This window comes from Bos taurus, chromosome 16 (genome assembly GCF_002263795.3).
Source record: "Bos taurus isolate L1 Dominette 01449 registration number 42190680 breed Hereford chromosome 16, ARS-UCD2.0, whole genome shotgun sequence".
Lineage (NCBI taxonomy): Eukaryota > Metazoa > Chordata > Mammalia > Artiodactyla > Bovidae > Bos > Bos taurus.
In genome coordinates this window covers 25831333-25975511 of record NC_037343.1, presented here as the reverse complement: position 1 = coordinate 25975511, position 144179 = coordinate 25831333, and positions in this window count along the sequence as shown.

Below are 144179 nucleotides of genomic sequence, written 5' to 3'. Positions count from 1 at the left end.
GGTCTTTGCAGCTTGCCGGTTTCTCTACTTAAGGCTTGAGGGCTCCAGAGTGCACGGGGTCAGTTGTGGCAAGTGGCCTCAGTTGCCTTGGCATGTGGGATATTAGCCCCCAACTAGAGATCGAATCCGAGTTCTCTGCATTGGAAGGTGGATTCTTGACCACTGGACCACGAGGGAAGTCTCAAGAGCTGAGATTTTCATTGTGGGAAGGCGGAATGTGCTTTGGGATGGCTTCCTGAGGTTGGGGATAGGATAGCACTGTCTTAGGGAAGATGGAGACCACCCTTTGCCTCCCACTGGGTATGGCAGGGAAGAGGGTGGGGTGTGAATATGGGGCTACAGTCCCTGAGCTCAGAAATGGGCCCCTGGGCAAATGGGGGCATCTTTGCCCTTTGACCTTCTGGTGCCAATCATTTCTGCCATTTTGTAAAACACTTTTGAAAGTATTGGAGAAGGAAATGGCAACCCACTCCAGTACTCTTGCCTGGAAAATCCCATGGATGGACAGAGGAGCCAGCTAGGCTACAGTCCATGGGGTCGCAAAGAGTTGGACACAACTGAGCCACTTCACTTTCTTTCTTTGAAAGTATAATTTGTAATTTTGAGGCGCTCAAAGTTTTTTCAGTTCAGTTCAGTTAAGTCGCTCAGTTGTGTCCGACTCTTTGCGACCCCATGAATCCCAGCACGCCAGGCTTCCCTGTCCATCACCAACTCCCGGAGTTCACCCAAACCCACGTCCATCGAGTCAGTGATGCCATCCAGCCATCTCATCCTCTGTCATCCCCTTTTTCTCCTACCCCCAATCCCTCCCAGCATCAGAGTCCTTTCCAATGAGTCAACTCTTTGCATGAGGTGGCCAAGGTACTGGAGTTTCAGCTTTAGTATCATTCCTTCCAAAGTTTTTTAATGCTGGGTAAATTCGGTGGTGTTGCAGGGAGGAAGCCAATTCTGACTCTGTGTTGGAAACTGTTCTTGTTTTTATTATTATAATCATACTCAATGGTTTGCCTGGAGGACCCTGCCCCTCTGCTTAATTGTAAACTAAAGTGCCTTTGTTCAGCTCCTGGAGACATAGTTTGCTCCTGTCCACCTGTGAATAGATGCTTACTCCTTGGAAGGAAAGTTATGACCAACCTAGATAGCATATTCAAAAGCAGAGACATTACTTTGCCAACAAAGGTTCATCTAGTCAAGGCTATGGTTTTCCAGTGGTCATGTATGGATGTGAAAGTTGGACTGTGAAGAAAGCTGAGCGCCGAAGAATTGATGCTTTTGAACTGTGGTGTTGGAGAAGACTCTTGAGAGTCCCTTGGACTGCAAGGAGATACAACCAGTCCATTCTAAAGGAGATCAGTCCTGGGATTTCTTTGGAAGGAATGATTCTAAAGCTGCAACTCCAGTACTTTGGCCACCTCATGTGAAGAGTTGACTCATTGGAAAAGACCCTGATGCTGGGAAAGATTGAAGGCAGGAGGAGAAGGGGACGACAGAGGATGAGATGGCTGGATGGCATCACCGACTCGACGGACATGAGTTTGAGTGAACTCTGAGAGTTGATGATGAACAGGGAGGCCTGGCATTCTGCAATTCATGGGGTTGCAAAGAGTCGGACACGACTGAGCGACTGAACTGAACTGAACTGAACCTGTGAATAGAAGAGATCAACACACCCCTTCTGAAGGCTGGCCATTCCCTGGCAGTTGTTTTGCAAGACAGAAGACCCTTTCACTTAACTTCCCCACTGCATCTCCCTCTCTGTTCTGCCTTTTGACTTTAGTTCCTCATTGCTTCTTTCTCTTTAATCTATAAAAGAAACAATGGAAACAGTGACACACTTCTTTTTCGGGGCTCCAAAATCACTTCTGATGGTGACTGCAGCCATGAAATTAAAAGATGCTTGCTCCTTGGAAGAAAACCTATGACAAACCTAGACAGCATATTAAAAAGCAGAGACATTATTTTGCCAACAAAGGTCCATCTAGTCAAAGCTATTGTTTTTCCAGTAGTCATGTATGGATATGAGAGTTGGACTATGAAGAAAGCTGAGCACCAAAGAATTAATGCTTTTGAACCATGGTGTTGGAGAAGACTCTTGAGAGTCCCTTGGACTGCAAGGAGATCCAACCAGTCCACCCTAAAGGAACTCAGTCCTGAATAATCATTGGAAGGACTGATGTTGAAGCTGGAACTCCAATACTTTGGCTACCTGATATGAAGAGCTGACTCATTGGAAAAGACTCTGATGCTGGGAAAAGTTGAAGGCAGGAGGAGAAGGGGTCGACAGAGGATGACATGGTTGGATAGCATCACCGACTCAATGGCCATGAGTTTGAGTAAGCTCTGGGAGTTGGTGATGGACAGGGAAGCCTGGCATGCTGCAGTCCATGGGGTTGCAAAGAGTCGGACATGACTGAGTGACTGAACTTGGCATCCAGGCCCCCAAAAGACGGTTATTTTGAGGTGCTAGCCTGCCATCTTCTCAGTCTGCTGGCTCCATGATTAAAGTCTCTTCCTTGCCTCAACACCTCATCTCTCGGATTCATTGGCCTATATCGTGCAGTGAGCAGAGCGAGCTTGGACTTGGTAACAGTGGCTTTGTCCTTGTCATAGCTCTGGATGCAGGAATAAAGGATTTATGCTAGGGAGCTACATTATTTATTTATCTATTTTTGGCTGTGCTGGGTTTCGTTGCTTTACATGGGCTTTCCCTGTTCTCTGCCATGAACAGGGGCTACTCTCTACTTGCGGTGCATGAACTTTTCTCTACGGTGGCTTCTCTTGTTGCGGAGCACAGGCTTTAGGATATGTGGGCTTCAGTAATTACCAGTCCATGGGCTCAGGCTCCATAGTTGCTGCTCACAGGCTCCAGAGCACAGGCTCAGTAGCTGTGCACAAGCTTAGTTGCTCTTAGTTGCTCTGCAGTATGTCGAATGTGGAATCTTCTCAGATCAGGGATAGAACCCATGTCCCTTGCATTGGCAGGTGGATTCTTATCCATTGTGCCACCAGGAAAGTCTGGAGCAACATTATTAAAAATAACAACTGAAAAATAGTCAAGAAACATTTTATATTAATACCAAATCATTTAGCTATATCTCGAGTCCCTAAAGATTTGTGGAGTCATAAACTTCTAGGAATTACATACCTTCGTCCATCACTCTTGTTGTTAGTCACATTGTCATGTCTGACTCTTTTACAACCCCATGGGCTGTAGCTTGCCAAGTTCCTCTGCCCATGGGATTTTCCAGACGAGAATACTGGAGTGGGTTGCCATTTCCTTCTCCAGGGGATTTTTTCCAACCCAGGGATTGAACCCATGTCTCCTGTGTCTCCTGCATTGCAGGCAGATCCTTTACCTCTGAGTTCCCAGGGGAAGCCGGTCAATTTTAATGGTTTTGACATGGGAAAATCCAGTCTCTCACCTATGGCATGGTATCCTTGGGGGCAGGAGGAACTAATCCTTGTTCATTTTGGCTGTGCCTAGATGCTTCATCTCTCTTATCTCAGTCCTTGTGCCCTGCTCCTCGACCCTCATCAGCACAGGTAGGAGTCTCTCCCTACTGTGCAGGTGAGGATGGTGAGGTTCAGAGTCTGGTACCCTGTCCAGTGTAATCAGAGCTAAGTGGCAGGAGGTAAGAAAGGTCAGTTCTGGAATTGGAGCCCAGGCCAGTCTGACTTGGAAAGCTTTGCTCTTTCCATTACCCCATGTCATCCTTGTATGGCTTTGGTTCCTGTTTTAAAGGTCACACACGCAAAATATTCCATCTTTTCAGATCAAGTGGGCCCAAAACTCTGGTTTGGCACTGGCCCCTTGGACTGCACGAATACCTTCGAGGGGAAGCCTGTAATTTTCGCATGTGTCCTCCTCTGCCTCCCGCAGCTGTGTGCTAAGTTGGGTTGGTAGGGCAGGTGGCACATAAGGTGGATAATTGATTTTCTTCTTATGAATATTTATTTGAGGTTACTTCTCCATCTGTTCTCCTTCTGTAATTTCAGAATGGCCACCACGCACTGTCCAGGAGCATGCCTGTCCCTTTCCTTCTAGGTCACTCCTCTCACCACTGGAGGGGCAGAGCTGAGCCAGGGATCACTGGAAGACTGAACAGAGAGCACTGGGGACCCTCTCTGGGCTTGGGGCTCTTCCAGATTGCATATCCTTAATTGCACAGAGCTCTTTGGAGCTGTCTGATGAATTGATTCTCAGCACGGCCATCTGCACAAAAATGCAAGGCTGCTTGCACGACTGCGAAGCAGTTATGCCCAAATTATGTGGATGAACCCCCAGGCAGCTCTTAGAAGGGGAGAACTCATAGGTCGCCGATAATAGTCTATGATGGAGAGGAAGAGCCATAAAGTGCAGAGGGCTCATTAGTTTTGATGGATTGGACTGAAATCGTATAACATTTTAGTCCCTGGTGTAAAATCTAGGCTAAGTACCAAACAGAAATGTCTCTTTGGGCCCATGGTAATTGCCTCTTGGGGGAGGGTGAAATTGGTGATCCTCTTCCTCTGGTTCAGGGGTTCAGAAGTGACTAAGTTTGTGTAGCAACTATGTCTTTGCCTCAGAAAAGGATGTTTTTCCCGTGTTTTATCAATAAGAACTGAATATCAAGCAACTCTTCCCTCATCCATGAAATGTGATAATTGATATTCCTAATAATGACCCTGAAAGATGGAAATACCTTAAATGGCCCCTCTGTAGTATTATGTGTTGTTAAGTCGCTTCATTGTGTTCCACTCTTTGAGACCCCATGGACTGTGGCCTGCCAAGTTCCTCTGTCCACAGGATTCTCCAGGCAAGAATACTGGAGTGAATTGCCATTCCCTCCTCCAGGGGATCTTTCCTACCCAGGGACTGAACCCAAGACTCTTATGTTTCCTGCATGGGCAGGTGGGTTCTTTACCATTAGCTCTGGGAAGCCATAATGATTATGGATGGACAAATTATGTTCACTGAAGTTTCAATGTAAGATGTAGTTCATGGGTTCAATTTTGGGACCAATTACAATGTGTGGGCTTTTTTCACCCACCACCAAGCAATTCTCAGACACCATCAGCTGGGTGACCTCTAATTTCAGTCCCTTCTGGCACCATATACCTACCTGGAGAGAGTGTCAGATCCCTTAGCTTGAGGGCTCAGTCCCACAAGACTGCCCGTCACTTCAGACGCCAATTGTAAGTTTGGGTTGTCACTTGCGCTTCTGACTCACTGACTAAGGATCACAGGTGCCCACAACTCCTTCACCAGGTTCAGTTAATTTGCTCACAGAACTCAGGAAACCAGTTAACTCACTTGATTTCTGGCTTATTACAAAGGATAGTAAAAGATAGGAGGCAACAACCAGGTGAAGAGATTCATAGCATGAGTTCCTGAGCGAAGGAGTTTCTGTCCTACTGGAATTTGGGTCCTGACACAATGGCATGCAGAAGCATTCTGGTTCACCAATCTGGAAGCTCTTTGAAACTTGTCCTTTTGGGGGATTTTTATGGAGTCCTTGTTAAATTACTGGCCATTGGTGACTGATTTAACTTCCAGTCCCTCTCTTCTCCCCAGAAATCAGGAAGTGGGGATGAAAATCCCAACCTTCTCTTTGGGTTGATTCCCTTTGGCAACCAGCCCCTATCCTTAAGTGATTCCAAAAGTCCCCTCATTAACATAAACTCGGCTGTGGTGGAAGAGTTTTGTTATGAATAACGTGATACCCATTTCACCTTGATGGCTCTGAAGAGATTTCAGGAACTAAGGACAAAGGACCAAATAGAACAGAAAAAGGCAATCCCATTGCTCTTATTGCTCAAGACATTCCAAAGGTTTGGGGAGGTGAGCCAAGAACCATGAAGGAAGACTCCAATACATATCTATTATAATCACAATATCACAATAGGGTACACATTCTTTACAAATTGTTAGTCTTTGCATTGCATATTTAGGAATATGCTCAGTATTGAGGTAATTAGTTCAATAATGACCATGATGGATGACATGTAGCTTATTTTAGGTTTCCCATTCAGTATTCATTCATTCCCCATTAACAATTCACTCTTTCATTCTTTTTTTACACAATGCCTGGCCCAAGGTAAACAGCTAATAAAATTTAGATTTTGGTATTATCAAAAAAAGTGTTACCTGAGCGTCAGTCTTAGGCACCGTGATAGGCCTCGGTGATGGAAAGCTGAGTGAGATACAGCGAGTGCTGAAACGGAACATACGGCTGGCGGGGGAGACAGGCCAGGAAACCAGAGTGGCTCACGCTGGAGGGGAAGCTTTCCCATCATCCAGGTGACTGTGTGTCTTAGGCTGTATTTTTGTCAGCATTCCTAGCATTGTTGACACAGTTTTCCATTTAAGTTTGCACTGTGCAAAGATTAAGCTGTAATCTGGTGAATTATAGGAATAGGAAGAAGAGTGGTCAAGAGGAAGTGCGGAGGGTGATCTTGAGGATCTATTCTGAGTCCTCCTGGAACTCCTCTCTCGCTAGCCTTTTTCTGGCCCCTCTCTGCTGGGATGGGTTTGGGCTTGGTGATCCTCATCCACCTTCAGAATTGTATCGATACCCTGCTGTCTACTATCCATTTCTTAGAGTAGCTTATGGCCTTGGACTGACTGGGGCAATGTCATTTTACTTTGCTCTACTACAGGCTCCCCTGGTGGCTCAGATGGTAAAGAATCTGCCTGCAAAGCTGGTGACCCAGGTTCGACCCCTGGGTGGGGAAAATGCCCTCGTGAAGGGAATGGCCACCCACTCCAGTATTCTTGCCTGGAGAAATACATGGACAGAGGAGCCTGGCGGGCTACAGTCTGTGGGGTCACAAAGAGTCAGACAAGACTGAGCAATTAACACTTTACTATTAATTCACTTTAAATTCTGGTGTTTTCATTTGAAATGTGAAGAGAAGCTAGGGTGAGGAAGGCAGCTGAGTTGGAATGGGATTCTTGGCAAAGGAGTGACATTTTGGCCCTGGGTACATCTGGTAAAAAATATGTTTTCCTTTCAAGCTGAGGTGGAAGAATTTCTTTGATGGGGCGGGAGGAGGCGTTGACTTCTGATTCCCTCATATTTGATTCTGAGATTTCAGTGACAACTTATTGTTTTCCTGCGTCATCTCTAAGCATTAAGTGTGCAGAGTACAATAAAAATAATTCTTTAATTTCCTTTCTTTCTGAAAACTTGACCAGCTCTGAAAACAGCTCTGACAGCTGTATCAACTAAAATTCTCCTCTTCTAAAGCCCATCCTACCCTCAACCTTTGCCAGTTTATTTAGTAGATTGAAGACAAAGTGTAAAATTAATACAGGCTCATTGTGCTGTGTGTGAAACAATACAAAGATGTATGTATGTGTGCGTGTTAAGTTGCTTCAGTCATGTCTGACTCTTTGCCACCCTATGGACTATAGTCTGCAAGATTCCTCTCTCCATAGGATTCTCCAGGCAGGAACACTGGAATGAGCTGCCATGCCTTCCTCCAGGGAATCTTCCCGACCCAGGGACTGAACCTGTGTCTCTTGCATCTCCTGCATTGGCAGGCAGGTTCTTTACTGCTAGTGCCATCTGAAAAGTATATAAAATAGCTAGTAATATTGTGTCATCCAGGCTCTTCAAATTGTGTTCTGCTGAAATAGTATTAAAAGCCTGATAAATATAGTCTTCAACATCTTTCTTCATACTCATTCAAGCCTACATAAGCATACCTGACACTTGTAGGTTTCTTTTTCCCCTTAAACTTGAACTCTTATTATCTAATATCCTCTACTTTGCATTTCCCTTGGGTGAAATGGCCAGGGAATGGCTTTCCTAGGGAAACCAAATGACCAGGTTTCCCTAACGTTGTTCTGTGCAGTACAGTAGCTACTAGTCACATGTGGGTATTGAGCACTTGACATGTGACTAATCCAGATTTCCAAGGCTTAGAATTAAAATAAAAGAATGTAAACTGTCTTAATAATTTTTGTTGATTTCATGTTGAAATGATAATATTTTCAATGTATATTGAGTTAAATAGCATATATTATTAAAATTAATCTCACCCATTTCCTTTTACTTTTTAAAAATTGTGGCTATCATGAGATTCGAAATTACTTGCATTATATTTGTATTCAACAACACTGCTTTAACCTACCCTTTTAAATAGTTAATTATATTCCAAAGATCTTACTTTGTAAGTTGATGATAAGAATATAAAAGTATTTCTTTTAAAACTTTTTCTATTAGAACACTTTAACCATTATAGCCTAGCAAAATGGCCATTTTTCTTGAAGAATACAACAAAACAGTCATAGGTAATACCAGACACACATTTCTAATAGGGTACTGAGCTCCCAGCAGAATCCCGATTGCACTTGTTGTACTGGCAATTTTCCCAAGTCCCATTCTTTTTGAATAGTTGTCATATATGCAAATAATTTTACAAAATTCCATACTTTCAGCACTGGAGCTGGAGGCACTGGACCTGCTAGAACAGGCAGAGCTTGGAAGGCTTCCAGGAAGCTTTAAACTCAGTACAGAGCTTGTTCGACAAGAGGCATGTGTGCTGTAATTTGGAAGAATATTCTAGGAGGGGCAGTAACTGGTGAGTCTCAGTGACAAGTTGTGAGAACCTGCAGCATTTTCACCACATTTTGGAATCAGAAGACCTGGGTTGGAATTTGGACTCAGCTATTTAAAAGCTGTGAGATCTCAGATAAGTCACCTAACTTCTCTGGGCCTTGGATATCTCATGGGGAAATGAATTTAAATGACTCCCCATGTAGCATTCTTTTCTTCCATGCTATGATGCTTCTCAGAGTTGGTGGGAGGAGCTAGTGATTTGAAATGGATAAATGAAATCATCAAATTATTTAATTTCTTTGATTAAAAGCAAAGTCCATTTTAAAATATGCAGCAGCAATGTTATATATGTATGTATATATTTATACTCATATATATTAAACTATATAATTTACTTCTAGTTACTTGCATTGTATTCCTAGTTCTCTAATTTTTCTCTGTTTTGTGGTCATGGATACAGAGAACTCCAGCTTGGTCACTGTTGTCCCTACATTAGTGGTGGAGACAGGTCCAGGTTCTCAGTCCTGTCCTTAAATTGATTCCCTGCCCTTTAATATATACCATTACACTGTTCCTCAATCATTTCAAGCCTTCTTCATGCATTTTAGTAACTACATCCTTCCAAAAAAGAAAACTATTTTAGGAGTGGAAAATTTGGGGGCTATATATCTTGGACATAAAGTTTGGCTATATAATTTAAGCAGGAACTTTAAAACATGGCTTTACTAATGACTATTACAGATGGTCTCACATTCATCGGCAAGGATCTTCTTTGGAGAATTCTAGCTGCCACTGTGCAGTGGTCCTTGCTGTTAGACTCTGGCTGTGTCTCGCATCTATGATGCTGTAGGCTAGAGAAAAAGTGGATTTGCTCCATGGCTAATGGAGAACATCAGTCTTGTGATTCCTGCATTGGGTTTGGCTGATGGTCCAGGGTTAATGACCTTATTGCAGAAACTCTATCAGTCACTGCATAGAGTTGGATAACTTCCATCAGGTAGGCTGGGCAAATTTCAGGGCTTTAGACTAAGTCTTCCAGGGAGAAATGAAAACGCAGAGAAAGGGAGAGAGGGACAAGATTCTGGTTGGGGCAATAGGCATGTGTGTGTGTGTGTCCCACTCTCCAGATATGGTTACTCTTGGTTACCAGGCAAAGATCACTCTACTCTTCTAAGTTATCTTTAAGTTCTCCAAGAAGAAATTGATCTATTATAATTCTGAGAGTCCCAAGGCTGACTATACTTTCCCAGAGTTTCACATTATTCATTTCCAGGAAGTAATTTTGGTTGATTGTCTTGTGGTCCTTTGAATGAGGCATTTTAAGAAATAGGAGAAAATTGAAAGGTTTGGCTCACCATCAAAATATATGCCTCTGAATGCTCCCAAGGGAAGTACAACAGCCACTTTGGGATGGAAATTTATTGGAATTTCCATCTCTGGAGGATTTTAGTAAGATGAGACAACTATCTTCCTTGGTTCATTTACTTGGACGCCTGTCTGGAACAGAAATCCTTCTAGTATTGGGGGTGGGTATCAGATAACCTTGTAGTCCTTTTCAGTATTGACTTTTATGATTGGGTAGTAGATTCATGAGAAGGAGGCAATGGCACCCCACTCCAGTACTCTTGCCTGGAAAATTCCATGGATGGAGGAGCCTGAAAGGCTTCAGTCCATGGGGTTGTGAGGAGTCGGACACAACCGAGTGATTTCACTTTCACTTTTCATTTTCATGCATTGGAGACAGAAATGGCAACCCACTCCAGTGTTCTTGCCTGGAGAATCCCAGGGATGGGGGAGCCTGGTGGGCCGCCATCTCTGGGGTCACACAGAGTCATACATGACTGAAGTGACTTAGCAGCAGCAGCAGCAGCAGTAGATTCATGAGACTATACTAGGCTGAGGATTTTACTCATCTGCTTTATTGCTTGGCCCAATGCTCTTTACCTTGTGTTTCTAAGCATATTTTAAATTATTTGAGGGCCGGGGTGCTGCATTGTGTTTCTTTCATGGTCTTTGTGGAAGAGAGAGGGTGGGGGTAAGTTGTGGAGAAAGTTTCTGGAGGAGGTGGTGTCCAGGGAGAGAGGAGCCAGGTCCTAGGTGAAAGGAAACCATACTTTCTGAGACTGGTGAGAAAGAATCAAAAGAGATGTGGATGTAAATAAATGAACAGATAATTGTGAGAAAAGATGAGGGAGATCACACTTCATAACCTCAGCTTCACTGATGGAGAAGAGGTAAGATTATCTACTGATGGAAGATAAAGGGATAAAGATAGAAGATAAGGGATAAAGATAGAAATAGAATGGTCAACATTGGCAATACTTATTGCAGAGAATGGAAGAGGGTGCTGACCAAAGACAAGCAAAAGCTTTGTTGGGTGGCACTAGAGATCAGATGAATTTTGAAGCCATGAATATATAGTAGAACCAACCCTGAGAGCTGCCTGGTTTTTGTTATCAGGTGCCGCTGCTGGGTACAGGGATGGAGAAAGAGGATTGAAGGGTTGACTCAGGGTTGGAATATTCCTGAGAAATGTGGTAGACAGAAAACAATGCAAGGAAATCGAGGTTAGCAGACAGGATAGTTTGGGTAACCTATCCAGGTATGTAGGCTTGAATGGGAAGGAAGAGTATTGCTGATTGCAAAAAAAAAATTTGAGAAGTCAAGATATTGGAATACCTGTGAGGCCAGGGAGCAAGTGTAGTAGGGATAAGAAACTATGAAAACTTAGAGGATAGAAGAAGGACCAGAGAGCAGAATATTGGAGTTTGAGATTTTGGGGTGATGACAAAACCAAGGATGTGGTCATGAGGATGGGTGGCCAAAATGCAGTGGAGTAAATAAGCAGAATTAGGGAAATCCACGAATTTCAAGATCACTTTGTTGAATGGATTATCACAAGGGTGGTTAATCTTCATGGACATGTGTATCTCCTAGGATTTGGTTAGGAGTAAGAGTGGAAACACAGGACTGGAAAAGGTCAGTTTTCATTCCAATCCCAAAGAAAGGCAATGCCAAAGAATGCTCAAACTACCACACAATTGCACTCATCTCACACACTAGTAATGCTCAAAATTCTCCAAGCCAGGCTTCAGCAATACGTGAACTGTGAACTTCCAGATGTTCAAGCTGGTTTTAGAAAAGGCAGAGGAACCAGAGATCAAATTGCCAACATCTGCTGGATCATTGAAAAAGCAAGAGAGTTCCAGCAAAACATCTATTTCTGCTTTAATGACTATGCCAAAGCCTTCGACTGTGTGGATCGCAATCAACTGTGGAAAATTCTGAAAGAGATGGGAATACCAGACCACCTAACCTGCCTCTTGAGAAACCTGTATGCAGGTCAGGAAGCAACAGTTAGAACTGGACATGGAACAACAGACTGGTTCCAAATAGGAAAAGGAGTACGTCAAGGCTGTATATTGTCACCCTGCTTATTTAACTTATATGCAGAGTACATCATGAGAAACACTGGGCTGGAAGAAGCACAGGTTGGAATCAAGATTGCCGGGAGAAATATCAATAACCTCAGATATGCAGATGACACCACTCTTATGGCAGAAAGTGAAGAGGAACTAAAAAGCCTCTTGATGAAAGTGAAAGTGGAGAGTGAAAAAGTTGGCTTAAAGCTCAACATTCAGAAAATGAAGATCATGGCATCTGGTCCCATCACTTCATGGCAAATAGATGGGGAAACAGTGGAAACAGTGTCAGACTTTATTTTTTTGGGCTCCAAAATCACTGCAGATGGTGATTGCAGCCATGAAATTAAAAGATGCTTACTCCTTGGAAGGAAAGTTATGACCAACCTGGATAGCGTATTCAAAAGCAGAGACATTACTTTGCCAACAAAGGTCCGTCTAGTCAAGGCTATGGATTTTCTAGTGGTCATGTATGGATGTGAGAGTTGGACTGTGAAGAAAGGTGAGTGCAGAAGAATTGATGCTTTTGAACTGTGGTGTTGGAGAAGACTCTTGAGAGTCCCTTGGACTGCAAGGAGATCCAACCAGTCCATTCTAACGGAGATCAGCCCTGGGTGTTCTTTGGAAGGAATGATGCTAAAGCTGAAACTCCAGTACTTTGGCCACCTCATGTGAAGAGTTGACTCATTGGAAAAGACTCTGATGCTGGGAGGGATTGGGGGCAGGAGGAGAAGGGGACGACAGAGGATGAGATGGCTGGATGGCATCACCGACTTGATGGATGTGAGTTTGAGTGAACTCCAGGAGTTGGTGATGGACTGGGAAGCCTGGTGTGCTGCAATTCATGGGGTTCCAAAGAGTTGGACATGACTGAGCGACTGAACTGAACTGAACTGAAGAGTGGAAAGAAGGGCTGGGAGTGAGGACTTAAAGAGCTATAATGCTCTTTGAGGCTCCATAGGCAGAGATCTTCTAACTCAGATCTGGGGAGTCTACAGACTTCTGGGGAGAACTGGTAGCTAACATGAGCCCCAAAGGATAAGTTAAATTAACCAGGGCAGGAAAAAGTAGGGCAGGGAAGAGAGTAGGATTGTTTCAGGTAAAGTGAGGAAGAATGTTAAACAGAGCAGTGTTTTATAAAGTGCCTAGGTTCATAAAATTGATGATAATCTGGAGATGCAGAGCCTGTTATTAAATAACATAGTCTATAGGTTGGCAATCTTTTCCACTTACAGTAGCCCTTATTCTGTTATTTTTAATTAAAATTTTTTTATGAACTCAGACTTCTGGGGGCTACGATTTATATCCTTACATTCATAACATCTGGTGAAACCATTTAGTATAAGGAAGGAGATGAACTATTCCCCAGAACCTATCCTCCTCACATACTGTATGACTTACCCCTCTGTTTCCAGGTTAATGTTCAATTACAGAGCAAGTGCATTATTTATCCTACATGACTGAATCGGAAAAAGGGAAGAGAAAGGCATGGGACTGGCAAAGCAGAGGAGAACATACAGTGAAAGATGAACAGTATAGCCAAGAGCATTATGATGTGTGCCTAGGTGAGATGCGAAGGAGGGGCATGATTTATATCTACCAATATTCACAGGCTAAAAGTAGATTAAGAAGAGAGAAAAGCATTCAGAGGACAGAGACAAAATGTCTGCAAGGGAAAAAAGTCACAAAAGAAGCCAACTCTATTTCAACCAAGTAAGGGGGTCATAAATTACATCTAAGGAGATTTAGCTAACGGACATGTTGGACGTGGAACGCACACATTCCTTTTCCCCCCTCGTTCTCACCGTGAAGAGAGCTAGGATGTGGTGCAGCGTGAAGAGCCCAGTGTTTGGACCAGAATGGAGCGGGACCTGCATCCTGGCTCTTGGTCTCCCTGCCGATGAACACTGTGACCTTGAGCATATGTCTAAGCTTCTCTGAGCCTCCGTTTCAGCATCAGTAGAAGAATCAAAAACTTAAGTGGAAGGATGAACATGATGACTGGAAATTATGTATGTGAAACACTCGGAACAATATCTAATACACAGGCGGCAGCCAATAAATGGTTCAGTTCAGTTCAGTTCAGTCGCTCAGTCATGTCCGACTCTTTGCGACCCCATGAATTGCAGCACTCCAGGCCTCCTTGTCCATCACCAACTCCCGGAGTAGCTATAAGCTATTACTACTGTTGCCACAACATCTTCTATTACTAAGGCTCCCAGCATTCTGTTTAACAAATGAATCTGTACAATAGCGGGACTGCCACCAGGGATATTTGATATGTTATTTCATATGTGTATCAGATCAGATCAGATCAGATCTGTCACTCAGTCGTGTCCAACTCTTTGCAAGCCCACGGACTGCAGCACGCCAGGCCTCCCTGTCCATCACCAACTCCCGGAGTTCACTCAGACTCACGTCCATCGAGTCAGTGATGCCATCCAGCCATCTCATCCTCTGTCGTCCCCTTCTCCTTCTGTCCCCAGTCCCTCTCAGCATCAGAGTCTTTTCCATTGAGTCAACTCTTCGCATGAGGTGGCCAAAGTACTGGAGTTTCAGCTTTAGCATCATGCCTTCCAAAGAAATCCCAGGGCTGATCTCCTTCAGAATTGACTGGTTGGATCTCCTTGCAGTCCAAGGGACTCTCAAGAGTCTTCTCCAACACCACAGTTCAAAAGCATCAGTTCTTCGGTGCTCAGCCTTCTTCACAGTCCAACTCTCACATCCATACATGACCACAGGAAAAACCATAGCCTTGACTAGACGAACCTTTGTTGGCAAAGTAATGTCTCTGCTTTTGAATATGCTATCTAGGTTGGTCATAACTTTCCTTCCAAGGAATAAGCGTCTTTTAATTTCATGGCTGCAGTCACCATCTGTAGTGATTTTGGAGCCCAGAAAAATAAACACTCTTAATAAGTTCTTGACCTAATAGAATAATTCTAAATGCGAATGGAAACTCTGCAGTCCTGCAGACAGTGTCATACTTCCTCCAGGAGGCCAATAGATGTCTGTCAGTGACCTTATGTGTGTGTGTTTGTGGGGACGGGGTGTTGGGAAGACAAGGTGATAGGGAAGCTGGAAGCATCTTCCTTTTCCTAAATACGTAATCTAGAAGTCTAGCACCATGGGACTTCTGTTAAGTTGACTTAGAGGCATAAGCCAACCCTGGCAGCAATGCACAAAGGCCCCTGGGATCCATTTTTCAGTTGGAAGATGTGACTCTTGGCAGCATTCCCAGCTCCTTCTTCAAGGAAAGGCTCAGAGAAGGAGTGTCATTGGGATGGTTGGTGTAAGGACAGTGACCTGGTGGAAGGAGAGGTAAATACCGAGCTTTTTAGTGAGAGCCCACGTGTTACAGATCTGGATGGGGGCTCTGTCGGTCTCTTTCCTGGCTTCAGCCATGGCATGTGTCCAGCTGGACTGAGTACGATGCATCTTTTGGTTCTAACTGTGCACGTGTCCTTAGTTAGGTACCAGGGAGCTTCCACCTTCCTGCCTGATAAATTAAGTCAAGTTTAGATTTGTTTTTTTTTTTTACGTAGTTTCTGGCAAATACGATTTTAAGCATATACTATCTATTTTAGTGCCGTTGGAAATAAGAAAAGCAAATTTGGTGCATTAGAAAAGCTAGGTGAGGAAGGGTCATTAGGGAAATAGAGCAGAAATCAAGAAAAAATGAAAGAGGGGAGAGCAAATATGGGCTTGGTGATTGCAGGACTGGGAAGCACAATGCTGGGAGGACAAGTTTCTTTTTGGTAAACAAGATTAAATTTATAGGAAAATTACCTGAGAAAGTGGTGAGTTTGTCTTCTTTGGACTCCTTGAGGACAGACCTTTGTCTGCTGGGAATACATGAAGGAAGTCTGCCTATAGGTAGGGAGACTGATTAGATAATTGCTGGTCCCACACTGTACTTTTCTGATTCCATGTTAAAGACTAGAGATGCACATTTTAAACAAGGGATTTAAAAATATTTAGACAAGCAGATTTTTGGAGTCATGCAACTCACAAAGTATTAGAGAGCATACATGGGCATGCCCATTTGTGTCTGACGCTTTGCAACCTCATGGATTGTAGCCCACCAGGCTCCTCTGTCCATGTGATTTCTCAGGCAACAATACTGGAGTGGGTTGCTATTTTTTTCTCCAGGGGATCTTCCGGACCAGGGATCGAACCTTCTTCTTCTGCATCTCCTGCATGGGAAGGTGGATTCTTTACCACTGTGCCACCTGGATTACATTGTCTTAATTCACATAGGTGAACCTGGCACACATTGGTGAATGGATGCCGGCAATTGACAAGATGCTCCCACAGGTAGTGACACTGGGATGCATCCTCATTTTTGATGTCCCTTTTTGGCCTGTTGCCTTTATGCCATTGCTGGCTAAAGCCTCAGGGTTGACAACTTGGTTTGATACCCATTTCCAATTTAGCTCCAGCTCTGCTGTAGGACACAGCACACGAATTTCCTCACTGATCTCTCTGTGACCCCCTTTCACTCTCCCTGGCTCCACCCTGGGCCCCAAGGGACCGAACAAGCAGGACCAGCCAGTCTCTTGTCCCCCTAAAGCTCTGATCTGTCAGAGAAGAGTGAAAGAGTTGTATGAGCCTTTTGGGTTAATATATCTGTTATGGGAAAAACATTCAGGTTACTTCATATGAAATAAACAAGTAAAGAAGATGTAACATGTAATATATGGCATGGTGACTATAGTTAATACTGTATTTCAGATAGAGTGAAAAAGTTGGCTTAAAGCTCAACATTCAGAAAACGAAGATCATGGCATCTGGTCCCATCACTTCATGGCAAAGAGATGGGGAAACAGAGGAAACAGTGTCAGACTTTATTTTTTTGGGCTCCAAAATCACTGCAGATGGTGACTGCAGCCATGAAATTAAAAGACGCTTACTCCTTGGAAGGAAAGTTATGACCAACCTAAATAGCATATTAAAAAGCAGAGATATTACTTTGCCAACAAAGGTCCGTCTAGTCAAGGCTATGGTTTTTCCAGTGGTCGTGTATAGATGTGAGAGTTGAGCTGTGAAGAAAGCTGAGTGCCGAAGAATTGATGCTTTTGAACTGTGGTGTTGGAGAAGACTTTTGAGAGTCCCTTGGACTGCAAGGAGATCCAACCAGTCCATCCTGAAGGAGATCAGTCCTGGGTGTTCATTGGAAGGACTGATGCTGAGGCTGAAACCAATACTTTGGCCACCTGATGCGAAGAGCTGACTCATTGGAAAAGACCCTGTTGCTGGGAGGGATTGGGGGCAGGAGGAGAAGGGGATGACAGAGGATGAGATGTCTGGATGGCATTGCCAGCTTGATGCACATGAGTTTGGGTGAACTCTGGGAGTTGGACAGGGAGGCCTGGCATGCTGCGATTCATGGGGTCGCAAAGAGTCGGACACGACTGAGTGACTGAACTGAACTGAACTGAAGAGGGTAAAAGTTCTTGCCACAAGAAAAAAAAATATTGTAACTACATTTGACTCTTGAATGCCAGGGATTTGAACTACAAGGGTTCACTTACACATGAATTTTTTCCCACTAAATATGTACTGTGGTACTAGACAGTCTATGGTTGGTTGAACTTGAAGATGTGGAAACATAGATATGGAGGTGGGTGGCAACTGCAAAGTTATACCCAGATTTTCAACTGGATGGACGGGCAGCATCATTAACCTCTACATTGTTTAAGAGTCAAGAGCTTCCCAGGTGGCTCAGTGGTAAAGAATCTGCCTGCCAGTGCAGGAGATGCAAGAGACTCAGGTTCAATTCCTGGGTCAGGAAGATCCCCTGGAGAAGGAAACTGCAACCCATTCCTGTATTCTTGCCTGGGAAATCTCATGGACAGAAGGAGCCTGGTGGGCTACAGTCCATGGGGTTGCAAAGAGTTGGACATAACAGAGTGACTGAGCATGCACACATCTATCTACCTATCAATATATCTATTTATCATACTTTACTACCTATCATCTCTCCATTTTTATCTACCTATTTTACTGAGATAACATACAACATTGTGTAAGTTTGGGGTGTACAATGTGTTGATCTGATCAGTTTATATATTGCAATATGATTGCCACTGTAGTGTTAGCTAGTACCTTGGTCATGACACATAATTGCCATTTCTTTTTTTGTGGTGAGAACAGGAAAGAAAAAAAAAAAAAAAAGGAAACTTCATAGTGCCTGTGACTCTTCCCTAGAACAAGGACATTCATCTCCTTTACTATGACTTTAGGAAATAAAAGTATACTTGCAGTTCTGCAGATGACATTTACATTTGCAAAATATTGCCTATCAAGCCAGAGAGTCAGGCTCAGCAAATCTACTTTCAAAGCTAATGGTTCTAGCCCCAAGCATCCAGTATCGTGCATCGAACCTGGACTGGCAACTTGTTTCATACATGATATTTTACATTTTTCAATGCCACTAGTGCACTGGGACGACCCAGAGGGATGGTATGGGGAGGGAGGAGGGAGGAGGGTTCAGGATGGGGAACACATGTATACCTGTGGCAGATTCATTTTGATATTTGGCAAAACTAATACAATTATGTAAAGTTTAAAAATAAAATAAAATTTAAAAAACAAAACAAAACAAAACAAAAAGCTAATGGTTCTAATGACAGATCTTTTAAGCTGAAAATTTAGCATGGAAAGAGAGGTACACATATGCTCAAACTTACTAGTTGCTCGTAGACATTGACCTTTAGTTCAGAGGATCTGGTGGCAGACTTCCCACTGCCTCTTGAATGGGCTTTGAAAAAGTGGAAGATTCTGGAATCTAGTCTCTTCCCATCAGGAAGGTTCACTGTAGGATTATTACTGCAAACTCGTTTCTACAAAGAGCATCCTGTGAAGAGTAAATTCCTTTCACAGAAGTCTAATCGTGATTCTCCTGTTCATTGAAGATGAATAGATACTGAGGGGTGTGCTAGTTCTGGGAAGGAAGGATACCATCAATCAATCGATCAATCCATTGATCATCACTATCACAGTGTCTTCGAAACCACTTTTATGTCCTATCTCTGAGTTCATAAAACAGTGTCATGTGAGTGATCTGACTTGATTCTCCCAACAATCTCAGAGGTAGACAAGTCGGATATCATTTATCACCATTTTGCAGATAAGTTAACTGTGGCCCAGAGAGGTAAGACACTTGCCTGAAGTCTCACAGCTGGAAAGTGGCAGGACTTGTACTAGAAACCAGCTCTCTGAAGTCTGAGTCTTTGCTTTTGTTTTGTGCCATTCTGCATTGAAAGTAAATATAGTTACATCACAAGGGTCCTGTTAAGTGCTTTATAAGGTTGATGAATCATCATGCTAAATGCCTAGGGACTATCCAGCATTATTAATCCTTTCACTTCTGATCCCTGTCCTTAGACTCTCCAGAGAGGAGATCCAGCCTATTAACACTCAGCATTCCTTGGTCATGCCCTGCATTATGCTGATGGGGTTCATCTGTTCTTATGCGAATGGAGCCTGCAACTCTGGGGTCTGGCTCTGGCAAGTCATGAGCTGCCCTGGCCAGGAGAGGCAGGAACTCAGGACCACCATCAATGATTCAGCTTAACTGTGGCTCTATGATTCTTGCAACACCTGTTTGTGGCTAATGATTGCATCCAGGGGAATTAAGCCACCATGGAAAAAAGAGGAAAATAGATTCATAAAAATGAGCACATGATAATGATAATGATATACTTTGCTACATCTTTTACTCCAGACTAGAGATGATAGAACATGGCATTATATTGTGTGCTGATGCCCACAGCAGGAAACAAGGATGTAAATGGCTAGAAAGAGCCCTGAGCTGGCAGCCAGCAGCATTCTGATTCTGGTTCTCCTTTATCAAGTGTCTTCAGCTATAACTACATCCACCTGTCCCTTACATACCTCTCTACTTTGCCATGCTTTTTAGGTATGTAAAATGAGGAAGATTTTGCCTAATATCATCCTTTTTTATAGGATGAAGCAGATTGCAGATTTAAAGTGTCTGAATGAAGTGTTGCATAGACAAGATGATAACAAACATCTCTGGCATATGTGAGCGAGTATTTAGAAGATGTCATTAGCTGGTATTTCACAGTATTTTATATAACATTTTTGCGTACATTTTTCCTTTGGATGCTCCAAATTATTACTCCTTTTTGCCTTTTAGACATTCGGAAATGGGGCTAATGCCCAGGTCAGAATAGTGGTAAAAGTCAAGTTCACAGTGGCTCCTGACTCTGAAATACCTGCCCTTCCTCTTAGGATGTTCTTCCCTCTATGGAAGGTCCAGGTTAGGCTTTGGGCTTGACTCTGATGTAAGTATTCTGCATTTTGGCCAACTGCTTGAGTGCTTTATTTCTGTGTTCTCTGCTGTTTTGAAATATTGGAAAGGTTTATCTTGTACTTTGTTTTAGTGGGAAGGACAGCTCTCCAGTTGGAGTCTGCATCCTGGCACTGAGCAGAAACACAGACCCAAGATGCTTTTTGCATGGCTTCATGAAGACCACTGGGGTATAGACTCTGGTGCTGTCTCAGGGCCAATATTGTTAGTGTAGCTGTAATTCTACTGCATTCTTGGGTGAGAGGTGAGGAATAAATGGGGTGCTGCTTTGTGATACTCAAACCTTGGGGTTTACTGTCATCTTTCACAGTAATATTGCTTTACTAAGAAAAAAGCTGAAGCAATCTAAATGGCGGATTCATTTCGATATTTGGCAAAACTAATACAATATTGTAAAGTTTAAAAATAAAATAAAATTAAAAAAAAAGAGAAGATGGGTTAAATTATGATACATCATCATGAAACAGAATAAAGTAAATTTCTATGTGCTACTACGGAGAAATATCCAATTAATACCATTAAGTAAAAAGGGATATATATTTTACTATGATTCCATTTTATAAAGAGCTATCTATCTATAATCCATCTCTATCATCTATTTTAATATTCTAACTGATAGATAAAAAATTCTGGAATGATATTCTTAATATAAGGGAGGATTCTTAAGAAAATGTTAGTGGTTGTTGGTTCTAGTGAGTAGCCTGAGAGTTGAAGGGGGAGGGGAATTTTAACTTATTTCCATATTTTTTGAAATTTTAACCATAATCCTACTTTCTATGCGCCTTGGTTTCCTCATTTACAAAATGGGGATAATAATAAGTGGGTGAAGTTTTGGTTCATGACAGTCAAATCTTGGGGTTTACCCTTGTCTTTCATTGTAATACTGTTTTTTGTTAAGAAAAACATCAGAAACAATCTAAATGTCCATCAAGAGGGGATTGGTTAATACCGCGTAAGATTTTTGAGGGGCTTGAATAATTAAATATATAAAAAATGCTTAGGATGCTTAGCACATAATAAGTGCTCAATAAAAGTTAGTGATGATCACTTCTGGAGTTTTTAGTGAAGAGGAATAACTGCTTACATTTCAATTCTGCTAGAAAAATATGTCTATAAGCAGAACAAGCATTCATTCCTAGGTCTTTCCTCACTTGAGCCTAGTGAGAGATGACAAACCCAGCTTCAAACTTTAGTTTTGTCTGTCCCTTTCCTCTTACTGTGGCAGATGGCAACTGGTTTGTACTTAGTGATGTAGAAGATATTGTGAAGGTCAAGTCGATGACATTTTCAAAAAGTTTATATCGTATAGAGGAATAGCTGAATGTGGCATCATAAAGAATATATCTAGTATTTGTCGCTGGTTCTTGGCACAGAACTTCAAAAACCCTTGGAATTTCCTAAGTGGCTTTCTTATGCTAATGAGCTTAATCGTGGTGGACTCCTCCATGGCTTTAAGATAGAGGCTGGTCAATAGAGAGACTAGATATATGATTAGGAGGTTGGAACCTTGGACCCACTCCCTTCTGAGGAAGGGAAGGAGCTGGAGATTGAATTCAATCTTGTGGCCAATGATGGAATCGATTATGCCTGTGTAAGGAAATGCTGATAAAAACTCTGTCCATGGAGCTCAGTAGAGCTTCCTGGTTGATGAATGAATTGCTGTGCTAGGAGGAAGATGAGCCTGATTTTACAGGGTGTGGGCTGGAGGCTGTGACTCTCCCCTAGGCCCAGCTCTATGTGGATCCTCTGTAATACCCTGCAATTGTAAGTTAGCACTTTCCTGAGTCTGTGAGCTCTTCTAGGGAATTATTGAACCCGAGAGGGTCCTAAGAACCTCCAAATTTGTAACAAGTTTGTCAGACATGTGGGTGGCCTGGGACCCCTGTAACTAGTGGCTGGAAGCTGGAGTAGGTCGGTCTTGTGGAGGACTGAATCCCTAAACCTGTGGAGTTTGGTAATAATCCCGGATGGTTAGTGTCAGAATTGAGTCATAGTATACCTAGGTGGGGTGGAAATGGAGTCCAAGTCATTTGGTTGAACAAGTCACTATCAAGTTCTCTCTCTCTCTCTTTCCAATCAGCTAGAAAGCCCATCTCACTGTTGTTATTATGGAGCACAGTAACCCAGACCAGAGGCTGGAAGTAAGTGGATGTTACCATGAGCCCCTTTCCCTTACTTTTTCTCACTCTCTGTCCTTTGATGCTTGTGAAAAGTCATCAGTAAAGAAGATTGTGAAACCGCTTAAGTGCCATCTTTCCATTTGTACCCAGGAATTTTTCTACACATTGATCAAACGCAGTCCTTGGTGTACAAATTGCAGTAATCGGTTTTTCTTGTTTTTATTTTCCCACTGGCTGTCCTCAAATGGGACTGCCAAGGACATATGTTTGCTGAATAGCAATTTCATTTACAAGACCTCCCCGATCTGTTAGACCTGGAGCTCACACAGAGGCTGCTCAGGTTTAAATGTAACTCATTAATTATAAGACATGGTACTGATCCTCAGTGCTTACATTTTAAAGTAGCGCAAATAGCATTTTATTGCAAAGCTGGGAAAAGCAACCCACAAAGCGCCAAAATTGTCTTGACTGGTTTTAGGTAATTGTTGGAGCAAGACATACAAACCCTCTCACCATGGACTAAACAGCATCCTGTGTCCTGATGCCAAAGGTTGTTTTTATTTTTCCTGTTTTTAAGCTTGATCATCCATCTGCAAACTAACCACCATTTCCCACCACCATCAGCATATTGCAGCATTTCCTCCTGTGAAAAACAAAACGAAACTGGTGTGTATTTAGGAAATGCATACCCATTATATTAAGAGTATCATGAAACAAAATAAATGTGAGTATGTTAGCAAATATATATAACACACAAGCACCTCAGGGCCAAATAGGTCCAGGTGTTCAGATATTCATTAGGTCATATGACTCTCTTTGGGGGAACAGGATGGGAATGTGGCAAACCATATGAGTGAGAACCACATAGAATTAAAACATCTTAGAGGTGAAAAGATCTTCCCTATGAACACCTGTACCATTCCCACTTATAAAAAGTCATCTAGATTCTGTAGGAACAGTTAAAATACAGTGGAGGGTCTCATGGACTTCTGGGTGGTCCACCCTCAGTGAGATGAGTGGCTCTAATTATTACATGGTTCCTTTTATGTTGAGCTGTGTCTTGTAGCCAGTGGTTCTTGCAGCCAGCGTTTCTTCTTGCTGGTCCCACACAGAGGGAGTGTACACCCTGCTTGATGTAGAGGTCATCTCATGTGGGGAGGCATTTCCTTGGTAAGCACCAATACTGGTTTCCTGGGGTTGCTGTAATTAAGCACCATGAACTGTGTGGCTTAAAGCAACAGAAATTTATTGTTACGTAGTTCTAGGGCCTAGAAGTGTGAAACCAAGGTGTCGGCAGTGCTGGAGCCTTTGCAGGGAGAAGCTGTTTCATGCTTCTAGCTTCTGGAGATGGCAGACATCCTCGGAGGTCCTTGGCTTGTAGGCGCATCACTCCAATCTTTGCTTGCTTCTTCACATGGCATTTTCCCTGTGTCTCCACGTGGTCTTTCTCCCTCTGTGTCTCTGTCCTTTTCTTATCAGGTCACCAGTCGTATTGGATTAAGGGTCTAGCCTACTCCAGCATGACATCATCTTTGCTGTTGTTCAGTCACTAAGTCAAGTCAGACTCTTTGGAACCCCATGGACTATGGCCCTCCAGTTTTCTCTGTCCTTCACTATCTCTTGGATCTTGCTCAAATTCATGCTAATTGAGTTGGTGATGTTACCTAACCATCTCATCCCCTGCCACCCTCTTCTCCTTTTGTCTTCAATCTTTCCCAGCATCAGAATCTTTTCCAGTGAGTTGGCTCTTCGCATCAGGTGGTCAAAGTATTGGAGCTTCAGCTTCAGCATCAGTCTTTCCAATGAATATTCAGGATTGAGTTCCTTTAGAATTGACTGGTTTGATCTCCTTGCAGTCCAAGGGACTCTGAAGACACCATCTTAACTTCGGTAATTATATCTACAACAGCCTTATTTCCAAATAAGGTCCCATTCTGTGGTTCTGGAGGTGAGGCTCTAAGTGTCTTTTCTGTGAGACACAACTCAATCTAGAACAGTACTTGAGTCCCCTTAACCGTTCTCGAAGCAACAAAGCTTCCTGTCTCCTCCTCACCCAGTTCATTTCCATTCACAGGATCCAGGTTGTCAATGACCCTCAGGGAACTATTTTTTACTCTCTGAGTCTAGGAAACAAACATTACTAGTTGTAAGTGTTAGAAAGGGTCAGTTTCAAAATAATGTTTTCAGGCAAATGAAACTTTTAAAAGTCCTGTTTATCTGTTAATATGAAAGTGCCTCGCTGTCTCACAGAACTGAAACCTCCTTTTCTCAAAGGCTTCTCCTCTCCTGCCTCCATCCCTGGCTTTCTCAGGATCCCAGAGCATTGTATCACCTGCTCTTCTGTCTGCAAAATGATTGTTCTGGAAAATGCATGAAAGTTAACCAAACTCAGACAGCAAAGGAAACAATGAGAGGGCAACCTGTGGAGTGAAGTCTGAATGGTGGGACATGAACCTCCAGCGCATTTTTGTTGATGGAGTCGACTGTCTAAGATCCGTTTGTGGCCACAATGTGTGATGAGTCTTTCTACATAGATATCACCCTTCTCCTCCCAACCCCAGGGGGTTGTGGGGCCTCAAAGCAGGAGCACAAGGGAGTAGTTATGCACTTGTCTGTTAGCTGTCCTATTGCATGGCTCTGTCCACGTTCCTTTCTGCAGAGCCGTGTGCAGCATTTGGAAACCTTCCCTGTTCTTGTCCCATTTAGGGACCTGACCTTGTCATTACTCACTTGGTCATGTCCTAAGCCACAAACAAGGATTTGGTGGTGGAGGCATGGGAAGGGGATTATGGAGAGTGGGTGAAAACAACCAGTGAATCACTACTTATGCTAAGGTAATGGTGCTTTATATGTATCCTGGCATCAATATGCCTACATTACAGCCACCATGCATATGAATCAGAAAATCCTCAAATTTATTTTTATAGCTTTTAAGAAACATTTAAATTCTTGCCACATACACTATCCTGCATTTTTAATAGGAGGGAGTGTAATTGCTGAATGGGCATTTGTTACAGAATGCATCAATAATGCACTGAATTTTGTAATATTTTTCCTGTTGTTATCATTGTAGTGATAAACTGTGAGTCTAAGGCGATTCAGTTAATGTCACCGTGATTTATGAGAACATGATGTGTTTGGAAAGGTCTAGAATTAGACTTTTACACAGAGGTGGAAAGAGGAGGTTGTCATGGTGGTGACAAGGGAGTGATAACTCTGCTATTCTATCGAGGATTTGGAAATATTAACTGTCCCCCATTAATTAGTTACCTGTTTTCTCTGCCTTTTCTCATCCTCATGAAGTTGTTGCAGGTATTCATATTGGTATCTGTAGTGAGGTCCAATGGAACAAAAAGGTATTTTGTGTCAATGTTTTTGGGAAAAGCATAAGCTGGAGTAGAGTTTTGAAAGTAATATAGTTTATAGGGCCGATGGGGCAAAATATTTTGATCGTTCTGATCATTTTTACTTATTGACTGGAATCTAATGGTACCACTTTAATTCCATCTAACTAAAGCACTACTGGCTTCCCAGGTGGCGCCAGTGGTTAAAGAATCTACCTGCCAGTGCAGGAGATGCAAGAGACATGGGTTTGATCCCTGGGTTGGGAAGATCCCCTGGAGAAGGAATGGCAACCCACTCCAGTACTCTTGCCTGGAAAATTCCATGGACAGAAGAGCCTGGCGGGCTACAGTCTATGAGGTCTCTAAGAGTCAGACACGACTGAGCATGCAGAGTTGGACATGACTGAGCACCAAAGCGTTATTGAGTGCCCACTACATCTAAAGGTGTGTGTGGATTCATCAGAAATAGCTTTAATACAAAGCAAAATGAAATGAGTGTCATCAATGGGATGTTAAAAGTGCCATTTGGGGGTCAAAGGAAGAAGAGATTGTATTTATTTAGTGTGTTGGTTGATGTTCTAGGAAAAAGAACTTGAAGCAAAATCTCATATGGCAATACTCTATTGGTGGTGCAATCCCAGGGAAGCAGCAGTGAAGCAAAAAGGAGGAGCAAATGCAAGATGTTGCATTACCAAGCTGGCTGGAGCTTTGCAGAAACCCAGATGTCTGCTCCATCACATGGGCCATTTTCAGAGAGAGTACTCTGGACTGTTATCTGTTCATCATAGAGAAAGGAGAGGGAGCTCTTGCTTCTCTTCTCTTTGTCTTTAGTCAAAGTCCACTCCATGGACCCCAACAACCTCCCAGTTTTGGGTTGTGTTATCCAGCCCTCAGGGATTGTTGGGGAGGCCAGAGCCTCAGTGGGTCCAGTCTGTCCAATGCATAGACATAGTGGTTACCTGTAAGAGCCTGTTGGTCTGTGGTGGTAGCAGTGATGGTTTGCACTTTGTGATCGTAGAAACAAGATGAGGTGTTACTAAGATCAGTCTGGCTGGGATGTAAGACAGGTGAGTAAGACTGGGGGTGAGGAAATAGTCAGGCTTGAGTAAATCTAGGGTGGTTAACGTCCATAAAGTTAGTATTAGGAAAAAGCTGCCAAGGAAGACAGCATGTAAGATGACACATAAAAGGATGAATAGGATTTTGACAGGTAGAGACAGATTGATGTTGGTAGTAAGATTTGAATCAAATAAATACATGAACGTGAGAAAGCAGGATTGGCTGAGGGCCCAGTGTGTGGACCACTTTACATGGACTATAAGATATGTGTAGAGGAGAAGTAGCAGATAATGTTGTAAATGTAGACTGTGGCTTGGTTAGGGAGAGCCTTGAGAGTAAGGGCTTCCCTGGTGGCTCAGATGGTAAATAATCTACCTGCAATGCAGGAGACCTGGGTTTGATCCCTGGGTTGGGAAGATACGTTCGAGAAGAAAATGGCAGTCCACTCCAGTATTCTTGCCTGGAAATCCCATGGGCAGAGGAGCCTGGCGGGCTAGAGTCCACGGGGTCACCAAGAGTCGAACACGACTGAGAAACTAACACTTTGAGAGCAAGTGTATCAGTCAGCTGTTGCTGTATAACAAACACAAGCATTCAGTGGCATGTAATGGTAGGCATTTATTTCCTGTATATCTGCTGATCAGCTGATATTCCTCTGGGCTTCAAATCGGTGGATTGGCTGGGTAACTCTGCTCTGTATTTGTCCATTCTGGGTCCAGGTTGAAGGCGTAGAAGGTCTATGGAGGAAGATCTTCTCATGGAGACAGCAGAAATTCAAAAGAGCTTGTCCAGCCATACAGTCAGTCGGTTAGTTCAGTCACTCAGTCGTGTCCGACTCTTTGTGACCCCATGAATCGCAGCACGCCAGGCCTCCCTGTCCATCACCAACTCCCCGAGTTCACTCAGACTCACGTCCATCGAGTCAGTAATGCCATCCAGCCATCTCATCCTCTGTCGTCCCCTTCTCCTCCTGCCCCCAATCCCTTCCAGGATCAGAGTCTTTTCCAATGAGTCAACTCTTCCCATGAGGTTGCCAAAGTACTGGAGTTTCAGCTTTAGCATCATTCCTTCCAAAGAAATCCCAGGGCTGATCTCCTTCAAAATGGACTTGGTTAAACATCTCTTTTTCCATAGCTTCTGGGACTTTTCCAGCCCGTGAAACATTTTAACTCTTCATTGTTCAATAAATGTCACCTGTAGGTGAATCCCATTCGCCCAACCAACTTGTGAACATTTTCAAGTCTGGCCCCAAATCTTTTGCCTCTTTGCGTCTCTCATAACATCCGGTGTGGTTCTTGATACCAAGTAGATGAGTAACAAATATTGATGGATGGATCCTATATGCAGTATGTACATATTTAATGAGCTTGGCTGTTGGCCATCTTGCATGCATAAGAAGGTAGACTCCTTGAGGGCGGTAATAAAGCCTTCTGCGTCTGTGTGGCTTCCACCCAGTTGCCCTGCCCTAGCCCTTGGATCAATAATTATTGAATTTTGGGGACTTCCCTGGTAGTCCTGAGGTTAAGAATCTGCCTACCCATGCAGGAGACATAGGTTCGATCTCTGTTCTGGGAACCGAGATCCCACATGCCAAAGGGCAACTAAGCCCACCTGCCAGAACTACTGAGCCTGTGTGCCTAGAACCTGTGCTTCGTAGTAAGAGAAGCCACCGCAATGAGAAGCTCAAGCACCGCAAAGGAGAGCAGCACCCACTCATTGTAACTAGAGAAAGCCCGCGGGCAGCAGCAAAGAGCCTGTGTGCTGTAACGAAGACCCAGTGCATTATCGTTAGATGCTCCCTGATTTAGAGGCTGGTGGGGGCCTATACAATTATTATCAATAAAGCAAGCTAAGGTCTTGATGTCTGCTGTACGTGAACCTGTGGGAGTGTGTGTCTGCCCTCTGCTGGGCTTCAAGGATGTAGCTGATTCCGGTCATCCCAAGGGCCTGAAGAGGCTGCCATTGTCCTGTGGGCTGTGTGTTCTTTTTTTGTCCATTATGCAAATGAGATATGAAAATAATAGGCAGTTTTTTATTTCTCCCTCTGAAACCATGCAAATAGTGAACATATGGTTCTAACTCTGCCTGGGATAAAAGGCGAGGCTGATACTGCTTTTTTTTTGGTGAGGAAGAGTAAGTGTTTCTCTTGCCACTTCTTAAAGTGATATCCTTGGGACTTTCCTGGTGGTCCAGTGGCTGAGACTTAGTGCTCCCAATGTAAGGGGCCCAAGTTTGATCCCTGATCAGGGAACTAGATCCCATATGCTGAAACTAAAGATTCCACATGCTCCAACTAAGACCCAGGGCAGCCAAATTAAATACATATTAAAGAAAAAAAAAAAAAAAAACACCTTGAAAACAGCAAAAAGAAATAAAAAAAGTTTAAAATAAAGTGATCTCCTTCCTTAGAGTGCTGCTGACTCAGACGCTATTTTTGAAGCTTTGGGGTTATGCTTCTTAGAAGTCTGAATAAAAGCATTAGCTCTGCTTCCTCCCTATGAAAGGGAAAGTTGCTCAGCTGTGTCCAATTCTTTGGGACCCCACAGACTACACAGTCCATGGAATTCTCTAGGGCAGAATACTTCAGCGGGTAAGCCTTTCCTTCCCTTGCTCCAGGGGACCTTCCCAACCCAGGGATCGAACCCAGGTCCCCCATATTGCAGGCAGATTCTTTACCAGCTGAGCCACAAGGGAAGCTCAAGAGTACTGGAGTGGGTAGCCTATCCCTTCTCCAGCAGATCTTCCCAACCTAGGAATCGAACCAGGGTCTCCTGCATTGCAAGTGGATTCTTTACAAACTGAGCTATCAGGGAAGCCTTCCTTCCTATATTATGTGCTACTGACTACCACCAGCGGTTTTGTTGACCTGGAATGTGACAGGCCAAAATCATGCACACTCTAACTTTATTCTTAGTATATTTCTATTGTGCCTTCTTTCTCCTTGCTCCATGCCTTCTTTTCCCTGGGGACCCATTGCTCCAGTATACTACCCACCAACTACTGTCTCAGACTCCATTACAACATGCATTTGGAATGGAAGGATTGTATGTTCCCATCCTTCTTATCCACCTTCTTCCTAAATTTAAAACTTACCTAACTTGTGCTTCATTCTCTCAGCTCTCTGCTAAGTCTGACCTGATTACATGTCATGTCATGGTTTTTAATGGCTTCATGATATACTTTTTAAGTAGAATTTCCTAGTGAAATGCAAACAGGTGACTGAGTCACAAGATACTCCTGACATGTCCTTTTCAGCATCAATTTTATTCAGTGGCTGCTGCTGCTGCTGCTGCTGCTGCTGCTGCTAAGTCACTTCAGTTGTGTCCGACTCTGTGCAACCCCATAGACGGCAGCCCACCAGGCTTCCCCGTCCCTGGGATTCTCCAGGCAAAAACACTGGAGTGGGTTGCCATTTCCTTCTCCAATGCATGAAAGTGTAAAGTGAAAGTGAAGTTGCTCAATCATGTCTGACTCAGCGACCCTATGGACTGCAGCCTACCAGGTTCCTCTGTCCCCGGGATTTTCCAGGCAAGAGTACTGGAGTGGGATGCCATTGCCTTCTCCGTTATTCAATGGCAGGTGATTTTAAATATCTTAGAAAATTAAGATGAATGTTGATAAAATGTGAAATAGAAGGCAAAGTTCAAAAGAAAGTTTAAATTAAAGCACGAGACAACACATTTGTGCTCTTTGTGGGGTGTTCTGGGCTATGACTTCTACTCTCACAGGTTTTAACGCCTGAAAACTTTGGAAGTGAAAGCCTAAAACGCGTTTTGTAAATGCTCCCTGGCATAAATGCAAGGTTGTGGAGAAAAGCAAACCCAAAGGGTCAGGGAATTAGTGAATCAAAGACTGAGTCAGTCTTTATCCTGAGGCAAAGCAAGCAAAGCTTGCAGAGAAATTGCTGGAAGAAAGCTGAAGTCCAGCAAGGTGGATGCTAGAAGTAAAGCAGGAAGGAATAAAAAATTGCAGATTGGAAAGCAAAGTCAAAGTCTGGAGAACTCTCAGCTGAGTCTGTTGAATCCAGCTGCTCAGCCTAGGGCAGCAGAGAGCTCTAGCTTTCTCCCCAAGTGACTTAAAGGAATGCTCTTCAAGCTGGACACATATGTTCATGGAGGTTCACAGAGACTTTCTAGAGAATTTTTAAGGGAAGCAGTATCCATATCCTTGATTCATAAACATTTTCTCTCCTAAAATTTCTCTCTTAAACTGGCCTGTAGTGCTTCTCTCCTACCTTCTTATTTATAACTACCCTTCTTCCACTTTACAAAGTAAATGAATAAGTTTCTCCCATTCTGAGTCTTACTATGGGGCTCAAAACTTAAAGAGGACTAAATTGAGTTTTCAGCTCTAAGACCACAAAAATAAATTTTTATTTTAGATTATTATATGATTTTTGACCTATAACTCAGAACTTCAAATAGAGCAACACTGCTGTAACTAAACATTCATTCCTATCACTACATATATATATATGAACAAAGTTTATTATATATATATATATATGAATCACATATTTATAAGAACAAAATTTCTTAGTGCTATTGTCTATAAAAACAAAGTATAAATATAATTGATTTTTACAAGATAATTTTCAAAAATGAAAAATCCTGAATCATACATATATGCAGGCAACCATAAATGCTACAATGAATGTGATGATAGATGAAAAACTTGCTATTATCTTCTAGAGCAATGGAATCTAATGTTTGGAGTCATGTTTTCTAAAAAGCAGAAATCAATTGCATCTCTACTGGATGGAATTAGTTTACATTTTTTATGGACAAGAATAATTTTTATTACATTCAATATGTTAACAATTTGCAGAGTAGTAAAATAAACAGTCAAAGACAACCAAAGTCACATATAGAACCAGATAAATTCTGTGGGGGCAGGGATATCTTTCTAGACAACACACAGCCTTTCGTTGAAAGAAGACCCAATAATATTTGCTGCCTGTGTCAAAGTCTTTCACAATTTTCCTAAATGGATTCTAAACTATCTCAGTTTGCTGCTAAGTCGCTTCAGTCTTGTCCGACTCTGTGCGACCCCATAGGCAGCCCACCAGGCTCCCCCGTTCCTGGGGTTCTCCAGGCAAGAACACTGGAGTGGGTTGCCCTTTCCTTCTCCAATGCAGGAAAGTGAAAAGTGAAAGTGAAATCGCTCAGTCGTGTCCGACTCTTAGCAACCCCATGGACTGCAGCCTACCAGGCTCCTCTGTCCATGGGATTTTCTAGGCAAGAGTACTGGAGTGGGTTGCCATTGCCTATCTCAGTTTAGCTATAAGTAATTTTTATTTTCACATAGAAGCTCTAATTGAAAAAGAAACCAGCCTCATCAATCTCATTAAAAGATGAAATTTTAAAAATTGCATTTAATAATTAGTGAAAATTTTAATATATTCATATTACTTTGATCAATTTTATATTAATAATTATAACAATATCTAAAGTCCAGGAAAAAAATTTTAAACTCATAAAGCCTTATAGTTTATCAAATACCTAAAACATAATGTACATATCTTATTGTAGTGAATTTTGATAAAGCATTTTTAAGCAAGTAAAATGTTAATTAGGATAAGATCTTTTGGAGAAGTAGAAAGAAACTAAAATCAAGGAGAAGAAGGAGTGTTGTAAATATCCTGACATATGAATTGCTCATGTATTTAAAGAAATGGATAGTGGTGGAAAGTAAATTATGTTACTTAAATGCCATCTCATAAAAACTTACATTACTAACATGAGTATTTATTTTAAAATATTAATATTTATAATGTCTAATAAATCACTCTTTGTGATTCTAAACTTATGATGAGAAATTTAGATGTCAACTAAAGAAGGATGAAGGAATACATAGATTTTCAAAAATTTTTAGGGAGCATGCAAATTAAAGTTTGAAGAGGAATGTTTATAAAGAAACCACTTAGCATTCAACAGGAATATTAATATTTTTATAGTTCTTTCAATATAAAATTTGCACACAAGTAGCATCATGCTATTTTCCCTTAGTGCCAATGACAGACATTGCTAACTGATCACAGAATTCTTTGCTGCAGAGCCTGAAAGAGGTCTCAATATTTCAACACAGTACTTGACATAGTTACTACCAGTGGGTTGAATTGGCACAAGACTTAATTTAAAGGTTCTCCTGAAGCTTGGATAAGGCTAGTTTTGCTCTGATTGAAGTGTGACTTGGGTTTTTGGAGAACCCTTTCCCCATAAGTTGTTGATGAAGCAGTTGGATGAATCTCCTTTGCTTCATGATGGATTATTTGAAAATCAAAGTCCCACCTCTAGGATTTATGGCTAGAACCTGCTGCTCACTCCCAGCTTTCTGGGAAAAGGAGTCACATGACTTGGGAAGTCCAATACCCCAATCTGAAACTTGAGCCTCCGTCCCCCTTCCCAGCACTGGACACTTCCCTCATCCTCTACGGCTCAACTGCAAAACCAGAGGTTGAAGTAGTTCTTAGACATCCGGAAGTAGGTCTTGGAGATCCTTCAAGGGACGGTGTTTCACTGCCTGTATCACTGTTTGGCTTTGAAGGGAGGCTGGCTGGTGATTAAGGTCAGGAAAGACAGTAAGTTTTGGAGCTGGTGCTTCTCTGATCCTTCTCTATTTATGACAATAATGACACTGTTTCAGTGGTCCCAAAATTAAATGGATTACTTGTCTTACTCTAAGGAAATGTCAAAAGACACACAAAATTATATACATTAAAAAATTATATACATTAGTTCTCTGGTTAAAATCAGATGCCCCATGAACCTCTGTTACTGTAACTTATTTTCTGCTAGACAAGAACACCATGTGGGCACTCTGGAGCCCTGCCTATTTGGACCTGACAGCAGACATAGGAATCCAAGAATTGCTAGAAGTTGTGTGGTATTTTTGAGTGAACCTCTGATTAGATGTGCCTTATCATTAGTGGAATAAATAGGCATATTATGTCACTTATGTGCATATATATATATATATATATATATATATATACATTTGCAAATATATATACATTTGTATGGGCTTCCCAGGTGGTGCCAGTGGTAAAGAACCCACCTGCCAATGCAGGAGGTATAAGGGACGAGAGTTTGATCCCTGAGTTGGAAAGGTCCCCTGGAGGAGGGCAAAGCAACCTACTCAAGCATTCTTGCCTAGAGAATCCCATGGGCAGAGGAGCCTGGCAGGCAGGCTATAGTCCATAAGTTTGCAAAGAGTTGACAACTGAAGTAATTTGGCACGCAGACATGCCATTTGTACAATGGAAACCAATATACTTTATTTTTTTTTTTAATTTAATTTAATTTTTTAACTTTACAATATTGTATTGGTTTTACCATATATCAAAATGAATCCGCCACAGGTATACATGTGTTCCCCATCCTGAACCCTCCTCCCACCTCCCTCCCCATACCATTCCTCTGGGTCGTCCCAGTGCACCAGCCCCAAGCATCCAGTATTGTGCATCAAACCTGGACTGGCGACTCATTTCATATATGATATTATACATGTTTCAATGCCATTGTCCCAAATTATCCCACCCTCTCCCTCTCCCACAGAGTCCAAAAGACTGTTCTATACGTCAGTGTCTCTTTTGCTGTCTTGTATACAGGGTTATTGTTACCATCTTTCTAAATTCCATATATATTTTAGAATAAGCAAAAGGCATCTTAAGTGCAAAAATCTCCCAAAGCATTGCCAGCAATGAAAAATTCAGAGATTGTGGTCAATTATAAAATGAATCTAAATGTGGATCTAAATATATAGACATAGGTACAAAAACTAAGTTGTAAAATGGTTTGAAAGATTAGACCCTAAATTCATGAGAATGGTCTTTTAAGTATGTGTGTGTGTGTGTATGTGTGTGTAGTATGTGTCTAATTGTGTGGGGCATCTTGGGGACTTGGGAAAAGGGGAAGGCCAGAGAGTAGTCTATAAAGGATGTTGTATCTTTTATTTGGTTTTATTTCTTTTTATCATTTAGATAGTCACATGTAACATGGCTAATTTTTAATTGAGTGGAGAAACTATGGTCTTTGTTTGGTAGCTTAGTTTTTTTACTTTCTGTTTTTATACTTTTAAAAATACAAAATTTTTTTTAAACCAACCCCGCAATTTTGAGTGAAGCTCTTTGTTTCTTAAACCATCATGTGTTGTCCAACCTGTTACCTGCTGCTGTCATCTTCATAGTATCTATTGGACTCCCTACCCTGACTTCCTATTCTTGTTTTCAATACTTCCTTTGGATAACTGGTAGTCTTTCTCTTGTAGAAGAATTGCAACTATCAGACTTTGACCCTAAGACTGAGCTGCTGGGAATACCTTGTATCCAGCTTCCTCTCCAGGAGATGGAGGGGCTCGAAGCAGGTGGCTGCTTGAGATTAGAGCAGTAAATCTAGGGTGCCTGAAGAAGAAGACTCTGCCAATGTGAGTGTAGACATCACTCCCTCTGGTACAGAGCTGGGTGCGTTAGGGCTGCATCTGGGGAATGCGACACTCTTGTCATCTAATGTCTGAAAGGCTGGTCTGGCTGTTTGGAGTTAATGTTGCTTGGACCTTACAGATTTTAACTAAGTGCCTTCACCAAAGCCATCTGCAGAATGAGAGACGCACAGAAGGATGAACTGGGACTAAGATTTCTCTTACCAGTAATGGTTTGAAGAGGTGCTACTTCTAAGGGGTGAGGGAGGCTGCAGGAGATGACCTCTTAATGCACTTTCACAGATAAGGGATTTTAGAGTTGGAAGGGACCTTAATGGAAAATAAATTTGCCAATCCAAGCTCCTCATTATTCAAATGAGGGAACTTCAGCCAGAAAGGTTGAAGTGACTTTCCTCAGGTCACCCTGCCAGTTTGTGGCCAGCCAAGACACTGGACATAAATATGTCACTAAAAAGACAGAACTTGTGAACTCGTCTACTACCATTGCATCTTTATTTTTACTGTTATCATTAGTCAAAATTTTTATTTTATATTGGAGCATAGTTGACCGTGCTGACATGGTCTCCTTTGGTGTCTGCTGCCGAGGACTTTGGGCCTCTGGATGCACGCGGGGCTCTGGGACTATTGGGCTTCCCTGGTGGCCCAGAGGTTAAAGCGTCTACCTAAAATGTGGGAGACCTCAGTTCGATCCTTGGGTTGGGAAGATCCCCTGGAGAAGGAAATGGCAACTCACTCCAGTATTCTTGCCTGGAGAATCCCATGGACGGAGGAGCCTGGTGGGCTACAGTCCACAGGGTCGCAAAGAATCGGACACGACTGAGAGACTTCAGTTCAGCTCATAGTTGATTAACAATGCTTTGTTAGTTACAATTGTACAGCTGAGTGATTCAGTTAATGAAAAAGAATAGATACCATTGCATCATTTTTTTAATTTAGCATCCTCCACTGTGCCCACATTAGCAATGCTGTATTAATATGAACTATTAACTGAGACGTGGAAGCAAACTCATTAGAAAGAAGTGGACATTACAAAGATACCTGTTAAAAGGTTTTTTCATCAGTAAAATGAGAGAATTGCAGCAGATGAACTTTAAGTTCCTTTTTCCTTCAAAGTCTCTGAACTCATTGAAGATTAGAGTTGCTGAGTTAAGATACGTCTTAGGCACCTTTGTGAGTGCCTTTGGGAACATTGGTTTGGAGTTTGGAGACCAAGTTCTACCTCTATCACTTATTCATCTGGTCACCATGGGTGATTCACCTTCCTAAGCGCAGTTTCCTCATCTGTAAACTGGGGATAATTGTGTCTTCCTTATTTATCTTCTGGGTTCCTCAACCTAACTAAGGAATACTGAGGACGACTTGAGTGATGATTTTCTTAATTCTCTGAATCATGATACATGCATAGTACCATGAGTAGGAAAGAAGTCAACTCATTACATGTCATGTGTATGTTTGTGTGTATGAAGGCATCTGTGCTTTAACCTTAGAGCATAGCTCTCTCCCAGAACCTTAGGTGGGAAGGGCCACAAAATATAAGACATGTACAATATGGTAAAAATGTAAGAGATTATTTTCCTTTGTATCCAACTCTTAGTAATTCTGTATTCAAGAGAAGAGTGGGGTAAGAGTCTCATGGTTCCTCTATTCTGAGGCTGAGGTGGCATGACCTTGGTTCCATTGGGGCAGGTTAGGGGTGGAAGTTGTGGAGATATTAGCTCTTGGCTCCTTATCATTCTAATCAAAACTTCAGCTGTCCCGTAGTGGCTTTGTTTTCCTCAACTTCACTCCTTTCCATGAAGAACTTAGGCAGGAAAAAGCTAACTGGCTTTGAGATTGACTGGCAAATTAAGTAAGGCTCACAGGTAGGGATGGGAAACCTTTGGCTTGTACACTTCCTTTTACAAAGCCCTTAAAGCAAGGCCCTTTGACAGTCCTTGTTGTGGGCTGATCCTAAATTGGTGACTATAAAAATAATAAGTTGGATTCTGGTTGCCTGGGGAAAGGGTAGGGGGAAGGGATCTTTGGGGAATTTGGGATCAACATGTACACACTGCTATATTTGAAATGGATAACTAGCAAGGACCTCCTGGATAATACAGGGAACTCTGCTCAATGTCATGTGGCAGCCTGAATGGGAGGGGAGTTTGAGGGAGAAAGGATACACATATATGTATGGCTGAGTCCTATTGCTGTCCTCCTGAAACTATTACAACTTGTTAATCAGTTATACTCCAATATAAAGAATTTAAATATTAATAAAAAAATAAGTCGGAGATGCAGACACTGCTGCTGCTGCTGCTGCTAAGTCGCTTCAGTTGTGTCCGACTCTGTGCGACCCCATAGACGGCAGCCCACCATGCTCCCCCGTCCCTGGGATTCTCCAGGCAAGAACACTGGAGTGGGTTGCCATTTCCTTCTCCAATGCATGAAAGTGAAAAGTGAAAGTGAAGTCGCTCAGTCCTGTCCGACTCTTAGCGACTCCATGGACTGCAGCCTACCAGGCTCCTCTGTCCATGGGATTTTCCAGGCAAGAGTACTGGAGTGGGGTGCCAGTGCCTTGATGTAGACATTAGTTTCTTTATAAATAAAAGGAAACTGAGGATCAGGATTGTTAAGCACTAGCTCAAGTAGCACTGCTAGTTCTCTGCTGGTTAGTGGTAGGACTGCTGCCCGCCCCCACTTATCATTCACAATGCAGTTTGTGAATGGCGCCCCCTGGAGGCGACAATGTGATGGTGCTCCCTGGAGTAGTGCCATAGACTAAGAGTGGGAGTCTCACTCCAACTCCACGTGGCCTCAATTCTGTTCTGAATCACTATGGCCCAGTGCTGTTCCTTCCCATGAAGGGCTGGTTCTAAATGGTTGATGAAAGGGGGTGGCACTTACTTCCTATCTCTTAATCCATGTGTGACCTATGTGTGGAGCCTGGTTGAGCTGGGCCATTGAGAAAGCCAGCTCTGAATGGTGGGGGACCTGGAAGACAGACTAGTGATTGGGAGCCTGGGGAAGGGGTAGGTGTTGGCTGTATGTGTATGTTTAACTGGAGTTCTGTCTGTTGTTCAGTCACTCAGTTGTGTTGGACTCTTTGCAACCCCATGGACTACAGCACGCCCGGCTTCCCTGTCCTTCACTATCTCCTGGAATTTGCTCAAACTCACGTCCATTTAGTCAGTTATTCCATCCAACCAGCTCATCCTGTGTTGCCCCTTTCTCCTCCTGCCCTCAATTTTTCCCAGCATCAGGCTCTTTTCCAATAAGTTGGTTCTTTGCATCAGGTGGCCAAAGTATTGATTTTTAAGGAGAGAGATTAGAAAACCCTAGGATATTGTGTTGGCCAGAACTATGAGTCTCCCATGAACTGTCTTCCTGTCTCCATGTCTCATTATAATTTGTGTGTGTGTTTGTGTGTGCATGTGCACACGTGTATGCGATGAAACCAAAGTTCTGCACACACAGCGCATGTACTGTGGAGAAGAAGGGGTGAGTGCAAGAGGCACCACACCATGGTAAACACAGTAACCACTGGCAGAGTGGGTGCATTCTCTATGAGGTGGGGAGAGACTCATAAAGATGACACCCTCTTTTTCTGAGTGACCATGTGGAGCTTTGAACAAAGAACTGGTTGGGAGACAGAAGGCTTGAGTATTGGCTTGATTCACCTTGAGAAATACGCTGAACCTGTGTGAACCCCTTGAGAAAAAGATGAGGAAGATGATTCTCCTTTTGCTGGACAGACATGAAGGGCCATCGGTCGCACAGTTGGCCTGTGATGGAGCAGTCCGTACGCCATGCTTTGGAAGAGGAAATGGCCTGGGTTGTTTTGATCAGTCTGGTTTTTTGAAAGAAGTTTGCTAAGTAGAGGCCCCTTTCTCATCAAATCTTCACTGTCATATAGACTCCAAAACTGACATACCACATGGAGAAAAATTTCCTCTCCTGAAAATGAACCATTGATTATGCATTGCTCTAATTACATACTTCAATTTAATGCAACTAAAAAAGAGACTGTGCTTTGCTATGTAATCTACATGCTCATTAGAGATCACTCTCCTTGCAGTGTCTCACATTTAGATCAGACTTGATTTTGGAGATCATGGAAGGAAAGACACTGCGATAGCACAGATGTTACCTTAGTGCACTGCATGGACCTCAGGGCTGTGATATCATATGCTGAGCACACCGCACTGTGCTCTGTATGCAGGGCTGGCTCCTGGCTGGCTCTTTGGAGGCATTAGTTTTAATCCAAAATGTCCCTTTGCTCTTCTGCAGTCAGAATTAGTTAAAGTTATTTCATAGGGACATGGGAGCCTGAGTGAACAGCCTTCTGTTTAAGCTGAACTTCACAAAGTGTAGCAGGTAATTCCCATCTCCCCACCTGAAAAAGCACAAAAAATCCTCATGGTCTCTCCCTTCCCCTAGGTCATGGGCTAGGTCACCTGGCTGCCCTCTGGTGACCGCTGTTTTCCTATAGGTAATTCATGGATGGCCATGTTACCCTTCTGGACTGCTGTGGCTTCTGACTGAGGGGTGGATTGTGTGACTCAGATCCAACTAGTGTGTTCTTACTCCCTCTCCTTTTCTGGAAGTGTTTACAAGTGTTTGGTACCACTGTAGAATTATTTAGGAGTCATCCCGGTGGAGGGCAGGAGGACAGGGTAGACAGCCTCTCAAAGCCCATTTTCTTGAAGGGCTCCCTTCCAGACCTAAACCTTGGAGATGTGCAAGGACGTTCACAACTGCTTCCTGGCTTCTGTGGAAAATCAACAGAAGAATGCCTTCTTGAGAGGTCTCTCCAAGGCTCTTAATAATCAATTTAGTATCAATCTAAATCCCGACATGAACTGAGGGGGTGTCCTTTCCTCAGGGAACTAGTGGAGGGATTACCTCTGTGCCTTGGGGATGAGATCCCCCTTGCCTGGCCCCAGAAGAACATCAGTAATTCATTGTCTTCATAAGCACAGTGGCTCTGGGCAGACATGGCATCTGTTTGTGAGGCTGTCAATGGGGTCAAGAAAGCATATGGTCCAGGTAGTCAGCTGCTGGGGTGGGAAAGTCTCAGCAGAGGATCAAGGAGCAGATGGATGAAATCAAGACAGACACATGGTCCTGCTTCTGACCTGTGGCTATGCTTGGGCTCACATGGGCTTGTGGAAGCTTTCACTGGGGACATGTGAAGCCTGTATTTTTTTTTCAATTTTTTAATTGAAGTATAGTTGATTTGCAATATTGTGTTGGTTTCAGGTATACAGCAAAGTGATTCAGTACTACCTCATAGGTTTGTTGTGAGGAATAAATGACAAAAATGGCTAGTTTTAAAATGTCTCCTGCTTTTCTCCAGCCAGGGCACTTGCTACATATGAATTATCCCTCTCTCTATCCCTCTAGAGCTTCTATAACTGTTAAAATAAAGCAAGATCTGAGGATCTGAAGACTGGCACTAAGCTATTCACTCATTCATTCATTCAATTACTTACTCCTTCATTCAACCAATACTGATCAAATTCCTACTATGGGCTAGGATTGTTCTAGCCACTAGAAACAATGCAATGGACAATCTAAGTCCTTGCCCTCAAGAAATTTACATTCTAAGTGAATACACACACACACACAATAAACAAATGGGTACTATAATTAATATCATGCTAAATGCTATGAAGAAGATGACTAATAAAATGCAGTTACTAAAGTGGTAATGATTTTGATTAAGATCACAGTAGGAGAATCATGTTCTGGTGCTTTGGTTGGGATATTCTCCAGTATTCTTCTTTCTTATGTCTCTTATGGGAAGGGACACACTGATGAGCTTTGGCTGACCCCAGAGCCCAGAAGATCCATTGGGTACAGGTTGATCTGGAGACTCCTCACCCCCAGTTATTCTTTAATATTTTGAGGGGTTCCCCAAATCTGCAGCATGTCAAGAGTCTCATCAGCTCACTCTGGGTCAGGGGTAGAAGTCCCAGTCTTGTCCTGAGAGCAGGACCTTGGGGAGAATGTGAGCTTTCCGTTTCTGCACAAAGCGAGAAGAGCATCTGGGGTGAAGTAGACAGATTGGTGCCCTTTCCAGTTCTCTTGTGGGAGGAGGAGAAAGAAAATGGATTAGGAAAGAGGAGATGCTAATTCTTGATCCTTCTTCAGGAATCTGAGGGGTTATATTCATCGTTCATTGATTACTTGTTTAATGCTACTCTTCTCTAGTAGGTGATTAGCTCCTGAGGCCAATGACCTCATCTGCCAACTTTGTTCACTTTTGTACTTGATAAATGTATATTCAATTGAATGAGATTATTTATTCTTTATGGATATTACTAAATCAGAATTGCATTTGGAGACTGCAGTTATTCCATAAGATGTTTATTGGATGAGCCCTGTCATGGATTGGGGACCCCAGGAAGCAGAGTTAGAGAACGAGTTTAGCTTCAGGCTGTTTGTTAAGGAATGTTTATGTGTGTGAGTGTGTGTGTGTGTGTGTGTGTGTGTGTGTTAATCGCTCAGTCGTGTCTGACTCTTTGCGACCCCATGGACTGTAGCCCGCAAGGCTCCTCTGTCCATGGAATTCTCCAGGCAAGAATACTGGAATGCGTAGACATTCCCTTCTCCAGGGGATCTTCCCAAACCAGGGATTGAACCCAGGTTTCCTGCATTCCTGCTGTTTACTGTCTGAGCCACCAGGAAAACCCTTATTAAGGAATGCTTTTGGCATTGACATTGATGGAAGGGAGGGAGGGAAAAGGGAGAATTTTAGAGAGTCAGAGGGAGATTTTTTACTCTAATGAGAGTCCAAAAGTAGCCTCAGCTGACCCTGTGGGGAACTTTGGAGCTAGAATACCTCTGCAGGGTTGTTCTAGTTATTTATTGCTCATAACATTAACCCCCAAACTTATCTCATAACACCTATGGATCAGAAATCTGGGCATGACTAGCTGTGTTCTCTGCTTCAGGAACTCTCACAAGGCTGCGCTTAAGATGTCAGCTGGGGCTGTGGTTTCACCTGAAGGGTTGGCTGGGGAGGATTTGCTTCCAAGCCCACTCCTGTAGTTACTGGCTGGGTTCAGTTTCTCCTGGGTTATTTGTTCATCACAAGCTATTGGTAAAAGTTCTGCCCTGTTCTTTCCTAAATGGGGCTCTCCACAGAGCATCTCACAACAGAGTGAGCATGCTAAGGGGAAAGAGAGGGTTCCAGCAAGAGTCAGAGAGAAAGAGCTAGCAATATGGCAGTCATAGTCTTTGTAAGTTGGTCACAGAAGTAACATTCCATCACTTTGCCATATTCTATTTGTTGGAAGCAGATTATTCAGGGAGAGGGAATTCTACCTGGGCATGAGCAGATGGGGGTGGGACCACAGGGGCTGTGCTAAGTTGACTGAAATGGCCAGGCTTTTGTATTCCTGCATAGATCAGTCACCGGATGTGGACAATGTGGACAAGAGTGTGACCCTGGCGTGGTGGTGCCTCACTGCAGTAAAGGCAGTCCCTGGAGGCTGACATTGAAGGCTGTCTGCTGACAGTACTTCCAGCAACTGGGTTAGGAAATCCTTCACTGAAAGGGGACGGGAGAGGCACGCTTTCAAATTCACCACCACTCCAGTCCACATTCAGACTGCGGACACATTCAGACATGTATAGGGTTTGGCTTCATAGCAGATTCTGTTGATCTGTGAGTGGGAGGAAGAATGGGAAAGAGGAAATATTTCTTTTTAGTATCTGTATTTACAAGGAATGATTCTGCTTAATCGTATTCCTCCTCTTTATTTTTTCCTTTTTTGACCCCTGGGTTGGAACTTTTTTGAATGCTAAGCAGAAACTCTACCAGGGAATAAAGTTGTGCTGTAACAAGAAATATAAAAAAGGGATGAGTGCGAAGCCTCGGGCTGGGGCTCCTGCCCCCGCACCTCTCTCCGGTGAGTGTTTGAGGCTGGATCTCAGCAGGACAAGAACAGCACTGGACCTTGAGTTTTCCTTTCCCATCCTTCCCTCTATATGGTCCATTTCACATCCCTTCTTTCCAATCTTCTTTGCAAACGTACACCTCTTGGACACCTTGAATTGTGGACTCTAAGAAGCCAGGGGTGCAAGGCACCTTGGTGTTTCTCTAGAAGCACAGCCAGAAATGGGGCTTCTTCTGCAAGGGTGGAGTATGCTCAGGAGAGTGGGTTGAGCAGTGGGTAACGCAGGTAATGATGAGATCTCTGTTGGCCACTAGCTGCAATCTGGTCCCACAGGGTTTTCTGGAGAACCACAGAGTTGATTCTGCTGGGATCCCAGGGGTCCAGCCTTTTGTACTGCTGTGTCAGCCAGTCAGTCATCAGCTATGGTGGGCAGAATGGGGGAGTTTGAGGTGGGACAAGGGGCTAGTCTCTTACTTGTGTCTGTATGTGCTCAGTCGCTCAGTCATGTCCAACTCTTTGTGACCCCATGGATTGTAGTCCACCCGTCTCCTCTGTCCATGGGACTGTCCTGGTAAGAATACTGGAGCGGGGTACCATTTTCCTTCTCCAGAGAATCTTCCCCACACAGGGATCAAACTTGCATCTCCTGCATGTCTTACACTGGCAGGTGGATTCTTTACCACTGGGCCACTTGGAAAGCCCAGCTTTTTGTTTGCTAGAGGACAATTCTCCTGAGAAGGGAGTAGATAGCGTTTACTAGTTGACATTCTTCAGCTCCTGGGCAGATGGATTCACAACCAGTAAAGATCCTGGGGTATGGGCCAGGGTGAGGCACTGATAGAATCCAGGACAATTCTTTCTTATGTTGAATCACTATCTTCTTTGCTCTGATTTTTGTTCCTAGGGCAAATTTTCTCTCATGGAATAACGGAAAGGACAGGGCTAGGAATCACATAGAGGCAGACTGGAATCTAATTCTCATCCATTGGGAATTGGCCATCTTGGATAAATTATTTTTAGCCTCAGTTTGCCTGACTGGAAAATGGGTATGAAAATGCTTCCCTCATAGAGCTGTGGTAAGGACAGAATGGTGATATTTCTGAAATGCTTCTTGCAGTGCCTCCCCTTCTTTCCTCTTACATATCCCCCTTGTAACTACACACAGCAGCCTCTTTCCCTCCCAGCACAGCACTTCAGAGCCCTGCAGGCTTAGCCTTCTGCTTCCTTTGTTAATGAAGCCCTTTCTTCTTGCTCATGTGACGACCCTCTGGTCCCTGCTGTGTGCTCACTGCTGTCCTCTTGATGAATTCTGGTTCATCACCTTCCTTCTTACAGAGTGGTACCCAGAACTGAATTCAGTCTCCTTCCATTGGCCTGACAGGTGGAGGGCAGCAGAGCTGCACTGCCTTCTTGATCATAACTCTTAGAGAGGCTATCATAACTCTTAGAGAGGTTGCATTTGCTTCTGATAACTTTAGAGGCTGCCATTATGAGTAGATTTTTAGCTCTTAGGACATGCTAAAATATTTTCCTGACTCTTTCCCATAGTTCTTTGGAGATCTTCAGGCTTCTCCTCCATCTTGATTCCTCAACCAGGCCTCTGGGCTTCCCGTCAATCTGGTATTGCACATTTCAGAGCCAGCTCCCATCCTTCCGGTATATGTGTGTTGCAGCCCAGATAGGGAAGTTAAAATCAGAATCAGGAAGGCTTTACATTGATGACTTAATGGAATCCCTGGAAGCTTTTAAAATTAGGCAAATTGAATTTGGAGATCTGACTTATCTCTTAGAATCTCAGAGACAGGCATGTATAGCTTGTATTAACTCCCCAGGTAACTTACTCAGTCTCCACCTTGAGACTCTCTGCTCTACAGCTTTTGCTTCTGGAAATGAGAGCTTTCCTTGTTGTTTAGTTGCTAAGTCATGTGTGACTCTTTGTGACACCATGGATTTTAGCCCATCAGGCTTCTCTGTCCAAGGGATTTTCCAGGCAAGAATATTGGCATGGGTTCCCATTTCTTCCCAGGGGATCTTCCCGACCCAGGGATCTAACCTGGGTCTCCTGCCTTGCAAGCAGTTTCTTTACCATCTGAGCCACCAGGGAGGCCAACTCCCCAGGTAACTTACTGAGCTGTTGTTTCTACCTTGAAACTCTGCTCTGCAGCTTCTGCTTCTGGAAATGAGAGTTTTTCTACTTGGGTGCTTGTCTACCTGCAGATGAACCAGATGTTGTGATAAAGCCCTGAAGCATCCAGATCTCTGCAGTGGCTCTAGAGTCATAGCTCTCTCGAAGGACAAGTGGCATTTCTGGTCTGCCAATCTTTGCAATTTATGTTTGCTCCACCCCCTTTCCTGACCACCCTGCTCCCACCAGCTGCCTGGAACCTGATGGGTGGGGGTGGGGTGGGGTGGGGAGGAGCTGCCTGAATACGCAGGCCTTTATCTCCCCCTTCTCCAACACCCTCCAGGGACAGACCTGGAGGGAAATCTCTCATGTTTCAAAGAATAAATCTGTAAAAGAGGCAACATTTCTTTGCTCTCTGTGTGTGGGCATGCATGTGTGCATATGTGTGTCCGAAATCCATGCTCTGTGTGTGTATCTGTGTCTGCAGAGAGGAGAATGGAGTTGATAGCATTAAAGAGCCTTTTAATTTCTGAAAAGTGAAATCACAAGAAGGAAGGAAGCACTCAGGAAAGCAAGGAGTGGGGGCATCACACTGATGGAAGAAAGAGAATGGAGCTGAGGGAAGGGGCGTGCTGAGCAGAAAGCGTCCCCAGTTTGATCTGTTGCCCTGGTACATCTGCACAGTTCTTCAGCAGCCATGCCAGGTCAGAACAAGCTGCCCTCCTCATTATTGGGTACTGTCTCTCAATTGCTTTGGGGAGGTGGAAGTGAAACGGGGTGGGGGTAAGGGGCAGGACATAACCTTTAAAAGAATGACATGGTCCAAGGACATGACACAACCTGATTAGAACCAAGTAGGTCTAAGATGGCAGTTGAGTTGACTTCCACTAGACTTAAAAAGAAATTATTATGTTTGGCTGTCCTGGGTCTTTGTTGCTGCATGGGCTGCTTTCTAGTTGCGGTGTGCAGGCTTCTCATCGCAGGGGCTTCTCTTGTTGCGGAGCACAGGCTCCAGGGCACACAGACCCAGTAGCTGCAGCTCCCAGGCTCTAGGGCACAGGCTTGGTAGTTGTGTGGTGCATGGACCTAGTTACTCTGTGACATGTGGGATCTTCCCAGATCAGGGATGGAACCCGTGTCTCCTGCACTGGCAGGCGGATTCTTTACCACTGAACCATTAAGGAAACCTTCCACCTGACCTTGAGCCTCAGTGTACTCTCATTGTAACACAACAGCGAGCTAAATGACACACCCACAGGCTTGATGACCTTTCCAAGGCTGACCATAAAGGTAAAAAAGTGGGTGGTATCCCAATTCCTGGAAACACCCACCCCTTCCCTAAAATAACTGGAATACTCCTCCTACTCGTTAACCTATGAAATTACCCATCCCAATAAAAGCTGACAACCCCATACCCTCATGTTTCTTTTGCCTTCTGAGATGGTCCACACTTTGTCTGTGGAGTGTTTCTTTCTAAATAAACCCGCCTCATACCTATCACTTTGTCTCTCAATGAATTCTTTCTGTGATGAGATGTCAAGAACCTGAGCTTCATTAAGTCCTGAGACCAGGTGAGATCTCAGTTATAAGACCATGGGTTCAAGACACAATCTGAGTTGCTCATTCTCAGCAGGTACTCCTGCCTATCCTTGGGTGCTGAGCCCCCTGGCTAGTCCGTCACTGGACTTTGTTTTCTCAGATACTGTGTTTTATTTCCTGTCTATTGTCCAGAGGAAATGACCAGAGGAAAACCCTGGAGAAGATACTGAATCAACTTTAATTCTCCAAACAGTTTTCTGGAAAGTTGTGAATGAAAGCAAAACTCTTCCAGGCCAATAACCAATGAGTTCACTACCCAGCCCTAAACAGAGCCCAGATGCATGGAGACGGCAAAATCACTGGGCTGAAATCCAGTTCATTGGCTCTGGTTCTTGTGAGTGTGACTGAGATTGGATGCAGTGGAAGTCAGCCAGGGGACAAAGTTAATTATAATGAGGGGGTCCTGTGGAAAACAGGGGACTCACTGTGCCACAGGATTGCTAATGACTGATCATGGACCACCCTTGATCCCTCATGATTGAGGGGAGAGGAGCAATATGGATTGAACTGAATTGAATTGAAAACCACTGAGAGTTCTTTAACCTTTTTAGCCTCCCCTCTCCCACAAGTGAATATGATGGAAGAAAGGCTCCAAAGGATCTCCATAAACATCATGGGTCTCGCTGTTTAATGTGCAGAGTCTGCAAAGAGCATGTATCATTTTAACAACAATTGGGATGTTTCTGCAACTGTGATGTCAGGCAGAGGTGGAGTGGAGGGAAGGATAGAGGGCTCATAGGAGGGAAGAATAAGGAGGTATTTTGGAGTTTATTGCTAAAGAGAAGATATGGGTTCAGAGACAGAATGAGGGACCAAAGGGGAAGAAGAACACACTTCCTGAGCGGGGAAGAAGCCAAGAGGTTCAATTAGGTTTGCAGAAACAGGGATTTCTGTCCAAACCAACAGATGGGCCACTGCCTGTGAGAAGGATCTTAATCTGGAGGCACAGGTGAGTAGATTGAGGCTCAGCAGCATGAGTCCTCACTTCCCCAGGCACAGAAGAGGCTGGCACAGCACCCTGGCTCTGCTTAGGCCATGAGAGAGGTCGGGCTGATGCACAGTGATGCCCCCAAACTGCAGCCAGAGCTGAACTTGTGGCCTACAAGAAGGGACACAAGAAAAACTCCCAGAAGTGTTTGTTTGATGCTTTAAAGCCACGTGATGGTGGCTAAGTCATGTGGTATCATATGTATTGTGCCTTTGTCTCAGCTGCATGGAATTGTGGCCTTAGATTCCATGCATGTCATGTCGAGAACACATGTGGAAAAAGTTATGAGACGCCTCACCCCAAGCATGTTGTCCAGGAAGGGTCACCTGCATTCAACCTTCTTTATTTCCACTTCGGTCCACGTTGGATCCTTGGGTGATGGCAAAATGGTATTCAAGGCAAGGATCAGAGGAAACATTATTGAAGATTTCTTCTGGCTTAGAGAGGCAGTTTTTATCCCAACTTTTATTCAACCAAAGCTTTTGCTGAGCTAACCTAATACTATTCTATTTATTGCTTTGAGTCTCATCTCTTTGTACTTCTTTCCATGGTCAACACCCAGGGTGCTCACTTATTACAGTGCCTGGTTCATGCCGTAATGTAAGCTTACATAATGTAGGCGCAGTATTGCCAAATCTTCCAATTTTTCAATAGCAAGTGAAATGGTGTCCACAAGTTAGAAATCACCTCTGGTTCATTCATTCACTCAGCAAACGTTTATCAAACACCTGGCCCCTTCCAGTTACTGAGGTACAGTGGTAAACAAAATCTGTAAGGTTCTCCATTTATGGAACTCATTCAAGAGGGGGAAACTGATATGTTTGTGAAGACATAGGTTAGCAAATCACCCAATGTATACTTCGGGAGAAGGATCCATGCTGTGAAAGAACTTGAATAGGATGATGGGGTAGAAGGATGTGGAGGGGTGACTGCTCTGGAAAGATGTGTGATCTGCTTGGTGAGAAGGAGGCTGCCACATCCAAATCTGAAGGAGAAAGCCCTTCAGACAGGGGGTAGAAGTAAGTAAGCCTCAAGACTCCATGTGTTCAGGAACTGAAAGATGGTGGAGTGGGTGCTGTGCACAAAGAGGATGGGAAATATGAGAAGGTTTCTGAGTCAACCTTGCCAAGCAAATCTTTTGCTATTTTAGAGTGTGCTCTGGCCTCCTTTAAAGGCTCCTGGAGGCCACGGGTAGACGGATCTGGTGGCTTCATGTTGCAGTGAGGAAGAACCTCGGAAGAGGGAGCTGGGAGAAGCCTGCTTGGGGGTTGGACACACTTTCCGTCAAGCGTGTGGACACTTTCTTCCCAAAACCTATGTCTCCACCTCAGGCTTGGTAGGTGTAGGGAGACAGAGACAGAAAGGCATTCCATAAGTAGACTGAACCTTCTGAATTAGTTTTAACGAGACTTTCATTTAGGTTCAGACACGTAGCCTAGTGGCTGTGGAGGGTCCAACGGCCGCCACGTTGTCTCAGAGGAGGATCCCGTGGGCCTGGAGACAGCTCTGTTTTGTAGGCACGAGTGCCTGGCCTCTATTTTAGGGAGGTAATTTTTCCTGAGATGCTTATTATTTACAGATTCCAGATCACTGCCCAGTCTGCAAACCTATGAAGCCAGTTGGCACATGGGGAGAGCAGCTTGGGAGAAGCAAGCTGCAAAGCAGAAGTGTGCAAAATCACCTCACCCAGCCCTGGGGATGGTGCCTTCAGGCCACAAGTCAAGCCCAGACACCCCCTCCCCCAACCCCTAGCCTTGGGGCAGAGTTGGGTTCTCTGGGCCTATGGTCTTCAATCAGGCTGTCTCTATCAGGGCTAGGTCAAAGTCAGTTAAAAAAAGAACTATTATAGAAACCGTATGTTTGTGTGAAAATGTGTTGCCCTTTTTTTCCTCCTCCTATGACTTGTAGAACCTGTTGCTCTTGGAGCTTTTCTGACTTGGAAACAATGTGATTCTCTGAGGGAAGATTACTTTTCAAGCAGTGCAAATCTGGTGAAAAGGCAGATTCATTGTGGGTGTGAATTGTGGACTTGCTAACCATAGTCCGTTTTATTTTTGTTTACTTTATTTTGTTATTTTTCTGGAAGTATGGTTGCCTTGCAATGTTATGTTAGTTCCTACTGTACAGCAAGGTGAACCATCTATATACATCCCCTCTCTTTTGGATTTCCTTCTCATTTACAACAGTCCCCTTTAAAGTGGTGGTGTTTGAGGACTTATTGGTCACTATAATGAGACAGGCAGCCCCAGAATGTAAAATATTCCTATACATTTTATGGGCTCCCCAAAGAAAACTGCCTTAATATTTTATTTACTAAGTTCATTTTTCTCCCCACTGATATAATTATAAATCTGAGCTTTCAAGGCCCCAGGTTTAAAACCAGCCATTTAAACGTTTGTTCATCACATCCTTAGAGATGCCCTCTTCCCCCAGCCTCTTTCCTGGGCTTTTGGGAGATAATATGTTTGTCTGTACTCCAATTCTTACTGAACTTTGAGGTATATGAGCCAACATATCCCCTTTGCCTGCTTGAGCCAGATTGTTGTTGTCATTTACAAGTCAAGGAATCCTAAAATTCATAGGACTTATCAGCAAAGTGATGATAAATAAGATTGGTCTCCAGTTAGATGATTCAGAAGGCCCAGCAAGAACTTGAAGTATTGTTGCATATATTAACAAGATTTCCTTCCTTATTTTTGTATTCTTGGTGCTCTGGCATCTTTTGATACATGGCCTGGGGAGGGACTGCCCCTGTCAGGGCTGGCAGGTCTTAGCAATGGCAAAGGACTCGCCCAGAAACAGGCCTTTCAAGTGCAAACTCACCAATCCAGAGCCCATCCTCTAAACCATCTCTTTTATCTGGCTCTTATACTCTAGGAGGTGATATACCTCTTTCCTGTTTATTCATGATCAGGCACTGGATAACGAGAGAGCCCCAGTACCCCAGAACCCATGAAATTGTTCGAACTAGGCAATCCTAAGCCTACTTTGGCTTCCTGGGTGGCATTAGTGGTAAAGAATCTGCCTGCCAATGCTGGAGATGTAAGAGACATGGGTTCAATCCCCTGGTCGGGAAGATCCCTCAGAGGAGAGGGTATGGCAACCCACTCCAGTATTCTTGCCTGGAGAATCCCATGGACAGAGGAGTCTGGCAGGCTGCAGTCCATACGGCCACATAGAGTTGGATACGACTGAAGCAGCTTAGCATGCACAAGTCTACTTACCCCGTCCTACTTTGTTTTTCTAGTGGAAGGCACAACAAAGTTCTCACCCACCCTTTCCCCTTGCTCCTTCTGCTCCCTGCTGGACCCTGGTTCTCCTCTGCATGACCCTGCGTGGTGCATCACTCCTTCCTACTAGGAATTGTGAATGACAAACTGTTTCCCCCCCACGACCCCCACTGGAGGTCATCTCCTGAGCTGTTGGCCTCATCATACCTGAAAAATAATAAAATCTGCTTTTCAAACACTGCCATGAATTTCAGATATTGCAGTAGGTATACTGTGGATGCTGGATAGTACCATTTTCATGAATATTTTGGGGCTAGGAGCAGAGAATGTCTGTTGTTAAATTCCGTTTTTCTTTTGTTCAGAGGGTGTTAATGAGCATCAAAGCCATTTATCCTGCAAAGATGGCATAGCAATAGATAATGATGGTTGGGACTCTGTGCTCTTCATTAGATTTTTTTTTTTTGTGTTAGCTTTTTATTTTATATAGGGGCTTCCCTGGTGGCTCAGATAGTAAAGAATCTGCTTGTAATTCGGGAGACCTGGGTTTGATCCCAGGGTCAGGAAGATCTCCCTGGAGAAGGGAATGGCTACCCAGTCTAGTATTCTTGCCTGGAGAATCCCATGGACAGAAGAGTCTGGAGGATAATAGTCCATGGGGTCATAAAGAGTTGGACATGACTGAGCAACAATTATAGCTGATTAGCAATGTTGTGATAATTTCAGGTACACAGCAAAGGGACTCAGCCATACATATGCTGCTGCTAAGTCGCTTCAGTCGTGTCTGACTCTGTGCGACCCCATAGATTGCAGCCCACCAGGCTCCCCCGTCCCTGGGATTCTCCAGGCAAGAACACTGGAGTGGGTTGCCATTTCCTTCTCCAATGCATGAAAGTGAAAAGTGAAGGTGAAGTCGCTCAGTCATGTCCGACTCTTACGGACCCCATGGACTGCAGCCTACCAGGCTCCTCGGTCCATGGGATTCTCCAGGCAAGAGTACTGGAGTGGGGTGCCACTGCCTTCTCATATGGATGCATATACATGTATCCATTCTTTCCCAAACTCCCCTTCCATCCAGGCTGTCACACAACATTGACCAGAGTTCCCTGTGCTGTACAGTGGACCTTGTTGGTTATCCATTTAAAATAGAGTAATGTGTACATATTGATCCCAAACTCCATAACCCTTACCACCATCCTTACCCCGTGGCAATCATAGTTCTCTAAGTCTGTGAGTCTGTTTCTGTTTTTTAAATAAGTTCATTTGTATCATTGCTTTTTAGATTGTGCATATAAGAGAGGTCTTATGATATTTCTCCTCAGTCTGACTTACTTCACTCAGTATGTTGTTGTTGTTGTTCAGTCACTAACAACAAAGTCATGTCTAACACTTTGCAACCCCATAGACTGCAGCACACCAGGCTTCTGTGTCCTTCACTATCTCCCAAGAGTTTGCCCAAACTCTTGTCTGTTGAGCTGGTGATGCTATCCAACCATCTTATCCTCTGTGGCCGCCTTCTCCTCCTGCTCTCAATCTTTCCCAGCATTAGGATCTTTTCCGATGAGTTGGCTCTTCACATGAGGTGGCCAAAGTATTGGAGCTTCAGATTCAGCATCAGTCCTTCCAATGAATATTCAGGGTTAATTTCCTTTAGGATTGACTGGTTTGCTCACTCAGTATGACAGTCTCTAAATTCATCAGTGTTGCTGCAAATGGCGTTCTTTCATTCTTTTTAATGGATGAGTAATATTCTAGTGCATATATGGACATTTAGATTTGTTGTATTTTGTCTTCTGCTTTTAGTGGAGGTGGCAGGGAGGTGGAAAAAAGTCTAAATAAGTGCAAATGGTGATGCAGAAGTCTTATGGCTCTGTTTTTTATCCTAGCAGCACTCTGAGGGTACAAACATGATAGAAAGATATTATATCAATTTATTTCACAAATTTTAAAATATCAATTTTCATCTAAGGATTTTTTGTAATCGTATATAAGAACCAGAATAGTGCCATCATTCATCTGCTTCCCACCATCCAAGACTAAAAGTCCCACCATCTCCAAATCCTCTACTTTGTTCTATTTGTTGGTCTCTTGACTCAGTTTTAGGTCTGGGAAGATTAACAGGTCAAGCAGAGTAGGTAAGTAAGGACCTTTGTGTATAACTAGGAATTCTAAACACATGGTCACCTATTCTGGAGGGCTGAAATCTGGAATTCATTCATTTTCACATTCATTTATTTGTAATGAAGTGCCTATTGGAGATTGAATGTTAAATTTTTTAAAGCTGGAAAACTAACATTTTGGGTATTGCAAGAAGTTTCTGAATTATGTTTATATAAAGCCTCTGTGAGAGTCTGGGTCCTTGGTTTTAAGAAAAAGAAACCAAGGCTGAATAGCTTAGGCTGAAAACGAGTTAAATGAAGGATAATGGAAGGATATCAGCTCACAGAACTGACGGTGAAAGCTCACAGGAAAGAACTCAGCTCGTAGAATGGACAGAAGCCCATCAGCCCAGGATGTGGGGCCAACATGCTGCTGTTGCTGGGCTTGACCGCTACTGGACACAGCTACCACCACTGGACACAGCCAGTTTTGTGGAACCTCTTCTCCTCCTTGAGCTGTTGCCTGTGTATTTGGCTACAACGGACACAGTGCTTGTGATACTGTGATTTATAAAAAGAAATACATATTTGGTTTTGTTTCTTGTTCTTGGCACAGAGCTCCTAAAACCCATGGTATTTCTTAAATGGTGAGAATGATAAAGGGATCTTTTACCATGTTGAGATGACTTTGGGAAATTCTCTAAGTAACTGAAGAAGGAAGGGGGCTGTTGCCAGAGGAACAATCATGAGATTCACATTAAAAAATCAGAGTCTATTCTGGTGAGAACAAATTGATGGCCTTCCATGATGGTAGGAGTTTAAAATAAACCATATCTATAAGCTCGTCTCCTGGGGGTACAGTGCCCTGTAAGGATTCTGAGTAGGGTGTGGCTGGGGAGCTGAAAGAGGTTATCTTTCAGTTTTTCCATGGAATGAGGGCATTTGTCTCCTTCTTTAGGTTATGATGATGCTGATAAGATGGAGGAATACTCTGCAGACAAGGAGAGGCTCTCGGAGAGAGAGGTTATGACTGTAAGAGAGGAGTCCTTCGAGGAGGTGGTGTTAGTCGCCCAGTTGTGTCCAACTCTATGACCCCATGGACTGTAAGTCTGCCAGGCTCCTCTGTCTATGAAATTCTCCAGGCAAGAATACTGGAGCGGGTTGCCTTGCTCTTCTCCAAAGGATCTTCCTCACCCAGGGATCAAATTGCAGGCAGATTCTTTACCATCTGAGCCACCAGGGAAGCCCCTGAAGGGGGTAAGTAGGGATGAACTCCAGCATAAAGCGATGGGTTGGCTAAGACAGGACGAGGCAGGACGATTCGTTCATTTCAACAGGAGCGAGGGGAGAGCAGGGGGTACAGTTCTTTCTCATTTTCTCCTGTTTTTTTTTTTTTTTTTTGCAGTGAAATGGAGCATGAAGTTTTCAACTAAAAATGGAGATGGGGAGAGGAGCTATTAGAGGAGATAATAGAGTTATTGAGGAGAGACAAAGTGGTGTAAAATAGTGTCTTGAAAAGCCGGAAAACCAATTTCCTATGGAAACATTGCATGATTGCTGGGCAGCTTGCTTGATCATGAGTTTTCCTCTGTGTATGTTTAGCTGTACAGTGCAGGCATGGAGCTGAAAGAATCCTGACTAACTCACAGAATCCGTGGGGAAACCAGGTGTGGGAAAATAGGCAGTAACCAATGGAGACTCAGCAGAAGGAACATGGAGGTCAGAGCATGGCCACTGCCACTGGTACATATGCTACTGCCCTGCATGTGGCTGTCAATGGACACTGTCGTCACTGGACTCTGTAGCCACTGCAGATGGGTTCCAGGGCTGTAAAACTTTGACAGCTACTACAGAGCTAACCTGACCTTTGCTTTGTTCTTGGTGTTACTCGTTCATGATTTAAAGCATTGACTAGGACTGAACCAGGATCACCACTAGCCTAACTAAAACCTTCTCGTAAATTCCTCTGCCAGAGTTTTGTTATAATAAATGTACAAATGAGGAATGACTACAATGTACATGATACATCCTGGAGCTAAGCAGTATGAAAACAGACAGTGGCAGCCCTGGACTCCTGTGTGCTCTTGATTTGGTTGCCAAGGAGTGGAAAGGATGAGATCGTTCCAGTTTAGCATTTGTGGGCCTGTACAAGGGATTCCCTTGAACAGGGAAGGAGCTTTGGATCCTGGTCACCAGTCAAATAAAAATGTCCAATACGCTTCCATAGTTTAGATGAGTCCTTTTAAAGACATTATTGAAGTACAGTGGTTTTCAATGTGTTAATTTCTACCGTATAGTCAAGTAATTCAGTTGTACATATTATTCTTTCCCATTATGGTTTATCACGGGATATTGAACATAGTCCCCTGTTCTATAGAGTAGGGCCTTGTTTATCTGTCTTATATATAACAGTTTACATCTGCTAATCCAAGATTCCCAACCCATCCCTTCCCCCGACCCCTCCCCCTTGGCAACCACAAATCTGTTCTCTGCCTCTGTGAGTCTTTCTATTTCATAGATAAGTTCATTTGTATCATATTTTAGATTCCACATATAAGCAATATCATATGGTATCTTGCTGACCCTGTTTGTGATGCCAATTGTCTTGCTGTTCACACTTCGTGCTGTTTGCTGAACCCAGGGTAGGCAAGGTGTGAGCTAAGAAGCTGGAAGAAGATGCGAGGAGCCATAGGAACTGCAGACATGTTTATTCTCTCCTGGCTGGCACAGTAGCCATAACACAGTCTCTCTTCTGGCTGACGCAGCAGCCATAGAAGCAGCCACAACATAACCATAACGTAGCCATAACAACTTTACATAACATAACCACGATGCTGCTCCAGTGTAGCCCTGTAGCCCCAGTGCAGCAGCAGGCAGGGCTTACATGGTGAAGCTCATACAGGTGTACCACACACAGTAGCCTGTGACCAGGTGAGTTCCTCATGACACGCATGTGCAGTGACCATGCCATTTGGCTAATTTGCTCTTTCCCTACATATGGTATTTGTCTTTCTCTGTCTGAGCTACTTCACTTTTTATGATAATCCCTACATCCATCCATGTTGCTGCAAATGGCATTATTTCATTCTTTTTATGGCTGTGTAGTATTCCATTATAGGTATGTACCACTAGATAAGTACTTTTAATCAGGCAAACATAAAGAACAAACCTGCCCTAATGTATTGAAAGACACCTGAAGTGCCAAAGTAACTCAAAAAGAAATTCTTTAGACTGAGATATTCAGTCTTCCGTTCAGTAAAGTAACTTGAATGTGTCTTTAGCAGTTACAGTTCCCCACTTAATCCTGGATTTGGGCTGCCCTATGTTGAAACATTTTTATTTCTTCTTGGGAGATAAGGGTGTCCCAGATTTGTTCACAGAGGACTGGACTGGGCCAGGAGGGATGACGTGTTTGACCTTTCCTTTTCCTTACTCCAGAGGAATGACTATGAAAAAGGCCAGGCTTGGGCTTAGCCCAGTGTTACCTCGGCTATAGTAGTGAAGTCTGTCAATGGTCTTATTTAAGATTGAATAAACCCACATTTTGGGATTCTCAGATGGCTCGGTTGTAAAAAATATGCCTGCCAATACAGGAGACGTGGGTTCTATCCCTGGGTCATGATCTTCCTGACATTCCTGGAGAAAGAAATGGCAACCCACTCCAGTATTCTTGCCTGGAAAATCCCATGGACAGAGGAACCTTGTGGGCTACAGTACATGGGGTTGCAAAGAGTTGGACATGACTTAGCGACTGAGCAGAATGGAAACCCACATCTTAGAAATTATTGATAAATATACTTATTATTTGGGGAATAATGGGGGCCAAATTGCACCAAGCTCCTGAATAAGATGATGCTTCCATCGTCACTCATCCTGGGGTGGTAAATGAGATGGGAGGGAGGACTTTGCTGTCATTCTTTGTTTTGAAACTGGAATGGGGCCCAGTATTTGGGCAGAGAAAGGCATGGAGATTCTTACGAGGGTTGAGCTCCTACCTCACCTTTATCCCACCAAATGGAAATACCAAATGTGGGAAAATAGGCAGGGATAAGAAGTCAAATATGGCCAGGGGGCCTGGGGAGTATCCACCTGTCTGGGAGATGTGTGGTCACTTGGTCTCAGAATGGTTGGTAACAGATCTGTTAAACACTATAAACCTGCTCTTAGCAGTGCACTGGGTAACTCAAATGGGCATTCACACATGAGCTGAAACTATACGGAGTGAGCAACAACAAAAGATGGCAAGAAGTACACCTGGAGAATGACTGATAGAAGAGTTAGATGTCCACCAGATTCGTGGAACATGTTATTCTTCCTTGGGAATGCCCAGAAATTCCTTGACAGGAGGAAATCTGAAAAACTAAGGCATTACAAATCCATGGGATGTGGGCTTGAATTATTTGCATTAGATCTTTAAAGAAAAAAAAAAACGCCATCTTGAAGGTGAGAAAGCTCAGAGACACAGTGGTGGCACATTTAATGAATGCATACCTTTATTGAACATCTACCACACGACAGGCACTGTTTTTGAGCACATGATATAGACAACTGAAGAAGATATAGTTCTTATGCTCCCACAATGCTGGGGAGGAAACTAGGCTAGTAACTTACTAATCACAACTCATTGCAATTTTATATAAACATCTAACATGGGATCTCAGATTATCTTGCCATGGCCTGGGAGCGAAGGTCTCTAAAGTTAGGTCATACCCAACCTCTAAGAGTTAGATTTCTTCATCTTCCTGATCCTCCAGCAGATTTTCTGCAGCATTCACTTGGGCTGATACTGGCCATGGTGCAATGCAGCCACATTAATATTCTGGTCATACTCAGAGCTTCCCCTTGCCTGGCTGTGATCTATGGCTATCTGCAGCTTCAGCACTGCACTCACAGATGTACCTACAAAGAGGGTGATGCTGGACTGTAGGGGACTTTCTACCCCCTAGAAGAGGATGTAAAGCAGACCTGGAAATCTCCTTTGCCTCTTGGAGATCTTAGGAACAAGGGGCAGAGTTCAATATTAGGTCAGTGAAGACTGAGACCTGTGGATGGGGTCAGGGGGATGGTGCAATCTGTTTGTAGGATACATGTTTAGTTAACCTTACAAATGCATTCTAATACACAGTAGATGCAGACAAATATGATTTCATTCTGCTTTTACGAGGTACCTAGAATAGTCAAATCCATAGAGTCAGAAAGTACATTGGTAGATTTCAGGACCCAGGAATGGGGGTTGTGGAAGGGAAATGGGACTTAGTGCTTAGTGGGGACAGAGTTTCAGTTTAGGAAGGTGAAAAATTCGGGAGGCGGATGATGGAGAGAGTTGCACAACAATGTGAATGTGCTTAGTACCACCGAACTGCATAGTTAACTATGGTTAAAATAGCTTTAACTATGGTTAAAATAAAATAGTATGTTTTATATTATGTGACTTTTGGTGATGGTAAAGGTCGTTTAGTGGTGTCCGACTCTTTGCGACCCCATGGACTATATAGTCCCTGGAATCCAGACCATAATACTGGAATGGGTAGCCTTTCCCTTCTCCACGAGATTTCCCAACCCAGCAATGGAGCCCAGGTCTCCCGCATTGCAGATGATTCTTTACCAGCTGAGCCACCAAAAATACTGGAGCGGGTAGCTGACCCCTTCTCCAGAGGATCTTCCCGACCCAGGAATCAAACCAAGGTCTCCTGCACTGCAGGCAGATTCTTTACCAACTGAGCTATCATGGGAAGCCACAAAAAAACAAAACAAACAAACAAACAAAAAAAAGAGACTGAGACCTGTGGCGAATTCTTCAAAGGCAACTTCCCTAATTTACAGAAGATAATAGCTGTCATTTATTGGGTCCCATTATGCTGGAAAGACTAAGGGTAGAAGGAGAAAGGGGCAGCAGAGGATGAGATGGTTAGATAGCATCACCACCACAATGGACATGAATTTGAGCAAACTCTGGGAGATACTGAAGGATGGGGAGCCTGGTGTGCTGCAGTCCCTGGGGTCGCAGAGTTGGACACAACTTAGCAACTGAGCAACAATAATGCAACAGATGCTTTTCATAAGCTATCTCATTTAATCCTCAACAATGCAGCAACTCCATGAGATAGGTGAGGAAAACAAAGACCAGAGAGTTTAACTGAGTTGTTCAAGGCCACAGCAAAAAGTAATTAAAGAAAAATCAGAATTAAAACCTTCGTATTTCTGACCCAATGCCCTGAGGCAGTGTTTCTAAGCCAGAGCTTTAAGACTGGGAGGATGCTACTGGATCTAGTGGGTAGAAGTCAGAGATGCTGCTAAACATCCTAGAGTGCCCAGGACACTCCCCTGTTCTGGGTTGAATTGTGTCCCTCCGAGAAGTTATGTTAAAGTGGTGACTCTCAATACCTCAGAATGTGACTTCATTTGGAAATGGGATTGCCACATACGTATCATTATATAACTAATATACTAATATTATATATATAATATCACATATGTGTTACTTATATATATCATATATAACTAACTCTATGTATCATATATAATTCATTAAGACAATGTCATGCTTGGTTAGGTGGACCTTCTAATCCAGTGTGACTGGACTACCTTACTCTTATAAGAAGATGGCCATGTGAAGATACAGAGATGCCTGTACAGGAAGACAGGGAGATCTGTAGGAAGATTGAAGTGATACATTTCTCCATACCTTGACGAGCCAAGGAATGCCAAGGATCGCCGGTTGCCAACAGCAACTCTCTCTATGAGAGAGCCATGGAATAGATTCTTCCTCCCAGCTTGGTTGGTTCTTAGAAAGATCCAACCCCGCTGACCCCTCAATTTTGGATTTTTGGCCTCCAGAACTAGGAAAGAATAAATCTCTGTTGTTTTAAGCCACCCAGTTTGTGGTATTTTGTTACAGCAGCTCTAACAAACCAATACAGACTTGCAACAAAGAATTATCCAGTCCAAAACGTCAGTATCACCACATCTGAGAAACCTTGCCTTGAGATAATGTTATGCTTCCCTGCTCTTAACAAGTAACAAGCATTCCTGACTCCAGGGCCATGAACATTCTACGGCAGATTGGGAGCACTTAGGCCTGTATCCAGAATGCGGGAGAGGAGGCTGTCTCAGAGAGTAAAAGCCTATCTCTTAAAAGGTTTAACACAGTTAGTCCATCTGGCAACTAAATTAGCCTTGAACCATGTCAGGAGTGAGTGGTCCTGGCTGGAGCTAAGCTGATGGATCATGATACTATTTTCATAGAACCAGACCCTGGGTCTCTTCCCAGCCTGAGCTAAAAATCTCTGGCTTTCAGGACTTGGCTGGGTGGTCTGAAGTTTCCTCTGTAATGTCACATTCTATTTTATTAGTCTCTGTTTTTCCTTACAAGGCTCAGGGCTGTGTTTTACTCCATAGCAACAGTGGTATTTCTTGAGAATTGGAAAAGAAAACATTCCTCCAAATTGTAACCAGAAAAACAGTGTGGTGGGAAGACCAGTCTTCCTCAAAGCAAGTGAAACAAGCCATTGGTGCAGTTTGCTGATTTTTTATCTTGAGAAGTGTTATTGCCACAAAATGTGTCATCTCGGAGCCTAGATAGCATGTTCATATCTTGGGATCAAACCCATTTCATTAATGAACCTGGCATCTGCTTTGGTTTCCTCATATGCTGAGATAGTAAGTAAGTTGGATAATAAAGACAATGTTTCTGGCTTGAGCTTAGTGGGGCCTACCTCACTCTTCAAGTGTGAATATTTTAAGTGATATTGTGCATCCAAATTTGCACAAAATGCAAAACACAGAACACCTGCCTCAAATGGTACGTAGCTCACTTGTACACGGAAGCCAGTACCTCTCAAAAGTGGTAAAGAGACTTTAAAAATGAATTCTTTTCATCTCCTGAGGATACTTTGAGGTTGGTTTGATGGTTCTAAAATGAGCTATGACTCATGAAAAATAGAGCAATGGTCAATGAGAAATAGGCCTTCCAGGAATGGCACTCCCAGATTCCTTAGGGAAAAGTGAGGATGACCTTGACCCTGTTAACATACACTGTTTGCATTAACAAACTGCTTGAGCTGGCTTGCCCAGGGCAAGACTGTGTCTTCTTCTCATTTTGTGCACCCCTCTTCTCTATCTACCCAAGGTCCCTGGGTCTAGTCGGCCCTCAGCGATGCTGTTCATTGGCACGGAAACCAGTATTGGGAATGCCTTGGCATTTCCTTTGCTCCTTCTGGGTCCGTCTTCCAGCATCTCGATGCCTTAGTGTGTTTACTGGAAATATAGATGAGAATGGGAATCTAGGCAGATTTACAACAGTGATATACTAAGGGGATGCCTTCTAGTATCATGACATGCCATTCATTTGCTTGGGCCAATTTTCTCCTGAAATGTCCTTTCAAGAAACTTGACACCCTAATGCTGTAAGATATTTGCTTTTACTCAGCTCTCATAATAGCAGGTTTTACATATCAAGAAGTATTGAGATGAAAGCCTAGAGAACCAGATTAAAGGCCCGGCTTTGTCACTTACCAGCTGTGTGACTCTGGGGAAGTCACACAACCTTTCTAGACTTTGGTTTGCCCATCAGCCAAATGGGAAGGGGGCTCTGTGTTGCCTGTTTTTAAGGATTCTGTGAGTAGCACATTTGACAATGCATCTGAGAGGGCTTTGAACATATCAAGGCAATGTTTAGTGGTCAAGTATAATTATGAGTTGAGAAGTTTCATAATTATGAGTCAACTCAGACTCACTTTAAAATTTTCATGATTTCATGTGACCGTTTTCCTTGTTGGTCCTGTTTTTTTTTTTTTTTTTTTTTTTATGGAACAGATAACAGTTTCTTGTGCAATCTGATTGTGGGCTTTTGTTTTGTTTTGTTTTTGACTTTATCCTGCTTGCACTACAAGCAATCTGGTTCCAATTTTACAATCTTGAGATTGGTTCTTTGGGTGAACATGTTTAGTTCTCATTGTCGTTCATTAAGCTGAGGACAGTGATTTATAAGATACACAGTTGCCCAAGGCTCAGCATTTAAAAGTGCCACATATACTTCTCCGTTTTGAGGTAATGCCTTGGGTTTGTGCCTGGGTTTAATTTATGTTTTAAAACCATGTTCGTTTGCAGCATTTGGAGGCATATTCATGGTTAAATCTGCAGCTGCTGTGGAGCAATGAGGATCACTTGTGAATGAGGCGGTTTCTAAACTGGTGCTGGGGTTTCTGGTGTTAAGAAAGCGTTGAGGCTGGGGTGGTGGGGTAGGCATTGCTGCAGCCTTGGTATTTGCAGTCTTCCTGCTAATTCAGAAGATCACTGCAGTATTGCTGGTTGCATCTGGAGGGACTATGTATGGATTTTTTCTCCTTGTGAAAATGTGGTGTCTTTCTCTCCTCCCCAATCCTAATTGAGCTCATCTATCTGCTTTCCTTTTGGCACCTCGTGGCCGATGGTCTCATCATAGTCATCAGATTGTCCTGCCTTCCATCCACACCATCTCTTCTATCCTCTGATCTTTCAAAGTGTGGGATTGTGAGCCAGAATGGGGGGAGCCACCTTTTGGGATCCTTGGTGACCCTGGGACATGGACCTGGGGCAGGACCACAAGAGGAAGCAAAGGTGTGACAGTGTGGCTGCTGTGCCTTGTGGTCAGGGATGCATGGATCCCCTGCCCAGGTCCCCCCCAGAGGGCAGCTGTGGGGGGCGGGGGGCGGTTCTCTTTTCTCATTTTGACTGACATCATCTTTAGCCCACCAGTATGGCTAGTGGGAGGCACTGAATAATTGATATGGGACCACGTCATTCACACAGGGATTCCCAACTTCTTTATCCTATGACTTCCCTAGAATTTATTTCCTGAACTTGAAGAGTGTAGATCATTCACCCATGCATGCCTATCTGCAGGTACAGAAGTTTTGGTTGATTTGAACATTGACTGAAATATGTACAGGAAAATGTACAGGTGCTACAACATACTTAGAAATAACAAACAGAGATTTGCATTATATTTTCACATGTAATCCTTCTTTCACATAAATTATCTCCACGACCTTGTGAGTTAGGGAGGGTGTGAATCATAATGACCTTTCACAGCCAAGAAATTAGAGGCTCAGAGGTGGCGAGCGCACTAGTAAACAAAGGAACCGAATCTCTACTTCACGTCTCTCATTTCATCAGGGTGCTTTCTTTCATGCCGCAGGATCTTGGAATTGTTGAACCATGGGAAAGAAGCGAGAGGGTAAATCAGACAGAAGCTAGCAATTTTAATTCCAGTTATGCTTGAGTCAATTTATATAATTGGCTATGTTGGAGGCCAAGAGTTTTGTTTCATGTTATATTGGGAATTCCTCTTTTTTATACTTTCTGGAATAGTGGCCTTTTTTTTTTTTTTTTTTCAAGGTAGAAGACTTTTCCTTTGGCCAAATGAAATCTGGCATAAAATCCCAACATATAATACTTAAATTGAATGGCTGAAATTGAACCAAGTGTGAAAACTTGCCTGTTCCACCTCCTCTTGCCCTTCAAATTGGCCTGGAGACACCTTTGAAAGCTTGAAGAAAGAGGATGGAGCCTTTAGGTCAGAGGGGCTTTATTCTCTCTCTTTCCTTTACTCCTTAGTTTTTTTACCCATTTATGCTTTAGCTGTTTTCCTCAAAGAATTACCTAAAGACCTCATGGCACTTTCCCATCTTGCCATTAGCATGTGAGGAGGCTGCTTTCATGATCCCAGCGAAGGCACCAGTAGAAAGACTGGTGTTACGAGCCTTGTGTTACTCAACTGATCTTTGTTTCTCTCACGGTCAGAACACAGACGGCACAGCTTATGGGCCAAGGACACCCCAATTCTCAAGCAGCTGGTCAACCAGTCAAGCCCTTGAACCTATTCTGAGCAGTCAGCATCTCTCTGGGCATCATGTTCTTCTGAGTCAATGGCGCAAAGCAACGAACCATGATGCATGGTCCTCCAACTGAGTATGGGCTATGGCTGCATTAAATGTCTTCTTGCCACCATCCACAAGGGGAGAGTCTATGTACGTTCTGAGGATTAGTGCTTGCATGCTCAGTTGCATCTGACACTTTTGGGACCTCAGGGACTGTAGCCCGCCAGGCTCGTCTGTCCATGGGATTTGCCAGGCAAGAATACTGGAGTGGGTTGCCATTTCCTCCTCCAGAGGATCTTCCTGACCCAGGATGGAACCCACATCTTCAGCATTGGCAGGAGGATTCTTTACCATTTCGCCACCTGGGGAGTCCTCTGATGATTAGTGCCCAATGCTAAATGATCTAGTCATAGCCCTTCTTTGCATAATTGTAACATTTCTTGAAAGTTTTAGTAGGCCCTGTGAGGGCAAAGAATCCCAGTAAATCCGTATATTCAAGAATCAATACCTCCCCTTGAGCTGGTGGTCTTCTGTGGAATTGAGAAGGAATATCACACCTTATTAGCCTTTATGTAGGTGTTTGGGCTCCCTACCTCTTCTCAGGGTGGAACTTCTCAGTAGAGCAATCACTGGAAATAAAGATATTCTTGCAGACTGTTGCTTGTATGATTTTTGTTTTATCTCATCTTGTTTCAACATCTCTTGCTCAACGGCAGCAAATCCAGCCTTCTCCTTCTACAAGGAAGGTCCTGACATGCACCTGAACACTCTTCACCCCCTTTCTTAGTTGGGTATGGATTGGATCTGTTGAGACAGGTTGGCCAGTCCTTTTCAAGTAGACCCCAGGGCTCTTATGAAATTGTACCGTATTTCTCACTCCTGGAGCACACGATTAAACAAGTAGGAGCCAAGCTGTGCCCTGGAGGAGGTGGCTGGTTCCACTTGGGTCTTCCATTCTGAACTGTGTGCTCCAATTCAGTTTTATGCAATAAATCTTGCATGCTGGGACTCTTAGGCACCGTCACAGTTGTAATCAGTAGTGTATTTTGTTCTCAAATGAGCTGTTGGTTCCTTCTGAGTATTCTCTTTCTGTTGAGAATTCTAGGGGGAAAGAGTGAGAAGTGTGATTCATGCATGAAAAAATCTACCTCCCACCCTAACACTGTAAATAACCCAAGTGGATTCTAAAATTCCACACCCTCTGAGAACCATTCTCTTTGTTGCTGGGTTTTAGAATTCAGATCACCTTCAGTTATTCACTTTCAATTACTCTTTATTATTGCAAGGAATGACCACAGACAACCTGGGTGGGGTGTTTCAAACTCTCCGTATTCTCCAAGCTATCCCTCTGATACTGACAACTGAACTTCCAACTCCTAGTTCCTTAAGGGCATGCGGTAACCTTTTAGTCATCAGATCCACCTTCCACTCTTCTTTGTCTCACTAGGTTTAGAAGCCACGGCTATTTATGAAATGGCTACCTCAATCAAACTTATGAATAAAAGCGTAACATCCAGGTGAAATGATCTAGTCATCTCAACCAGTGTAGACAGATAATCAAGGTCGTTTGGAACAAGTAGGCAATATTCCTTTCCCTCACAGTTGTTTTTTTGACCCATCTAAGTCATCCTTCTTTGAAAACTATCATCAGTACTCTTTCACTCAAGCAGCAAATACAACAAACTAGTGAGATTGGAGTCTCCTTAAGCCATGAGAAGAGAAGCAGGCATGGCCATTGCTGGGTCCAGATTATATTGTCAGGATGAATTCCTGGGGTGGAATGATGGGGGAGGGAGAGATACTATGAGCTCTCTCCAATCTTTAATTTCTGAACTCTCTCAACCTTTAAAGGAATCCTCCATCTGAGAAACTTGTCCAGTTCTCAAATTAATAAGGGCAGCTTTCCCTTGTTTGTGGAGTAATGAGGTGTCTGTGGTTCCTCCTTCCAAAGTCCCTTATGTCCCTGGTGTGGTCACCCTGTTCCCCTCTCATCAGGTTCCCAGGGACACCTTCCTCTCTCTTTTCCCATCTGTCTGAAGAGGCTCCCATATCAACCTTTACCCCAGTGATGAGCTGCCTCTCTTAGGGACAACTGCATTTTGATTTTGGTTCTAATTATGGGTTCACTGACCTTGTGCCCAGTTATACTGTTGCCTGTAAGGGGACTTATCATTTTGGGGACATGAAGGATACTTTCTTGGAGTCTCCAGCATTATCACAGCATGTCATGTCATCCGTTTTGGGGACAGCATCTCCCTAACACCTCCTTACTCCATCCTCCACATGGCATCTCCAAGCCCACCCTGAACTTCTGGACCCCAGAACAGCACTGGGCATCACATTCCTTAAGGCTGTGTGTACTTCATCAGGAAAGCCCTGATGCCAATCTCCATCTGCAGCCCTGGTGGATTTTAGAATGGCCCGCCTTGCTATAGAAGCAGCCCAGAGTTTCCTGGGGAGGCACTAGCTGATGTGAACCGACATCTGTCTTTCTGTCCTCGGGGCTTTGTGGCCATAATGGCTCCCTCGTGGGACCCTGCCAGCTGCCTCTGTCTGTGGGAAGCAGCTGTGTGATCACTGACCAAATTAAATCCCCGGGAGACCAGATTTATAGGCAAGAGGAAAGCAAGTCAGAGCTGATTAGCTCTGTGCAAATTGTCTGTCCCCCAGGCTATGTTTCTCTGGCCTGCAATGGAGGCATGCATATGCTGACCAGGGTTACCAAATGCGTACTCTATTTTAGCTGATGGATGACTGATGCTGAGGTAGATAGTGACGCATTTTGGGATTCATCCAGCTGAGGCAGCCCCAGGTAAATGGAAGGACTGGTCATTACTGCGATTCTAATAGTGAATGCATCACCAAAACTCTAATTCCGTCAGCCCTCTAAGCTACTGACTGCAGCTGGGCTAATGCATTGCCTCCAAGGAGCGTCTATTGATGTGCTGCGGAGGAATTAACTTTGACGTAATGGAATTTTGTTTTCACCACTGCTCATAAAAACAACTGCCTTGAGCAAATGGAAATGTGTGTGGCAATTTGTGTTTCCAGTAATGACTGTGGATGGACAGAGGGTTCTTACTGAAGGAAATGGCATCCCTGCAGACTGGGGCGGGCTGATGAATGATTAATGAAAAGCAGTGCTACCAAGATGCTGGCTTTAGAGAGATAAGACAGGATGATGGGGCAGGCTGGAGGGGAGGGGAGGTGCCTGGAAAGGTGTGTTTCAGTTGTGGGCAGGATGACAAGGATAATTTTAGGGGAGAACGACCAGGGTTAATGGCCCTGGAGCTAGAAGAGGAGGGGCTTATGTGGAATCTTCTCTCTTCTTGATTCTTCTCGGAGACCTTGACCATCCCTTCGAGGACAAAGGCACAGTGCCTTCCTTCAACACTTCTACCCCTTTGCCTTGTGCATCCCCACGTCCACCATTTCTTCTTTCAGAGGTTAACTCTCTGGGCCCTATTTCCCTGCAACGTGCATGCTAAATCACTTCAGTCCTGACCGACTCTTTGTGACCCTATGGACTGTAGCCTGCCAGGCTCCTCTGTCCATGGAATTCTCCAGGCAAGAATACTAGAGTGGGTTGCATTTCCTCCTCCAGGGGATCTTCCTGACCCAGGGATTGAACCCTTGTTTCTTACATCTCCTGCACTGGCAGGCTAATTCTTTACCACTAGTGCCACCCGGGAAGCCCTTCCCTGCAACCCCGCCTCCCATTCCTCTTATTCTCTACTAACAAAATCCTTAGGGCCACTGCCAGTTTGATCATTACTACTTACTCATCTCTGGGTGATAGTAAGTTCCCTGGTGAGCCCCATCTGGACCCCCAGATTCTAACTCCATTTGCACCTCCCCTCAGTGTTGTTCCGGTAAGGCCCTCATATGATGTCTGTGCGTGGCCTGGCCTGCAATTTGGTATCACAACAGAATTCTGTGGCTGTCCTCTGAGTTTCCATCTGTTTCACCCCTGGCATAGTCAGGTGTTCAGAGAAGGAATTTGGGTTACTTTTGGATATACTTTTTAAGAACAGGATTCTCTGTGTCAGGGTCCCCAGGGCTGGGGTCTTTGGTCCCTGTACCCACAGACAGGGGCCAGTAGGTGCACTGGGATGAAGGGATGGGCTGAAATTCCGAGGGAGCCGTTGTCCTCAGTTTTGAGCTTCGAGGAGTCGTGTGTAGGCTCACTACTTCTGCTTCCACATTGGTAGCTTACTGTAAGTGCCTTTCACTGGGAAGAGAATAGAGTGGCTGATTAATAAGAGCATGAGCTTTGATGTCAGACTGAACTGGATTGAGCCGCAGCTTGGACACCTATTTGCTGTGTGACCTTAAGTAAGTTGCTTAACCTCTCTGTGGTAGATTAAAGATGGCTGGAAACTCTCTCACACTCTCCTGTCAAAAGAAGGGGTCTGTTTTTCCTCTTGAATCAGGACTGGTCTCAGCCTGTTTGACCAATAGAATACATCCAAAGCAATGCTAAGCCATTCTAGGACTAGCCTTCAAGAGGATAAGCAGCTTCTACCTCGGGCTTCTGGGGCCCTGAGTTGCCATGGAAGAAATCTGAATACCTGTTGGAGACAGAGGCCACGTGGAAGAGACCTGTGAGCACAGAAGCCATATTGAATCAAGCCTGGGCCGGGCAAGCCAACTCAATGAACTGTGGCTGCAACTGACATCTGACTGCAACTTCATGAAAGACCCCAGAGAGAACTGTCCAGCTAAGCTGCCATCAACTTACGTGACTGTGAGAAATAAAAACCAGTTGCTATTTTCAGTTACTGTTTTTTGTTTGTTTGTTTGTTTTGGCTGCACTGAGTCTTCTTTGTGGTGGGTTGTTTGTTGCGACACTTCCATTAAGCCACCAACCTGGGGGCAGAAGTAGTGAGCCTATGCGACTCCTCAAAGATCAAAACTGAGGGCACTGGCTCCCTCAGGACCTCAGCCCTTCCCTTCATGAGCCAGGTTGCCCTGTGGCAGATGGGATCTTAGTTCCCCAACTAGGGATTGAACCTATATCCCTTGCATCGGAAGGTGGATTGTTAACCACTGGACCACCAGGGAAGTCCCTAAGCCACTGTTTTGCTGTGTGGTTTCTTGTGCAACAACCAGAACACTCTTGGTTTCTATCTCATCATCAGTAAAACTGAGGCAGTGATAGGGCCTCCCTCACTGAGAGGATGTGAGGATTAAATTAGAGGTGATGCAAAAAAGTGCTTAGCTGTGCTTGATAGATATTAACTCACTAGGCTGCATATGACAGATATTCAAGAATATTATGAGTACAGTAAGTTTGAACCCTGATACACTGGATTCTGGGATAGGGGTAAAGATCTGTGAAGTCAGAAGGGCTTGGATCATGTCTGAGTTGATGGCAGAGGAAATGGACTCTGGGAAGATAGGGCTGACTTGGGTGGGCAGCAACAGCAGATGGGGTGGGGTTTCAGGTTGCCCTGAAAAGCAAGAGGCTGGTGAAGCAGGGTGATTTAATGACTGGTGACCCTGGTATGTTTAAGAACACACAATGCAAGAGGCCAGTTTTCATTCACCAGTGCTTCCTGGACAGCACCTTATGGAGAAAAAATGAGTCAGAGCACGGATATTCAATACATTTGTTGTTAAGCATCTTATCCAATACTGGACGTGTATGTTCTCTGATCTTAACGAGGAAGGAGAGTCAGAGTATCTTACTGGCTACTTGACGATGTGGTCTCTGGGGCTGTTCATATTTCCATGGGTGCTATCAGTATTTGTTAGGTATCTGGGCTTCTCTGGAAAAACCACTTACAACTGCTGCTACTGCTGCTGCTAAGTCGCTTCAGTCGTGTCCGACTCTGTGCGACTCCAGAGACGGCAGCCCACCAGGCTCCTCTGTCCCTGGGATTCTCCAGGCAAGAACACTGGAGTGGGTTGCCATCTCCTTCTCCAATGCATGAAAATGAAAAGTGAAAGTGAAGTCACTCAGTCGTGTCTGACTCTTAGCGACCCCATGGACTGCAGCCTACCAGGCTCCTCTGTCCATGGGATTTTCCAGGCAAGAATACTGGAGTGGGGTGCCATTGCCTTCTCCAGACTTACAACTGAGGCTGAGTTAAAAAGTGCGTTAGGCAGGCCTGCATGATGCAATGCATTCGACCTCAGTCCATTTGTTTCAGAGTTTAAGGTAGTTTTGGTTCTTCCTTCCACATGAATTTCTTCCTCTGTATACTGATAATACTTGCGTGCTCAGTCTCTTCAGTCATGTCCAACTCTTTGCAACCCTATGGACCATAACCTGCCAGGCTCCTCTGTCCATGAGGATTCTCCAGGCAAGAATACTGGAGTGGATTGCTATGCCCTCCTCCGGGGGATCTTCCCAACCCAGAGGTGGAACCCATGGCCCTCATGTCTCCTGCATTGGCAGGTGGGTTCTTTACCACTAGCGTCACCTGGGGAGCCCAATGGTTAAGGACAAAAGTGGGCTTATCACAGAGTAGAAGAGGTTGAGTTAAATATGACCAGAATGTATTTTTTTCTTTCCTCTCTCACTGAAATAAAAAAAATTTCAGATGTAATGAGAAGAATAAAATAGTATCTGCAGTGTGTTCTTGCAACCTTAAGTTTTATTTGAAAGAGTCATGGAAACTTATTTTTCTCCTGCTTATTGCAGTACTGTCACAAACTCCAGCCCTAATGAGAAGATTAAAGACCTCTGAAGGCCACTTGTTTTGTTTCTAAGCGGTAGGTGACAGGAGAGCTAAATATTCCCAGTTGATGCGGTGCTTCTCAAGGCACAGGGACCAAATGCTGCGGTGACCTTGATTTTATGTTCAATTAAATGGACCAGAGATAAAAATCTATATTGTTTCTGAAGTGTTGCGATCCACAGACAGGGGATGAGAAATTTCTTTGTCTGAGCCACTGGGAAAAACAAATGAAACATGTTGGGAATTCAAATGTGTCTTCTCCAAGTCTCATTTTTCACTCAACCACTGCAATGCTCTTATTTGATAGCAAGGCTTGGATTGGGGAGCTGGCAGTACAAGGGCAAGGCTCGTGATTCATGGGGTTATTTGCTTGTGGATAGTACTGTTAACAGGTAGTCTATTGAATATCAATTACCTGCATGATACTGTGGTGGGTGCTAGAGGGCTTATAAAGAGCCATAAGATGTCCCTGCCTTCAAAGATTGTAAAATCTTGTTTGGAAGCAAAACTTCTGTGTGTTAAAAGAGATCAGTACTTGAGAGCAAATGCTAAGTGTGGAAGGATTGAGTTGTTTCTCACCTCTCCTCCAGGATTCTAGGGGCTAGAGAGAGCATTAGAGCAATACCAGCTAAATGGGAAAGGAGATACTCATCTATTACTCTGGGTTGTAGCCCCAAACATTGCTTCATATGAATTGCCTTGGAGAGTATGAATTAGATCCAAGTCCCTGGTGGGGATTTATTTCTCCCACCCTGATGTGACTGGACCCATATAAATGATTCTAAATGCTCTTACCAGTGAGCTTAATGAGCTGCTTGTACGTGTTGCATGGGGACAGGAAATGGAGGAGAAACTGTCATTGCCCACACACTGATGAACCTATTTGCAGGGCAGGAATAGAGATGCAGACTTAGAGAACAGACTATTGGACGTGGGGGCAGGGAGGAGAAGTTGGGACAAACTGGGAGACTAGCACTGACATACATACATGACCAAGTGTAAAATAGACAGCTAGTGGGAGCTCAGCTCAGTGCTCTGTGATGACCTAGAGGGGTAGGATGGGGGTGGGAGGAAGGTCCAAGAGAGAGGGGGCCTTCTCTTATATGTAAACTTACATATGTATACTTATAGCTGATTCACACTGTTGTACAGCAGAGACGAACACAATATTGTAAAGCAATTATACTCTAATTAAAAAATAGTGAAAAAACAGTGACACCATTAACAATGGGTTTCGATCTTGATTTAGACACACAGTTAACCTGCTTTTTTGGTAAAGCATGGGCTGTTGAATGTCAGGCTTCAATCATTCAGATTGCAGCTCTTGTTCTTTTTCAGAAGTGCCATTAGAGACAGAGTTTGCAATTGCTTCTTAGAATTTCCTTAGAAATATAAGATGAGAAATCTCTTTCCTCCAATAATGTGTCAAATGTGTCATAATGATAGTTTGGTGGTGCGGGGGTGGGAGAGGCAGCTCTAGGCTGGCAAAGAGGTGGAGACACCCTGGGGAGGTCACGGGGAAAGGTTGCTTTTGATTTGATTTAAGGTGAGGGAAGGCAAGTGGGGCACAGGCCTTGAAGGTGGTAGGTGAGGCCAAACCATGAACTGGTGTGTGGAAGCAGTGTGGAGGAGACAGCAAGAAAGCAGTGGAGACCGATCGAGTGCGTCTGGATTTGCTATTCTATCCTTGCTACTGCTACTGCTGCTAAGTCGCTTCAGTCGTGTCTGACTCTGTGCGACCCCATAGACGGCAGCCCACCAGGGTCCCCCGTCCCTGAGATTCTCCAGGCAAGAACACTGGAGTGGGTTGCCATTTCCTTCTCCAATGCATGAAAGTGAAAAGTGAAAGTGAAGTCGCTCAGTCCTGTCCGACTGTTCGCAACCCCATGGACGGCAGCCTACCAGGCTCCTCCGTCCATGGGATTTTCCAGGCAAGAGTACTGGAGTGGGGTGCCATTCTATCCTTACCCGCCATTATTTGGTACACTCTTGGGAATGTATTACTTGCAGAAATTGCTTAGGTGGATGCTGGCAGAACTTCTAGGGCTCTACCAACACAAAGATAGAAGGGACCTTGCAGGCAGGCAGCTCACATCAGCAAATATGGCCATACTATTGTAAAGCTCCACTTCTGTGTTTTACAATAAAGCAAAATATTTTTTAGGAAAAAGAAAGGACTTTTGAGCAAGATGAACCCTGCGTGGTTTTCGAATGTGATCGATTTACTGCAGAAATCTTCCCTCTTATCCTTCTCATAAGAAGCTCGGTGGTTATCCAGCCTCTGCTTGAACTGTTCTTGAAATCTCACTATTATTGTTGGTACCTTTGTTCCATTTCTCTTTTTAGAAATTTACTTTTTAACTGGAGGATAATTGCTTTACAATGTTGTATTGGTTTCTGTAGTACAACAACATGAATCATACCACTAGGTATATATCCCCTACCTCTTGAGCCTTCCATCCCCACCCCCACTCTCCCTGCCCCATCCCACCACTCTAGGTCAGCACAGAGCACCAGGCTGGGCGCCCTGTGTTAAACAGCAGCTTCCCACTAGTTATCTGTTTTACACGTGGTAGTGTGTATATGTCAATGCTACTTTCTCAATTCATCCCATCCTCTCCCTCCCCCACTGAGTCCACAAGTCCATTCTCTACGTCTGCATCTGGGCATATACCCTGAGAAAACCACAATTCAAAAAGACACATGCATGCCAACGTTCACGGCAGCATTGTTTACAATAGCCAGGACATGGGAGCAGATGAATGCATTTCTTCTTTTATAGTATGCTACTCTTGTCCTGAAATTTTTCTTCTTATAATTTCTTAATACTGGCTTTAACATTATACAGAAAAAGTCTGTTTCTGTAACACAGCCCTTCAATACTTTAGGATGCTGCTTCTTAAACACCTATTTGCTGTGGGCCACACCCTCATGCATCTCAAGTTTTATTAACACCATCTTAGCTTTTAACCTTTTCCCTGGGAACCATGACCTTCGGCAATTCTTCAGTTCCAAGAGGACCTCCAACAAATTGATCTTACTCTCTTTGCACTGCCCTTCATCTTTTTGATGCCCTCTCCCTATTTCTTACCCAGCTTAAACTATGCTCATTGCAAATAATCACTCCTTCATATATACCTTCTGTTCCCTTGCCCCACTCCCACTTTATGGTTTTAGTAAAACCACAACCCTGGTTAGAGATCTCTCTCTTTGTCTCTACATCTGTTATGTGACTACATCTGTAGGGGTGAATGTTGCTGGAGAAAATCACAACCTTGATGCCTGGTTTGACTTTATATTCATGACTGTGAGCTTCACACGAGACTTAAATGCTACCCAGCATCATTTTTGTAGTTTATCTCCCTGGTCCATTTACTCTCGCACTTTCCTAGAAGGCCATTTCACCATTTCAAACCTCCCACAAATCCTCCTCCATCCTCACTCTCCCCTGCTGACCTTGATTCCTGCTTTACTGAGAAATTGAAGCAGGTAGAAGAGAATGTTGCCAGATTTTTAACCTCCACAGTCTACTCGCCTTATTTGCATCTGCATTCGTATCTCTGCTTTCCCCCTGCCTGGTTGCCTTGGGTGATGCTGTATCTGAAGAGGACTAAATCCTATCCCCTCTCATTACTCAAGGTCATTGCTTCAGCAATTTTTCTCTTCTTCTCTGTCATCTTTCCCTCCTCTGCTGGATGCAAATATGCTGTAGTTTCTCCCATTAAAAAAAAAAAAAGGCAACAACCTCTTGTTATCTCATTTCTTCCATAAACCACTTCCCTAATTTTTGCTCCCTATTGCAAGAAACTGCTCTAAAGAATTCAAAATCAGGTTGTTTGTGTTTTTGTTATTGAATTGTATGAGTTCTTTATATATTTTAGAGGCTTCCCTGGTAGCTCAGCTGGTAAAGAATCTGCCTGCAATGGAGGAAACCCTGGTTTGATCCCTGGGTTGGGAAGATCCCCTGGAGAAGGGAAAGGCTACCCACTCCAGTATTCTGGCCTGGAAAATTCCATGGACTATATAGTCTATGGGGTTGCAAAGAGTCGGACATAACTCGGCGACCTTCACTTTCACTTTATATATTTTGGATATTAACCCATTATTAGATATATTATTTACAAGTATTTTCTCCCACTTCATAGGTTGTCTTTTCATTATGTTGACTGTTTTCTCCGCTGTGCAGAAGCTTTTTAGTTGAATATAGTCCATCCCACTTGTTTATTTTTGATTTTGTTGCCTTTGCTTTTGATGTCAAATCCAAGATATTTTGTCCTTTATACAAGGAGGAAGAACGGCAAAGGGACTTCTCCTTTACACAGCCAGTTGGCTACTTCCTGCCTTTAAATATGTGAAGATGTGATGCTTGGTGCTATGACAACCATCTTATGACCTTGAGGGAAGCTCAGAGAATCACAGATATATCAACCCAGGGTCTGTGTTTGAAGCTTATGAGCCAGTCCTGGCATTGTCCACTTGCAGACTTCTTGTGATAAATAATAAAAATCCTTAGTTATAAGTTATTGTTAGCTGGGCTTTGTTACTTATTGCCAAATGCATCTTAACTGATGTTATATATTTTCCTCTTCTTAATTTTTTAATATTAGAGGTTGTATGGTTAGAATTTCATTTCTGACTCTTTCCCATTTTGGGAAAACACCTTGAAAAAGATACATTAATTGGTAAAAATCATGTCTGTTTATTTTTCTCAAATTTTCCTTCTAGAATCTAGGAAACTTCTAGGCCCATCAATAACTAAATATTTATCAAGTGCCTATAGTATGTCAGGTATTATGTGAGGAACTGGAGAAAAAGCAATGAACAAGATTGACTATTTGCTGCCTTGTGGCCTCATTGGGGGAAATACAGATTTGCCTGGCTTTATTGTCTTTTCTTATTTTGAACTCTTCAGGTGATAATGGTTTATTTTTCTCAAGTTACTTGCCACTTATATGTTTTGCCCTGGTTTTTCCTTTTGATCAGAACTAAGAAGAGAATTACAGTCCACACTGTGGCTACTTCTGCTTCCAGAGAGATGCAATGATCAGTAAAACAAATGTGGAATGTATCTCCTGGGCTCCATCTACATTCTCAGTGGGAGAGATGGGAGCATGGGGCAGAGGCACTGACCTTGCACATTAACACCATTTCAGCTAATTTCCTTCCTGTGAGAAGTTCAGAAGATTAGAGGAGTTCTTGGCCAGGCTTGGAATCTATTTGGTTTGTTATCTTTGATGATTTGGATTGCTTCCTCCTAGAGAAACCGGACTTTATTAAATTGGCACATTGGAATGTTCATGCCATTATCTGAGTGGCAACTGTACCTCTGTAAAGCTGAATTGTGGCTGTTGAGTTGACAAGGCAGAAACAGATGGCCTGGCTTTCCTTTGAAATATATGGATGAAGAGAATAAAGTGACTTGGCTCTTTGTCATTTCAATGGTGCCAAATCCACACAAGCAAGGGACTCTGGATGTTTGACCTGAGCTCTAGGATGGGCAGAAGAGGCCCACCCTGGCCTGTGGTCTCCAGTACTTGTGGCATGGAGTGTTGTCTGGAACACCCCTTGTCCACCAGGCCAGTCTGCCATGTGCTATCATTTACCTATCTTGCCCTCTAACTCCTTCCCAGTGGGCTACATCATAGGGTTGGTGGAAGTTCTCACAAATCTCTCTTGCTTCTATTTTCCCCCTTTATCCTTTTGTTGTTTTATTTTGGAACTCCTCAAAATATAGAAATATTGGATTGGCCAAGAATTTCGTTCCATTTTTTCCATAACCTGAACAAACTTCTTGACCAACCCAATATTATTCAGGCTACTTAACCAAGTGGACCACTCCCATCTTCTTATTGATTGATCATAAACTCTTGCAGCCTACAGAGGTATGGAAAGGTTCTTCCCACCTTCCCCTCTCCTCAGACAACACCTCAGTGAGATCGTAGAGGTGAGGATCCTACAGTTTTGTCTAGAAACACAACTCAGAGCATAACAAAGTCCCCTATTGGGAAATGCACCTTGATGCTTCACCCCAAGCTTTCACAAGTCACATTTTCTTGAGTCCATCCTCAGTGAAGCTGGTCTCTGAACAGCATTTATTTTTAATATTTATTTGTCTGAGCTGGATCTTAGTTGTGGTGTGCAGAATTTTTTAATTGTGGCCTGTGGGATCTAGTTTTCTGACCAGGGATTGATCCTGGGCCCCCTGCATTGGGCACATGGAGTCCCAGCCACTGGACCCCCAGGGAAGTCCCTTGAGCAGCTATAATTTTTCCAATAGTCATATATGGATGTAAAAGTTGGACTATATTAAAGGCTGAGTGCCAAAGAATTGATGCTTTCAAACTGTGGTGCTGAAGACTCTTGAGAGTCCCTTGGACAACAAGGAGATCAAACTAGTCAATCCTAAAGGAAATCAACCCTGAATATTCATTGGAAAGACTGAAGTTGAAGCTGAAGCTCCAATACTTTGACCACCTTATGCAAAGAGCAGACTCATTGGAAAAGACCCTGATCCTGGGAAAGATTGAGGGCAGGAGGAGAAGGGCATGACAGAGGATGAGATGGTTGGATGGCATCTCCAATTCAATGGACATGAGTTTGAACAATCTCTGGGAGACGGTGAAGGACAGGGAAGCCTGGCGTGCTGCAGTCCATGGGGTCGCAAATAGTTGGACATGACTTAGCGACTGAAGAACAACTATAGCAATTGTCCCCAAATGGAGGCAATTTTGCCTCCTAAAGAATATTTGGCACCATCTGGAAACATTTTTGGTTGTTACACTGGAGTGGTCATGTTACTGGCATCTAGTGGGTAGATGCTTATCATCTTACAAGGCAGAATACAGACCCAACATCACAAAGAATTATCTGACTCAGACTGTCTATGGTGCTGAGGTTGAGAAATCTCACTCTATAGTAAACAAAGCTTTAATACTTTCAGAAATTAAAACAATACATAAGCCATTGTTAAAATTGAAGTAAGACTTGATCACTTAATGGTATGTAGTTGTAGACTCTCTGAGGCCGGATCCTTCTTCTAAAAATAGAGATATTTCTGTTCCACGAGTTCCATACTGAACTCGTGTACTATATGACCTGTACATAGCAGTGTCTGCTATAAGTGAACAGTCAGAAAGTCATAGGAAAATATTACTGTAGGAAAAGTTTTACTTCTTAATTTTGCAAAGACAATCAACATCAAGAGCCTCTGAGTGCACCAATGACATCAACAGTTCCTCTGGGCAGTTTAAATTTTGTGCTGCTTTTCCTGGTAACATTGTCAGTTAACGAGGAGACTCTAACTTAGGTTGTGTTCCATTTGGAATGTCCTGATGATCCCAAGCCTCGCCTTTCGCTCACCTGTCTTGGCTTTTAGTGAGTACCCTAATCCTCTGCTCCTCTGTTGTCTCATTTTAGATTCTTCACCAAGTCTGTTGGCTCAGAGTAGGAAAATGGTAAAATTGCTGATGCTTGAGATGCCCTCTGAGGACTAATTCTGCTCACCTTCATCTGGTAGAGGATAGAGAGAAGTACGTTTCTTTGTTATACACAGAATGGCAAAATGATCTTATAATTCTGGAGATTACATGAGTACTTTCTGACTTTAACCTAAAATTTTCTGATTTAGCAGCTCAGATATCCAGGAGGCTGCTTCTCACTGCAGCCACATAGTAAGAATAAGATAGTCTCAAGAACTAAGTGATCCAGAAAGCTGTCCCCGAGATGCCTGAATTTCCCCACATCCCACTAGTGGAATAAACCATTGGAATAACCAGTGGAATAAGCCTCTGCCTTAGGCAGGCTCCATGGTATTTATACTTCTACTGGGATTCTTCATTTAAAGAAATTCAGCTTCCTTTGAGGGAGAGCCATAGTGCTGGTGAGGACTGTGTATGGAAACAGCTTGGTGGAGTGGCATCTGGTGTGTCTCTGTATCAGGAAAGCAGCTTGGCATCCCTGTGGGATAGATGTAAAATATTTCTATGGGATATTTGGGAATAAATTATTTGAAATGGTCCTGAGCAAACCCACTGATGGCAAAGAGAGCAAATGCTCCCTGATGGTTGGGTGGTGCTCTTTCTAGAACATGCTTCCTTGGGCTGGCCCAGGCCATTCTTCTTGCACCAGAAATGTCTTATGTTCTATTTGGCCTCCTTGTGACTCAATTTCATTAATTTTAATCCAACTCAAACAGCTATTGCTCAAGCCAGTGATGAGCAGGGTTCTGAACTACCAGAAAGAGGGAGATAGATGAGGAGGAGGGAGCCCCTGCTTCCTTCAAGTAGCTGACATCTGGTGGGAGAGACATATGCACCAAGTGCGGGAAAGGAAGTGACTGAAGGTCAAGGAGCAAGTGAAGTTTGCTTGCAGTGGGTGGAGAGGGAGGTCAGGCAAGCTTCTCGGAGGAGACATCTAAAGGTACAGTCCCATGATCAAGACAAAGACAAAATCATGGCATGAGAAAATTTGCTTTCCGAGTATCTTCCTCTCCCCTAACATCCCCTGCAGCAGGCTTCTGCTTGCCTAGTAAACACTGATTCTATTTTCCTTGTTAAAAGAACCCTTCTATCAAGTTGGGCTCATAGCAGCTTATGAAACCAAAATATGAAACCATATCTTCCAGCTTCCCTGACAGCTAGGTATACTGTTGTCAACTCCTCAGTGATTTTTTTAAATTGGGGTATAATTGCTTTACAATGTGTTAGTTTCTGCTTCACAATATTGTGTTAGTTTCTACTGTACAGCAAAGTGGATCAGCTATACATATACATATATTCTCCTTTTTTGGATTTCATTTCCATTTAGGTCACCACAAAGCACTTAGAGTTCCCTATGCTGCACAGTCGGTTCTCATTAGTTATCGATTTTATACACAGTCCTAGCATTCATTGTGCCGATCACTCCTTCCATCTGTGGTTCTGGTCCCCAGTGGGTTTCCGTCTTTGCTGGTGGAGTCTGTCCAGAACCCAGAGCTCCTCATCCAGCATGGCATTTCTTGGCCAGTAGGGAGACCAAGCACCTTGTGCATCTTTTGAAGACGCAAGCCCATCCTGATGAAAGGTAGAAATAATAAAATAATGATAAAAACAAGCAATGAAAAGAAATCTTGAAAAATTCAAGGGAAGGATGATCACATGTTGGTATTTCAAGAATGGCCAAACTAATAAAATGAGAAATGCTGCCTGGGCTATTGTGACAATGTCATAATGGAGTGGAAGGCACTCAGCAATACAACTCTAGAATGGACATACTGAGACATTTTACCCTAGAACTGCCCCCATCAGACCCTGTGCTCTCCTGACTTTCTGTGATGATGAGGGGAGGGTTGCAGAAGGCTCAGAGGGATGTGTTATTTTTCAGATTCATCATGACCTGGCCTTTTCTGGTTATAAAAGCATTATGTGGTCATTTGAGAAAAATTGGAAAATGTGGAAAAATTAAGCCTGACAATATTTCTTCCATACAGAAGAGATAGGTACAGTAAACATTAACATTTCTTTAAAAAGAAATGGAATAAGTTGATTTAAAATATTGTGTGTTTCAGGTGTACCGTAAAGTGATGATTCACTTACACATTTTTTCAATCTAAGAATAATAAAAATGAATTTATATCCAAACTATAACATTTTTGATTGTTTCTCAAGATAAATCCTTTGTTTCTCCACAGCCCCCTCCATGCCACAGTCACACATGCAGGACTATTTCTCTTGGGGCCCAAATACCCAATGCTCCTCTGTCCAGGACTCTCTCCCTCCTCACCCCACTTTCCCAGCTCCACTCATCCTGCCCATCTTAGCTCAGATGTCACCTACTCTAGCAATCCTTCCCCAAACCCCACCCAGGATGGGGAATTTGTGTACTTCACTGGACTTCTGTGATAGCTTACATCTGTATCTTTGTACTTACACTATTTTCACTGATCAGTTTAGATAACTGCCTGCTCCATTAGACTGGATATTTTTGTGTCTTACTCATTTTTATTTTCCTGACACAGGAAATAGTGCCCAAGAGTAGTACCGGGGGCATAGTAGGTCCTCAACAGATATTTGCTGAATAAAGGAGTAAATGAATTTAGGAGAGATTTTAGACTTGTTTTGCACAGTTCCAAGGGTTAAAACTAGGACGAATGGTTAGATACAATGGAAACTAACAATACTGTAAATCAACTACACTTCAACAAAAAGTTGTTTGTTTTGAAAAAAAAAATAAGCAAAACAGATACAATGGTGTGACAGATTTCACTTCAGTGGAAGACAAAATTAGAGAATATGAAAAGAGAATGGGGCACTTTGGGAGTTAGTGAGTTCTGGTTCTTGAAGTGAAGTGATGTGGCAACCACATCAGACATACTGCAGTGTCTGAGCAACCTCTAGATGAATTAATGTTAATCTAGAGGACTTTTGTTATCTAGAACTAATGTTATCTAGAACTTCTGTTATCTAGAACCAATGTAAATATAGAGGACTTTCATTGACTATGCTAAAGCCTTTGACTATGTGGATCACAACAAACTGTGGAAAATTCTTCAAGAGATGGGAACACCAGACCACCTTACCTGCCTCCTGTGAAACCTGTATGCAGGTCAAGAAGCAACAGTTAGAACCGGACATGAAACAAGAGACTGGTACAAAATTTGGAAAGGAGTACGTCAAGGCTGTATATTGTCACCCTGCTTATTTAACTTATATGCAGAGTACATCATGAGAAATGCTTGGCTGGATGAAGCACAAGCTGGAATCAAGATTGCTGGGAGAAATATCAATAACCTCAGATATGCAGATGACATCTCTTTTATGGCAAAAAGTGAAGAGGAGCTAAAGAATCTCTTGATGAAGGTGAAAGAGGAGAGCAAAAAATCTGGCTTAAAACTCAACATTAAAAAATCAAAGACCATAGCATATGATCCCATCACTTCTTGGCAAATAGATGGAGAAACAATGGAAACAGTGAGAGACTTTATTTTATTGGGCTCCACAATCACTGCAGATAGTGATTGCAGCCATGAAATGAAAGGACGCTTGCTCCTTGGAAGAAAAGCTATGACCAACCTAGACAGCATATTAAAAAGCAGAGATACTACTTTGCCGACAAAGGTTGGTCTAATCAAAGCTATGGTTTTTTCAGTAGTCATGTATGGATGAGACAGTTGGACTATAAAGAAGACTGAGTGTTGAAGAATTGATGGTTTTGAACTGTGGTGTTGCAGAAGACTCTTGAGAGACTCTTGGACTGCAAGGAGATCCAACCAGTCCATCCTAAAGGAAACCAATCCTCAATATTCATTAGAAGGACTGATGCTGAAATTCCTATACTTTGGCCACCTGATGCAAAGAACCAACTCATTAGAAAAGACCCTGATGCTGGGAAAGACTGAAGGCAAGAGGAGAAAGGGATGACAGAGGATGAGATGGTTGGATGTCATCACTGACTCGAGGGACATGAGTTTGAGCAAGCTCTGGGAGATGGTGAAGGACAGGAAAGCCTGACGTGCTATAGTCCATGGGGTTGCAAAGAGTTGGACATGACTGAGTGACTGAACAAGAGGACTTTTAAGGCTTTCAATGTTCAGATTCCAATGTTCTAAGCTATATTTTGGAAGTCATAAAATGATGTAATTTGTGATCAGTAATTTCAAGTCTTGGTAGCTTTGACTGAGGTCTGGCCCTTAGATACTCATAGATAAGATCAGAGATCTCACTTCAGTTTTTGTGGGCAGAGGATGGAAGTGAAGTGTGACATCACTGGTCTTTTCTAGCCTCAGCGGATGCAGAATCCGCACCTTTCCTGGGGACCACACCTTAAAACCTTCAGCCTGAACCATTCATCTGGGGTCCATGCAGAACTTTCCTGGGTCATCTCATCTCTATGGTTTTAATCTAATAATATTTGGTTTTGTACTTTTACAGTACAGTTTCAAGCTTGCTGTGTAACATTTTATTTTAAATTTTCTTATAAAATTTTATCATTTATGTCATATTTTATGTTTTCAGTAGGTAGTAGATGTAATAATGAACAGAGGTAATAAAACAGGTCTGCCTTCTCTTGTTTTCTTCTAGTCCTTGAGTTCCTATTTCCAGAGGCAATCACCATTGTCAGGTTTTTATATCCCTTTCCAAAGATTGTGTTTGAACATATAAGCAAATATATCTTTCTTTTCTTATAGAAATAGTAGCTAGCATGTGATATTTGTTTTTACATCCTGCTTAAAAAAAGTTACAATACAGCTCAGAAAGAGTTCCATATTGGTTCTTGTAATGAAGTGATGTCTTTTTAGAGGCTCCACCGTATTTCATAGCATGGAAGTTCCCAAATTGGTTTTACCAACTCTGTTACTGAGTCCTTGAAATTTAGTCCTTGTCTGGTCTTTTGCTATCACACGTAAGCCACAATCCCTGTGCACCATGTATCTTGAACACACAAGTGAATCTATAGGTAGAAAAAATTCCTACAAACAGGACTGATATATGATAGGGTATGTACAGTTCATCCTTTGCTAATGGCATTAGTAGTTTATTAGCATGGGGGAGAGTAACAATGATTCACTCAGTCATTTGCTATGTCAGTCAGTATTTAAGCATCTTTCAAGTAATATATCTCACTCCTGCCTCACGACACCGACGGAGGTACTATTATCATCTCCATTTTTCCAAAGGAGCAAACAGGTATAGAGAGAGCAAGTAAACACAACAAACAGAAAAACTTAGGTTCAACCCAGGCAACTGGGCAGCTTAGGGTTCTTCACTGCCTCTTTGCCCTTCAGGGTGGCTGGACCGCCAGTGAGTGAGAGGAAGGCACACTTTCTACAGACAGAGACAGACACACTTACAAAGGCATGCTTCAGTTCAGAGCTTCAGTTTAAAGGTGGTTAATGAACCCTTTTGAAGTCCTCGCAGAAGAATAACTTGTGATAAATTCTCTTCTGAGAAAATAGCAGAAGTACCAAGTACCAAGTTTTTGAAAATGCATCTCCTTCTGGTTAATCAAACATGCTGACTGTGATACCTATCTGAAAAATAAGAAGAGGACCTCAGAATAAATGAGCAACAGCATTTCTCATTAGTTCATGGCCAGTGAAAGCTACTGTCTCCTTGAAGACAAATGGTGCTTATGCCCTTTACTGGTGGGCTTTAAGCCCGCTGGTTTCATCCCACTAGACCAAAGCTATTTTGAAGCCAAAAATGAATCATACAATTCAGCTGGATCCTTTCCCTGTCACCCATGATGAAGACTTTTTTTTTCTTTAAACCAGGAAAGGACAAAATAATGTTATTTTCAGAATACTTAGTTACTGGAGTCTGATCTGGCCTGAAAGAGTGAAAAAGCCAGTTCTGGATGTGAGTGGACCACAGGGCTTTCTCACACATAATTGTGTATCACAGCATCGTTCCTACGGGTGTCCTTTTGAAATTGCGACTGAAAAAGAAATACAAAGACTGTATGATCTTTTGGATTTTCAGACTCTGCTGATGAACAAACTCCCCCTCTCCTAGGAAAGTTTGTTCATTCTTGCACTCATTCAATAACCACTCATGGATGTCTAGTATATGTTCACTAGTGTGCTAGGCAGTGGACAAGAGGTAGGGCCAGACAGACATAGCCTCTCCCTCACTACTGATCAGGTCTGTAAGAGGGTGCATGAGGCTAGGGGAGGGGAATCTGGACTAGGCCAGATTCCTTCTTAGTAAGCAAATATTCTTTTTTGGGATGTGGTGTGGAGGAGTGGTCACATATGTGGCAAGTCTACAAACCTAAAGGGGAAATGATGGCATGCAAACTTGAGATAACAATAGAACTGGGTTCGAGAATGCCAAGTTCAAAAAGATGAGACGGGAATCTTGTCAACTTTTCTACATATGCCTGCAGGTCCCCTTTCAACTATGATTTAAAAATATTGAGGCTTTCTTAGTAAGATGTATTAAAATAATAACAAATACGAGGCTATCCTAACTGCCATTTGTAAACTGCCTCCACTTTCCCACTTAGGTTCTTTTTCTTTTTTAATTGGAGGATAATTGCTTTCCAACATTGTGTTGATTTCTGCCATACATCAACATGAATCAGCCTAGGTAAACATATGTCCCCTCCCTCTTGAACCTCCCTCTCACCTCCCACCCCATCCCACAGGTCTAGGTCGTTACAGAGCACCAGGTTTGCAGCAAATTTGCATAGTACAGCAAATTGCCACTGGCTGGCTGTTTTACATATGGTAATGTGTATGTTTCAATGCTACTCTCTTAATTCCTCCCACCCTCTCCTTCCCCCACTGTGTCCACAAGTCTGTTCTGTATGTCTGCAGATGTTTTCCGACATAGGCTGTGGCAACTGATAACTTATAAATGATTTCTTTTGGCATTTGTAGTCATCTGTTATATGGGAAAAGGTATTTAAAACCAAATAACTCAAGGTCCCAAGGTTGATGAGAGAATAGAAATAACTTAATGGCAAAAGGAAACACAACATACAGGTTAAATGTGTTCACGAGGCTGTGGTTCCCTTTAGCTGAGATTACCCACAAGTTTCATTATGTCAAGGTATTTTTCCTCCTTTGATGATTCCGTCAGAATCTCTGATGGAAGGATCCTTGAGGTCTCTTCAATTCCAGACAGGCTTAGGGAACCTCTGACCCACCATCAAAGTCTGAAAACTAATGGAGCAGTTCGCTGCTCCTGGAACTGAAAGAACGCTCTGCCTTTGACTTGAGCAGGGCTGCTGCATGATGAATAAGGCACTTAATGAGTAGAGAAATGGGCAGGTCATGGTCAGAGGTGCAGCCGGGTCTAGGACATGATGGAGTAAAGAGATCCATTTTGCTTGTGACTTCTTTGCACTCAAGGAGGTGAAACTGCTCCTGTTTTCTGAAGTGCCCTTGTTTCTTCTGCATTTTGCAAAATGGAGGGTAATTTTATACATTTGTGTCTGGGAAATACAGCCTTTAAAATAATGACTTGGTTCTAATCTATGAAGTTTCTTATTTGGACTCCTGAGCAGGAGAACTTGCTGCTCCTTTCCTGATTTTGGTGGAAAAGTGTGAATATGAATCTTTTTAACCTTGATGGTAAAACTTCAGATTCTTTGTAGTTGAGACCAGTAGCTCAATTTACTGCTGATGACTCTAAATCCCTGATTGTGGGTTCGACTGATGACACTTCTAGTGGTGAGGCATCATGTCCCTGTTTCTGCCCATGGAATGAGAAGTGATTTGCCCTTGATCTGAATGCCTGGTACCGTGGTGATCTTTATGCAAAGCTGGATGATGAGCAATATCTATCTCATTTAGCTGCCAAATTGCCTTTGTGGTTATGATCACTTCAGTCCTGGGAAATGTACATTGGTATTCTGCTCTAATCCAGAAAGCACTGAGATGGGGTATTTTTCTCCCTATTGCACAAGCTGTAATCAGTCCCTGAACAGAGTTTATCTACCGCATGCATTAGCTACTATAGGGATCAGATGAGAGGGATGGAAACTATCTATAGTTTGATCAATCCTAGGCTCCCAATGTAAGAGATTACAAAGAAGATCCATTTCTATGCACTGGAACCAGGTTATGAACATAAAGTAAACATGGGTAGCTACAGGAAACCTTCTAGCAAATTCAGGAGTGATGGATGTTTTTTCACTTTCATTTTCCTGGAGAATCATTCTGTTATGTTAACGAGGATTTTATACCTTAATTTCTTTGTGGGAGGCAGCACAGGAAGTGATGAATGGAAAGATTTTAAATTTAATTCAAACCTTTTCAATGATTCAAAGCTCTTCTGGTTAATGATGTCATTCACAGCAATAGAATTAGCTTGATGGTAGACATGCATGTGATACTGTTGTGGTTTGGTTAGTTAATCTGAGCTACAGGCAGCAAGTGAGGTTTGGTGGTAAGAAAGCAACTCATGACTATCCGGCCTTAGATTCATGGCTGTAATAATGGGGAGAAAAACAGACTTCCCAGGCCTCTTGTATAAGTAAGCCAGTCCGTCACTTAGAATTGTTATACGTTTTCCCTTCTGTATCTGTCTCTGTGATCTCACCTCTTGGCTTTGCAGCTCATTTACCTTCCCTTACTCTCATCTTTCTTATTCTCAGGCCCCAGGGAGCTCTGTTTCATGGCTTCTTTCCTCTTTCCCCACTTTATCAAGCACTGAAGGCCACATGATTCATTACCTAAACCAGGGACTGGCAAACTTTTTCTGTAAAAGACCAGTTAGTAAATATTTTAGGCTTTGTGGGCCATGCATTCTTTGTCTCAACTACTCAACTCTGTCTGTATAGCAGGAAAACAGCCACAGAGTTTATGTCAACAGTAGGCATGGCTGTGCAGAGAAGGCAATGGCACCCCACTCCAGTACTCTTGCCTGGAAAATCCCATGGACAGAGGAGCCTGGAAGGCTGCAGTCCATGGGGTCGCTGAGGGTCGGACACGACTGAGTGACTTCAGTTTCACTTTTCACTTTGATGCATTGGAGAAGGAAATGGCAACCCACTCCAGTGTTCTTGCCTGGAGAATCCCATGGACGGAGGAGCCTAGAAGGCTGCGGTCCATGGGGTCACTAAGAGTCGGACACGACTGAGCGACTTCACTTTCACTTTTCACTTTCATGCATTGGAGAAGGAAATGGCAACCCACTCCAGTGTTCTTGCCTGGAGAATCCCAGGGATGGGGGAGCCTGGTGGGCTGCCGTCTATGGGGTCGCACGGAGTCGGACACGACTGAAGTGACTTAGCAGAGCAGAGCAGGCATGGCTGTGAGCCAGTAAAATGTTATTAGGGATCCTGACAAAAGATTTTCATATAATTTTATGTCATGAAATATTCTTCTTCTTGATTTTTTCCACTTTTTAAAAATGCAAAAACCATTCTTCACTTTTAGTATAAAAACACAGGTGCTGGGCTTGACGTGCTCTGAACGCTCTGGTTTACTGACCCTTTAAATCACTGTGTTCTCAACATTCTTGATTTCTTTACTACATTTTGTTCTGCTCAGTGACCCAGAAAAACCTCAACACTGGGGCTTTCTTTTCTTTTCTCCTCTATATCTTCACTCTCTTAGTTGAAACCATCAGCTAATGGTCTCCCTGTTTGCAACCTTCCCTCCTAGCCTGTTGGGACACTTTTGACTAAATGGTCTTTCTAAATTGCTAATTTGATCTTGTCATACATGCTGCTTAAAATTCCTTCAAACTCTATCCCACCAGTTTGTGATAGATCTTGTGTACCCATCCCGTCTTACAGGTCCCTGTTGGGTCTCTGCTGGGGTCTCTGTTGGGTCTTCTATGTGTCCCCTGCCACCGTCTTGGATCTTTGTTCAGCCATAGTAAAACCCTCTAGTTTTTGATCCTGCTACACAAACTTTCTTTTTTGTTACTTTTCGTTTTTTAAGAAAATTCGACCATGCCATGTGGATGTGGAATCTTAATTCCTTGACCAGGAAATGAACCCATAGCCCCTGCATTGGAAGTGCAGACTTCTTAACCACTGGACCACCAGGGAAGTTCTTCCACGAGTTTTCTGAATTCATTCACTTTCATCATCTGGTTCCTTCCTATCAGTACTCAGCTGTCAACATATTCCTTATACAAGGGACCTTCCTCAATCCTCCCTTTCATTTACAGTCTGATTTAAGTGTCTTTCTTAAGCACCACACTTGAAGGTAAAAGCTATCTTCATATCTGAGCTCAGGGGCCTAGGCACAGTCCCAAATGTATACAGACAGATCACCTTTTACTTCTCTTCTCTTCCTTGCACTTCACAAATATTGTGCTTTTTACAAATTGAAGGTTTGTGGCAAGGCTGCATTGAGCAAGTCTGTCAGCACCATTTTTCGCATCAGCATTGACTCACTTTGTGTCTATGTGTTACATTTTGGTAATTCTTGCAACGTTTCAATTTTTTTCATTATTATTGTTTTCGTTTTGATGACCTATTAATCAATGACCTTTGATTCTACTGTTGTAATTGTTTCGGACAAATGTTGTGTTTGTTCTGACTGCTGTATGAACCGGCTACTCCCCATCTTTCTTCCTCTCATTGGGTCTCCCTGGTCTTTGAAACAAAACAATATTGAAATCAGGCCACTTAATAACCCTACAATGGCCTCTAACTGCTCAAATGAAAGGAAGAATCCCATATCTCCCACTTTAAATCAAAAGCTAGACATGATTAGACTTAGCAATGAAAGCATGTCAAAAAATGAGATAGGCCAAAAGCTAGGCCTCTTGAGCCAAAGAGTTAGCCAAAATGTGAATGCAAAGGGAAAGTTCTTGAAGGAAATTGAAAGTGCTACTCCACTGAACCCATGAATGATAAAAAAGTAAAACAGCCTTATTGCTGATGTGTAGAAAGTTGTAGTGGTCTGGATGGAAAATCAAACCAGTATTGGGCAAGGCTCTAACTCTCTTTAAAGGCTGAGAGGTAAGGAAGCTGCAGAAGAAAGTTTAAAGCGGGCAGAATTTGGTTCATGAGGTTTAAAGAAAGAAAACATCTTCATAACATAAAAGGTCAAGGTGAAGCAGCGAGTGCTGATGTAGCAGCTGTAGAAGGTTATCGAGAGGATCTAGCTGAGATAGTAAATGAAGGTAGCTACACTAAACAACAGAATTTCAGTGTAGACAAACAGCCTTTGCATGGAAGAAGATGCCATCTACGACTTTGATAGCTAGAGCAGAATAGTCAGTGCCTGATTTCAGGGCTTCAAGGGACAGGCTGACCTTCCTATTAGGGGCTAATGGCAGCTGGTGACTTTAAGTTGAAGCCAATGTTAATTTACCAAATTGAATAATCCTAGGGCTTCGCAGGTGGAGCTCGTGGTAAAGAACTTGCCTGCAGGAGACATGAGAGACACAGATTGGATCCCGAGGTTGGGAAGATCCCCTTGAGGAAGGCACGGCAACCCACTCGTTTTCTTGGTGGGAAAATCCCATGGGCAGAGAAGCCTGGTGGGCTACAGTCCATAGGGCTGTAAAGAGTCATACATGACTGAAGCGACTTACCAGCAGTAGCAGTAGCAGTAGCAGTAGGGCCCTTAAAATTATGCTAAATCTATACTTCCTGTGCTCTATAAATGGAACAACAAAGCCTGGGTGACCACACATTTGTTTATAACATGGTTTACTGAGTATTTTAAGCCCACTATTGAGACCTGTGCTCAGCTGTTCAATCGTGTTTGACTCTTTGAGACCCCACATACTGTAGCCTGCCAGGCTCCTCTGTCCATGGGATTCTCCAGGCCAGAATGCTGGAGTGAGTTGCCATGCCTTCCTCCAAGGGATCTTTCTGACCCAAGGACTGAACCGGCATTTCCTGTGTCTCCTGCTTTGCAGGCAGATTCTTTGTGTGCTGAGCCCTCAGGGAAGCCCATTGAAACATATTGCTCGAGAAAAAATATTCCTTTCAAAATATCACTACTCATTGTCAATGCATCTAGTCAGCCCAGAACTCTGATGGAGATGTGTGAAATTAATGGTATTTTTATGCCTGCTAACACAACATCCATTCTGTGAGTGATTGATCAAGAAGTAATTTTGATTTTCAAGTATCAGTATTTAAGAAAGACATTTTGGGGACTTCCTGGGGGTGGTCTAGTGGCTAAGACCCCATGCTCCCAATGCAGAGGCTAGGTTTGATCCCTGGCTGGAGAACTAGATTTCACATGCTGCAACTAAGAGTTCTCATGCCTGAGACTAAAGATCCAGCATGAATCCGCAATGAAGATTGAAAACCCTGCATGCTGGATTTAAGACCTGATGCAGCCAAATACATAACTAATAATAAATATTAAGTAACACATTTTGTAGGACTACAGATAGTGATTCTTCTGATTGATATAGACAAAGTAAATTGAAAACCCTCCTGGAAAAGTTTCAGTGTTCTAGATGCCATTAAGAACATTTGTAATTCATGGGAAGAGATAAAAATATCAACATTAATAGGAAATACATAAATAGATCTTGGAAGAAACTGATTCTAACCCTCATGGATGATTTTGAGGGCTTCAAGGCTTTAGTGAAGGAAGTAACTGCAGATGTGGTGAAAATAGCAAGACTACTAGAAGTAGAGCCTGAAGATGTGAATGCATTGCTGCAATCTCATGATAAAACTTAAACAGATGGTTTTTAAAAGTACTGCTTCTTATGGATAAGCGAAGAAAGTGGTTTCTTGAGATGGAATCTACTTCTGGTGAAGATTCTGTGAAGATTGTTGAAATAACATCAAGGAATTTAGAATGTTACATTAACTTACTTGATAAAGCAGTGGAAGGATTTGAGAGGACTGACTCCAAGTTTGAAAGAAGTTCCACCCTGGATAAAATGCTATCAAACAGCATTGCATGCTGCAGAGCAATCATTTGTAGAAAAAAAAAAAGTCAATTGATAAAGCAGACTTTACTGTTGTCTTATTTTAAGAAATTGCCACAGCCACCTCACCCTTCAGCAATCACCATGCTGATCAATTAGCAGCCATCAACATCAAGGCAAGACCAGCAAAATGATTATTTATGACTCACTGAGGGCTCAGATGATAGCTTTTTTGTTTGGTTTTAGCAATGAAATATTCTTAATTAAGACAAGTACTTTTTTTTTTTTTAAAGACATAATGCTATCCCATACTTAATACAGTATAGTGAAAGTCAGTTGTGTCCAACTCTTTGTGACCCCATGGACTCTTTGTGACCCCATGGACTCTTTGTGACCCCATGGAATTCTCCAGGCCAGAATACTGAAGTGGGTAGCCTTTTCTTCTCCAGGGGATATTCCCAACCCAGGGGTCCAACCCAGGTCTCCCACATTGCAGGCCGATTCTTTACCAGCTGAGCCACAAGGGAAGCCCAAGATTACTGGAGTGGGTAGCCTATCCCTTCTCCAGTGGATCTTCCCGACCCAGGAATCAAACGAGTTTCCTGCATTGCAGGCAGATTCTTTACCAACTGAGCTATGGTGTACACATAAGTTTTACATGAACTGGGAAATCAATACATTTGTATGATTCACTTTATTTTGATAGTCACATTATTGCAGTTATCTGGAATTGAATCTGCAATATCTCAGAGGTATGTCTGTACAAACACACACACACACACACACAGATCAAAAGTGTTGATTGAAATTAGCATTGTCTCAGGGTAAGAAGGGATGAGGGGCAAACACTGTAGGTGGGAGACAAAGTCTGAAGCTATTGCTACAAATCAAGAAAATCATGATGGTGACCTGAGCCAATGCCCAGAGAAAAAGGATGGAGGGGAACCATTATTTAGTTGACACGAACTCCCTTAGCAGAAGTAAGAGACAAAGAGAACTCACAGATTCAACCTTTCTGGACTTCACACTTCTCATCTCAAAAACAAAAGGCTTTGATTACCTTTAATGTTTCAAGTTCCATTTCTTCAAGTTTCTGATCCTTGTGGAAGGTTTGGCAGTAGTGTCATGAATTTGGCTTTAGAGTTGTAGGAGTTTATTATGTTGATGGTGTATCCATGTGGAGAAGTACTAGTGGCAGAAAAATATAGAAATAGATCTTGGAAGAATAGTTTGGACAAGATTCATGGAGTTGTTAATTACCTGTACAGTTGAGATTTGGAGTTCTGAGTTGATGCATTCACTGAGGGACACAGGAAAGAAGAAGAACGTGGAAACTTGGGATGGCTTACCTTTTAGGTTCAAGAGTGAAAGGGGCTAGATAGAGTTGAAGTTCTCAAGGGGGTTACAGAATAAAGAAAAGGTTCTCTCTGTTTGTTTTAGGATTGTTGTTGTTGTTCAGTCACTCAGCCATGTCCAACTCTTTGTGACCCCATGGACTGCAGCATACCAGTCTTCCCTATCCTTCACCATCTCCCAGAACTTGCTCAAACTCATATCAGTGATGCCATCCAACCATCTCATCCTCTCATCTCATCAGTCTTCCCCTTCTCCTGCTTTCAATCTTTCCCAGCATTAGGATCTTTTCCAATGAGTCAGCTCTTCACCTCAGGTGGCCAAAGTATTGGCATTTCAGCTTCAGCATCAATCCCTCCAATGAATGTTCAGATTGATTTCCTTTAGGATTGACTGGTTTGATCTCCGTGACCTCCTTGTTTTAGAATGGTGGCTGCATATTTTAGGCAAAGGGAAAATGGGGTGGGGGAAAAAGATTGAAGATCCCAGAAAGAAGATAGTTGATGAAACCAGGTTCTGGATAAAGTTGGAGGAAATGGGACTCAGGACATAAGTCAACGATTGGGTTAGGATGGAGAAAGGCACTTCCTTCTGTAGAGGGAAGGAAGGATGAATGAAGTCATAGAAGCATTTTGAGGTGGAAAACGGCAGAAGCTGAGGAACCATCTTTCTTTTTCAGGGCGTGAGGGAGGCAAAAAGCATTTGGAAACCTAAGGCTACTAAAAATACTTTGGAATAGTTCATGTGAGGAATGAGGGGTTCAACTGAAGGTGAAATGATTGCCTGTTAACCACGATTATAGGAGGGATCAGGGAGATGGGGGTGGTCCTTTTCCCTGTGCAGAGACACTGTAAGAGTCTGTGGAGCAGTTGTTGCTTCTAATTGCTTGAGACGGGTGAAGTCAATGCAGTTATAAAGACGCGATTCTGTCTGTGGTTGTTTGGAATGGAGATAAAATACTTAGACCTGAATAGCTGGAAGGAAGAACTTGTTCTGGGATTTCCCAGTTCAGTTCTGGTAAACTAACTCCAAACCAAACCAGTGGTGGGAAGTAGGTGGAGTGAAGTGGGTTATAACTAGTGCTGTCTAACAGTAGATCAGTCTTTATTGGAGGTGCTCATAGTTACTAAACATATTTACACAGACTGATCATTAATGAGGATTACTGCACATATATTTGCTACTTTGGAGGCAGAAATTACAGATCACCACTAAATTTCCTCTTTTCCTTGAGGTTTTATGAATATGTTATGTGTATAATTCCCATAATTCTAAAGTACAGTAGCATTCTACCACGCTGTCACATTCAACATCACACAGATTCAGAGGCTTAGCAAGCTGAATCATGTCTCTCAGGTCTAACTACAGACTTAAAAATCTCAGCCGAGCTTGCTCATCTTCTGTGATGGATGATAAATCGACCACTCAAGTCAGCACTATGAAACAGGAAGAAATTAGCATTCACACAGCATGCCATTATGATGCAACATAGTCTATGGGGTCCCATGCCTCTGATTTTGAATCCTGATTAAAAAAACTTTCTTTATATTATTGTGTGACCTTGAACAAGTTGCCCTTTAGCATTCAGGTTTTTCATTTGCAAATTGGGACAAAAATAGCATCTACTTCTGGAGGTTGGTGTGAGGATTAAATGAGGTAGGTTCATGTAAAGCATTCAGAGCATCTGGTAGAATGAGTGCTGGGTGAGTGTGAGCCATTGAGTGCACTGAAGAGGGCAGAGTCAAGTGCTTCAAGGCAGCATACCAATGACCTTGGGGACAAGGAGTTTATGAAGGAGGCTTGGTTAAGGAATTCTTGGGCATGGCAATACGCTGGGCCTGAATGACATGGTAAGAGATGGGATTTTCTCTTTATGAGCATGGGATTTCCTGATTTTTCCTAGTAAATATGCATAGGTTAAAAAAATGGATAATTCATTTAAATGTGTCTAATCGCTGGAACAGTAAATTAAAGCCCTGTAGCAGCATGATGAATTCATAAAGGCATCGTATAGTTTCAATGAATAACTTTTCACAGTGACATGACAAAATCTTTGCTGCTGGTGAAAACACAGTGTAACTCTTAATAGGAAATCACCCAAGTGATATTTGCTGGTAGTTTTTGGTATGTGTTACATGCGTGCTAAGTCACTTCTGTCATGTCTGACTCTGCCATCCAATAGACTGTAGCCCACCAGGCTCCTCTGTCCATGGGATTCTCCAGGCAAGAATAGTGGAGTGGGTTGCCATGCCCTCCTCCTTTCCTACCTAGGGATCAAACCTGAGTCTCCTGCATTGGCAGGTGGGTTCTTGACCACTGAGCTACCTGGGAAGCCCTAGTTTTAGGTATAGTAACCATGTTTTCTTGGTCAAGATTCAGCCTCTGAATAAATAAAATCCAGAAGAGAGTTTTAGTCCCTCTAATGATGAAGATATTATAACCTACCCTTCCTTCAGTATTTCAGTTTTTGAAAATGTACTGGCAGTTTGTATTTCCTGGGTTGGTAGGCAGTGGAAACCTGGAGGACGAACCAATTGGTAATATAGCAGACACTGTTGGCTTTCTATTTCAAGGCTATTCACCTTATTTCTTTCATAGAAGATCTTCAATTTTTTTCAAGTGTGTTTTTTTCCTTGTACCAATCAGTGAATTCTCTGACACCAACTGGGTATCCACAGTTTAATTCAAATCTGATACTAACTATCCAGTTATCGTCAGAACTATATTAACTTTGTATCCTGTATAATATCAACAAACTTAAAGAATTGTTATGAAAATCGATATCTGAGAAAGTGGACATAAGGTCCTTAGCGCCTTTGTCCTTAGCACAGAATGAGTACTTGATAAATGGTAATTTAAAAAGAGGGGGTTGTGGAATTAGAGCATGCTGTAACATCACATGAATGTGTGAAGAAGTTAGAAAGTAGTGTCCCTGAGCTCCTGATGCTGGAGGAGTGTGCTTAATGTGTGGTTAATGCTGACTCAGAGGAAATTTAACAGCACTGTGAGTAGGAAGTGGTCATTCTTTAAAAAAGAGCAGAAAACACACACACAGGTTCATTTCAACTTGTTTTTAATAGCAGTGTAATCAGGAGAGGTAACTTAACCCCTCTGAGCTTCACTTTTTTCACCTGTCAAATAAAAGGATTCAAGTTATGTACTCATTACAGGTTTATTGAATGGGTCTAGGGGAGCCTGGTGGAGAAGGCAATGGCGCCCCACTCCAGTACTCTTGCCTGGAAAATCCCATGGATGGAGGAGACTGGTGGGCTGCAGTACATGGGGTCGCTAAGAGTCAGACAGGACTGAACGACTTCACTTTCACTTTTCACTTTCATGCATTGGAGAAGGAAATGGCAACCCACTCCAGTGTTCTTGCCTTGAGAATCCCAGGGATGGGAGAGCCTAGTGGGCTGCCGTCTATGGGGTTGCACAGAGTCGGACATGACTGAAGCGACTTAGCAGCAGCAGCAGTAGCAGTAGGGGAGCCTGGTGGGCTGCCGTCTATGGGGTCGCATGAGTCGGACACGACTGACTCGACGAAGCAGCAGCAGCAGCAGTAGGGACAACTTGGTGAGCAAACCAAACACTGTCTATACCTTCTTGGAACTCATAACTAGTAGAGGAAACATGTACAATCACAAAGCCATTCAACTGTATGTACAATTACCACTGTGATAAATGCTCTGGAGGAAAGGTAGGGCTGGTATTTACAGTAAAAGTATGTCAAAGAAAGATCCAGATCTGGCCTCAGGGATCCAAGAGTATTTTCTAGAGGAAGGGATTTTAGCTGACATCTTGTATTAGTAGTATGTGCTAGAAGATGTCTATAGTCTGTTCCAGCTGTAACATGTTACTGTGGTCTGACACCTAAGACAGCATTATAGCAGCTTCTGAGGCCTTGCTCAACTGTCATCTTAGCCAAATTCCATCCTTCCTTGCCCCATTTCTCTCCTTACCTTTGTATGAGGCTCCTTGAAAGAATGGTCTATGCTTACACCATTTCCTATGGCTCAGTCACTCTTCAATCACTGCAATCTTATTTTCTCCTTACTTCCAATTTAAACAGCTATCCCCAATATAACCAAGGGTCTCACGGTTAATAAATCGATGACTTTTTGGTCTTTATCTTAGCATCTGGGCAGCAGTTGACACTGGGTCCCACCTCTTTGAGACCCTCTTGTTTCTTTGTTTTTGAGATAACACACTTCCCTTCTACATAGTTAGCAGCTCCCTATCTTCCTCACAGTCTTGTTCTTTGTGTATCTCTGCATAGTGTTTTAAGGTTCTTGTCTGTGGGTTTTTTCTCTATATACTGGTACTGATGAATCCCATCTATCACTAAGGGCTTGATTACCAAGTCTGTACTAAGAGCCCCGGGTCTCTTCTTTTTGTTCTAATCTCTCCTTCTGAGCTATAGACTCATATCTCTATAGTCCTTTGGTAATTTCTTCTGGAAGTTCCAAAGACAATTCAGTATATCCAAAGATGAGCTCATTTTTTGACATCTGTTCTTCTGTGGAATCATATCTCATCTATTAGTCACAACACAGAAACATATTAAAATTGACCATTTTGCTCAAGTTTACCGTATTTCTCATTTCGTGACTTTGCCCTTGCTAGTAACTTTTAGATAGGTCTTTCTCCCTCTGCAGCTTTTGTACTCCCATTCAACACTTGCTCCGACACCATCTCCTTCAGCTACCATGTGAGGTGAGGTGTCTATCAGAGGCAGAATTTTAAGGAGGTCCCCGATGTTTCCCACCCTCTATATAGACTGCTGTCTCCTAGATTTTCCTCTCTTTGATGGTGCAGAGCCTGTAGATATGATGGGCTATCACTCCCATGATAAGGTTTTCTTACTTGTCATAGGTGAAATGATTTTGCTGACATAATTAAGGTGCTTAATCAGTTGACTTTGAGTTAATCAAAAGGGAGATTATCCTAGGTGAGCTTGACCTAATTAGGTGAGCCCTTAAAAGAGGGTATAGGATTTAGAAAGATTCTCCTGCTCTGTTGGAAGAAGTAAGCCACGACTTTATGAGATGATCTGTGTCAGGGCCACGTGGCAGGGATCTAGGGGAACCTCATGGGGCTGAGAGTGGCCCCTGGCTGGCAGCCAAAAGGAAAGGGGACCTCAGTTCTACACAAGGAACTGAATTCTGCTAACATCCACACGAGCTTGGAAGAAGAGCCGAGTTCCAGAAAGGAAGGCAGCCTGGCTGATACTTAGAGAGGAGTCTTGCGGGCCTCTGAGCAGAAGAATTATGTTTTTGTGACAAATTCCTGACCCATGGAAACTGTGAAATAATAACGTATGTGATTGTGAACCACAATTGTGGTGATTTAATACACTGCAATAGAAGACTGATCCAGTTCCTCTCTTGGGAGTCCCTTTATACTCTGCTGATTTCCATTATAGCCTGAACCCCACTGACTTGAGAAGCCATTGACTTATCTGCTCTCTGTTCCAGGCTCTGAGCTCATTAAGCAAGGGAGAAATTTCTTTTGTTTTCTTTGTATCACTACCTGGCACAGTGTCTTCAACGATATTCACAATCGAGAGTTATTTGTGGAATGATTAAATGAAATGACTCATGAAGAAACAAAAACATATATGGTTGCAACAGATTAGGAAATCTCTGGAAAAAAAAATGGATTTTTTAGTAGGTTTCCAGCCAATAAGGAGTGAACTTTTTTGTGGTTACATACCTCATTTTCTCAAACCCCAGGCTTTAACTAAGATAAAAGTTTTAAAATGCATAAAAGTTTAAGATTCCTCCCAAAGCTAGGTTTTGCAATAGCAATGCACAACCATTACTTAGAGGGTCAGGAAAATGAATTTGTGCCTGAAGTATCTTGGCTTATGCCAGGAACTGATGGAGACATCAGGGACAATTGGGCTTAGTAGTCTACTTTATGGTTCAGATGACGTGATGCTTTCTTTTCAACAAGTTTTATCAGCTAATGAGTTGTATGTATGTATCCCAATACTGCACTGATTTAAAGTTATATGCCACGAAATATAGGCCATCAAATTGTCTTGGATGAATTTCTCTGCTAGGGAGAGTGGAAGAGAACTGAAGAAAGGCTCTGATGTGCCCTACCACTGTATTTTAGCTGAAAGTTTTAAGATATAAAAATCAAGGCAATGTGTGTGTAAGGCTCAGTGCTGAGCACTGTAAGACCAGCTTCATGTCAGACCCCCTGGGGGAGAAGGGGCATAGCCAGGGCAGGAACTTAGGTGGGTTCCTATATGGATAGCTTTCCATTTTAAGGATGTGGCTTTCTATATTTTCACTATTATAAACTGGTTGTTTTTTAGTCACTAAGTCATGTCTGACTCATTGCAACCCTCTTGACTGTAGCCCGCCAGGCTCCTCTCTTCCTGGGATTTCCCAGGCAGAAATACTGGAGTGGGTATTATAAAAATAATTTATTTTATTGTTTAATTGCTAAGTCATGAGGCTGGGCTTCAGTTCTTGTGTCTATTTATGCTTCATTCTTTTGTGCAGTCCTTCTTTCTCACATTCTAAAACCTGAAATATTTTCTGGGTACCCATCTTCTTTATGGCTCAAAACTCCAATTTTCCCAATCCTATTCTTGATAAAATTATGAAAACTCTTAAAGTTTTAATATTCTCAGTTGCTGCTTTTGAATCGACAAATGCCTTTACAAGGACTGAAACACCAAAGGTTAGAGTCATTTCTCTGAGCTTCCTTCTCTCCAGGATATTGAATTCACAAGTCCTCAGTGGCTTTGTAGCTGTTAGGTGTGTTCAAACAGATATTTCAAAGTATCTTGTCCAAGTTTTCTAGTTGTTGTCAATGAGAGAGTTGGTTCAAGCAAGTTAAACCACTTTGCCAGAAGAAGAACTGCTTTTATTTTACTTTAAACAGAGAGAAAAAGACTAGAGGCAAGAACATAGAGGATGCTTTGTGGGTGTGTATGGGAGGATGAGGCAAACATCCCACTGGGATAGACTGTTGGATTGATTATGCTTGTGCACTGAGCACAAATAGTTCTTTCATAGGGCAAATCTGATTTTACAGCTTCTCATCATGTTCATACGGAGGACTCCCAAGTTTGAAAGAGATCTCCTTTGGAGGTATAAGCTTTCATTGATGGGAATGTCATCTGATATAACTAATCTTTATAATGGTTTTAATACTCAAGCTTCAATTTCCCTATCCTAAATTTTTAAAAGGATGTAAAACAACACCCTTAAAATTTTTTAAAGGGTATAAAAAAACTTTTAAAATGGTGTAAAATGATTTTTAAAAGAGTGTAAAATAAAAAAATAGCAGGGTCATTACCTTGCTGACAAAGGCCTGTCTAGTCAAAACTATGGTTTTTCCAGTAGTCATGTATGGATGTGAAAGTTGGACTGTAAAGAAAACTGAGCACTGAAGAATTGATGCTTTTGAACTGTGGTGCTGAAGACTCTTGAGAGCCCCTTGGACTGCAAGGAGATCCAACCAGTCCATCCTAAAGGAAATCAGTCTTGAATATTCATTGGAAGGACTGATGCTTAAGCTGAAGCTCCAATACTTTGGCCACCTGATATGGAGAACTGACTCATTGGAAAAGACCCTGATGCTGGGGAAGATTGAAGGCAGGGGAAGAAAGGGACGACAGAGGATGAGATTGTTGAATGGCATCACTGACTCAGTGGACATGAGTTTGAGCAAGCTCTGGGAGCTGGTGATGGACAGGGAAGCCTGGCGTGCTGCAGTCCCTGGCGTCGCAGAGTCGGACATGACTGAGTGACTGAATTGAACTGAAAATAACTTCTCTGGGTTTTTGAAAGAACTAAGTGAGATAATGTGTATGGAAAACACTGTTTAAATTTTATGGCAGTATTCAAATACAAATGTTTATTGCTTCTTTGTGCTTTTCTGAAATTCTCAGGTGTTCTAGACTCTCTGAAAAATCTCAGCTGAAATAGCAATAATGCTTACACAGTAGGGCGTTGTCCACTAGGAAAATCTTGCTTGATCACATAGCAGTCCTGAGTTTGGAAAAAGCTTGGCCTTTTGTTTTTCTCTTGTCTACAAAGCATGTCTTGTGTTAATTCTTGGGTTTTATCCTGTGCAAAACGTTTTAATATTGCTATTGTTATTGCTACACAATCTGCTGTATTATACCTGCTGAATGGTTCCTTGACCAATTCAGTGTAAATGTAATGAAAGCCAAAGGTTTTCTCTCCTTTATTCATAGACTGTTCACCTGAAAATTAAGCTTAAACAAGCATCAGTGAGCGGTTTTCTACAGTGATTGCAACAATATCTCACAATAGGCCGTTAAACTGTATTTTAGACCAAATCAATAAAACAGACTGTTGGTTGTTTTCTTTTATAAAAATCTCAAAATACTACTTCCCAAGATATCCCTGACTTCTTTGCTCTTTGTTCCAGATTAAAGGAAAAATACTATTCAGTTTACTCTTATTCTCATTAAATACCACCACTTATGATGTACTCTCTTCACTTAGGACTCTCTTTTCAGGCTTAAAAAAAAACCCAAAAACACAAGATACATTTTATGCTTTCAAAGGGCTTCAGTACAGTTAAAGAGATAGGATATATGCACGAACATGTATGAATAATAAGTAAGGCATTAGGGACTAAATACTAGGTACAACAGTGTGTTTGGTTGAAGGTTAAAGAAGTAATCCATCAGGGCAATCTGGAAATAATCATGGAGAAAGTATGAGTTGAACTGCGCTTTGAAGATGTTTTAAATTAGTTAAATGGAAATGATAAGGAATAGGATTTCAAGAAGCTGAAATAGTATGAGCAGAGGCATAGCAATGTGAATTGATATGGCATGATATAAGCTCCACAGAACAAAAGCTCTAGAATGTAAATTCCAAGAGGGCAAGGCCTTTGTCTATCTCATTCATGGCTTTATCCCTAGTTCAGTTCAGTTCAGTTCAGCCGTTTAGTCGTCTCTGACTCTTTGCGACTCCATGGACTGTGGCACGCCAGGCTTCCATGTACATCACCAACTCTTGGAGTTGACTCAAACTCATGTCCATCGAGTTGGTGATGCCATCCAACCATCTCATCCTTTGTTGTCCCCTTCTCCTCCCACCTTCAATCTTTCCCAGCATCAGGGTCTTTTCCAATGAGTCAGTTCTTCACATCAGGTGGCCAAAGTATTAGAGTTTCAGCTTTAGCATCAGTCCTTCCAATGAATATTCAGGACTGGTTTCCTTTAGGATGGACTGGTTGAATCTTCTTTCAGTCCAAGGGACTCTCAAGAGTCTTCACCAACACCACAGTTCAAAAGCATCAATTCTTTGGTGCTCAGCTTTCTTTATAGTCCAGCTCTCATATCCATACATGATTACCAGTAAAACCATAGCTTTGACTGGATGGATTTTTGTTGGCAAAGTAATTCTCTGCTTTTTAATATGCTGTCTAGGTTGGTCTTCACTTTTCTTCCATCCCTAGTATTTAAGTCAACTCCTGGCCAACAGCCTATGCTCAGTGAATACTCACTGATCACATGACTAATCAGAAGCCAAGAGGCCCAGCAGTTTGTGTGGTGTGGAACTCTTTCCAGAAAGTTCTCAAGAAGAGAATAGGAAGTCGAAATCTCCAGGTAACTAGAGTCCAGCATGAGGGTCATAGGCAAGGACCCTGAAAGATCTTGGCCTTCAGCTCCTGTCAGTGGGTTGCTTCTTAGGCTGAAGCCATTTGTATTATGCATATGGGGAAAGATGAAACATCGATTAGCAAAAATGTCCTTCTACATTTGGGTCTTTCTGGATGGTGTTTCTCCCACTCCTACTTTTTGGTTTACAGGTTTGTTTTGGTATTGGTAGTAGAGACTTTGTGTACATTGACTTTCCTTTGTATGCTATTGACTTTCCTTCATGGAAACTAAAGTTTAGAGATGGAATTTAACTCAATTAATAAAAGGCTCTTCTCAAGAATGGGACAAGTTGGAGGTTGGAAGTAGCAAACTGCTAAGTCTAATAGCCTTGCAAATGTTGTAGTTATATATTGGACAGATGGTTTGAATTCCTTGAGGAACCAGTGATGACTATAAAAGCCGACACTGATTCATTGAATACATGTCATGCTAACCTTGCTTCATTTTGGGATGGGATCACTAAACTGATAGACCAGGCATTGATGCTTGCTTTAATTCAATTTTCTGCTGAATAGCCTGTGAATGGAAAGGGGAAACAGTATCTTGAGCATTAGTTTCACTCTGAACTGATCCCAGCAAGAAATTGCTCAGGCTGAGTAATGTAACAGATTGGGTAATAACAATAATTGTAATAAAATGCACTTTCAGAGCCTAAAATTTAGTCAATAATGACATGCTTTACAGATTACTGAAAAAAACAGAAAAGCCTGATTTTCCAGACCCACAAGATAGCCTAATGCCTGCTAGGCTTTTGACAAAGTTCTTTTCATGTCTAAGTTGAAGAAATAGAATAATAAAGCTAACTGAAGTCATTACTGGTTGAAACCCTGTGCTGCACTGCAAGAATGTTGACTTGTGACCAGGCTGGTCACTAATGTGGGGTCCTAGAGGACACTGTCTTCATGCTCTGTCCTGCTTGACATCTATCAGTGTCTTCAATGAGATGGAGAAGCTGGCTTATTATATTTTCCATAAGTCTCTAGTACCAGGTTACATGTGGAAAAATGCTTGTAATTTAATAATATGTCATCCTTCTTTAGGTTTAATTTTGTTGCCATAAAAATAAATTGGAACCGTATGTCTATAAGACACAAGTGTACTGGCTCAGATGTTTGGAATGGCGGTCATGCTCATTACCCGCCTTGGAGAAAAGTCATTGCAAATGATTTGTACCACACGTCCTGTCCCTGGACTTTGTGGATTGGTTCCCGACTCAAGGGTCACCTGGTGACTGTCGGGAGAGTTCTTCCACTGAACTTGCTTTGTATTAGACAATGACTAAGAGACCCCGAATGGGTCTTTTATGGCTATTTTTATGTGAGAAACAGATGATACACAGAGTGGCAGCATATGGTAAGAGAGCACAGAGAGGGCGGTGAATGAACTTAAGGGAGGAAAATTGAGGGAACATGATGGAGACCAGAGAAAGGGGGAGTTAACAGAAAGAAAAGAATGAAAGGGAAAGAAGCCTGTAGGAGAGGTGAGATAGATGTTGGCGTTATTGTTGGGACATAAGCAGTACTCTTCTGTCCTGAACAATTTTCCACAAAGTCTGTTTTTTTTTTTTTTTTTGTTCACATGCCATTTCTTACCTTTAGCAAAACACCTTGTTGTTTGAGGTAACCCAAGTGTTTTCTTGAAAATCTGAAAAAGTCTGAAGACTTAAAATGAGGGGATGATGTGGATTGGTGGGCCACCTTCCAGGGTTTTAGACCCGTAAGGGATTCCCAGGTGGCACAGTGGTGAAGAATTCTTCTGCCAAAGCAGGAGACACAGGTTTGATCCCTGGTCTGGGAAGATCCCTTGGAGAAGGAAATGACATCCCACTCCAGTATTCTTGCCTGGAAAACCCCAGGGACAGAAGAGCCTGGTGGGCTCTCTGGGGTTGCAAAGAAAGTTGGATATGACTGAGTGAGAGTTTACATCAAAGCCCCAAATGGGTCTTGAAGAGATCAGTCCTTTTGGTAACAAAATGAATCAAACAATGATCCCATCTCATCCAGGAAGCTATCACTCTGTTTCAACCACCATAAACCATTTGCATTTTTTATGTGTTTCATGAAAGTTTTCTATTCATTTTACTAGAAATGAAATCCCAAAACTATTAAAATTTCTAAATTTGACTTTTAATTCAGATTATCATTTAAAAATCCATAGTAACCCTAGAAAATATCCAAACCAGCATATATCCTTTTGTATGTAGTAGATTTTAGAGAAATTTAAAATTTACAGTTATATGGCCCACTGAATGAGGCTGACAATTTGAAGCACTGTTAGATATGTGGCATTTTTTTGGTAAATACAATGCTGAAATTTGCATTTACTTTCTTAATTCTCACAAAATAAAATGGCATGATGGAGGGAGCCAATTTCTTTTCTTTAAGGATAAAGGGTATCTATAGTCCCTTTGTTTTCATTGTATAAAAAGAGACATGAGATTCAATGATCTTTGACTAAACTCTCTCCTAATATTTCTCCTCTTTTTCCTTGACCCTAAAATGTTGAGCAATTGAAAGTAGAAAGAGATAGAAAGCAAAAGAGAGAACATTAGATAGGAAATGTCAGTTCCTTTATTGATATATCATGGGGATAGGATGAGAGCTCAGGACTACAGCTGGAGAGCAAGTCATGGAAGTGGGACTAACAGTGGGAGAACTTAATAAAAAAAATTTTCAATAATATATTTGTCAGTATAGCCCCAATATTATCATTTTTTACGTATTATCATTATGAAACATTAGTTTTTCTTTTTTTAAAATTAATTTTTATTGGAGTATAATTGCTTTATAATGTTGTGTTAGTTTCTATTGTACTGTAAAGTGAATCAGTTATGCATATACCTATGTGTGGGTGTGCTAAGTCACTTCAGTTGTGTCTGACTCTTTGCCACCCTACGGACCACAGCCCACCAGGCTCCTCTGTCCATGGGATTCTCCAGGCAAGAATACTGTAGTGGGTTGCCATGCCCTCCTCCAGGGAATCTTCCCAACCCAGGGATTGAACCCAGGTCTCCCACATTGCAGGTGGATTCTTTACCATCTGAATCAGCAGGGAAGACCAAATGTATACATATGTGCTAAGTTGCTTCAGTCGTGTCTGACATCCCCTCTTTTTTTTAGATTTCCGTCCCATTTAGGTCACCACAGTGCATTGAGTAGAATTTCCTGAGCTATAGAGTAGGTTCTCATTAGTTATCTCTTTTATACATATTATCATTAGTATATATATATGTCAATTCCAATCTCCCAGTTCACCCCACTGCCCCCTTCCTTCTTTGGTGTTTCATCGCTTGGTGTCCATACATTTGTGGGAGAACCTCATTGTTAGACAGGAGATCTCAAGCCAGGTAAGACTGGAGCTAGGATGTATCTAGATCCATGGAGGGTCACATCAAGTGAGTAGTCTAAAGTTGAAGGAGTTCAGATTCTGGAGAGTGAAACAAGGAGGGCAAGACACAAAAGCTTCTGTCTAGACATAGTCTGGGGAAGGGGCAGGCAGCCTGCACACCCACCAACCCTCATTCATTTAATATTTAACTGACTTCTTAATATGAGGTCTCATGCTGGAGAGATAATTATGGGGATATACAAAGATAAGCAAAACAGATATGGCTTCTCACCTTCTGGGGTTTATGGTCAAGTTGGACAGGGGGCACCAACATTGCCCCTAAAGAAACATACTTCTTTTTTTAAATTTTACTATTACTATACATTAGACCCAGGAGAAACAGCAAATATTGTCTACAAATAATAAGCAAAAGACACACATGAAAACAACAGTTAACATTTCTGAAATTCTAGACTTAAGTTCTAGAGGGATGTGAAAACTCAGAACACTATTCCATTTAATCATGATGTCAGTGACCTCAAAGACAGAAATCTAGCTCTTCACAAACTGCTTTGTTTTAATAACTGAAAGGCATTTTTTCATATAGACTGATAGGCAGAGCATTTCTAACAGAAAAGCAACACTTTCCCAGTTTATGGAGAAAACAAGAAAGATATTTAAGTCTCCAACTCCATTAGATGCCCTACACATAGATTTTGCTTCTCATAAATATTTAAACTGTTTAGAAAGTAGGAGTGGGTTAAAAATGATTTTGCATTCTTGAAATTTTTTTCTTATTTGTTTAAAAGGGCGTGCTAAATGTTTCAATCCCACATAAACTAGTCTAGTCCTTAACTTTGGAAAATCTGTTTCTTTCCTTTGCCCATAAAGATCCAGATACAGAACAATAAGTGTTCAATGTTGGACATACTTGCTTTTCAAAAGGAATTATTCTTACCCAACCTGAAAGTCTGATGGCCTAGCAGGGGAAGAAGCTAGGCCAGATGTGGGACACTTCTTGATGAGATGAGAGTTGGTGGACTCCATGAAAGCATTGACATGTTTCCAAAGTTTTCAAAGTTATTCTTTTAACATTGCCCAGGGAGTGTGTGTGTGTATGTGTTTGTGTAGCAAAGTTAAGTGGTTTTAAAATTAACACAGTTTATTTAAAGTCATAAAATAAAAAGAAACCTATTTTTCTTAAGGATTTAAATTCACAACACTTGTTATTCTACCTATAAATTTATAAACTACTTATGTAAGAATAATTACCTTTTTATGTACATTAGTAATATTTAATAAGTTAATAAGTTCAATGGTCTGATTTTCTCTAAACAATTAACCCCATTTACAAAGCTAATTAACTTACATCTTTTAAGTATCTTCATGATTAAAATGCAATTTATCTGATTCTCTTAAACACATCCAGTGCTTGAAAGAGCAAATTCACACATCTAGAAAACAAGTTCTCTCTAACTTCAGAACAGCTTTTGTAAGTTAAATAATTCAAGTTTATAAGTGTCATAAATTGAGTTTTGTTAAACATTCAAATTGTTTGCAGAGATACTTCCTTATACCTTTAACATGAAAAGCACAAGTTTGGTGTGTGTGTATGCTTTTTCAGTACCACCAAGCAAGTCTCTAATTCTCAGTAGATACTGAGTGAATGTCATATGATTTAATTCAGTTCTGAAACTATCTGGAGACAGCATCAAACCCCACGAGTTAAGGGCTCAGCCCCACAAGACTGCCTTCTCCCAGCTTTAGGTACCAATCACAAGTCCAGATTGTCACCTGTGCTTCTGATCTACCAGCTGTAAGTTTTAGGTTTCCACCACCCCTTCCTTGGGTTCAATGACTTTGCTAGGATGGCTTACATGCCTGCATGCTCAGTCAAGTCCTACACTTGGTTACCCAATGGACTGTAGTCCGTCAGGCTCCTCTGTCCATTGGAGTGGCTTGCCACTCCTTCTCAGGGGATCTTCCTGACCCAAGGATTGAACTTTCGTCTCCTGCTGCTCCTGTATTGGCAGGTGGATTCTTTACCCCTGAGCCATCAGGGAAGCCCATGGCTTACACAACACAGAAAAACATTTAGCTACTAGATGATGTACTGGTTTATCATAAAAGGTTATAACTCAGGAATAACCAGATGGAAGACATGTGTAGGGCAAGGTATGGAGAAGGGCAGGGAGCATCCATGTCCTCCCGAAGAGCACCAGTCTCTCACCATCCCCATTTATTCCCCAGCTCAGAAGCTCTCTGAATCCTGTAGTTCAGGGTTTTTTATGGAGGCTTCATTTTGTGGGCCATAGGTTATTGAATTTAATTTCCATCCCCTCTCCCCTCCTTAGAGGTCTGGAAGGGCTGAAAGTTCCAACACTTTAATTACAAGTTTGGTTCTTCTAGCAACTGGTCCCCATACTTAGGTTATCTCGGGCTTTCCAAGAATTACCTCATTAACATAATAAAAGGCACCTTTATAGCTTTCTTCACTTGGGAAATTCCAAGGATTTTAGGAGTTCTGTGCCAGGAATGGGGAGAAGACTAAAGTTATCTATCACAAGTAAATTAAATTTGAAATGGCATTGTTTCAGTAAGAAAAATATGACTATCTTTATGCTTATACAAAACATTCCTAAATTTGACAAACGGTATTAAAACCGAGTTTATATACTTCACCATCTTTGTCTATTTTTATGTCTTCCTATGGCTTTAAAATCATATATCTGATAAAAGACTCTGATGCTGGGAGCGATTGGGGTCAGGAGGAGAAGGGGACGACAGAGGATGAGATGGCTGGATGGCATCACTGACTCGATGGACGTGAGTCTGAGTGAACTCCGGGAGTTGGTGATGGACAGGGAGGCCTGGCGTGCTGCGATTCATGGGGTCGCAAAGAATTGGACACGACTGAGCGACTGAAATGAACTGAACTGATCTGATAAAGGGAGAAGATTAATCTTATCTATCAAGTAGGTGAGGGTAACAGAGGTGTCCAGGACCGTGAAATGGACATAATTCTCCATAGATGTGAACGGAATACTTATTTTTTATAAAATCCAACTCAGTCACAGAAAAATCTGTGGACTCCTTCCTTTTGGTTGCAGATTGTCTGCTAAGCACGAAAGTACCCAAGTGCTCTCAAGTTTCATCTTTATCCAATTTTTATCCTCTCTTTCAATGCTTTATTGCCTGTGTTGGATAGGAGGAACTCTTGAACTCTTCTCACCCCCAGTTGGGTGGTCTCTAGTCGTTTGTCTGGATGATTAGAGTAGTTCATTGAATTTTGTACTTCCTCACCTAGGTTGTCAAATTTTCCATTCTCGTTGGATTTTGCATTCTTTAAACATCTTCTTGACAGGTTTTTAGCCACAATTCTGTAGTCATTTATCAATATCTAAAAGCTTGCTGCTGCTGCTGCTGCTGCTAAGTCCCTTCAGTCATGTTCGACTCTGTGCGACCCCATAAATGGCAGCCCACCAGCCTCCCCCGTCCTTGGGATCCTCCAGGCAAGAACACTGGAGTGGGTTGCCATTTCCTTCTCCAATGCATGAAAGTGAAAAGTGAAAGTGAAGTTGCTCAGTCGTGTCCGACTCTTCACGACCCCATGACCGCAGCCTACTAGCTCCTCCGTCCATGGGATTTTCCAGGCAAGAGTACTGGAATGGGTTGCCATTGCCTTCTCTGGGATCTAAAAGCTTAATCTGATTCAAGTGGGCTTGTGGGTTAAGTGCTAAGGTCAGGGCTTCTTCTGAAGGAAGAGGAAGCATAGTATTCTGGAGAACAGGGTTCAACCAACCTGGGCCAGTGAATTAGATAAAAATTCAGCTCTCAAGAGACCTGTGACTCACCTCTCCAGCTTAAGTCTTGGCCTGACAGATCTCATGGGCCTTCAAGAAGAAGATCCTTGGATTTCCTTGGTGGTTCAGTGGTTAAGACTCTGAGCTCTCAAGTCAGGGGGCATGGGTTCAATCCCTGGCTGGGGAACTAAGATCCCATATGCCAAATGATATGGCAGAAAAAAAAAAAAAGGAAGAGGACCATGGTGAGTCAAAGCACAAATTGACCCTGGATACTGCTCATAGGGGACATTGCCAAACTTCTAACTTTCTGGGTAAGAAGTAGATCCGGCAGCATAAAATAGCAGAGTAAGGATGAAGGATAAATAATGCAAATTCATTTAGGCACAGCAATTTCCTGCCCATATTGTCAAAAGTTATGAATGGTCCCTTTGCTCTCTGGACTTGCTTTCTCCTGCCTGAAGACCTGGAGAAAGAGGAAAACTGTACAGTTCCCCACTGAGTGGGATGATGCTTCCAAAGGAGGAAAACCACTAGGGATGGCTCAATGTGTAATCAAGAGGACTGAAAGGCACTGATTTAATTAATTATCCTGAAGTTCCTTTGGAGAGGTCCGGATGGACTCATGTGAATGAGGGTTCCAGAACCCACCCACCACCCCCAGGGAGAATGTGCATTTCCGCTGCCAGGCAGCAGCCCCTAAAATGGGCATCAACACCCACTGGATTTCCGGTGGAGGCTCATTCAGGATGTCACATGCTGTGGAGCAGCTGCAGGGAACGACAGTAGCGGCAGCTGACTATGAATGCAGACGAAGCTAGCTTCGTGGAGATTTTCTTTACCAAGATGTCTTGAGAGCTTTTTCTTGGCCATATTGCACAATCATAGAGTCTATGGTGTCAAGCTGCTGATCTGAGAACTTAAAGCCATGACATTATTAATAGTTATCTGTATGTCCATGGCTAATTCCAAGAAATAGTTTATAACATTGTAGAGATTTTCATTAATATTAATTTGAGATTGTTCGTGCTATGAGTCTTCTCTCTTTAAAAAAAAAAAGACTTTATTGATGTGGATCATTTTTAAAGTCTTTTATTGAATTCATCGCAACATTGCTTTGGTTTCATTATTTGTTCTTTTGGATCCTAGTTCCACGATCAGGGATGAGCCCGAACCCTTGCACTAGAAGGCGAAGTCCTAACCTCTGGACCTCCAGGGAAGTCCCAAGAGTCTTCCCTTTAAGATTTACCTTTTCTTCCCATTCCCAGAACCCTAATTCAGGCCCATTTTGTGTACTTGCATTACCACAGTGCTTCCTCCCATCTTATTGATCCCAGTCACATCTGTTTTGGGTTCCACTGTCAGGATTATTTCTGGAAAACACCCATCATCATACCACTACCCTGCTCTGAAACCTATAATGGCTTCCTGTTATTTACAACTTCAAAGTCAAACCCCTCTGGCTCCCAAGGACTTCCAGTGTCTGACCATACCTTCCTACCCAGCAAAACCTCCCATTGTTCCTGTGGAGGGCTAGTTCTCTTCAGAGAGCTGGCTTCCTTACTCCACCTCACTCACTCTGGGCTCCTTTCCAGAGTTGTCTTACATTTTGTTGACTTCTTAACTGTTTCAGGAAGACTCTCTAACCATGCTAGGCCATCATTCAGTCATCCATCCATTCATTCATCCACTCATTAACTGTGTTGTGCATCTTTGATATTCCATGCACTGCTAGTGTTACTGAGCTCAGATTTGGCTGCTTGCTGTTAGGAAACAGAGACAAGTACTGGTAGAAAGAGAAAGGTTGCTTTATTCAGGAGGCGGGCAACCTGGGGATAAGGTGGTCTCATGTCCCAGAACCAACTCTGAAGATTCTGCTTGGCCATGAAAGTTTTTAAAGAGAAAAAGGGGAAGTACTTTCAGTCAATCATTGATATGGGGGGGGGGTGTCATATTTGTTGTCATTTCCCATTGCATGCAGACTTGTCAACTCCTTGTAACTTTTCTTCCCTTCTTTCCTTCCTTCATCTTCTTTTTTTGAAAACATTTTGGCCTCACCACAAGGCATGTGGGATCTCAGTTACCTGATCAGGGATCGAACCTGCAGCCCTACCCGTGGAAGCACAGAGTCTTAACCCCTGTACCAAAAAGGAAGTCTCTGATCTTTGATTCACACAGTCTGCTCATGAGATTACTGAAAGGGAAACTGGGGAAAAGTTCTGGTCGTCTGTTAATTTCTTATTCTTCATTTCTATTAATACTTCTTTGATCTAGGGAAAAAAATCAATATATTAGATAAGACTTTGAGCAAAAGATTTGAAAGGTGAGCTTGGGCTGAAGGTAAATTATAATATAGTTTTGCTAGAGTGACAAGACACAAGGGGCTTCCTACAGAGAGCACTTTCCTGCAAAGAGCTGTTTAGAAATCCTCACTGCCAGATATCATTCCATTTCTATGGGATTATAGGGGAAGGTTTGTCTTCTGCAACTTTTTAATCTGACATAGGGCACCGTAGTCTTAGAATAGAAGATGTCAACCTGTGGATCTGTAGCATCTCTTTACCAACAATTTTAGTTGCCTGGGCAGAAGTAAGCTATAATTACTTTGAAGCCCCAAGGATACAGATTATTATGAGCAGCAGTGTTAATCCCATTTTCTTTTCTTTTTTTAAAAATTTTTTAAATTTTATTTTATTTTTAAACTTTACATAATTGTATTAGTTTTGCCAAATATCAAAATGAATCCGCCACAGGTATACATGTGTTCCCCATCCTGAACCCTCCTCCCTCCTCCCTCCCCATACCATCCCTCTGGGTCGTCCCGGTGCACTAGCTCCAAGCATCCAGTATCGTGCATCGAACTTGGACTGGCATCTCATTTCATACATGATATTTTACATGTTTCAATGCCATTCTCCCAAATCTTCCCACCCTCACCCTCTCCCACAGAGTCCATAAGACTGTTCTATACATCAGTGTCTCTTTTGCTGTCTCATACTCAGGGTTATTGTTACCATCTTTCTAAATTCCATATAGATGCATTAGTATACTGTATTGGTGTTTTTCCTTCTGGCTTACTTCACTCTGTATAATAGGCTCCAGTTTCATCCACCTCATTAGAACTGATTCAAATGTATTCTTTTTAATGGCTGAGTAATACTCCATTGTGTATATGTACCATAGCTTTCTTATCCATTCATCTGCTGATGGACATCTAGGTTGCTTCCATGTCCTGGCTATTATAAACAGTGCTGCGATGAACATTGGGGTACACGTGTCTCTTTCCCTTCGGGTTTCCTCAGTGTGTATGCCCAGCAGTGGGATTGCTGGATCATAAGGCAGTTCTATTTCCAGTTTTTTAAGGAATCTCCACACTGTTCTCCATAGTGGCTGTACTAGTTTGCATTCCCACCAACAGTGTAAGAGGGTTCCCTTTTCTCCACACCCTCTCCAGCATTTATTACTTGTAGACTTTTGGATCACAGCCATTCTGACTGGTGTGAAATGGTACCTCATAGTGGTTTTGATTTGCATTTCTCTGATAATGAGTGATGTTGAGCATCTTTTCATGTGTTTGTTAGCCCTCTATATGTCTTCTTTGGAGAAATGTCTATTTAGTTCTTTGGCCCATTTTTTGATTGGGTCATTTATTTTTCTGGAATTGAGCTGTAGGAGTTGCTTGTATATTTTTGAGATTAGTTGTTTGTCAGTTGCTTCATTTGCTATTATTTTCTCCCATTCTGAAGGCTGCCTTTTCACCTTGCTAATAGTTTCCTTTGATGTGCAGAAGCTTTTTAGGTTAATTAGGCCCCATTTGTTTATTTTTGCTTTTATTTCCAATATTCTGGGAGGTGGGTCATAGAGGATTCTGCTGTGATGTATGTCGGAGAGTGTTTTGCCTATGTTCTCCTCTAGGAGTTTTATAGTTTCTGGTCTTACGTTGAGATCTTTAATCCATTTTGAGTTTATTTTTGTGTATGGTGTTAGAAAGTGTTCTAGTTTCATTCTTTTACAAGTGGTTGACCAGATTTCCCAGCACCACTTGTTAAAGAGATTGTCTTTAATCCATTGTATATTCTTGCCTCCTTTGTCAAAGATAAGGTGTCCATATGTGTGTGGATTTATCTCTGGGCTTTCTATTTTGTTCCATTGATCAATATTTCTGTCTTTGTGCCAGTACCATACTGTCTTGATAACTGTGGCTTTGTAGTAGAGCCTGAAGTCAGGTAGGTTGATTCCTCCAGTTCCATTCTTCTTTCTCAAGATCGCTTTGGCTATTCGAGGTTTTTTGTATTTCCATACAAATTGTGACATTATTTGTTCTAACTCTGTGAAGAATACAGTTGGTAGCTTGATAGGGATTGCATTGAATCTATAAATTGTTTTGGGTAGTATACTCATTTTCACTATATTGATTCTTCCAATCCATGAACATGGAATATTTCTCCATCTATTAGTGTCCTCTTTGATTTCTTTCACCAGTGTTTTATAGTTTTCTATATATAGGTCTTTAGTTTCTTTAGGTAGATATATTCCTAAGTATTTTATTCTTTCCGTTGCAATGGTGAATGGAATTGTTTCCTTAATTTCTCTTTCTGTTTTCTCATTATTAGTGTATAGGAATGCAAGGGATTTCTGTGTGTTGATTTTGTATCCTGCAACTTTACTATAGTCATTGATTAGTTCTAGTAATTTTCTGGTAGAGTCTTGAGGGTTTTCTATGTAGAGGATCATGTCATCTGCAAATAGTGAGAGTTTTACTTCTTCTTTTCCAATTTGGATTCCTTTTATTTCTTTTTCTGCTCTGATTGCTGTGGCCAAAACTTCCAAAACTATGTTGAATAGTAATGGTGAAAGTGGGCACCCTTGTCTTGTTCCTGACTTTAGAGGAAAGGCTTTCAATTTTTCACCATTGAGGATAATGTTTGCTGTGGGTTTGTCATATATAGCTTTTATTATGTTGAGGTATGTTCCTTCTATTCTTGCTTTCTGGAGAGTTTTTATCATAAATGGGTGTTGAATTTTGTCAAAGGCTTTCTCTGCATCTATTGAGATAATCATATGGTTTTTATTTTTCAATTTGTTAATGTGGTGTATTACATTGATTGATTTGCGGATATTGAAGAATCCTTGCATCCCTGGGATAAAGCCCACTTGGTCATGGTGTATGATCTTTATAATGTGTTGTTGGATTCTGATTGCTAGAATTTTGTTAAGGATTTTTGCATCTATGTTCATCAGTGATATTGGCCTGTAGTTTTCTTTTTTTGTGGGATCTTTGTCAGGTTTTGGTATTAGGGTGATGGTGGCCTCATAGAATGAGTTTGGAAGTTTACCTTCCTCTGCAATTTTCTGGAAGAGTTTGAGCAGGATAGGTGTTAGCTCTTCTCTAAATTTTTGGTAGAATTCAGCTGTGAAGCTGTCTGGACCTGGGCTTTTGTTTGCTGGAAGATTTTTGATTACAGTTTCAATTTCCGTGCTTGTGATGGGTCTGTTAAGATTTTCTATTTCTTCCTGGTCGAGTTTTGGAAAGTTGTACTTTTCTAAGAATTTGTCCATTTCTTCCACGTTGTCCATTTTATTGGCATATAATTGTTGATAGTAGTCTCTTATGATCCTTTGTATTTCTGTGTTGTCTGTTGTCATCTCTCCATTTTCTTTTCTAATTTTATTGATTTGATTTTTCTCCCTTTGTTTCTTGATGAGTCTGGCTAATGGTTTGTCAATTTTATTTATCCTTTCAAAGAACCAGCTTTTGGTTTTGTTGATTTTTGCTATGGTCTCTTTTGTTTCTTTTGCATTTATTTCTGCTCTAATTTTAAAGATTTCTTTCCTTCTACTAACCCTGGGGTTCTTCATTTCTTCCTTTTCTAGTTGCTTTAGGTGTAGGGTTAGGTTATTTATTTGACTTTTTTCTTGTTTCTTGAGGTGTGCCTGTATTGCTATGGACTTTCCCCTTAGGACTGCTTTTACCGTGTCCCACAGGTTTTGGGTTGTTGTGTTTTCATTTTCATTCGTTTCTATGCAAATTTTGATTTCTTTTTTGATTTCTTCTGTGATTTGTTGGTTATTCAGCAGCGTGTTGTTCAGCCTCCATATGTTGGAATTTTTAATCGTTTTTCTCCTGTAATTGAGATCTAATCTTACTGCATTGTGGTCAGAAAAGATGCTTGGAATGATTTCTATTTTTTTGCATTTACCAAGGCTAGCTTTATGGCCCAGGATGTGATCTATCCTGGAGAAGGTTCCATGTGCGCTTGAGAAAAAGGTGAAATTCATTGTTTTGGGATGAAATGTCCTATAGATATCAATTAGGTCTAACTGGTCTATTGTATCATTTAAAGTTTGTGTTTCCTTGTTGATTTTCTGTTTAGTTGATCTACTCATAGGTGTGAGTGGGGTATTAAAGTCTCCCACTATTATTGTGTTATTGTTAATTTCTCCTTTCATACTTGTTAGCATTTGTCTTACATACTGCGGTGCTCCCATGTTGGGTGCATATATATTTATAATTGTTATATCTTCTTGATCCTTTGATCCTTTGATCATTATGTAGTGACCTTCTTTGTCTCTTTTCACAGCCTTTGTTTTAAAGTCTATTTTATCTGATATGAGTATTGCTACTCCTGTTTTCTTTTGGTCCCTATTTGCATGGAAAATCTTTTTCCAGCCCTTCACTTTCAGTCTGTATGTGTCCCCTGTTTTGAGGTGGGTCTCTTGTAGACAACATATGTAAGGGTCTTGTTTTTGTATCCATTCAGCCAGTCTTTGTCTTTTGGTTAATCCCATTTTCTTAAAGCCAAATTCTTGCAACTGTGCTAGCCACAGATTCAGTACTATTCAAGAAGGAGCAATTTATGTCATGGCTACAGTCTGGTCATCATGCAGTCAGCTTTTTCCTTCTGGAAACAGTTACAATATCTATAAAACAAGTCAGACATGTGTAATAGACACTGAAAGGTTCTATAACTCTATTGTCCTAATCACTAACTGCTTGAGATTGTTCTTTTGTGATTCAGGGAGACCTGGGAGACTTGACCTTCTACAAACAAGAGTCAAGAGACATAGGTGGGTTTTAGGGGGAGCAGAGTTCTGGTCAGTTTCAGTAGGCTCTAGATTCATATTTGTAACCCTTATCTTCAAGGCTACTACACACACATTTGTGTAATTTGCGTTCTCACAAAGGGGCTGAGGGGACTAGTACAATCAGAAATCAAACCTGATATTCTCCTTCTCCAAAAAGAAGGAAAAAAAAATCTATGGTACAGTTATAATTTTGTACTCCAAAGTATTGAATATATTCTTGAAAGAGAGAACTTTTATTTTGATCAGAGGATGAAGAGAATGAGCATCTTTAACACTTTCCCCATTTGACAATTGGAAGAATTTTCCAGACCATCTTCTGTCTGTGTGCCTTTCAAGACTTGTTTCTCCTCCACTGTGTCTGCACCATTGTTGGACAGGTTCCTACCACAATATATGACTTCTGGACCCACCCCTCTGTGTCACAATGTTCAATGAATTCTTCCAGGGGATGATATAATTACTCCTGAAAGTCATTTTTACACATGGACGGCTAGCAATAACTTTAGCATATCTCAAAATGATGGTGAATAGCATAAATACATCCCACTAAACCCAAATTACATGTATTACCAATTCAGCTTTGGTTTAGCTGTCTCCTCTAATGCCACCTTGCTGTGCTGTGCTTAGTCACTCAGTCGTGACTGACTCTTTGCAACCCTGTGGACTGTAGCCGACCAGGTTCCTCTGTCCATGGGAATTCTCCAGGTAAGAATACTGGAGTGGGTTGTGTTGGAGGGAAAGTTGGTGTGGAAAGAGTGCATGAGTACTCAGTTGCTTAGTTGTGTCTGACTCTTTGTGACCCCATGGCCTGTAGCCCTCCAGGCTCCTCTGCCCATGGTGTTTCCCAGACAAGAATACTGGAGTGGGTTGCCATTTCCTCCTCCAGGGGATCTTTCTGACCCGGGAATCGAACCCGTATCATCTGTGACTCCTGCATTGGTAAGCAGGTTGGTGTGGAAAGAGGCTGTATTCTTAACCCATTGCAGTTAAAACATCTCAGTTTTGAGAATTTAACAAACATATACAACTATGTAAGGACATTATTAGGGCCCCTCTGGCATCCTTGGAAAGTGCTTATGCAAGTGGAAGAGGCCACCACTTTGATCTTAGTAGTTCATTATTAGTTCATCAAGCTGAATCTGCTTTACTGAGGTTGGGAAGGGCACTTCTATCCCACTCAGCCTGCCCTGCCCTCTCCTATGTTGGGGCTGGATTCTCCAAGGCTGCCCCACCTGCTTCCAGACTTTATTCACTCTTTTCCTAGACTTTGACTGGATCATCAATTAAGAATTACTGCCCCAGGACAAATCTTGGTATTATTTTTCTCATTACTGAGCTTTCTTTGTACCAGCTGGGATATTATGACTTTGTTAAATTAGCATTTGTTAACAGAAACAGACTTACAGACTGAGAGAATGAACTTGTGGTTACCAGAGGGGAAGGGTGAGGGGAAGGGAGAGTTAGGAAGTTTGGGATGGACATGTACACACAACTATATTTAAAATGGATAACCGACAAGGACCAGTGCTATATAGAACAGGGAACTCTGCTTAAGTAGCAACCTAAATGGGAAACAAATTTGAAAGAGAATAGATGCATCAGGGTTTCCCTGGTGGCTCAGATGACAAAGAATCTGCCTACAATGTGGGAGACCCAGGTTTGATCCCTGGGTCAGGAAGATCCCCTGGAGAAGGGAATGGCTACATACTCTAGGATTCTTGCTTAGAGAATCCCCATGGACAGAAGAGCCTGGGAGACTGCAGTCCTTGAGGTTGCCGAGTTGGACACGACTAAGCGCCTTTCACTTCACTTCAGATACATGTATATGTACAACTGAATCACTTTGCAACACACCTGAAATTAACACAGCGTTGTTAATCAACTATACTCCAATATAAAATAAAAAGTTAAAAAAATAAAGTAAAAAAAATTAGCATTTGGGGTGTTAACTGTGAGTCACTGTTCGACAAAAGATCACAAAAGAATTGAAACAGAGAGGGTTGTTACTCACAGGTCCTAGAGGAGGTGCTTCAAATAAGCCTTAAGGAGCCATAGGGAGGGCAAGGCAGGGTACAGTCAGAGAGACAGGCAGGCCCTGGCCACATGCCTTTATTAGGGTCTGTGGGTAGAGTGCTTTGGGATTCCCAGTGGATTCAGTAAGGCTGAATTGGTCAATTCAAACCAAAAGAGCTCTCATGTTGCAGGTTTTGTGTGGGAGGTGGGTGTCTTATCTAAGGGTCCCACAAGGGGAAGGCCCTGAGGAAGAGAAACTGTTGGTCACAAGGCTTGTTGATGGAAAAAAAAATGCAAAACTTGAAAGTTCAGAGCTATGCTTTATTCAGTGGACAAGACTGAGAATTTAAGCCCAGGACACAGCATCTCAGAGATGCTGAGAGATTCTGAGGCTGCTCCAAAGAGGCAAGGGGGCTGGGTTGGAAGCCAGGAGTTATAGGAATCTTTGCAACAGAGACCAGGCAGTTGAAACATCAAAAGATTACTGCTAATTAAAGAAGACCAGACATCTTAAGGGAAGAAGATTAGCACTTTTCTACATATGGGAGGATACAAATTCTGGGCTCATTGAAATCTTCCCTTTGATATGCATGTCAGCTATGAAGTGGGTGGGATCCTGCATTTTCTCATCCTGGGTCTCCTCTGGGAGCACCATCAGGAGGTGGCTGCCGTGGCTGACTGCTATTAATAGATGCTGCTAAGTCGCTTCAGTCGTGTCCGACTCTGTGTGACCCCATAGACGGCAGCCCACGAAGCTCCTCCGTCCCAGGGATTCTCCAGGCAAGAACACTGGAGTGGGTTGCCGTTTCCTTCTCCAATGCATGAAAGTGAAAAGTGAAAGTGAAGTCGCTCAGTTGTGTCCGACTCTTAGTGACCCCATGGACTGCAGCCTACTAGGCTCCTCAATCCATGGGATTTTCCAGACAAGAGTACTGGAGTGGGGTGCCATGGGTGGGGGCAAATCCTGCCTCTATTCTGCGTTCCCTCAGGGTAGAGGGTCAGCTCTAATATGATGGCTTGATGGCTGCAACGTCCTTTGCTTATGGATATGGCACATGGCATTTTGACTTCACAGCCTGTTGGGAAATCATCAGAACTTACATTTGCTTGTGACTCTGTGGCTGCTCTCTAGGGCATGAGCTTGCATGAGGGGGCTAGTGGCAGTTTAAGGCCCAACAGGCTGCTTGGCCAAAGAACATGCATGCTGAAGCAGATGTATTCAAACTGTCACCCACAGGGTTAACACAGGCTGGTGACCAGCAGAGATTCTTGAGACTGCTTTACAGAACAACAGATAAAGGAACAGCTTGTTAAAACCTTTCCATTTGTAAACTGCCTTTACTGATTAAGCTTGCTTTAGTTATTTTTTTTTTCTCTCTCTTTAATTGCATACCCTCCAAGCTTCACATAGCCTAGGTAATATATTACAAGGCTTTTTAATCACCTCTGATAGACAGTGCCTCTGATGTAGGGGTCACTATAGTAACTGAGGCTTAAATTAACTTAGAGTCACAGTTTGAGCTGGCTAACACTGGATGGGACAACCAACCCTAAAACGGCCTGCATGGATGGCTGATGAGTGACTTTTTGATGTCATATCGGGCCCCAAACTCCACCCTCAGATCTTGCCAAGCACTTCTGTTTTTGAACATGTGTCAGTGAAGAAGAAGATAACTCAGATATGCCCTCATGGTACACTGATGACCTTACTATTTCCCTAACTCCAATCATCTTCTCCCATGCCTTAGTCCACTAGCTTCTTTATCCTCTAAATATCCCAACCCTTTACCTTTGGGAAAGTGGATTTGAAGTCTTTTCTCTCATCTCCTCCCTTGGTTTCCCTGGTGGCTCAGATGGTAAAAGCATCTGCCTGCAATGTGGGAGACCCGGGTTCAATCCCTGGGTTGGGAAGATCCCCTGAAGAAGGAAATGGCAACCCACTCCATTACTCTTGCCTGGAAAATCCCATGGATGAAGGAGCCTGGTAGGCTACAGTCCATGGGGTCTCAAAAAGTCAGACATGACTGAGCGACTTCACTTTCTTTCTTTCCTTTCTTTCTCTCATCTCCTCACTTGGATGCCCTGTGAATAAACTCTTTCTCTGCTGTAAACCTTGGCATCTCAGCATTTGGCCTGTGAGTCAGCTAAACAAACCTATTTCTATAAACAGTATCATGAAGTAGCTGAGTTCAACAAAGGGTCTGGGAAGCAATCAAAAGATTCATGTGGCTGAGAATATTTGAGGAGGGTGTAATGTTGGTGGGAGGGATTGGGGGTAGGAGGAGAAGGGGACGACAGAGGATGAGGTGGCTGGATGGCATCACCGACTCCATGGACGTGAGTTTGGGTGAACTCCAAGAGTTGGTGATGGACAGGAAGGCCTGGCGTGCTGCAATTCCTGGGGTCACAAAGAGTCGGACACAACTGAGCGACTGAACTGAACTGAACTGAATGTTGGTGCTGACTTCAGGGGGCCAGTAGATTAAAGAAACCCCCAAAGTTGAGGCCCATAGGAAGAACAACAGCAGGAATCTGTCACCTGAAGACAGTCTTGCAGGAAGCGCCCCCACAGGGCTGTTGCCATAGAGCCGAGTGTCTCATCCTTGGCAATGTCAGCATTTCGGGTCAGAGAATTCTGTGTTGTGGAGGCTATCTTGTCCATTGTAGGATCTTTAAAAAAAAAAAAAAAAACTGGACTGTAATTGCTTTACAAGTTGTGTTAGTTTCTGCTGTACAATGAAGTGAATCAGCTACATACGCATATATATTCCCTTCCTCTCGAACCTCCCCTCATCCCCTCCCACCCCTCTAGGTCATCGCAGAGCACTGGGCTGAACTCCTTGTGCAGCACACCTGGCTTCTACCAAGGATGTGCCAGTAGTAACCACGCAACTAGTTATGAAACCCAAATGTCTCTGCACTTGGCCAAATATCCTCCAGGGACCGATTCAGCCTCCTGCCAGACCCAGAGCAAGGAGTGGGAGTGGTGCGGGGTGAAGGAAGTAACTTGCTGTCTTACTCCTGTCTCCTGTCTATCAGCCATTGCTGAACTTAGAGGCCAGGGAACAAATTTTTGTTTCATTCAGGATGTTTCTTTCTTTGACTTTAAGACTAAATCCCAAGAGGCATTAGGACTGCAGCTGGAGCAGAATCACAAGGGCGGCAGAAGCCACTCATTCACTCACTCACGACTGTTGATGAAGATTGCCTCTGGCAGCCCTGAGACTGGTTACTAAAGTCATGGCTAGGGACAGGCCTCTGTCTCCTGTTTTCTCTTGTTTTTGCTCCACTCTCATGCACTGCTAGCTTATTTCATGTAATCTCTAATTTAACATCTTCATTCAGATCTGCCTGCTCCCTTATTAGGGGAAGCACTTTGGGAAGGTCTGCAGAGGCTGAAGGCATAATCATTGCTTTACTAATATATTTCTGACTCCCAGGGCTCCTTTAGAGACAAATCTCATTGTGGCCCAAGTTTCCTCTCTCATTGGCCCCTTTGTGGTGTGTCCCATGTCTTCCAGGGAACTACTGCCAAACTCTCATTCTGTTGTGTTAGTATTCTAGTGTTCAGATTCTGCTTTGGCCACCTCATTGGGATCATGCCCAGAGCAGACTGTCAGGCAGTATTTGGCTGATTGATTGACTGGATACACTCTGCGTCATCCTGGGGCAGAGTTTCTACGTTTTGTCGGGAGAGTTTGTTCACAGCATTGATTATGAAACTCGTAATAAGCATATGCATCACCTGGGATCTTGTGAAAATTCAGATTCTATAGGTGGCTTTGGGGAGTAGCCTGATTCTGCATTGTTAACAAGCTGCCTGGATGCTGCTGTGGGTTGGAAGACTGCATTTTAAGTAGCCAGGATCTAGATGACAGCAAGATGATGGGGCTTTCTGATGTGAGCAATCCGCCCAATAATAATTTACTGAGAACTTGTGTCAAAACACTGGGCCAGGTCCTATAGGGGAGACAGGTGCACACCTCTTTTGTCCTAAAGGCCCCATGCAACTGCATTAAAAGCGATTTTGTGGCTACTGTATTTCTGAAGCGGTGTTTCTCCTTCAAAGGTTCACAAAGCCTTCAGTTCCAGTGTGTCTCAGTATCTTGCCAGAGCACCAACGAGAGCTAGATTTCGTTGCCTTTGTTCTGCAGTCCTCAGCTTTGCTCCACAAGCAATCGTTTTTAACTTGATGTGCAAAGAGAAAAAAGGCATTTCTTGTCTTGTGCCTGGATAGAACTTGGCTATTTCTTTTGTCTGCTATGGATGAAAAATTTTGGTGACAGGGAAATAAATCAAGCAAGGCTGCTTTTCCACAGTGGGGAGGTCGGGGGTGTATATATGTGTGCACTTGTGTGTGGGCTGTGGACTCAATTTACCATTGCAGTTAAGTTCCCGTCTATGAATGGTAGATCCTTTTAATGGTTCCTGACCACCACCCTGGGGCACCAGGGAATCATTACAGAGGCTCTGTTATCATAGGAACCATTTCTGTCGACCTCAGAATTTTCACTCACGGCTCATTGCCTCTGAGGGACTCTGTTTTTGGTCAGTAACACTAACTCAGGGCTTACTGAGTAATGGGCCCCAAGGAAGGCTTGACAGGGATCCAAGTCTGGATAAAGTATGATTCTTCTCAGGTAGTCATCTAAGCAATGAGATGTGTCCAGTGACCCTGCTCAGGGCTTTAGAATGCCTTGCATCTTGCTCTTGTAAATCTAAAAGAGTGGTGGAGAGAATGGGATAGCATGTAGAATTCTCTTGTTTAGAGAAGAGCTACTCCCCTCACAAGGAAAATGCTTCCCCACCCTGATTCAGGCCAAAGGGGCTTATCATCACATCAAGTGATTTGTGCTGAAGTGACAGCATATTAAAATGATATGAATGAGATGAAAACCACTCCGTGGGCAGAAAAGAAGGAACAGGTCTACATGTTCTGTTAATTATATGAGTTAATTTAAAACAAAAGGATTGAAGGAAAACATCAAATCAGGCTTGTCTATGTCAATGCTGTTTGGGTTTCATGGGTGGCCCAACTTTGGGTAGAGCAGGTTTGAACTCTAGGGCTCTAGAACCTTGTGGGTCTTGGATTCTGGACAAGGAAAGCCAGAAAATGGAGAAGGTGTTAAAATATTAGATGAAGAAGCAATATTTTTACTTAAAAATACATATATACGAGGGGTAAAGATATCTGAAAATTTGCAGTTCTTCCCCTCTGAAATTTAGGGTAGTGAATGAGCTAAAACCACAAAGTAGAGAAGAATGCATTATCTACACAGGGTTTCTCAGCCTGAGCACTACTGAGATTTGGGGTCAGATACTTCTTTGTGGTGGGAGGCTGGCCTGGGCACAGTAGTATGCTTAACAGCATCCCTGGTCTGTATCCACCAGATGCCAGCAGCACACACCCACAGCTGTGGCGACCTAAAATGTCCTGGAAAGTGAAAGTGTTAGTCGCTCAGTCGTGTCCGACTCTTTGCGACCCCATGGACTGTATAGCCCGCCAGTCTCCTCCATCTATGCAATTCTCCAGGCAAAATTCTAGAGTGGGTAGCCATGCCCTTCTCCAGGGGATCTTCCTGACCCAGGGACTGAACCTGGGTCTCCTGCACTGCAGGCAGATTCTTTACTGTTTGAGCCACCAGGGAAGCCCAAAATATCTTTAGACATTGCTAAATCTTCCCTGAGGGGGGTGGGCAAAATCACCCCCTCCCTTCCCCAGTTGAGACCCACTGATCTGCCCCAAAGCAAGAGGAAAACTCCCGATCTTTTACTACAAATTCTTGCCTTCAGTCTTTACACAGATCTGCTAACTTGGAGCACAGGACGCGCATAGTAATGGGTGTCCAGTTTGGCAGGAGCCGTTGTCTGGGTGCAGGGAGATGTGCAGAGCTCCCAGCCAGGGTCCATCCTCACCATGGAGCAGAAGGGGCTCAAGAGAGTTTTATGAGAATTTTATGCCTTCTCTCCAGTGAGACCTGCTCTCCAACCTAGCAGGGACACAGGTAGAAACTTGGGCATGACTTTGATGTCCGTGTAGGGACAGACCCTAAGGAGAGGTTTTGTGTAGAGCTTCCTCAGATTGGGAGGGAAAGTTCAAGGTCAACGATCTCCTGATGTCCCAGTTCATCTCCACTTTGGCACTATGTACCAAGATTTTAAAAAATTGGGCTACCCTTTAACCTCCCAATTCCAAAGAAATGTCCCAATTTCATAGGAATTTTCCCATTTTCCCAAGAAAATATTTGAATAAGTGTTTAAAGATGGCGTTTTTTAGAAGACTGTTTGAAATATATAAAAAACAAAACTAGTTTTACCAGTATTCAGGGATTGGCTAAATTGTAGTACATATGGATAAAGAAATAAAATGCAGACACTGCATGTCCATATTTATGATTTATGATTTAAGGTGCTTGATTTTACACACACACAAGGTGCTGATAAGATAGACTGTAAGCTAGCTTGTGAATATGTGCCCAGTTATTTAAGGTGTGTATATGTGTGCATGCGTGTATGTGTGCTTGTGCATGTATGTGTCTATGTGTGTCTACACATATGTGTGTGTATGTTTGTGTGTGTGCATGCACATCTATGTGTGGGGGGTGGGTATACATGGGTAAAATTTTATGACAAGATGTCTGGAAAGATGTTCCCACCAAGACAGAATGGGTCATCACTGGGGGCGGATCTCCAGGTGATTTTCATTTCTTTTAAACCTTGCATTGTTTGAATACTCCACAGTGCATCCTTTTTAAAACCAAGAGGGAAAAGGCTGTTTGCCTATTAGAAAAACAAAACAAAAAACAGTTGCATTACAGTTCCTGTTTAATCTCAATTAAATTAAATAGAGTGATTCTCCTTCATGTAAAAAAAAAATCATAGGAATCATCCATATCTGTGTTTATTTTTGATCCCCAAGCCTCTCTGTGACCACAGTAATATTGCAGTTTTTTCTTCTCCACCAGGAAGCCATGGGCTAGACTGGTAGCTCCTGCTTCTTTACGCCCTGAATTCTGGCCTAGAAAAGCTGCTTACCAAAGGAAGTGAGTTTTGATATTCTGGGGGCATTGCCTGCTATTGGGGGTGTTTATCTGGATAGCTCAGACTTGCAACTTTCAGATGTCTCCCGAGAAACTGATCTGTTTGCGCTATATTTATCAAGCTAAAAATCAGAGGAATTTTCCATCTGGGCCATTTTTGCCTCTCACCATTGGTGACTTTACTATTTCAACTGGATACTATATGGATGATCGTCACTTGCAAATTCAGCAAAAAATCAAGTCAAAGAATTGTGTGTCCATTCTTGTATTTGGTGTCTTCTTAGAGAAGAGGAAAGCTAGTTCCATCTCTGTGGCTGCAAGTGGGCCGGCAGCAAACATTAAGGGGGAAGGTAAACTTCAGCCAGGACTCACACACACACATACACACACTTCAGGGCAACGTCTAGCTCAGAAGGAAGATAAGGAAGGGCCAATATATCTGTGTTGTTTGTCCAGAGACCACACAACTTTGCTATCACACCCTGTCCTCCTCTGGATAAGAATGTCCTGACTTTAGAACAGGAAGTAGAGGGGTGCCATGAGAACCAGGAGGTGGGGCCCGAGTCAGCCAGTGGCTTTGGTCCCTGGGGAGCAGACCTGAGGATGCTAAGGGGTCAGCACAGCCCACGTGATGCATGTGGTCATCGGCTTCACTTTGCTTCCAAAGTCACAGTGGCACCCATGGTTTTGGTTATTTTCTAAAGTGTTTTATTTCCAATAATTCCCACTCAAAATAGTACTTTTCAGAACAATTTCCTTTTGGGTATTTTATTTAGATTTCTCATAGCTGAAATAGTCTCTTTTAAGTTTTCTATTCTGACATCAACTTTGAGGACTGTAACTGATGAGTCTCATATGAAGTCTCCTCTTATATAACAAAAATATCTGTAAAATAAATCAAATTGGTTCTGTTTTGGAAAAGTATACAAGTGGTAAGTAAACATGCTGAGTGGAAGATATTCTATTATTTTATTGTTACCTAAATGTCTGAATATATGTGCATGTACGTGTGTGCTCAGTAGCTTAGTCATGTCTAACTCTTTGTGGCCCCACGGACGGTAGCCTGCCAGGCTCCTCCATGGAATTTTGTCTCTTGTCCCTGGACTTTTCCAGGCAAGAATACTGGAGCGGGTTGCCATTTCCTGCTCCAGGGACTCTTCCCAACCCATGGATCACATCTGTATCCCTTGGTGAGGGATGAGATGAGGGGATGGTGAGGGAGAGAATGTGTATAAGTCAGTGCAAATCCATCAATAATACTGGAGAGAGGGGAGCAGGGAATGAGAGAGAGAGCAAAAGAGAAGAATTGTATGTTTCTTAGGTGCTGGGTAAGGGGGCTCACCAGCTGTCACACAAATTAGGAGGGTCTTTCAGGTAACAGGGTAGTTCCAAAGAGCCCTGAACTGAAATATGTTGTCTGTGATTGCTTTAGGTTTACCTGCTTTGTCTTGGGATGTCTGAAATCTTGATGCTGTCAAGAGGGTGCCAGTAAGAATATGAGGTTGACATAAGTAATAGCAAACAGGGTCTCTTTAAGTCAAAGATAAAGAGGAAGTGGTTGACCTTGTATAGCAGCTATGTTCACTTCATCTTGGAGTCACTTTGATGCCTGTGCCAAAGACACACAGAATGGAAATGCCTCTAGCAGCCGCTGGGATTTTATTCATTGGAATGTCTTTTTAAGGGCTAAAGGTCCAGCTGAGTTCAGATTGCCCAGATCTTGCTAACCCTTCACTGAAGTGGAGACACACAGTATAGTTTCTTTTCTCAGCCTTTTCAGATTTCTTAAGATCACAGCTGGTGGTTTACAACTGTGAATAGAAGGAAAGTGTTTGGACTGGCCATGGGGGATGGAGCTTGGATAATGGACAGCCTTTTGCCTAGATCCTCTCTTTGGAGTTGGAGGGTGTAAATAGAACATTCTTTACAGATTTCTCAGTGTTTTATATACCTTTCCATGTCTCTTTATTTTCCTTGTTCTTTTTGGCACATTCCTTGCTTCATTTTGGACACGTGAACCACCGTTGTATGGTCCGTCAGAACAAAAACCAAACATCAAACATGACAGAGGTACAGTTCTTTAAGAGTTTAGAAGACAGATTAGCACATACACATGAGTCAGCATGACCTTGGTGTCTGTGAAGGGAACCTCATTTTCCAAGAAGTACTGGCAGTCAGCATCAGAAAGTGGGGCCAGGAGTCAACCCAACATGAACATTCTAAACAATCTGGTGAATACACTGTTTTTTTAACAGTTAAAGCATACAATGCATAATAAACAGACCATAAGGCATGCTGTTCTAGTTAGCATAAAGTTCAACTCAAATAAGCCAGAATGACTTTCTTACACTTCAGTGAGTTAAAAGGAATACGTAAGAAGTTTCTGCCATCAGTCTCTTGGGCTGAGGCGTTATTATCTGGTATCATACAATGGTAAAGCAGATAGTCTGTGAGCCCCTGGAGAGTGTAATGACTGAGGTGCTGTGGGCAGGAAAGGCAAACGCATACCTGCGCCTTGGGTCAACCCTATTGAGAATGATAGCTCCGTCTTTTCCAGTTTAGAAGGAGTTCAATGTAGTTGACTTGCCAAAAATTGGCTGGCTGGACTCCTTGAGAGCTGGCACATCTAGACCTTAGCATCAAAATCTGTGATTGATAGGTGAGATACTCAGCAGTGGTAACACCTAGATTAGTCTTGGTAAGAGGAATTCCATCTCACTACCATGGCTGCTACATTCAAGTTACAGAGGCTAGATAATACTTACTGGATGAGTCATTTTGTGTATCTCTTTCCATTTTTTTTCATTTAAACCTCAAAATGCCCCTGAGTGGTACGTAGTATTATCTAGATTTTTATAGATTTGGGAATTTATGTTTAAGAGAAGTTAAATAATTTGCTTGAGCTTACACAGATAGTAAGTTGTGGGACATGGTTTTAAATCTTAAAACCTCTCCCTCTCCCACAGAGTCCATAAGACTGTTCTATACATCAGTGTCTCTTTTGCTGTCTCGTACACAGGGTTGGGAAGATTTGGGAGAATGGCATTGAAACATGTAAAATATCATGTATGAAACGAGATGCCAATCCAAGTTCGATGCACGATACTGGATGCTTGGGGCTAGTGCACTGGGACGACCCAGAGGGATGGTATGGGGAGGGAGGAGGGAGGAGGGTTCAGGATGGGGAACACATGTATACCTGTGGCGGATTCATTTTGATATTTGGCAAAACTAATACAATTATGTAAAGTTTAAAAATAAAATAAAATTAAAAAAAATCTTAAAACCTACAATATTAACCCAGGAGTGAATTTTAAACCAATCAGTCTGGAATGTCCTGACTACCACTAGAGAGATAATCTGTACTCCCCTTCCTTCTCCTAAGGAAGATTATTTCCTTGCTTGAAATAATGATTTCCTGGCTTGGAATAATCCACTCTTTTAAAATTGTTTTTTATTTTTTTAAAGTTTATTGGAATCTAGTGCTTTACAATGTTGTGTCAATTTCTACTGAACAGCAAAGTGAATCAGCTATACGTGTACATGTGAGATCCCAGGTGATGCTACTGGTAAAGAACCTGCCTGCCAATGCAGGAGATGTAGCAGAGATGAGGGTTTGACCCATGGGTTGGGGAAGATACCCTGGAGAAGGGCATGCACAACTCACACCAGTATTCTTGCTTGGAGAATCCCATGGACAGAGGAGAATGGCAGGCTACAGTCTATAGGGTTGCAAAGAGTCAGACCCAGCTCTTATTTAACATATGCAGAGAACATCCTGTGAAAATACTGGGCTAGAAGCACAAGCTAGAATCAAGATTGCCGGGAGAAATATCAATGACCTCAGATACATAGATGACACCACCCTAATGGCAGAAATGGGAGAGGAACTAGAGAGCCTCTTGATGAAGGTGAAAGAGGAGAGTGAAAAAGCTGGCTTGAAACTCAACATTCAAAAAACTAAGGTCATGGCATCTGGTTCCATCGCTTCATGACAAATAGATGGGGAAACAAAGGAAACAGTGACAGACTTTATTTTCTTGGGTTCCAAAATTACTGGACAGTGACTGCAGCCATGAAATTAAAAGATGCCTGCCCCTTGAAAGAAAAGCTATGACAAACTTAGATAGCATTTTAAAAAGCAGAGACATCACTTTTCCAACAAAGGTCTGTATATTCAAAGCTATGGTTTTTCCGGTAGTCATGTATAGATATGAGAGTTGGACCATAAAGAAAGCTGAGGACTGAGGAATTGATGCCTTCAAACTGTGGTGCTAGAGAAGACTCTTGAGAGTCTCTGGAACTGCAAGGAGATCAAACCAGTCAATCTTTAAGTAAATCAACCCTGAATATTCATTGGAAGGACAGATGCTGAAGCTCCAATACGTTGGCCACCTGATAAGAGCCGATTCACTGGGAAAAGACCCTGATGCTGGGAAAGATTGGGGCAGGAGAAGAAGGGGACAACAGAGGATGAGATGGTTGGATGGCATCATTGACTCAGTGGACATGAGTTTGAGCAAGCTCTGGGAGATAGTGAAGGACAGGGAAGCCTGGTGTGCTGCAGTCCATGGGGTTGCAAAGAGTCAGACACAGCTGAGCAACGGAACAACAGCAGCAACTTATCCCCTCTTTTTTTGATCTCTTTCCCTTTAGATCATCACAGAGCACTGAGTATAGTTCCTTCTGCTTAATTGACCCTTTCTTGTCCCGTCATCTTTCTGTCTATAAATACCTTCCATGTTATACAACTGCTTGGAGCACTTTTCTCCTTGCTAGATGGAATATTGCCTGACTCATAAATCACTGAATAAAGCCAATGAGACCTTCAGATTTATTCAGTTGAATTTCTAAAAGCAGATTTAGTGGCAATGGTGGGATCTGAAGTGAACTTCTGAAAGCATTTGGGGAAAATGAGAAACAGATGTGTGGTATCCTATGACCCCTTTGCATTCTCTGCTTTTCTCACTGTTTCAGAGCAATGTGGGCACATTCCTTTCATTTCTTGAGCTCTGGTCTCTTTGCACTGAGCTCCTGATCTAATTGGCTTTCCACAGTTCCCTATTTGTTTGGAAACCCCGGCCTTGGCTTTGACCCTAGATCCCCAGATTCCAGCTTGGGAACTGCAGTTACCTGCTTGTTTGGAATCAGTCAGCAATCCCCATTATTTTAGGGCTTGCTGGTTCAGTTCTTTCTCCTACTGTTCAGATTTTACACTGGGAACTGCTGGTATTTACCAGTGGAATAGGACTAGGTCTGACTTAAAAACCGAACTGGGTCTGGGAATAGATTGGGTCCAATTTAAAAATCAAACTGGGTCTGAGATTGGATTGGTTCTGATTTAAGCTTAACTGGGTCCAGTGTGAGGTCTTGTGTGAATAAAATTCTGTTAATGGGAGTCTTGGAAGTCCCAAAATTTGTGGACATGGGTCAAGCATTTAAGAACTTAGAGCATTCACTATCTAATCCAATGACTCTGGTGTTAATATAAATTGGTCATGGAATGAACCAGATTGACACTAGGTCACCTGCCAACCTTAAATTTTCTGTGCAGTGAGATACACTGTAAAATATCCCACAAGCCCTAACCCAGTGGCTCATTCATTTTAGGTACTAGTTTGCTCCAAGAGGACCAAAGGATTGGCTAAAGAATTAAGTTACTCATATTTTAGAGTTAAGTATGTCAGTATGTCACCTACTGGGGCTTCCCTGGTGGCTCAGATGGTAAAGAATCTGCCTGCAGTGCTGGAGACCTGGGTTTAATCCCTGGGTTGGGAGATCCCCTGGAGGAGGGCATGGCAACCCACTCCAGTATTCTTGCCTGGAGAATCCCCTGGTGGCTCAGTTGGTAAAGAATCTGCCTGCAATGTGGGAGACCTGGGTTTGATCCCCGGGTTGGGAAGATCCCCTGGAGAAGGGAACAGCTACCCACTCCAGTATTCTGGCCTGGAGAATTCCATGGACCATATAGTCCATGGGGTTGCAAAGAGTCAGACACGATTGAGAGACTTTCACTTCACTTCACATGTCACCTACCAGCATACTTTCTTAAGATCTATAGTCTTGGAAGCTATAAATACCTATAAAAGAATATCAAAATCTTAATAAAGATAGCCTACAATTTTGTGTTCTGGAACTTGGTTTAGTAATGGATGAGGGTCCCAAATATATCCAGGAAGTGATCTGGGTTGCACTCCATTTGGTTCTCCCAAAATGCTTCCAGCCCTAAGGGGAAATTACATCCTTAGAATTACAATGGCCATTATGAGGAGTGTTCCAACTAGGTACAGTCATTTAAGAAGTGCACTTGAAAGCTGGTGTTCCCATATCAAAGAAAATGGAATACCTATTTTAACTGGTAATGCAGAAGCCTCCAAAAGACTTCAAAATTCCAAAGTAACTTCATTAAAAGATTCATTGTAAATGGCTATTGAAAAATTAAACACATAAGAGGTACCTAAAAACAAGACTAAAAGAATAAAGATTGATGTAACTTCTATTGCTTCTCTCTGTCCTCTTTTATTAATATTTGAGTACTCAGTGTAGTACAGGTCTTCTCTGGTGACTCAGACAGTAAGAATCTGCCTCAATGCAGGATACCTGAATTCAATCGCAGGGTTGGGAAGATCCCCTGGGGAAGAAAATGGCAACCCACCCCACTGGAGAATTCCCATGGTCAGAGGAGCCTGGACAACTACAGTCCATGGGGTTGCAAAGTAGTACACTTAGTCTGTAGTGTCTGGGTGAGAGAGGAAAATTAAGGTTTCATGTATGGAAAGAGTAACATGGAAACTTATATTCAGTCGGTTCAGTCGCTCAGTTATGTCCTACTCTTTTTGACCCCATGGCCTGCAGCACACTAGGCCTCCCTGTCCATCACCAACTCTTGGAGTTTACTCAAACTCATGTCAATTGAGCCAGTGATGCCATCCAACTGTCTCATCCTCTGTCGTCCCCTTTTCCTCCCACCTTCAATCTTTCCCAGCATCAGGTCTTTTCATTTTTTTTTAAAATTTTATTTTATTTTTAAACTTTACATAATTGTATTAGTTTTGCCAAATATCAAAATGAATCCGCTACAGGTATACATGTGTTCCCCATGAGTCAGTTCTTCACATTAGGTGGCCAAAGTATTGGAGTTTCAGCTTCAACATCAGTCCTTCCAATGAATATTCAGGACTGATTTCCTTTAGGGTGGACTGGTTGGATCTCCTTGCAGTCCAAGGGACTCTCAAGAGTCTTCTCCAACATCACAGTTCAAAAGCATCAATTCTTCGGCACTCAGCTTTCTTTATAGTCCAACTCTCACATCCATATATGACTACTGGAAAAACCATAGCCTTGACTAGATGGACCTTTGTTGGCAAAGTAATGTCTCTGCTTTTTAATATGCTGTCTAGGTTGGTCATAACTTTTCTTCCAATGAGCAAGCGTCTTTTAATTTCATGGCTGCAGTTACCATCTGCAGTGATTTTGGAGCCCACCCCCCCCAATAAAGTCTGTTATTGTTTCCACTGTTTACCTGTCTATTTGCCATGAAGTGATAGGACCAGATGCCATGATCTTAGTTTTCTGAATGTTGAGTTTTAAGTCAACTTTTTCACTCTCCTCTTTCACTTTCATCAAGAGGCTCTTTAGTTCTTCTTTGCTTTCTGCCATAATGGTAGTGTCATCTGCATATCTGAGGCTATTGATATTTCTCCTAGCAATCTTGATTCCAGTTTGTGCTTCATCCAGCCTGGCATTTTGCATGATGTACTCTGCATATAAGTTAAATAAGCAGGGTGACAATATATATCCTTGATGTACTCCTTTCCCTATTTTGAACTGAAAAGGAATTTGCTGTATGGCTCAGGAACATCAAACAGGGGCTCTGTATCAACCTAGAGGGGTGGGATGGGGAGGAAGATGGGAGGGAGGTGCAAAAGGGAGGGGATATATGTATATCTATGGCTGATTCATGCTGAGGTTTGACAGAAAACAGCAAAATTCTTTAAAGCAATTATCCTTCAATAAAAAAATAAATTAATACCAAAAAAAAAAAAAGATTTCATGTTGTTTTTCTTCCACCCAAATCCAGACCCATAGATCATTTCTTTCCAGGTACAACTGTTATCTTCTTATTTGTCACTATCTAAGTCTTTTCTTTCTTTTGGCTAGTTGGGAGTGGCTCTAAGATCCTGGGTCGGAGGGAGGGGGGTGGGATAATATCTTCTGTATTTTCTTTGGGAATGCCTCCTAAATCTCAGGTGTTGTTCTATACCACCAGAAATATTTATTAATATTTCTCATGGATGAAACCTTACAATTATTTGAAAACATTTAATAACTCTATGATCAGAAATTTGGCCAAATCGGGACTTCCTTGGTAGTCCAGTGGTTAAGAATCCATCTTCCAATGCAGGGGACTTGAGCTTGATCCTTGGTCAGGGAGCTAAGATATCACATGCTATGGGGCAACTAAACCCGTGCATCACAACTAGAGAGAAGGCTATGCACTGCAACTAGAGAAGCTCGTGAGCCACCACATGCTGCAAGTAAGACTCAATGCACCTATTAAAAAAATCAGAGTTTCAAAGAAAGAAAGACATTTGGCCAAATTGGAAGCTAATATTCAGAGTCTGAGAGGAATTATTTTAGACTTGTCTCCTAAGGTAAATGTACCTAGGGGTAAAGAAAAAACATTCCAACATAGGTGGGTGGGTGTGGGAGTCCTTTTATATTTGGGCGGCAACCCAATTCTTTGAGTAATTAAAACAGATGCCCTTATTTTACAAATCTAGTCTTTACAGGAGGAGAAGGCAATGGCAACCCACTCCAGTACTCTTGCCTGGAAAATCCCATGGATGGAGGAGCCTGGTAGGCTGAAGTCCATTGGGTCACTAGGAGTCAGACACGACTGAGCGACTTCACTTTCACTTTTCACTCTCATGCATTGGAGAAGGAAATGGCAACTCACTCCAGTGTTCTTGCCTGGAGAATCCCAGGGACTGGGGAGCCTGGTGGGCTGCCGTCTATGGGGTCGCAGAGTTGGACATGACTGAAGCGACTTAACAGCAGCAGCCTCAGTCTTCACAGGACTAGATTGATCCTCTAGAAACAATTAAAAATCAACAAATTACCAATCCCCTAAGCTCCCCCATTTATCTCAAATGTTTGTAAAACACTGGCCTTAGGAAATCAAAGCTCTTCTTGGAGGAATTTGCATTCTTCCCCCAAATAAATGTTTACTGTTATCTAGGCCCTCTCTTTAGAGTACAAACTTCAGGAAGGTAATTCTTATTGGAAGGAAAAAAAATAGGAGAAAGGTCATTTGAAACTTTGGCAAGTGAAAAATTATGTGAAAGCTTTAACCATCTGAGCAGATAACCTTAACTTATTCCATCAGTAAAGTAACTTAGATGCCACTTTTATAACTAGTGAGTTTTGTATTATTATATTTGATTCATGGCAGTAATTAAAAATGGAGGCTGTAAGGTCTCTGTTTGCATTATTGGCTTAAAAATAATGCACAACATGAGAATTGTGAATCAAGTTTTATTTGGGACAAAAGGAGAACTATAGTCTGGGAGACAGCACCTCAGATACTCTGAGAAGCTGCTTCAAAGAGGCAGGGGGGAGGATCAGTATATATGCAGTTTTGGAGAAGAGGGAGTACATGCAATCAAGCATATATTTTTTTTGTAGAAGGTTCTGCTAGTCTTGTGAAGTTTGCTGCTAGTCCTGAGGAGCAGTCACTACCATGAAGGATTTTAGTGCTTTTCTAGATATGAGGAGATATAGGAATTGGGTTAATAAAATCAGCTCCTGAAAATATCCAACTATTGAAAGACCTCTTCTCCAATTTTTTCCAGAGCACAGAGTGCCTCATTTCTGCTGTCCACCCTGAACTCCTTTCAGGATGTGTTGGAAGTTCGCAGTTGCAGCAGCACATGATTTAATCCTCATAGAGGTAGATGAAAAGTGTCAATTTGTAGTTGACAGCGTGTTTATGTGTGAATATATATGTGCACTGCATATGCGTGGCATTTTCTTTATCTCTCAATGTTACTGCCAAGATTAACTTATAAAAGAGCTCTATATTTAATAGGCTTAAAGAAAATCAAGTGCTTATATAAATTAAATTCTCAAAAATATAATAAAAACTAGTTAAAATGAATTCCAAGTTTGTGTGATTTGGGAAAATAGTCAGAAATAAAGCTGGTTTGTTAGTTTAATTAAAACAAGCATGACTTTAGAACTGTCAGCACTGAATATAATAGTTATTCTACTTAGGCTTACTAAAGGTCAAACGAGTTCATGTTATCACAAAATTTGTCAGCAAGAAAATTAGCTGGGACAATGACTGACTTTGTCTAATGTCTCATGAAGTTGTTGTGGGTAGTCTAAACATAATTGTTAAGAAAAAGTAAATCAAATAAATGTAAATTGGATTAAAAAATTTTAGGTGAACTTTTCAAATGATTTCCTCAGTTTTTTTGATAACCTGAAATCTTAAAGTTTTGTTAATTAAGTTGAATGATAGAAGTTCACTAAATATCTGGAACATTGGTTAACAGGATAAAATACTAAAACCTTAATTGCTGAACATGGCTTATCTACTTTAGATTTCTTGTTGCTGTAACATTTAAGATTTTTGGATTTGTTTGTAAACATAGCTTGTGCTACACTAAAACATCTACTATGAAAAAGCATGTTTTTAGAAATTATAAAAAGTATTTACAAACCTGCCAAGCCATATAATGCTAATGTAAATTTCATATATTATAAAATAGTTCAATATTTCCCTGAGAATTGAGTTTTTAAGGGTCAAGTTTTCCAGTATATGTTATTAGGGCTACTGGAAGTAATGGGGACAACAACTCTGCATGCAAGGAAAATGGTATGTGTGTTTTCAGTAAAAGAGAATATGAAGAACGGAAATGCATTTTGTTGAGAGAGAGGAAAGTAATTTTGTCATAAAGTGAAGCTGGTTATTTCAGAATAAGAAAAAGGAAAAACACAGGACAAAATATAAATGTAAAAAAGAAAGTTGCAGAAGGCCATAGAAAAAAAGTCTCTAGAAAGAAATTTTATTAGTGGTCAGAACTGGGTAAGATTAAAGTGAGTTTAATTAAGTGTTGAGTTTTAATATTAAAAGTATGGTGGTACTGCTAAAATTTGGTTTTCTTACTATTAAAAGGAGAAAGATTTATTGGACTTTTGGTTTGATTTTGATAACAGATGGTAAAAGTGTCTTTCCCTTTTAGGTAAGCTACCTAGAAAGCAAAGATTCCACATTTTACAAAAAATAATTTCCCGTGCCTTATCAGATTTTTTTGACTGCTTAAGAGAGCAGTCAAAGATATTACTTTGCCAGTAAAGGTCCGTCTAGTCAAGACTATGGTTTTTCCAGTAATCGTGTATGGACGTGAGAGTTGAACTATGAAGAAAGCTGAGCGCCGAAGAATTGATGCTTTTGAACTGTGATGTTGGAGAAGATTCTTGAGAGTCCCTTGGACTGCAAGGAGATCCAAACCGTCCATTCTAAAGGAAATCAGTCCTGATTATTCATTGGAAGGACTGATGCTGAAGCTGAAACTCCACTACGTTGGCCATCTGATGTGAAGGACTGGTTCATTTGAAAAGACCGTGATACTGGGAAAGATTGAAGGCAGGAAGAAGGGGACGACAGAGGATGAGATGGTTGGATGGCACCACTGACTCAATGGACATGAGTTTGAGTAAACTCTGGGAGTTGGGGATGGATGGGGAGGCCTGGTGTGCTGCAGTCCATGGGGTTGCAAAGAGTTGGACACGACTGAGCGACTGAACTGAACTGAACTGAAGAAAGCAGTCTTCTCTACTGAAAGAGCTAGGGTTTGTTTTGTTTTTTGTTTGTTTTGCAACTATGTAACTTTGTGTGCCTGAGCTGTCTTTAATTGTCACTTTGGTTAAATAGGTGACTAAATATTGTTTCACAGTAATCTATGATCTTATTTGACCAAGTGTATTTTTTAAAAACCTTTTGGTACTTTTGGCAAACTTCCCCAAATCAAGTATTCAGTGAAGTCTTTTGACCTGGAACTAACTTGGATTTTTAGAGTCCCTGAAACATCTCAGAAGATTTGTTCTCGCTCCTTATAAAAAACATTTTAAACTAATTAGGCTTATTTGTTATGCTAAATTTCATGATGGGATGGGGAGGGTGGTGGGAGGGGGGTTCTGGATGGGGAACACATGTGCTCCTGAGGCTGATTCATGTTGATGTTTGGCAAAAACCACTACAATATTGTAAAGTAATTAGCCTCCAATTAAAATAAATTAATTAATTAAAAAAATAAATTACATGGGAAGCACTGTCAGATTATGTTGTGTTTGCATACGTATATTTTATAAGCATTTCAGAAATTGTGTGCATTTCCGGAGAGTCTGATATATCCCAGTGTAATGCAGAGTACATCATGAGAAACGCTGGGCTGGAAGAAGCACAAAGTGAAATCAAGATTGTTGGGAGAAATATCAGTCACCTCAGATATGTAGATGACACCACCCTATGGCAGAAAGTGAAGAAGAACTAAAGAGCCTCTTGATGAAAATGAAAGAAGAGAGTGAAAAAGTTGGCTTAAAGCTCAACATTCAGAAAATGAAGATCATGGCATCTGGTCCCATCACTTCATGGCAAATAGATGGGGAAACAGTGGAAGCAGTGGCTGACTTTATTTTTTGGGGCTCCAAAATCACTGCAGATGGTGACTTCAGCCATAAAATTAAAAGACGCTTACTCCTTGGAAGGAAAATTATGACCAACCTAGGCAGCATATTCAAAAGCAGAGACATTACTTTGCCAACAAAGGTCCATCTAGTCAAGGCTATGGGTTTTCCAGTAGTCATGTATGGATGTGAGAGTTGGACTGTGAAGAAAGCTGAGCGCCGAAGAATTGATGCTTTTGAACTGTGGTGTTGGAGAAGACTCTTGAGAGTCCCTTGGACTGCAAGGAGATCCAACCAGTCCATCCTAAAGGAGATCAGACCTGGGTGTTCATTGGAAGGACTGCTGTTGAAGCTGAAACTCCAATACTTTGGCCACCTGATGCAAGGTGAAAAGACCCTGAAGCTGGGAAAGATTGAAGGCAGGAGGAGAAGGGGATGATAGAGGATGAGATGGTTGGATAACATCACTGACTCCATGGACATGAGTTTGGGTAAACTCTGGGAGTTGGTGATGGACAGGGAGGCCTGGCATGCTGTGGTTCATGGGGTCACAAAGAGTCGGACATGACTGATCAACTGAACTAAATGCTGTCATAATTCTAGTTGTTATCATAAAATGTTGTGCATCACAAAAATAACTACATTTGTTTATCAAATGAGGTCCAACAGTGGGCATTTAAAAATCTTTGTCATTTACAGAGAGCTTTTGCAAAAGTGTTCCTGTAAGAGTGCTGCATTTTCAAAAAGAAAGGACTTTTGATAATTATAGGATTTTGATATCTTTAAATACATAAAACTGATCTGGGTAAGAATCTCCAGGATGAAGGGGCAAAAACCAGTTAAACTAAACAAGAATTAATAGCATAGGACTGAATGAAGAGAGGAGAATAATTGTAATTTTTTATGATTTCATTTTTGAAACATTGCTACTTTACCACATTTGAGAAAATTGTTTCTCTTAGGCTACCCAAGACCCACAGCAATATAGTAAATTATACCTTTGTAGTCAAAGATGAAAATATTTAGTTTTTCTCCTACCTAATCCTTCCAGTAGTTATTGATATAAGTTCGATAAGAATCTGTTCTTCTTATAATAGAACACAATTGGAAACACTGGCTACATTGTGTTTCCAAGGCTTTGACTGAGATAGAATCACAGGTAAAATCTAGTGGTGAGTCTTTGGCTGGGCGTCTTGGCCTGAAAGACTTTAAAGAATTCAATCTGAGATTAAAAATTTCCATCAAAGCAGTCTTTGAAAGACCTTATCTGGTTGATCACTATTCTTGCTAAACTAATGTAAATAATCAGGCCAATTTTAATGCAAAAAAGAAAAAATGGTCTCACTGTGAACTTTGATAAAAACGGGAAGAAAAGAATAGAGAGAAAAAAATTATGTTTGCACACTTGTAAATATTAGATTCTAATCCTATTAATTGTCTTTGAGGTTTTGTTACATGCAAACTGGACTGGATCCTGAATTCCTCTAGTTTCCTCAAATGACTGACGACAACTCTCCAAGCTGACATTTCCAATTTTCTCAAATCCTTCTGATTTAGAACCACCAAGAGAAAGACTGCTCTTGAATTTCTTTGAAATGGACTAAGCCAGCTCCTCCTCATTACCCAATGGCAGCCAAATTTCAGGGGTTTGAACCTTGGGTATACATCTGACAGCCAAAAAGGCTCTGCCTGACATCTGGTCCTGTCCCAATGCTCTAAACCTTCAAGTCAAACTAAGCAGGAGGAAAGGTAGTTGACATCGATGTTGACTGCTTCTGCCCGAGACACTGAATCAAGACTTCATAATTTAAACATGAAGCCCTCTCTTTCCCCCTCATTGTCTTGGAGACCCATGTCTCCTAAGCCATTGGCAAAGGAAGCAATCTCTGGAATTTGAAACTGCTTTGTAATTTCAGGGTAGGAAAAAAAAATCTAGCTAATTCCTGGCTTGAACAGACAAATCAAACAATACCTGAGATTAGTCCATTAACTGTGCCACCTGAGTGGCAGTGGTTTATATCCCTACAGGATCTATCTTTATAGTGATTAATTTTCTCCTTGAGCTTATTAATGCCTCGATGGCTGGCACATGACTGGACGATGCCTTTTGGGTTATCTAACTGTGCTCCTAACTGTCTATAAATAAACCAAGACACTTCATTTGTTAGATTCCCTGGATTTACATTGTTGAGTTAGAAGGGAGCTAACAGGAGGTATTTATTATTCAGGATTCACTTTTTTTCTTTGGCAAGGCTCTACTTCCCTTGTTAGGGGTAAGTACAAATGAGGTTAAGATCAGGAACCTGTCCTTAACTCTTGAACATGTTGCAAAATCTGCTGCAAAAGCAATAGCTACCCAACAAAAATCATTAGACTCTCTGGCCAAATTTATTACTGGTAATAGAATAGCCTTTGATTATCTTTTAGCAAAATGAGGAGGTGTCTATGCTGTGGTCAAAATCACTGCTGCACTTGCATTAACACTTACAGAAAAAGTAAAACTCAGTTACATAAGATCACTGAACTTGGCTTAAAAAGGTCTTTCTTTGACTTATTTGATTTTGATTGGTTTGAGTCTTGGGGACCATGGCTCCAAAGTTCATTCTAAACATTGGGGATTATCCTGCTTACAATAATCATAATAATCTCCCAATATTATTGTACTCACTCAAAATCTTTAAGTCCATGTTTGCAGCTGCTAATCACCAGGCAAATAATCTCCCTAAGACTGGAATGTTGAAAAAGAAATGACGGGAATGACAAAGTTAGAAAACTTGAATCTGAAGTTGTAATCTGTGAAGGCCACAAAGATTCAGAACAAAATAAAATGGGATCAACAAAGTTTTCAGAAACTATGGAGTCATAGCTGAGGTGGTACTTTTATGCCTTAAATTGTACAGCTCCTTGGAATGCCTTTCTTCTTGCCAGATAGGATGCTGTCTGATTCAGAAATCTTTGAATAAAGCCAATTAGGTCTTCAAGGTTACTTATTTGAGTTTTATTAAGAGTTCTTTTACATTGGATCTTTTCTTATGGGCATTAATGTGTATCTTACACATTCATATATTTTGTATCCATTCTTGAAGTTTTTCTACATGCTTTTTCTTTAAATCTCCTTGTTCTTGATCTTTCAAGTCCACATCTTCCAAGTGCCTGACCAACCAGCCAAGGTATTTGCCATAACCCAGGAGTCTATGCATATTCATACAAAGTACATGACCAAATACATCACTTGAAGCTGGGTCACTCATGAGGCTGTAGTGGGGCAGCAGTCTATTTTTGAGCTGATCTATTCATAGATCAGGCCTATATTCTTTTCCTCCTCTATTAAGTTGCCTAGAACTCACCCGACTCCTCTCCAATCCATTGTGTGCGTGAGTTCATATGTGGTCAAATGCTCAGTTGTGTCTGACTCTCTACAACCCCATAAACTGCAGCCCACCAGGCTCCTCTACTCATGGAATTTTCCAGGCAAGAATACTGGGATGGGTTGCCATTTCCTCCTCCAGGGCATCTTCCAAATCCAGGGATCAAACCTATGTCTCCTGCATCTCTGGTATTGGCAGGCAGATTGTTTACCACTGAGCCACCTGGGAAGTTCCCCTCCAAGACGCAACAGTGTGTACTGAGAAAGAAGTGTCATTGTAACAGAGATGAGCGGCATGGGAATTTGGGCCATCCATTCATGGACACTTCTGTGCCCACCTGATTTTACATTATTGTGTATCTGACAGCAGCAGCTCATGAGGGACAGCTCCAGTGACATGTTCAATTGATGCCTTATGGCCAGACTCTCCATCACTGCCATAGTATACCAGGCGTTTTTTCCAAATGGTATATAATTCTCTGCTGCAGACTACATGCTCCATAACTTTAGATTTCTGTGTTATGACTCCTACTGTGGCTGGTCGAAAACTCCACGTGACAGATTTACCCACTGTGTACTCCATCACTGTGCCGTCCATTGGCTCAGGTGCCAGCAGGCCTCCTTGTCACACAGCCTACACTTATTGCAGAGCTCTCTGTTTCTTTGGCTGCCCACTCAAAACTGCAGTGTCTTAAGTTCCAATAAACTGATCCCAACAGCCATTGTTCCAGGTGCTTCCCTCTTAAGGAAAGGGTGAATCACAGACTGGTCTGATAACTGAGTCACTTAGTGCAAATGGCAGGGGAGCTTGAGGGCTGGACTGTTGGCTGAGCGCAGTGGCTTCAGCCACTGGTGCCTGAAGGCTGTGGCCATGATAGACCAAGGATCCAAGGGAAGTGGTTAAAGAACTTAGTGAGGACTCTGGACTGGTTATTTCTCTGAACCCAAGCAGATGGGGACAGCACCCAGGAGCTCAAGCCACAGGTACTTAAGCCTTAAACTTATCTTGTGGTTTAAGATTGGGAACTGTCTCCAAGGAATAAAACTTCTAAAGGTAAGTTAGAGCTCCAGTTATAAGAACTTAGATATAAAGGTCCAGTTATGGGATACACTCGGTGCATTGAAACTAGAATTAAGAAGCTATTATTAGAATTAAGGTGCCCAGTGGTGGTGGAAGGTAGAGGTGAGCCACAAACCCAGAGAACAGATGGATTCTTTTACATAGGCCCTTGCCATTTGAGAGATAAGGGTAGAGATTTCCCTCAGTTTCATTGCATCTTTTGGAATGGGCCAATGAAACATCTAGGATTTTCAGTCCAGAAGAAATATGAGGACCTTTCAGGTTCCAATTTGGAAATGTGGGGTATCCTTAGTGAACTCCACATCTTCCAATCAGCCCCTATATAACCCAGTGTCCTGTGTCGTGTCTGATAAGAACATGTTCTTCTCATTATAGATGTCCTGGGCCAGATGGCCTTGTCCCTGGCTTGCTCCAAATCAACTGCTCCAGCCTTCTGTTTCCCTGGCTCCTGACTTGTCAAACTTATCCTTGGTCTTGAAAATGGACTTAGCTTCACCAGGATTGTGCTGTGTTCTTAGTTGCTCAGTTGTGTCCAGCTCTTGGTGACCCCATGGATTATAGACTGCCAGGCTCCTCTGTCCATGGGGAGTCTCCGGGCAAGAATTCTGGAGTGGGTTGCCATGCCCTCCTCAGGGGATCTTCCCAACCCAGGGATCGAACCCAGGTCTCCTGCATTGCAGGCGGATTCTTTACTGTCTGAGTCACCATGGATTAACCTTTAGCATTTTATTCAGACATGATTATACTGCCTCACTAGCTGTTTTTCACCTCTTTCTTTCTTGGACTTAGTCTGACTACTCAAACCCAAGTTGAACCTTGCCCTCCTTGGCCATGGACCCACATGACCTGACTTTACCTCCTTGGGAGGGAAATGGTAGAATATCATAGTCACCTTGGATTTAGCTAGTTATAAAGATATATGACTTAATATTTTGCCAGCTCTGGATTTTTTTTTTTAAGAAAAAACGTTATGGGAAAAAGAAAATAAAGCATCTCAGTAGCATTTATCACTTTGAAGATCATTCTGCAGGAGAGTTGATAAAAAATACCAACAATGCAAACATCTGGGTGAAGGAGCAGAAAATCAGGTTATAATTCTTTTTTATATGAAAATATTTATATTCTCCCAGGCCTTGGATCCTTGGTTAGTGTCTGATGTAGAGACAAAAGAATGTTTTGCTACATTTAGTGATGAGCGTGAGGAATGAACCGCAGTGTGGTGCCATCTGCAAAACAGTGTGCATTTCAAATTTGTTGACAGGACTTCTTGGAGGCGAAATGGAAAAAGATGCTCAATTCCTAATTAAAGGGTCGCTTACGTTTTCCTTTCACTACGAAAAGAGCCATTCGTAATTTTGTCTAATTACAACACAATTTTAGCACTGAAAATGCAGTTGCATTTAGTTAAATCTTAATGGGACTAGAGATTTGTTTCCCCAGAAGTTTCCTCTGTGCTAGGGAATGAGACCTGATTTGGAACAGATAGTATAGCACTGTAGGAATTAGGACCCACATTTACTTACATGTTTATTTTCAGCTCTAAAAAGTCTAATATTTGGACAGACAGAAGCTTGTCCTATATTTGTCTTGGCCTGGAAGAGAGTTGGAGCCAGAGAAACAGGGGGACAGAGCCATCGGTGAGAAGCATAATCAGGAACAAGGAATCTAAAGATGAGATTTATGGTCTGAAGTGCATAAAACTGGAGAAACTCATAATTAACTGACTG